This window comes from Macrotis lagotis, chromosome 8, assembly GCF_037893015.1.
Source record: "Macrotis lagotis isolate mMagLag1 chromosome 8, bilby.v1.9.chrom.fasta, whole genome shotgun sequence".
Taxonomy (NCBI): Eukaryota; Metazoa; Chordata; class Mammalia; order Peramelemorphia; family Peramelidae; genus Macrotis; species Macrotis lagotis.
Genome location: NC_133665.1, coordinates 40,821,286 through 40,965,464, shown reverse-complemented (window position 1 = coordinate 40,965,464; position 144,179 = coordinate 40,821,286). Strand labels below are relative to the sequence as shown.

The following is a 144,179-nucleotide window of genomic DNA, read 5'->3' as shown; positions in this document are numbered from 1 at the left end:
CAAATTTTGCTCCATTATGATAATCAGAGGGTGTCCCTTATCTCAAAATGTCTGCCTCTTTTCTGATGTAGAACTGCCAGGATATCTCTTTCCTATATCTTAGGTCACTTAAATACTAAACAGTAAGATAGTCTGAACCAGGGTCCTTCCTGACTCCAAGTTTAGCCAAGTTGCTATTACAGCACAACACTTCCTTCTTTCCCAGAAAGTGGGAAAATGTTGCAAAAAAAAATTCTGCAAAATGCACATATATTTAACAACATCTGTATATGTGCATATCTGTGTATGTACAGTTAACAACGATAACAATTCAACCCTAAGTTAAGTGTCCAAAATTTATGGAGTTATTTTCAGTTGGAGAATTTCAGTTTCCATACAAAGAACTTATCTTTAAGATGCCCAAGGTCTTGCTTCTGACTGTTTTAACCTAATTGCACCAATGTTATTTGATAGTGCAGAGCAATAACAATCAGTGTTTACAACCTGAATAATCAAATTAAATCAGAATAACTATACATTCTCTGTCCTTCCCTTTTATTTTTCCCCTTTTCCCCTTTCTCGAGTCTAGACTAAACCCAGGAAGTACCAAAATGCTGCCAAGGAAGATTGGGAAGGAGGATGACTTGATACTCTTGGAAGCATCCTTCCCTTTTACCCTCCCCACTTTCCCCTGAGCTGCATGACTGCTTACATGGCTTAGATGAGATAGTAGTCAATAGCTCAATTTCATCCAATGAGATGGAGGACCACCAATGCCTTTTATGTGCTCTATCACTGCCTCCTAAAGTTTCCAGCCTTGCCATTTACCTGGCCTTTACTCCCTGTTGTCCCCTAGACTTTGCAACTTATAGTCACATCCTTACAACAAGTAGACCTTTGTATCTGGCTTACAATTGAATTTTGTTTTATGTGTTCTCTCCCAATTAAAAGTAGCCTCTCATGCAGAGATTGCTTAGCTTTTTTTTTTTAATTTTTATTTGCCAGTGCCTAGGAGGATTTAATACATGGTATGAGCTTAACAAATGCTTTTTTCCTTTCTTCCTTCATTTTTCCTTTTTTTCTTTGCTATTAATATTCCCCATCATAATGCTTTCCCCCAACTTTGTTATTTAACCTACTGATTCAGCACATCCTTACCTAAGAACCCCACTTTGCTCAATTCAGTACTGCTTAGAGAGACCCCTATTTATTGTTTCACCTAACATTTGCTATAATGGAACCATTAATAACAGTTGCCAAGTTGACTAATCAACACAATCCAATAATATAGTGGAAGAAACCTGGAAGTGTCATTTCAATTGCATTGCTCACTTGATCCATAGTTGAACCCCATGACAAATTTGACTTAAAACTATAGTTGAAATGAGTCTGAGAACCATCTTACTGTTTAGTATTTAAGTGGCCTAAGATATAAGAAAGGGGTATCCTGGCAGTTCTACATCAGGAAAGAGGCGGACATTTTAATGTTGAGATAAGGGACACCCTCTGAGTGTCATAATAGAGTAGAATTTGGCAGGAAGTAGTTCTTTCTTGGTTGCTACTCTAGGGATTCAGGCAGTGAAGTACCACACAAACTGTCTTTGTGTAGAAAACTACTCATTGTTTATGCCCTAATGACTATCCTTTTACTGTAGACAAATCTTTCTAGAGTCTTTGTAGAGGTTAGTTGGAATTTATATCTACTCTAACTAAAATTAATGATATGTGTTTAGTTTGTGCTACAACTATCTGAAACTGGCCTTAGAGCAGATTGCTAAATACATTTTCTGTATAAGCATTTATATATTAAAAATCAGCAAAACACTCTATATCAGGTCTTAATGAAATGTTTTGTTAATTGTCTAGAACTAAGAAAGTAATGAAGAAAAGATTAATACTGCATATTAAAATTAAAAGAATTTCATGAGTACTTGGGAGAGGAGAGCTGATTGTTAAAATTTATCAAGACACGACTGGTCTATACATATATGAGTCCTCACACTAACAATAGTTTGGCTTTTATTTTCTCAGTTCTCATTCTCATTGTCCCTTAAGACTGTTGATCACACTCTACTCCTTGATACTCTCTTCTCTCTAGGTGTTTAAGATACCACTCTCTCCTAATTTTCCTCCTACCTATCTGGCCACTTCTCTGTAGTTACCTTCTAACCAGAGGTGTCCCTCATAATAATTATCCTGGGCCTTCTTTTCTATTTCCTCTATTTCACTTTGTGATCTCATCAGGTTTTAATTACCATTTCTATGAAGATGATTTTCAAATGTATCTATCTTGCTCCAAACGCTGCTGATGTCCACTCTCATATCTCCACTTCCTTTCAGATATCTCAAAATCTAATATATCTGTGAGAAAACTGGAACAAAGCTCATTATCTTTCCCCCTAATTAGCAACATCCAGTCCTTCAGGCTCACAAACCTAAATAGTAGTCATCCTGGACTTCACCTCATCTCTCACCCCTCATGTCCAAGCTATTGCTAAAATTTATCAATTTCACCTTTGCAACACTGCCATCACTCAAAAACAGTCTCATCACCTTATGCCTGGAATATTTTAATGACCTGCTAGTGGGTCTTCCTGTTTCAAGTCTCTAAGTGATTTTCCTAAAACACAAGTCGAGTCATTTCACACACACACACACACACACACACACACACACACACACACACACACAGATTGACATTTTTATTGATATTTTATTTTTCCAAATACATGTTATAAAAGTTTTTTTTAACATTCATTCTTCCCCACCCCCTCCCCCTCAGCAGCAAACAGTCAGGTTAACATTATACATACATGTTTACAGATCAGTCATTTTCAGTATGAGGAATTAGGATTAAGGGAAAGAGATACAAAAAAAGATAATTTTTATAAAGTCTTCATCAGATTCTGAAGGATTTTTTAATTTTGTTTTGTTTTTCTTCTTCCTGATGGGCATAACATTGTCTATAACAGGTCTAATACAGTTGTCCCAGTTCTCTGCACTGCTGAGAAGAGCTGCTTCCATCAAGGTTGATCATCTCACAATGTTGTTGTTAATGTGTACATTGTTCTATTGGTTCTGCTTCCTTCACTCAGCATCAGATCCTGTAACTCATTCCATGCTCCTCTAGAGTCCAATCACTTATGATTTCTTACAGAACAATAATATTCCATAGTATTCATGTACCATGTAGCCATTCCCCAATTGATGGGCAGCCCCCAATTCTTTGCCATTACAAAAAGCACTGCTATGAATATTTTGGAAATGTGGGACTTTTTCCATTTTTTATGATTTCTTCTAGATAAAGGCCTAGAATTGAAATTGCTGGGTCAAAGGAATGAACAGTTTTATTGCTCTTTAGGCATAGTTCCATATTGCTCTCTAGAATGGTTGGATCCATTCACTACTCCACCAGCAATGCATCAATGTCCCATTCCTCCCACAACCTCTCTAACATTGATCATTTTCCCCTTTTCTCATCTTAGTCAATCTGAGAGCTGTGAGGTGATATCTCATAGTTGTTTTAATTTGCATTTATCTAATCAATAATTATTTGGAGCATTTTTATATGATTATATGCATATATGTATCTTTAATTTCTTCATTTGAAAACTGTCTATTCATGTCCTTTAATCATTTATCAATTGTGAATAACTGATAACCCTATTAATTTGATGTAATCCTCTATATATTTTAGAAATGAAATCTTTTTTAGAACTAGTTAAGAACATTTTTTCTCAGCTTTCTGTTTTCCTTCTAATTTTGGCAGCATTGATTTTATTAATGCAAAACTTTTTAAATTTTATATAGACTTTTGCAGTTTATGATGTACTCTATTATTTTCCATAGATCTGAAAGATAATTTCTTAGTCTCTTTATATATCTATGGTGTAGCCCTTTATATCTAAATCCTATACCCATTTTGACCTTATTTTGGTATAGGGTGTGAGATATAGGTCTATGCCACTTTTTGCCATACTGTTTTCCAGTTTTCCCAACAATTTTTGTCAAATGGTAAGTTCTTATCCCAGAAGCTGATGTCTTTGAGTTTGTCAAGGAGTAGATTGCTGTAGTCATTTACTGTGGTTTCTTTTGAACCTGCCCAAATCTGCTGATCCAGTCTATTTTTTAACCAGTACCAGGAAGTTTTGATGACTGCACTTTATAGTATAGTTTTAGATCTGGTAGAGCTAAGCTACCTTCCTTTACATTTTTTTTTTTCAGCAGTTCCCTTGCTATTCTTTACCTTTTGTTGCTCCAGATGAATTTTATAACTATTTTTTTCTAGCTTGGTTAAAATAGTTATTTGGAAGTTTGATAGGTATGGCACTGAATAATTTAATTTGAGTATAATTGCCATTTTTATTATATTAGCATGACTTAACCATTGACATTTTCCCAATTATTTAGATCTGACTTTATTTGGGTGAGACGTGCCTTATAATTGTGTTCATATAGTTTCTGGGTTTGTCTTGGGAGGTAGATTCCCAAGTATTTAATGTTATCTATAATTACTTTTAATGGAATTTGTCTTTATATGTCTTGCTCTTGGGTTTTATTGTTCATATATAGAAATGATGATCTATGTGGGTTTATTTTATATCTTGCTATTTTGCTGAATTTGTTAATTGTTTCAAGGAGTTTCAAGGAGATGATTTTTTGGGGTTCTCTAGGTATACCATCATATCATCTGCAAAGAATGAAAACTTTGCTTCCTCATTGCCAATTGTGATTCCTTCAATTTCTTTTTCTTCTCTTATTGCTAAAGCTAACATTTCTAATACTGTATTGAATAGTAATGGTGATTATGGGCATCCTTGTTTTATCCCTGATTTTATTGGAAATGCTCCAAGTTTATTCCCATTACATATAATATTTGTTGATGATTTTAGATAGTACTATTTATTATTTTAAGGAAAACTTCATTTATTCCTAAACTTTCTAGTTTTTAATAGGAATGGATATTGTATTTTATCAAAGGCTTTTTCAGTATTTATTGAGATAATCATATGATTTTTGTTGGTTTTGCTATTGATATGTTCAGTTTTGCTGAGTGTTTTTCTAATATTGAACTATCCCTGCTTTCCTAGTATAAATCTTACCTATTCATGGTATATTATCCTAGGAATAACATGCTATAGTCTCACTGCTAAAATTTTATTTAAGATTTTCACATTAATATACATTAGGGAGATTGGTCTATAATTTTCTTTATTTGTTTTGGTTCTTCTGGGTAAGGCATCAGCACCATGTTGATGTCATAAAAGGAATTTGGCAGAACTCCTTCTCCTATTTTTAAAAATAGTTCATATAGAATAGAAAGTAATGGTTCCTTAAATGTTTGGTAGAATTTACTTGTAAATCCATCTGGACCTGGAGACTCTTTCTTCAGGAGTTTATTGATGGTTTCTCCAATTTCTTTTTCTGAAATATGGCTAATTAAATATTTTATTTCTTCTGTTAATCCGGTCATTTTTATGTTTCTGTAAATATTCATCCATTTCATTCAGGTTATCAAATTTATTGGCATACAGTTTGGCAAAGTAGTTTTAAATTATCTCTTTAATTTCCTCCTTATTGGTAACTATCTCACCCTTGTTGTTTTTGATACTGGTAATTTGGTTATTTTAGTTCTTTTTGTTAATCAGATTAACCAAAGGTTTTTCTATTTTATTGGCTTTTTCATAAAACCAACTCAATTTTATTTATGATATCAATGGTTTTCTTGATTTCAATTTCATTAATCTCTCCCTTGTTTTTCATAATTGATAATTTGGTATTTAATTGGGAATCTTTAATTTGTTCTTTTTTTCTAACTTTTTTAGTTGCATACCCAATTCATTGATCTCTTCTTTCTCTATTTTATTCATATATGCATTTAGAAATACAATGTTTTCCCTCAAAACTGCCTTGGCTGCATCTCATAAATTTTGGTTTGATGTTTCATTCATATCATTTTCTTGGATATGTAATTATTGATTATTTCTATTATTTACTATGTGATCTACCCATTATTTAAAATTGGGATTTAGTTTCCGATTAGTTTTTGATTTATCTTTCCATAATACTTTATTACATGTAATTTTTATTGCATCATGGTCTGAGAAGTGTGTATTTATTATTTCTGCCTTTCTGCATTTGATTATAAGGTTTGGGGGCCCTAATTCATGGTCATTTTTGGTATAGGTGCCATGTACTGCTGAGAAAACGGTATATTCTTTTCTATCCCCATTCAGGTTTCTCCAGAGGTCTATCATATTTAAGTTTTCTAAGATTTCATTCACGTTCTTAACTTCCTTCTTATTTATTTTGTGGTTAGATTTATCTAGTTCTGAGAGAGGGAGTTTGAGGTCCCCCATTATTAAAGTTTTCCTGTTTATGTCTCCTTGCAATTCACTCAGCTTTTCCTCTAAGAAGCTGGATACTATACCACTAGATGAATACATGTTTAGTAATGATATAGCTTCATTACCAAGAAGATATAGTTTCTTTCCTTATCCTTTTTAATGAGATTGAACTTTGCTTTTACTTTGTCTGAGATCAGGATCACTACCCTTGATTTTTTTATTTCAGCTGAGGTATAATATTTTTTGCTCCATTCTTTTACCTTTACCCTGTGTGTAGCTCTCTGCTTCCAGTATGTTTCTTGTAAATAACATGTTGTAGGATTCTAGTTTTTAATCCACTTTTTTAATCCATTCTACTACCTGCTTCGACCCATTCAATTTGTGGTTAAGATCACTAATTCTGTATTTCCCACTGTGCTGTCTTTCTCCACTTATATTTTTTCTCATTCCTTTCCCCTTATTCCTACTCTCAAAAATTTTAGTCCCTTTTCACTTTAAATTTTTTTAATGTAACTTTCAGTTTATTTTGACTTATACTTTTACTTTCCCTTTTATCAGTCCCTTCTTCCCTTATCTTTCCCTTTCCCCATCTCCCCCTTCCCTGTAGATTAGGATGAAGTTTTAAACCCATGTGGGAATGTATCTTATTCCCCTCTCTGGGCCAAATCGATCAAATAGAATTTATTCGATGTTCACACTCTCCCTTTTTTCCCTCTAAAATTATAAATCTTTGTGCTTCTTCACCTGATGTTATTTATCGCTCATATGATAAGCTCATATTGTTATTAATGTATCATCACAAAGTGATTGCTTAATAAGCAGGATTGTCTCAAATTACATCAAATTATAATTATAATCATTTTTTACCTTACCCCCTTTCCAAGTACCCTCCAAGGACACACAATCCTCCTCATAAGCCAAAGTATCATCTAAAGCCAAATCATTTCTTGAACTATTTTTACCCCCCTCCCCCAGATCTATTTTGTCTCATACTTACCCTGCTTCCCCAACCGGAGTACTTAACTCCTTGTTAAGTGAAGCCAGGGTTTTGTCAAACCTTATTTAATTAAGTGCAAGAATCTTAAAGGGCTTTAAGTAGTGGGAAGCTCTGGAGGTCTTCAGAACTTTACAAATGATTGTAAATGATTATTTGGGGGGGGGGGCTAGATGGTGTAGTGGATAAAGCAGGGACCTTGGAGTCAGGAGTACCTGGGTTCAAATCAGGTCTCAGACACTTAATAATTACCTAGCTGTGTGGCCTTGGGCAAGCCACTTAACCCCATTTGCCTTGCAAAAAAAAAAAACCTAAAAACCTAAAAAAAAGTAAATGATTATGGGAGACAGTGACTCAGGACCACCCAGTTTATGTTGCCCTCATTAGACAAAGTGCTAAGCTTTGTCAGCACAGCAGAATGAAAGTGGATCAAAGGATAATGAGACACTTAAGTTTAAAGTTAACACATCTTCTTTTTATCAAGGCTTCTTGTCTCAAACATAGTGATGTCATTTTGGATCTCTTCAATGGAGAGACAAGACCCAACTATACCCATATCCTTTAAGTCCAATCTTTTCAGTTATATTTGACCCTTTAATTATCCTAAGAGATTTAATATTCTCAAGAATTAGAAGTGTTATTATCTTCCCTTTCAATGGTCTTGACCAACATTTGTTTTGTTTTGTTTTTTCCCTTCCCTTTTCATTTATCTTTTTATGCAACTCTTGAGGTATGTATTTGGCGATTGAATTCTCTGTTCAGTCCTGTTTTTTGTGTCAGGAAATTCTGGAAGTCCTCTATTTTGTTGAACTTCCATCTTTTTTCCCTGACAGTATATACTGAATTTTGTAGGGTAGTACATTCTGGGTTGTAATCCCAGTTCCTTTGTCCCCCAGTATATGGTATTCCAAGTCTTCTGGTCCTTTACTGTTGAGGTTGATAGATTCTGTGTGAGTCTGATTGTGTTTCCTTTGTATTTGAATTGTTTTCTTTTTGCTGCTTGCAGTATTCTCTCCTTTATTTGAGAATTCTGGAATTTGGCTATAACAGTTCTTGGAGTCTATATCCTGGGGTCTTTTTCTGGAGGGGTTCTGTGTATTCTTTCCATTTATATTGTTTTCTTGTTCAAGCAGATTTGGACAGTTTTCCCAAATAATTTCCTGTGTGATGTTTTCTGGGTTTTTTTTAATCTAAGTTTTTTAGTAGTCCAATGATTTATTTTCCAGGTCATTGTTTTTCCTAAAATTTCCTAAAAGGTACTTTACATTTTCTTCAATTTTTTCCAGCCTTTTTATTTTGTTTGATGGAATCTTGTAGTCTGGTAGATTCATTGGTTTCTATTTTTTCAACTCTGATTTTTAAGGTTTTATTTTCTTCAATTATCTTTTGTGTTTCCTTTTTAAAGGTGTTGAATTCTCTAGTCAATTTTTCATAATTTTCTGCATGACTCTCATTTCTTTTTTCCATTTTTCTTCTTCCTCTTTTCTTTGGTTTTTGAATTCTTTTTAAGCTATTTGGTGAGTTTTTGGATTTGAGTTCAATTCACAGACTGTTTTGAGACTTCCCCTGTGAGGGATTTTTCACTATTTCTTTTTCAGACATGGCATTGTTATCATCTTTGTCTGTAAAGTAGTTTTCTATAGTGAGCACTCTTTTAACATTTTGCTCATCTTTGTTGTTTTAGCTCTGCTCCTGGGGTATAGGGAGTATATAGTTCTAAGATTTGTTCCCCCTCTTTTCTGGGGCTGGGGTCCAATACCTGTCTTGTCATTGACTAAGATGTTGCCTATGCAGTCCAGGTCTTGCCTTTGCAGAGGCTGGTTTCCTCCTTTATGTCCAGGTTCTGAGTCAGAAGTGGTTTGTTCCCAACCCATTCCTGACATTTACCCTGGTGTTCCTAGGGTTCAGACTTTGTCTGTGGTTGGAACCCTCCCTGCTAGCTTGCTATCTAGCTGCCATCAAGATGTTGCAATCTGGATTACACTGTGGTTAAAATCCTACCACTAGCTTTCCTGCTCTCCTGCTTCCTGGACTTTATTTCTTCTTATCCCCCAAAGAGATAGACCTTTACTGAAGATCAACCACAATGTCTACCATTGAAAACTTTGAATCTTCACTTTTTCTTGGTGGGATCTGTAGCTTTAATGTCAGTATAGAGACTTCATTTATCTTTGGTACGGAAAAGCTCCCAGAGAATATTAGTTTCATGCTGCCATCTTGGCTCTGCCCCAGAAGTCCCACAGATTGACATTCAAGGACCTTCATAACTTAGACCCCCTCCTACCTTTCCAGTCTTCTTGGAGAGATTAGGTTAGATGATCTCTGAGGTACCTTCTAATTTGAAATCTGTGATTCTATGAAATAGGGCTAACTTCCTCAGTTTGATTCTCTGCTTCTGAATGAGGCTTCCATTTCATCTCAATCCCCAGGCTTTTGGTGCTCCCCAAAATTCCAGGTTTCCAATTCAGCCTTTTCTATTTTTTAGAAAGAATTCTAAAAATATAATATTTTTATTAATATGAATGGTTAATATTAATGTTCACTCAGATTCTGATTTGAATAGAACCTTTATTTTTCTAGAAGCAAAATGCTCATGTATATCACAGTGATTAAATAATAACTAATCCAAATCAGTCCCCATATTTGGAAAATATACCTAAGTCCTAAATCAATGATATCAAAATCAGAGACATTGCCCTCCTACTACACTATAGGTTGTCAGGCACCAATAGCTTAGACTTATGATAATATCTTTTTAAGTTGAGGCCATGTTTATTTATTAAAATTACAGAATCTAAAATTAAAAGGGACTTCAGAGATCTCATCTCTTCCAATTCATATATGAACAAGTGTCTTTTATCTTATCCCTAAATGGTGCTTATCCCTAAATTCAATGATTTTCTCCTAAGGTAGCTTCTTCCCCTTTTGGAGAGTTCCAGTGGTTAGGAAATCTTTATTTTTCATAAAATTAAATCTCCTTTTCTGACATTCCAACTATTTCTCCTTAACCTAATATTTTCCAAACAGAAAATGTCTAATCCATCTTCAAATTCTCGAAGACATTCATCATGTCCCCTCTATGACTTTTCTCCAAATTCAACATTCTCAGTTCTTTCAAAAGATCCTAATTTGGTTAACTTTCTCATTATCCTACCACCAGGCTCACCTCTCTTCTGGATACTATCAATCAATCATTATAAATTTTAAAGCATTTACTATGTTACAGGGTCTATGCTATATATAAGAAGACAAAAATTTTTACTTGATTTCAATGGATTTTACATTATAATGAGAGATTCTCTCTCTCCCTATATATACAACATATACACGTACGTATATACATATATATGTATATGTATATATTTATACATATATACATATATGTATGTATAAAAACATGTCTTATAAAATAGTCTATGAAAGGTAGTCTTAGAGTGGAAGCACTGGTAACTAGAAAGAGAAAGAAAGACCTTCCTTTGGAGTTGACACTCAAACTAATTAAAGGGCGCCAGGAATTCTAGTAGAAGAAAACTAGAAAGGAGAGCATCTTGGGCTTGGGGGACAGCCAGTCACTTTGGCAGCTATGTGGAAGATGAATTGGAGCCAAGTAGAATCTTGAGGCAGGGAAATCAATTGGAAGGTTATTGCAATACTCCTGGCAAGAGATGATAAGGACCTAAAAGAGTATTATAGTTCTGTGAGTGGAGAGAATCAGAAGTGTTCATGTATTGTAGTAAAGAAAGAAACGAAAAGATTTAGCATCTTATTGGATATGTGAAATGAACAAGAGTCAGAACTGAAGATGGCACTGAGGTTACAAATCTGAGTGGCTGGAAGTATGGTGATACCCTTTAATGTTAGAAGGATTTCAGAAGGAAAAAAGGCTGAGGTGGGGGGTGAGTTCTGTTTTGATCATCTTGAATTTGGGATGAATATAGTACATGTAATTTGAAAAATCCAGTAGGGCAGTTGGTGATACAGGACTAAAGTTTAGAATGGTGACTAGATAAAGACAATTGGGAATCATCTCCATAAAGATGATCATTGAACTCTTGGAAGCTGATTGAAACTGTAGTCAGAGGTGATATCAGTGGATAGACTCCTCTTGTCTTTCCTTCTGCCTCTCTCAGAGTTGACTCAACTTGGGTCCCAATAATAGCATCCCACATCAGCAGTGATAATAATGTGCATTATCAAATAATAAGTGCAATGATATCCCTTTCCCCAGTGCTTGCTTTTACAGCCATCTGCGAGATGTCATATCACTCTTGGCTTCATTCAGGCTAGTGTCAAAACAGAGTTCACATGACCTGGAGTCAATCTAGGACACTTCTTATTCTCTATTTTATAACTTTGTTTTTCTGAACTTTTTGCCCTCTTAAGTTTTGTTTTCCCTCAACCATTCATAAATACTATCCCTACTTCTCTAGAGTGTAATGTTTCATTCTAGAGGGAGAAATATACTGCATTTTTGTCTTAGTTGGGATCATAATAAGACCTGGACCAAAGCCTCTACACTAGTGGTAGATAAATGCCCCAGACTGGTTGATATAACTACCAGAGTAGGAATAATAAAATAAATGTTTCTTAAAACCATCTTAAAGTGATTGCCAGCTAATAAAAATAGAGCTCAGTTGAGTTATTTCTTTTTTAAAAAGTAAAATTTAAATTTAAAACAAGTAAAATTAAAATTTTAAAAAAAACTGGCCTTCAGCCTGTGGGAAGTTGAATTAATTTCTGGGTATCCTCAGTTTCTTCATCTATAAAATTAGCATTGAATCATATGGCCTCTGAGATTCCTTCCATCTCTGTCTGTATATATTTTAAGGAAAGATACAGACAAACCCTAGCCAATGATGTTGGTAGTTAAAGTACTGTATTATGGGAAGTAAAACCTGAACTCACATACTTATTTGCAGTATGACTATAGACAAGTCACTTAAATACAACTGTTCTGAGCTACAAGGTCTCCTTTCAGTTTGTCCTTTTGTCTGCTAACCCTGAGCCAGTTTTCCTTTCTTGTTCAGTTCTTCACCTGCTGGAGAGCTGGAGCAACTATCATATCTCCTAATTTGGGGTCTAAAAACTGGGAGTATTTTATACAGTAGTTATAGATTTATTTACTTGCATTTCCTGTTTTTTTCCCTGCTTGTTGTCTTTGAGCTCATTGATTCACATTTGTTACTAGTATGATTGGTTACACTTTGCTGTTCTGCTCAGAAATGTCTCAGAAAAGATTTTCATAAAATGCTGATTTTCAAGTTCAAAGTGATCCAGTTTGCAAAAGTGACTGTAAATCATGCTGCTGAATGTCAGTTTGGTCTTCCTCCAATTGAGAAAATAATCTGCGACTGGCAATGGGAAGAAGAAACCTACTGAAAACACCCAGGCAGAAGAAGGTCATGGGAGAGAAGGCAGCCAAGTGGCCCGAGTTAGAGAGGGAATTGAAGAGATAGATTGAAGAGCAAAGGGCAAGTGGATTTCTGTGTCCTCAAAGATTGTTCAGCAGGAGGCAAGAAGAATTGCTGATGAAAAAGAAGTGACTGATTTCAAAGGAGGACACAGTTGGTGCTTCAAGTTTATGAAATAGAATGGACTAAGTATGCATCCATGCACCAGACTGGCCCAAAAGATGCCTGAAAACTATGAGCAGAATGTCCTTCAATTTAATGATGAATAAAACTTGAATTCAATAACTTTATGTAATACCTTTCTGCTTTCAAATTTGGGGCCTCAAAATCAAGGTGCGTCTTATACCTAGGAGCATCTTATATATGGGGAAATATGGTATCTCCCCACATCTATTGCTTTTCAGCTTCCTCTCCAATCTATAAGTCCATTTCTCCAAGATCATGTCTATCCCTTTAAGAACTGGGTCAGTGACTCAAGTCTACAGCTCAAGTCTTCCAGCTCAAACATCAAAGTTAGTCAAAAATTAAAAGGATTGTATGTCTCTCTGAACTACAAATCCCAGGATGCACTAAAAAGCTAAGTGTTTTGGCAGATTCACCCAAAAAGCCCCTGCAGGTCTATAGCTCAGATCTCCTATTGAATAGCCTAATTCTCTTTCCCTTGATTGCATATTGTAGCCCCACATTTGTTCTACAGGAGCATTCATTCGTTCAGATACTACATTATAATCAAATTGACAAGTCAGTATGAGGAGAGAACTTGTGTTGGGGTGTGGCAAAAGCTTTATGATACCTTATTTTTCTCCTCTAATCATATTCTGGAAATGGGATTTTCCCCAAGACTGGATATGAGATCCTATTAAAACTAATCCAGTTGACTTCTTGGTACTTATAAAGCCCTATTCCAATGTATGAAGATCTCCCTGGATTCTTGAAGGTCAAGCCCACAATATGAATTCTAATAGCACCTACCAAGAGGAAAAATTACAAGTTCAGATTCAGCAACTATTTTCTATTGTCAAGGTTAGAGCAGTTCACTACTAGAAGTTAATAGCTAATAATTTATTTCAGCCACAGTAACTCATGATAAGCATTTACCACCATGTGGAAGTGTTGGATATACAGTAAAATGAGTACTCACCTAAATGAAATCTTAGTCTCCCCCCCCAAATGTCAATATTGTTCCTAGGCTGTGATGAATTCAATTTAATTGACAAAGATATATTGACATAGATCTTATGTTAGATACTATGGAGATTCAGCAGTTCCTACTTGTGCTCTAATTGGAAAAATAGGATACATATAAAAAGCTAAAATAAAATAAAACAATTTAAGGTCATTTATCAGCAAATGCTAATAGTTTTAATTCTTTGAAGACATGAAAGGTGATCTCTCTAAATTTTATTTCCCCCACAGTAAGTGCTTAATAAATATGATTGAATTATCTGCTGATAGATTTTCATATAAGTTCATACATATATGAGCAGTATATACTCTACATAATTTTTTTTTAGGTTTTTGCAAGGCAAATGGGGTTAAGTGGCTTGCTCAAAGCCACACAGCTAGGTAATTATTAAGTGTCTGAGACTGTATTTGAACCCAGGTACTCCTGAATCCAGGGCTGATGCTTTATCCACTGTGCCACCTAGCCACCTGACTCTACATAATTTAAAGAAAAAAAATGGCTACTGTAGAGGGAATGATTTCATGAAAAAAAAAAACCCAAGTCTTTCACAATAGACTATGCATAAGATGAACACAAGTTTGAACACATAACCTTCCCTTCCCCCCCCAACTTTGTTTAATAAACTAAAGAACTACCTACTACTTCAAATATAAAATTTTCTAGTTTTAAAACTAATTTGAACAGTGAGATGAGAAGCCATGCCATTTAGGGATTGTCTAAAAGAACAGAGGGTGTTTAGCCTCAAGATAAGAATATGCAAGGATAATTTGATTAAAGCTTTTAGATATATAAAAGATGTCATGTAGAAGAGGATTTTTTTAACTTGACCTCACAAAAGGGAAAAGTGAGATCTATTTCCCCAGTATTAGTTTCAGCTAGGCAAATTGCAGCCTACCATAGGAAGGATTTCCTAGTAATTGGAGTTTTGAGGGGGAGGGTGACATTGGTCTTCCCCACTGGAGACCTTCAAATGGAGGCTGGATAGTTACTTATAGGAAATCACAATAAGGATTCCTGTGCAGATTGGCAAGGGTTAAACTAGAGATCCTCTGAGGGCCTCCCCAACTCTGAGATTCAGTGATTTTGTGCTTTCTGAAACAAACACAAATAAAAAGAGTGGGGGAAATCACCCCAAGAACTCCATATTCTAATTTTTTTAGTTCTCTTATAAAGTACAAATCATATATTTGAATTAGTCAGAACTGGACACCCTTAACAACCTTAATCAAGAAGCTCATAATCCATCCCAGTATACAAGACTTTTCTAGGAACTTACAACACAAAGGAAATGATAAATCCACACACACACACACACACACACACACACACACAAACGTACAGGGTACAACCTGGAGGAACAGAGGATTTGTTTGGCTCTTGGGGAATGCATAAAGCCTCTGTGAGTCAGCTTACCTTTAAGAGGTTCACAAGAGTAAAGATTACCTTACCTTATGACAGAATTTGAAAGGATTTCAGCTCTGCCCTTGAGAGTATAGGGAAACACAGCTGCCTGCAATTGATAATTATTCCCCAGGTTCACTAGGGAGCTTGAAGACATATATTTGATGGGAACATAGGAGAAGGTGTCACGGAGTAAAATAAGCTCATCAGAAAGATTGTCAGCAGAAAGAACAATAATATGAGAAGAAAAACTCATCAGTAAGATTGTCTACAGAAAGAAGAGAGGGGTAATATTGCTGGGATTTGAGGAAGGAAGGTGCAGGAGACCAAGGGAAGGAGCACTCTGACCATGTGAGTCTGTAGAGAGTAAAGGTTGCAGGTACAGGAGAGGGGTAGAGTGTCTGGGGAGCTGGAGTCTGAGGACCTGGAGTTTGAAGCCCCAGCTGTAATTCTGGGAAAGGAAGACAATGAATTGGCCCAGACAAGAGAGGAAAGTAGTGTATTCCAGCTTTGTATCACTTCCTGAGATGGTATGGGGGAAATGGGGAAACCAATGCTAGTCAATGTTGAAGGTGTCCAATCAGATTTTAGTGACAATTATTGACTTCTGATAGCCTCCAGGTAGGTGAACCACTAGTAATAAGGTATGCCAGTGAGAACAATAGCAATAATGCAAATGCCAATGTGTGGGCCCAGGTGGATTTTGACATTTATATATAGTGGCATGAGCAGAACATCAGGCAGAGTGTCACCCCAATCAGGAGAGCAAGGTTATTGTTCCATGGCGCAGAAAAGCAGAAACTGTGCCATCTATCCCTTCCTCTCTCAACTCTACCCTATTAAAAAAAAGTCACTATTTATTTTGTATAAGTCTTCTATTTTTTTTCATATATGTGCACAGCATTTCACAGATAAAATTAAACAACCAGGAACTGCTTGGTTTTCAACTCTGCTTCATTGTAATTATTATAATAAATGCTTGTTGATAAACTGAATAGCAGCTTCTCACCCACACTGAAACAGTCTGTAGCTGATGGTCTGAAATTTCCAGGAGGTTATTTAGGCTGGCCTATTCTACTGTACTGGCTTATGAACCAGACCAAAAGAACCAGATGAGACATCTTTGTGACAAAGCAATGAAGTACTGGAAGTCTGGTGTTCAGAGTAACTTCTGTACGTGTGTGTGTGTGTACATTTATTTATAATTTTCTCTGTGATGTGAGTTCCTAGAAAAGTCTTGCACACTGGGATGGACTATGAGCTTCTTGATACCTTAGTAAAAGAGTACACCAGTAAACTGAGCAAACTTAACCCTGTGTCCCAAGACAAGCTCCATCTTCTTCCTTGACATTGCCAGAGTCCTTTCCTAGTCTCTGAGGTCTGTCTATATCAGAAGTCATGGATCCCTGATACATAGTACTTGGAACATAATTACAAAATGAGAAAAAACATAGGTTAAGGATTCATCCACAAAGGACTGTGATTTCTTTTATGTGGTTACTCTTTCCACCAATCACATCACAATCTTAAGAGGCCCACTTCACAAAGTTGCTGTGTCTAAAAAATGGCATTACATGACCACCAAGACTCTTGTGACAATTTTTTCTCAGTCAAGATTTTCTAGTCCTCTAGATTTACATGAAATTATATTTTACCTGTTAGGCCCAAATTCAAAGTCTCTGTAGTTTGGTAAAATTTATCAGGACTTGGGTCCAATAGCATACATAATTTTTGAAAAACCTAAGGTTTATTATACTCTGACAAAACATCAAACATAGGGTCTTACTGGAGATTTTATAGAGTAATCATGATTTGCAAACATGTGCATGAATTCATATACATGAATTCATTAAAAATATTATGTTTCCTTGAAATTAGACCTTTTCTGGAAAAGTTATAATTATATTTCTTTCATCCTACTCTCTCCTATCTGTTGCCCCACCTCACCCTATAGTATATAGGGACTTATTGTTTGAGTTTCAATAAATACTTTTCAGTTTCATTTGGGTCTCTGCAGTATTTTAGTAAAATAAAATGCCCTACTTTTCAATTCAGATTGAATGAAGAAAAATCCAATGATTGTATTAATAAGCACTCTTAAAAATTGCTATGATGAAATGGAAACAAAATTTGTGCTCACAGATAAAGATATGACTCAATAGTTGTATTACATGAATGTAATGGAAGGTTACTATGCTGTAAAAAATAGTGAATATGAGGAATTAAGATAATCATAGAAAATGAAATATGCAGATCCAGGAAAACAATATACATGATGGTTGCAATAATATAGATGGAAATAACAAAATAATCAAAACCAAAGAATGTGAAATTAAAATGGTAAATCTTGCCTCCAAAAAAGGAATATAAGAAATACCTTACACCCATGATTCTTTTTTTAGATGGGCAATAAGGAGTAGTCAACTGGGACATAATGTCAGACTTCTTTGATATGCTAGTTAATTGTGCTGAAAAAGATTTTTCCTCCTTTTAAATTCTTTTTTTATAAGGGATGCCTCTTTGGAAAAGGGAAGTGAGATGTGTATATTAGGAAATATGTAAGGGATGGGAGAAAGAAAGCTATCAATACAAATTTATTTTCCAAAAAATCATTATGAGAACTGGTACTGGAATCAATTTTTAAAAAGAATATTTATTTTACATTCATGATCACTTATGAGTAAATTGTAGACCCAGGGGCTAGATTTGGTGTTAAAAAATTGAGGATCAAATCCAAAAGAAGTTTAGATATTATCAAGTCCAACCCCTTCAATTTAGATAGAGGAAGTCGAAAGTGGTTGAGTCACTTTCTCAGATTATACAAATAGTAAGAGGCAGAGTTGAGGAGGGAAACCAGGTTCTCTAATTCAAGAACCAAGGGACCTTCTGGATAGACAGCTGGGCTTAGAGTCAAGGTCAGATCTTTCCTAGCTGTGTGATCCTGGCCAAATCACCTAATTTCTGTTTCCTCAGTTTCCTCATATGTAAAATGAGGATAAGAATTTTATTACTTCCCAATGCTGGACCAAATGAAATATATATAATGTGCTTCACACAGGGCTGAACACAACTAAGTACTGTATAAATGTTTATTCCTTTCCCCTATAGAAAGTAGATCCTATAAAGTTCTCTCTGAACCTCAGTTTCCTTATTGTAAAATGAGGTGTTTGTGGCTCCTGTCAGGGACTTTGAGGGAGGAAATTGCTAATATAAATGTGAACTATTATGTATGGAACCAATTAGAGTCTTTTATATTCATTCTGACAACCAAGCCAGTTTAAAAAAATGAAAAAAACAAAAATCAACAAAACCCTTCCATCAGAGCTGTCCTTAGCACTGAATCCCAGAGCTCTAGGCTACAGAAAATTCTGTGGTTTCAGTAACCATGCCACCCATTCAAATTTGTAACCTGTTAATTGCTCTACATTCATTTGTATGATAAGTGGTGCATTTCCTTGATTATGATTGAATCCCCAACCCTGTATTCCTGGAAAAGTGCAGCTGTACACAGTTCTTGATTGGATTGCATTGCCACAGGCCTTGTCTTAAACAGGTTAGAGGCTGACAAACACAGGAGGATCAATATCCATTCTTCCTCTCATTGACAAGCTAATCTTTTCAGTAAACATTTCATCAGTACCTGCCATTTGTATACATACTTGCCACATGGGGATGGGAGAAAGCTGGGCTTTATAAGGTTTAGGCCACTAATAAATGAAAAGACAACAATACAAATGGAATAGATAACCCAAGCAGAGGTAGCTTTTTTTTCCCCTTTCCAGTAATTGGACTTTGCTTGGCTACCAGAGAAGCTAAGCATACTTTAAACAACTTGATTTTTAACTGTGTTCCAATTGCTATGGTCCCTTTCCTCCTAAAGGACTTTATTAATTTTTGTTACTTATACTATTTAGGAGCTGGATGAGTCTCAAGATTAAGCTGTCTGTATGCCAAAGTTCAGTTTGGTAAAGTGGTATTATCTCCCAGAAATTAGGATTTTTATTTTTTAATTTTTTTAATTTTGAAAAATTTCATACATTTTATTTTATTTTGTTAAGAAAGATTTTATTTATTTTGAGTTTTACAATTTTTCCCTATTCTTGCTTCCTCCCCCCCCACGTCCCACAGAAGTCATTCTGTTAGTCTTTATTGTTTTCATGATATACATTGATCTAAGTTGATTGTGATAAGAGAGAAATCATATCCTTAAGGAAGAAAAATAAAGTATAAGTGACAGCAAAATTACATAATAAGATAATGGGTTTTTTTCCTAAATTGAAGGTAATAGTCTTTGGTCTTTGTTCAAATTCCACAATTCTTTCTCTGGATACAGATGGTATTCTCCATTGCAGATAGCCCAAAATTGTCCCTGCAAGTCCATCAAGGATGATGATCACCTCCATGTTGCTGTTAGGGTGTACAATGTTTTTCTGGTTCTGCTCATCTCACTCAGCATCAGTTCATGCAAATCCTTCCATGCTTCCCTGAATTCCCATCCCTCCTGGATACCACAGTTTGTTAAACTATTCCCCAATTGAAGGACATTCACTTAATTTCCATAGAATTTTTTAAAATACAATAAGTATGACATAAAGTTATGACTTGACTCACTTATTGAGCACAAATTGTGTGCAGAGTATATATACTGAGCTCAGAGGATATGCTTTGATCAGATAGAAGCTTTATACTGAGTAAGAGAAATGAAATTTCATTCCATATAAATACTAATGTTTGTATTAAATACGAATTGTCAGATGGTTAATATACCAAATTGAGCCATAGAGTCCAAAGGTTGGAAAGGATCTTGGAAATAATCTAGTCTGAACCTTATTTGAAAGATGAACCTGCCTTTTACATCTACAACCATGATTGTCTAGCCTCTTCTTGAAAATCTCCAATCACAAGAAAATCATTTCTTTCTAAGGCAGCTCATTCCACATATAAACGGTTTCAATTGGTTTCAATTGTTAGGAAATTCTTCCTTCCTTGATTACTTCATCTCCATTAGTTATTATCTTACACACATATAAACATATATGTATATGTGTGTATAAATAAACACACACATACATACACACACATAAATCTTCTCTCCTGTGTAGCTAAACTCCTTTAGAAGACTTTCTACAATGATGCCTCCAATTCATTTTTCTTAACTCTCTTCATTCTGTCTTCTGTCTTCATCATCTAAGTGAAACTAGAATCTCAAAACTGATCAGTGAGATCTTAATCACCAATCTCAGTACTCATCCTTCCTGACTTTTCAACAGACACCTTCTACTCCTTGATATTCTCTCCTTTCTGGCTTTTTGTAGTAAACTTCTCTTCCTCCATATCTGACCCTTACATCTTGAACTCATTTTCTGCATCTTCATCCAAAAATGATTTTTTTTAATGAGAACTTTCATTTTTTAAAATGACTGAACAGGGGAAGCTAGGTGGCATGGTGGATAGAGCACTGGCCCTGGAGTCAGGCATACCTGAGTTCAAATTCAGCCTCAGACATTTAATAATTACCTAGCTATGTGGCCTTGGGCAAGCCACTTTATCCCATTTTCCTTGCAAAAGCTAAAAAAATAAAATAAAATGACTGAACACGTTAGGTTATATAATTATTTTGGAATACTACTGTGCTATAAGAAATGATGAGATCAATTATATTAAAATATGGAAAAACTTGCAGAGGTAATAAAGAATGAAATGAGCAGGACCAAGAGAACACTATTTACAGTAATATTGTTTTAAGAATGAGTAAATAAATCATTTTGACTATTATAAATACCTAAATTAACTATAAAAGACATATGAAGAAAGATGCACTCTCTATCCAGAGAAAGAATTGATAACTAGAAATATGTATAGAATAATTTTACATGTATAAACCTATTTGGGGGGCAAGAAAGGGAAAAAATTACATGATATCTTTGTATATTTAAAAGGAATAGCATGTTGTACATTATGGATTTGAAATTTCATGTGCAATTATCTTTTTTATTATACTGTTATGGAAATGCTTGTTTTATTCCATAAATTAAAAAAAAGTTATGTAAGTTTTACTCGACACCCAATTCTGACCAGTGGAGAAAAGCATTTCCTAATCCTTCAACCTCATGATATCCTTTCAAAATACTTGGAAAACAACTATTATTTATCCCTCACAATTTTGTGACTCTTCTCTTCTGGTTCTTCTACCTATGTGATCACTGAGTTTTCTGAATGTCGATCCTCAATTTCAGAATCTTCCCTGGTGCTATCTGCTTACCTTGGGCATTTCCTAATGTTTGTTTAGATCCTTTTCTCTTATCGATCTATATTATTTCACTTGACCTCATCAATTCCCAAGATTTCAATTATCTCAATTCAGATGGTATTTGTAACTTTTGTCCAGTCCTAACCTTCTCCTAATCCTTAGTCTTCTATCTCTAACTGCCTATTGGAAATCTCAAACTAGTTGGCCCATAAACTTTTTAAATTGAACATATCTGAAGTCAAACTCATTTTCCCCCCAAAACCTTCCCAGTTTCCTAATTTTTCCATTACTGTCATTCTCTCAATTGCCCAGGCTAACAAGTTACTCTCTCTTACCTTCCATATCTAATCTCTTGCCAAGACCTGTAGATTCTACCTAAGTAACATCTCTCCTATATGTCCACTTTTCTCCTTTGATACCACCACACATCCCTGTTCCCAGGATGAGCTCCCATCTTCTCAAGCCTGTACTATCATAATAGCCTGCTATTTGGTCTTTTTACATCAAGTCACTCCCATTTCAGTCCATCCAACCTCCAGATGTCAAATTGATCTTCCGAAAATACAGGTTTGACTATATGACCTCTCCTTCCACCTCCACCCCAATTCCATTTAATAAATTGATGGACTGACTGCTGACTATTTCTTGAATCAAATATACAATTTTTGGTTTTAAAGTCCTTTAGAGCTTATGCCTCAACTACCTTTCCACCTTTCCCACTCTCTACATAGTCTGTAATCCAATGACAATGGCTTCCTTTTTGTTTTTCACATTAGACACTGCATTCCTTAATTTCCTGTATTTCCAGTGGCTATGCCCCAAACTTTAAATGCTCTCTTTCCTCATCTCTGCCTCTTGGCTTCCTTCAAGATATAGATAAACTACCTTCTACCATTTTCCAGGTCCTCCTTAATACTAATGCCTTTCCTGTATTCATTATCTCAATTTTTGTTTGGGGCTGCCATATTACATCTTTGATTTGTATTGAGCTTGCCTTCTACTTAAACTTTAAATGTTCAAATAGACTATTTTCTAGCTTCTCTTTCCTGAACTGTAGTTTTGCAGTTGATTTTTAAACCTCAAGTATATGATTTTATGTTTATCCTCATAAAATTTCCTTATTAGACTTCATCTCCTTCTTCTAACCTGGTCCCTAGTTATGTCATCCTAGTTCTGTATTAGCAATCTTTGTCAGCAATATAAACATCTACTAGTTTTCTAAGTATGTTGCATCTAAATCTTCATCCAAATATTAATAAATGTGTTAAACAATTGGAATCCTCCATCTTGCTAAAGAATGAAATAAAATTAGTCCATCCCTACCATCCTTCATCAAGTGCTTAAGGAGCACTTTCCATGTGACAAGTGCAGAAGAAGACTCTTCTTGAAAAGAAGTCAGGATTACTGGATGTGATACAGAAATGTGAAGTATCCCTAGAGATATATAAGCAAGCTACAAATAATCAAAGGATGTGAATGTTGAAGCTCCAATCATCATCAGTTTATAAAGACTTACTGTGTGCATTGTGCTAAGTTTTAGGGATACAAATAAAAAGTCAAAATTACCTTTAAGGAACTGATGATCTAACTGGAGGTACAACACATTGATAAGTAAGACAGATAGGTAACCTTAAAGAGGAAGGCACCCACAAGGTCATAATACCTGTAGGAGATGGTGGCTCTTGTTGCTGAATCTTGAAGGAAGTCAGATTCTAAGAGACAAAGATGATGAGGGGGTAGCAAGAAGAAAAAAATGCAAGAGGTTGAATAATTATTCAAGACTTCTAGCTCCTTCCAGTTATGTACCTCAGTATAGGTATCTTCATTCAAGTGATGGTAAAGTACAGGTATACATTCTAGTATAGATTTTTTCATCCAAGCAATATTCTTTTTAGTTTTTTTTTTTTTTTGGCAAGGCAGTGGGGTTAAGTGGCTTACCCAAGGCCACCCAGCTAGGTAATTATTAAGTGTCTGAGACTGGATTTGAACTCAGGTACTCCTGACTCCAGGGCCAGTATTCTATCCACTGAGCCACCTAGCTGCCCCCAAGCAATATTCTTTAATAAAATCATCACAGTTTAAAAATGCCCAAAATCACATTAAGTAAACCAAGCTATCTTCTTCTAAATATTTTGTTATGCCTGACTCATATGAAGAAACAAAAGAAAGAGAAAGATCAGGTATCTTGTTAGCATATTTATACAGAATTTGGGGAATCTAAATAATGCAGCATTTGATTGCTTTCAATGCTTTCACTTTCCCTTTAGTTCAGGCAGGACAGTTTCATAACAAATTAATTTTCTGATAACAGTGAGAATACTTATCCCTGAAGTTATGTCTTGCCCAATATAGTAAGGTATGGTCTGTTTCCCATATTCACATCAAAATTTATTCAAAGATAGTAGAGTAGAGAGAATTTGAGCAGTTTCTGTATACTGAGTGAAGTGCTCTCTGTGACCATATTTATTTACATGAAAAATCAAGCTATATTTTTGTTAGAAAGAGATAGATAATTTTTGCCTATACCAAAGAACTCTTTAGAGTAACCCTACTCCAGGGAAATGAAATTGCTGATGAGTATGGCATTTCGTCATTTGATCTACCTTAAGAGTCCTATTAAACACCAAGAAAAAAATATTAGGCTTCAGAACCTGAAGTCTGTCATGACTTTTGCCTTTTCTCTACTCTTTTACTGAGAGAGTTAGAAATGAAAACAGAAGACACAGTGTTCACATGAAGCCACCAAAGCTGGCACCAAAAGGGGTTCTGGTCAGGACAGAGCAAACCACAAACCAAATGGTTTCTGCTGAATCACTAGGGAGGAAGAAGGTGATGGGGAAGCAGGGAAATAATCTTCCTAGCAGAGTGTTGATGAATATCTTCTCTTATATTCCGTACTATAGAAATCCTTAGGGAATTCTTTTAGATTCATATTAGACTTCTGGCACAAGGAAATGGAGGAAGAAAACTCCATCTGCTCTTTGAGACATTCTACTCTTCCATTAGAGCTGTTGTCATTCCCTGCTACTTTGCTTGAATTTATCCTCTTCTGGTCAAGCAAACTCAATTACTCTCTTACTCTCCTAATTCCAGTAATAGAAATCAAGGACTCTAAGAATAATCTACCTTCAAGACCCATGTTCAAGTCTCTGTTCCTATATCTTTCCACCTCACTTATATTTTCCTCATGCCCAGTTTTACTTTGCCCCCTCTGTCTTTTCTATTCTTTGGAATTACCATACCACAATTAAAACTTTTCCTCATTCTAGACTTATATCTGAGGTTTCTTCCATCTTTCAGAACTCACAGATTTGCATCCCTATTACAGAATACCATTATTCTCTTGTCACCCTTAGTCTACTTATGTTAGCAATATAGTTCTTCCAAACTTCACACTATTCCAATTCATGACCCAAATCAAATCTTATTTATTGGCCCCATCTCACATACCCTATGTAATCTTGTCATCTCTGACAGCTCTAAAGCTCTAATGACAGACTCTAATCTAGACCAGGAAGACTAGTCATGTATCTGAGCTACCATGAGACCCAAGATGATAACATTTTCCCATCCAACTTCATTTGGAATAAGTTGGAGTCTAAGAATGTATGGAAATTAGAATGTAGTTAAAATGATCCTGTTAAAAAAACAACAACAAAAAGAATGTTTTTAAATGGTGCACATAAAAATTTAGTTTAACCGTTAAAAAGATGTACTGATAGTATTGTTTTGGGGAAGAAAAGGAAGTCTGCAATGCTTAGAAAGTAACAGGATTCTACTAGGCAAACTAACCAAGTTGCTTTAACTCCCCTGGGCCTTGGTGTCCTCCTCTGTAAAATGAAGATTTTGGACCTGGTGATCCTCAAGGTCTCTCAGCTATGAGAATGTGATTTTAATGGCTTGGGATGGCATCTGGTCCCAATAGGAAGCTCTAATAACATCAGCTTGAATGGGGATCTAACATTCATTGTGGTGAACAGAATATTCATGACTCTGACAAAGGCAGCTGAGTGCCTACACTGAAACGCAGATTTAAATTTATTAGAGAAATGGCTGCTGTCCAGATGTTCCTACAACAGAACTGCCACCACCTTTTCCAAGATATCAGCCAGACCTGACAGCTGGAACACAAAACAAGTTTTTAGTCAGAATCAGGTTGAGAAAGGTTTGACTTGGCCTCTTTTGAATACAGATTTCCAAGCTGTTTGCTTTAAATCAAGGTGGATTTGATTTAAAATCACTGACCAGGAATACTCTATTTATTTAATTTTCTTTTTCCTTTCAGGTACACATTCTTGTTTGTTATAACCTGAGAGCACAGTTTTCATATCTTAGAGTCAGAGGTTTCATTTTTAGAAAATGTACAGAAAAACAAAATATAGATGCGTATTCTATTTTTGTGCTGTTTTATATATAAATTTTTAAAACAAAAAATGTTAAATGCAGACTGTAAGATACTTAAAAAAGATCAGTTTCAATTGCTAAGGCATCTCTTTATTTTTGTCTATTTATTAAGAAAATAAAAAGCTAACTTTCCTCTTTCTACTTCTAATTTTTCTTAAACTACAATTAATTAGCCCCAAAGAAAATTTAATCCAATTAAAATTTTAGAAGTTTCATTCATTCATATAAATTACTGATTTTAAAACTTAATCTTAAAACTTTTCATTTTTTAGACATTTCCTGATAGGAATTGCTGCCCTTCATAGACCCCTCCCTAGTAACAAAGGAAAACAAGCCAAAATCAACTGGTATTCCAATTTACACCACATTTCACATACACAGTTCTCCAACTCTGCATCAAGAAAAGTGTGTATTTCATATTTTCTCTAGAACCAAGACCGGTCATTGCAAGTAATTTGAATGCAATTGCTTTTTGGTGTTGTTTTAATTTACATTATTGTATTCATTTGTCTTAGTGTTCTTATTTTACTTCATTCTACTTCAGTTCATACAAACTTTTTCATTAAAATGGACTTTCTTTTAAATTAACCCTGTTTAAAAATCCATAAACTCCTGCCTTAATCAGTGCTTTCCCCTTCCCCATCCAATCATACTATTTTAAAGGAAAGAGTGTGGGGCATAGATTAGACAGTGATGCAATAATCACACCAAGTGATCATGAATAAAGAAGTACTGATATCTCAATAGCAAAATCTAAGTGTAGTCTCACACCTTATTTATAATATGTGGCACTTAGATTAGTCTTATATGTGGGCAGAGATAGAAGATAACCTATTACCATCTGAGTCCTACCCTGTCTAAATCTGGGAAAGAGGTAATTGTCCTGTAGGAACCCTACTTGAGGCATAGATTCATTTCTTTGATGTTCTCTGTGCCTCGAACCTTGGACAATTCACTACTCAGCCTAGCACATAGTACTAAGCCCAATGAACAGAAGCAAAACTAGAGGCAAATGTGAGGCATACCTAGGTCTGCACCTTTACCTGTGTTGATTTGTTTGAAGTCCATAACTGGCTCCTTTCTCCATCAGCTAGGATTTTAAAGTTTTTGTCAAGCAATAACATGAGAACTAGCTTCAAACACTTGGCAGTAAAATCTCTATTGATCCTGATTTTGATGTGCTCTCTGCAAGCATCCCTAGTGTGTGAGAGAGTCTGCCACCCTCCTCAGGGTTATTGACCTTAGCTGTTGCCTTGTCACTCAAATACTTCTGTCACCCTGTGGCTAATAATGGCATCTTAGGTGGTTTGATTATATGCAGTCAAAAATATTATCTATGATTGCCTAATATCATGCCTTGAAATTCCAGCATTGGAGAGTCATTCCATTTGACTGTATCCCATTCCAACATAGACCTTCTAGAGTTTTTTCTTAAATTGAAAATATCTTTTAAAAAGTAATATGCAAATCCTTATTTTCTGTAAAATATAGACACTAGTAGTACCTTTCTCAGAGGGTTTGTTGTGAGGATTAATTCTGAATATAGTTGTAAAGCAATTTATAAACTTTAAGAGTCCAGGAAATGTGTATATATAATAACTATTATGAACTTATTAGTTTCCAGATTGCTCTTCACAGTGACAGCCAAGATTAAACAGGATAGATTAGATTTTCTTAGGTGGCAAAGTTGAGGGAAAAGGCATATTTTATGGGAATAATACCCTGAGAAGCCTTGAAGGAGTGAAAGGAGGAACTATGCCCATAGGTTTAAATACTTTTTTATTTTTATTTATTTTAGGTTGTTGGGTTTTTTTTTTTTTGCAAGGCAAGGGGGTTAAGTGGTTTGCTCAAGGCCACACAGCTAGGTAATTATTAAATGTCTGAGGTCGGATTTGAACTCAAGTACTCCTGACTCCAGGGCCCGTGCTCTATCCACTGTACCACCTAGCTGCCCTTAAATAAACAATTTCTTAATAAGATTTAAGAGTTTTAGATTGTATATTTAAAAGTTGCTGAGAGTCCCCCATTGCTCAAAAATAGCTTTGTCACAGCATGAGAAATCTTTCATTTTGTCTCATTATTTCAAATTTCACATTAAAAATAAAATCTTTTAAGACAGAAAAATTCCCATGTAAGAGGGAGAATGTTTGATGTCTCTTATTTTTGAGACTTGTTTTTTTTTTCCTGGTGTCTATTCTTCCTGTTTCCTTTCACTGGGATGTTCACATAGACCAACCTTTCTCTTTGTTCTCAAATGCCCTCTTTCCTTTCCCTTCTTCACTTCACATCTCCCATTTGCTCAGAGCTTCCTAACTTGACTAGAAGAAAGACTATTTAAACTAAAACATACTCTCCAACTGAATCTAGTGTCACACTGGAGGTAGGACTATATATAGCCAAACCAAAATGGATTCTTTTTTGAACTCCAAACATACTTTCCATTTTTATGCTTATATGCCTATTCTTGGAATGTTTATTACCCTCTGTCATCTTCAAGCCTTTTTTGTTTTTGTTTTTACCTGAGATAAACTTTTTTAAAGGTTTTTGATAACTTAAATATTCCTGATTTTTATTGATATCTTTTAAAAACAACCTCATTTTGTAATACACCCCTCCCCACTTCTCTGGAACAGGGAATCATGCCTTGCAACAGATTTTAAAGGAAAGAGAAAAGTAAATAAGCTATTTAGGAGTTGTCCCACTCTAGTAATGGAGGACATGTACTTTTCCCTCTCTCCTCAAGGAAAGAAAAAATCTGGCAAATTTATAATTGCATAGTATTTCACTTCATTTTTGTTCTTACAATTTACCTGTGAAATTTCTATCCATTCTTTAAAGCCTCACTCACAATCCATGTCTTCATTAAATCTTCCCTGATTTTCACTCCCAACTTCAGCTAATAATTACCATTACTCCCTCTGACTTTCTCCTCTCTTTAAGGCTATTTTCCTAATGCATTTTGTGTGTGTGTGTGTGTGTGTGTGTGTGTGTGTGTGTGTGTGTGTGATATCTTCCTACTAGTTCCATATCTGAGTTTTTCCAAGTTTTATCTTTTTCTAATGCTTAACAGTACTAGGGCAACAAGGCAGCATAGTAGGTAGAGTATCTGGCCTGAAGGCAGGAAGACTCATCCTCCTGAATTCAAAGCTGGCCTCAAGACACTTACTAGCTCTATGAACCTGGGCAACTCATTTATTCATGTTTGATTCAGTTTCCTCATCTGTAAAATGAATTAGAGGGGCAGTTAGGTGGCACAGTGGATAGAGCACCAGCCCTGGACTCAGGAAGACCTGAGTTCAAATAAGCCTCTGACACTTAATTGCCTAGCTGTGTGACCCTGGGCAAATTACTTAACCCCAATTGCCCTAAATAAATAAAATTTTTAAAAAAATGAATTGGAGGGCCGGCTAGGTGGTGCAGTGGATAGAGCACCGGCCCTGGAGTCAGGAGTACCTGAGTTCAAATCCGACCTCAGACATTTAATTACCTAGCTGTGTGGCCTTGGGCAAGTCACTTAACCCCATTGCCTTGCAAAAACCTAAAAAAAATGAATTGGAGAAGGAAATACAAAATCACTCCAATATCTTTTCCAATAAATCAGAAGAGTCAGACATAAGTGAACAGCCACAACAAAAACACAGTAGGCACTTAATATTTGTCCACTTACTAAATTGTTGAATTGAATCCCATGACTTGATGAGGTAAATGGGGAAACAGATGAAGACTAGAGATTTAGAGATGATGAGTCTTGGGAGGTCTATTATGACCGATATAACCTCAGCACAGTAGCGATCACATAGCAGGAATTTAATCAATGTTTATTGACTGAATGACTGACTGATCTATTCTAACTCTCAGGACTGCCACACTGCCACTGAAAGATTTAATGACTTGATTAGGTTACACAGTGTATCAATGGCAAAACCTAAACTAGAAATCTGGTCTTCAGACTATCAGATTAGATTTTTTCCTAGTCCGTGCCACCTGGCCACAGTGATTTTACTGGATTTGGGATCATTGGACTTGGCATCAAATGCTTGTCCTACCACCTGCTGCCTCTGCAACTTTGGACAAATATTCACCCTCTCTGGGTCTGTTTCCTTATCAGTGAAATGAAGGGATTGATTTAGTCATCCTCCTAAACTCCCTTCCAGTTCTAACTCTCTGATCTGATGAAATTCTTATCCTCTTAAAATTGACACAGGTTGATATCTTTTTATCTAAATGATCTGCATGGACTTTACACATCAAGTTAATTCATGACATAAGTGCCAGAACCTTAAGGTCCCTGTCTCCTGTGCAAATCCATGTGGTAGATAGGGCATTAAACATAGAGTCAACAGATCCAGGGACTCTATCACTTGCAGACATTGGATCAGTCAATTAACAGTCTGTTTCCCTCTAAGTTTTCTTATAAGTTAAGAATTGCTTATGAATGAAGATGAAGTTCGCGAACCTAGGAGATGGGGGAGGATAGTGGCACTCTCAAAATAAAAAGAAAACTTTGGAGAAAATAGTTTCAAGGGAGATGATAATCACATCTCAGGTTTCTTATCTCAAAATGGGTATAACAAACTTATACCCTCAATTTCTCAAGACACTTTTCAGGGAAATTATGTTTAAGTCTTAAACTATCATAGATTTGTGATTAGCCAGTTTTGTTATTATTGGATTGTACAGTGTTGAAACCTCGGTTCTATCAGCCTTCCTCCCACCTGAATTTGTTGCCCAGGACTGTCAACTTCACATTTGTACATCTCTATCATTGTCATTTCTCCTCTGACATCACCACTGCCCTTGGGGGTGGGGGGTAGCCCTCATCTTCTCATGCCTCAACCACCGTTCTCACTCCAATCCCACAGTTTGCTCAGTTGCCAAAATTATCTTCCCAAAGTACAAGCTTGATAATGTGTCTCCCCTCCCCCTGCAGCCCCCCCCATCCACCCATCCTCTCCCCATTACCTCTTGTGTCAAATATAAAATTCCATGTTTGGCTTTCAAAGGCCTTAATGGCCTGCCTCCCCACTCCCATCCTTTGCAGGCTTCTTACATTATCTACACATTCCCTATACTTTCTATCCTGAAATTCAGTGATACTGACCTTTTACTGTTCCTCAAACATATCACTCCATGCTTAGAATTTCCTCCATCTCATCTTTATCTTCTGGGCTTCCCTAGTTTCCTTTAAGTCTCAGCTAAAATCTTACCTTTTAAGAGAAACCTTTCCTAGTCATCCCCTGCTCCTCCATATAAGTGACTTTATTCTGTTGATTAGCTTCAATTTATCCTGTATATAGTTTATTTGCATGTCATCTTCCATGTTAGACTGAGAGCAGAGCAAAGACTATCTTTTGCCTTTCTTTGTACCCCCCAATTCTTTTTTTTTTAGGTTTTTGCAAGGCAAATGGGATTAAGTGGCTTGCCAAGACCACACAGCTAGATAATTATTAAGTGTCTGAGACCGAATTTGAACCCAGGTACTCCTGACTCCAAGGCCAGTGCTTTATCCACCATGCCACCTAGCTGCCCCTGTAACCCCCAATTCTTAGGGCATCTAAATAATGCAGTAAATAAGTGGATAAACTTGATAGTGCAGTGACTCTAGTCCTAGACTCAGGAAGACTTGGATTCAAATCCATCCATGATTACTAGCTGTGCAACCCTGGGCTAGTCACTTAATCTCTAATTGCCTCAGTTTTCTCAACTGTAAGATGGTTGAGATTTAAAGAATGAGAGAAAACTCAAGGATTACTTGGAATTCATGAACCTAGGAGATGGGGATGATGGTGGTACTCTCAAAAGAAACAGAAAAAATTGGAGAAATAGTTTTAAGGGGAATAATAATTATTTCTATTTTGTGCATGTTGAATTTGAGACATCCAGGTGGAGATGTCTAAAAGGCAAGTTAGCCATATGGGACTGGAGCTCAGCAAAGAGATTAAAGACTAAATGTATAGCTTTATTAGTTATCCATTTGGAGATGATAATTGAAGCCATGGGAAGAAATGGGATCATTAAAAGATTACAGAAAGAGAAGAGAATAGATGAATATAGAGAAAGGGGGGGGGAAACACATTATAAACCCAAAAGCATTTCATAAGGGTGAGTTATTACTATCTAAATGAAAAGTGGTATTTCCTTAGATGCGGATGTTCACCATGGTGAAGATAAAAAACATAGTGCATGCATTGTGGAATTTCACATTAAGTGAATGAAAACAGAATCAGATTTGTATATGTGTTTGCTATAATCTGAATTCCTGAAGGGAGGAGAAAATAAACCTAAAAGGAGAGTTTGGAAGCAAATAGCCAATTAACATTTAACAGCCTGAAAAGGGGTTTAACTTTGAAGCATTTTCCCGTTAATTAATGGCTTCTTTTGAGGTTATTGAGTTAGGCTGTGTAGGTCTGAGGCTTTCACTTTCTAGCCTTCTCAATTAACAGGCACCTTTGTTTGGCAAAATGTGGGTTTAAAGTAATTGGGTGTACAAATTAAAATACTGTGCTGCAGAGGGGGGAAAATTGTTCCCATAACTGTAGGTTAATTGCTAGTAACTGTTGCTCCCACAGCCTTGGTTATAGTTGATGAATGATCATGAAGGGCAATAGAAAAGGGATAAAGGCTGTGAAAGTACTATTGGCCACTTTAACCCCTAGCAGTTAATGTCCAGTGTCCTGTTACTTTGACTGTTAAGCTTTGGGAAATTGCAAGTCCAGGTGACTTGATTTCATGGGGCTCATCCTAATGTTTTTTTAATACAAATATAGTAAAATACCATAACTGCTAAAAAGAAATATCATTATCCATTGATTTTTTTAAAGGTTTTTGCAAGGCAAATGGGGTTAAGTGGCTTGCCCAAGGCCACACAGCTAGGTAATTATTAAGTGTCTGAGACCAGATTTGAACCCAGGTACTCCTGACTCCAAGGCCTGTGCTTTATCCACTACACCACCTAGCCACCCCATTAGCCGTTGAATTTTAAATACTTCCTAGTTATCTCTTTGGTAGAAGGAAAGTCAATGTGTAGATGGATAGAACTCACATGGGAACTAAACAATTTTTCTTTGTGCTCTTCTCTCTTAGTTGAGAATCTGAAGACCAGGTTATTGTTTAATGACACTATAATTAATAGTGTAGGGGAGAGTGTTGCAAAGTTAAGAAGATAAGCGGTTGAATCTTGCCTATTTAGTTGTCATGTAACCCTCAAAAAAGTCACTTAACCCCTGTCAGCCTCAGTTTCTTTACATGTAAAAATGGAGAAAATAGTAGCACCTACTTTAAAGTATTCTTAAGAGGAAGAGGCTTAATATTATATGCCTTTTTACAAGCTGACTTTCAAGGTTTGCAAAAATGCTTCATACATGCTATCTCATTTCATCCTCATAAGAGTACTTTAAAGTAGGTGCTCCTTCCTGCAGGAGACAGAAGGGCAAAGGATAATTCCTGTTCACAGTCTAATGGGGTGACAACATGTAAAAAGGATATACAAACAAGATAAAGACAGGATAAATTAGAGATAATAGACATAAAGAAGATGCTAGAAGTAAGGTGGAATTAAAAGGTTTATTGAGAAAGGTGAGATTTTAGCTGGGACTTGAAGGAAGCCAGAGAAGTCAGTAAATGAGGTGGAAGAGAACCCCAGACTTGAAGGACATGTCATGTGCAAGAAATGGCAAAGAGGCCATGTTTTGGGGTGTGATTGAGATGTAAGAAGGCATAGTCATAAAGGTAAGAGGAAAACCAAGAGAAAACAATGTCATGAAAACCTAGAAAGAAGAGATGAATCTTGTCCTTTTTCTATGTTTCTCTTCCAACCTCTTTTTCTTTGTACTTCTTTGCTATAATTAGAATCTCTAAAAGTATATTAAAAATTTTGGTGCCCAATAGACATCTTGCTTTACCTCTGATCTTATTGTAAAGTTCTTTAATGTTCCTTTCAATGTTTATAAAGTCTAGTTCTTGGGTTTTGATAAATATTGTTTACCATTTTGAGAAAAGGATCATTTTTATTATGCTGTTTAGTATTTGTCAACAAAATGATTGTAATTTTTTGTTTTTTAAATTTATCTGTTAATATAATCATATGATTTCAGATCTGTTTTTTTGAACTTATACTAAGGTCTGTTATATTTATAATTATTCTAATGTTGAACTCTCCTGGCATTTTCATTATAATCAAAACAATTAGAGGCAATAACCTTTGAATATGATGTAATCTCTTTGCTAATATGTCATTCAATATTTTTGCACTAATATTCATTAGAGAACTTGGTCTAGAGTTGTTGTTTTTCTTAATCTGTTTTATCTTTTCCTGATTTAGATATTAAGACTATATGTTTCCCCAAAATAATTTGATGAGATACATTGCTTCTCTAAGTAATTTGTATATATTTGTAATTCATTTTTCTTTGAAAGCTTGTAAAATTCACTATAAATCCCCTCTCCTCATCCCAACCTTGGGAGTTCATTAATGACTTTACTTCTTATTCTGAAATTGCATTACTTAATTTCTCTATTTCTTATTATTTTTGTAAATGGTAATTATTTCTTTGAGGTTATTAGTTTCATTGGCATAAAACAGATTTTAAAAATTTATATTATTTATCTGTTATAATATCTCCTTTTTCATTTTTTATAAATGATTATTTGCTTTTTCTTTCTTTTTAAAAATCAAATCAACTAATCTTCTAGCTTAATTCAATGGGTTTCTTTTTTTAGTTAAAGGCCCAATTCATTAATCATCTTTTTTAGTTTTAATGAACATGTTTAGAAATATAAATTTTTTCCTAGACACAACTTTGGCTGTATTCCATAAATTTTAGCATGCTATCTCATTGTTTTGATTTTTTTAATAAAGTTTTTTATTGTTTCTATAATATTATTTGATTCCCCTATGTTCTTTATGATTTTTACTGGCAGTCTCCCATTCATGAAATTCTCTCCCTCCTCATCTCTACATCCTAATTTTCCTGGCCTACTTCAAGTCTCAGCTAAAATTGTATCTTCTGCTAGAAGACTTTCCTGATCCTCCTTAATCTTAGTGCTTTCTCTCTGAGATTATTATCAGTTGTCCTATATGAATCTTGTTTGTACACAGTTCTTAGCCAGTTGCCACCACTATTAAATTGTGGAGTCCTGGAGATAACAGGACCTATTTGTTTTCTTTCTTTAAATCTCCAGTATTTAGCACGATGACTCACACTGCTTGTTGATTGACTACATTATTTGGTCTTCCATTAAGACTGAATCTTTTCTTCAAATTACCCTTATTAATTAGAATTTTTGCTTAATTTTTATTAGTTGTGGTCAGTGATAGATGTTTAATATTTCTATTTTGCTACATTTGTTTTCATTTTTATGAAGGTGGAACATATAAATGATTTATATATATATATATATATATGTATACATACACATATATACACACACATTCCTTTCCATTCCCATTCAATAATAATTGAAGATCTATCATGCCTAACTTTTCTAAAATTTTTTTTTGGTTTCATATATTTTCTATATGTTTATTGTTTATATTTTAACTAAATTTATTCAAGTCCAAAAGGGTATTTTTAAGGATGCTAATAGCTATTGTTTTTCTAAGTTTTCCTGCAGTTTAATTACATTTTCTTTTAAAGTCTTTAGATATACCACCATTTAGTGATGATATGTTTAATATTAATATATTTTCATATATAATATGGCATTTTTAAGCATAATGACATTTCTTCACTTATCTCTTTTTATTAAATCTATTTTTACTATTACTTTGTCTAAGATCATGATTACCATTCCTCCTTTTCCCCTTTTATTTATTCATTGGAGGTATACTTCTGTCCACTTCTTAAGTATGAGTGAGTCTTCAGTTTTTCAAATGTTTTTCTTATAGAAACAACATTGATGAATTCTGCTTTCTAATTTATTTAGGTACTTCCTTTTGTTTTGTTGATGATTTCCTCTTACCTATCCCAGCACTTATCAGTTTTTTGTTTTTTTTTTTTGCTGGATCATTATTTATGTCATTCTCGTGAACTGAGTGTATAACACAAGACTGTCCTAAGTCCTCCTCTCTTTCTAAACTCTGTCTTGGTGATTTCATCAGCTCCATGGATCAATTATTATCTCTATACAGATAATTATCAGATCTATATATCCATCCCTAATCTCTTTCCTGAACTTCAGTAACACATTGAGAAGTGCTTATTGGATATTTCAAATTGGATGTCTCACAGACATCTCAAATTCAGCATATCTAAAGCAAAACTAAAACTAAATGCTTTTCTCTAAAAACCCCACCCTTTTTCTGAACTTCCTCATTTTCCCTTTAAGACATAGAAACATTATTACCTAGAGGGTGAAATTATCTTATAAATCCATATCTCTCCTTAATTTGAGGTCACATGAATGTCAAAGTCAGAGATAGTAAATGACTTTCCGGACATTTCTAGACACATGCAAAATGAACAGATTAGCCAACAGGCCCCCTCCTCTTTATCAGAACAGAGATCATACTGAGCATTTCTCCCCTCTATCTTTCCTACTATTTCTAGTCTAGTTAGACCAGTGATAAAGTTTTTTAAAAAATATTTCATCCCTTGCTGGAGTATCTTAATATGGCCTTCTCCTTAGGTACTCATTAAATTTCTAAACAAAATCAGATAATATGATTCAACCTGAAAAATATTCAAATCTCTATAAAAATGAACCATGTTGTAAGAGTTCTCTTCCACATCCTAGTTTGTATTAGTTTATGGAGAAACAGTATGGAGATAAGTGCTTGAAAGATCATTTTCTCTTTGCAGATGAATAGCTACCCTTTGATTGCCAGAAACTTTTTCCACTGTCCTACACAAGGAGTTTTGTTCTATGCTATGGGATTAACCACAAACAAAAATTGTTTGACCATCAATTGCCCTCAACAAAACCCTAGCCATAAAGAAAATTCTTTCTGCAAAATAAACTGAATAGATGCTCTATTTCAAATTCAAAGAAAGAACATATAATCTGGGCAACAAATGATTTCTGTTTTCTCTACTTTGTTTCATATATGAACCCAGGGAAATTTTCAATCCTAAATAACATTGGTTTTTTCATCTACAAATCTACTCTATTACATATATGTAAACACAAATCTTGATAAAACCTTCAAAATGATATTTACTTGGTAAGTCAAGTATTTATTATATTAGACCCTCTGCTAAACACTAAAGATAGCAAGAAAGGCCAAATCACAGTTCATTGCCCACAAAGATCTAACATTCCAATGGAAAAAACAACACAGAAATAATGAGGTACATACAAGTTATATATTGTACTAAGAAGATGGAAGATATCATCAAAGGAAAGACACTAGGCATGGGGGGAATTTGAGTTGAATTTGAGTTGAATTCATAAAGGCAGACAGGAAAGTCAAGGCAGAGGGGTATTGGCAGTGTATTGGGTAGGAAATGGAATGAAGTGTGTAGCGAACAACAAATAGGCCAATATAGCCATTTCAGGGGAGAGATTGAGTGCAAGTAGAGTAGAAAAGGAAGAAGAAGCTTAGTTTTGAAGGACCTTATGGGCCAAACAGAGGACTTTATAGTTGAGTCCTCATTGATCAGTCCTCTATAACATATTTAATCCTGAAGTAATAGGCAAGTTAAGTCCTAAACAGTTTTTTCTTGATTCTTATTAAATAAATTAAAATAATTTAAATTTATCTGATGACTTATTTCAATTTGGATAAGTCAATTACATGAACCCATCTGGAAAACCATCATTGATGTTATACACCTAGACACAATCTCAACAAAGCCAAGTCACTCTAAAAGTTCCTTAAAGCTCAATTTCAATCATGCCTCCTCCCAATGGGGGATATATCTCAAAGATTCTATTTTTTTAAACATTTTATTTATTTAAGGCAATGAGGTTAAGTGATTTGCCTGAGGACACATAGCTAGACAATTATTAAGGTCTGAGGTCAAATTTGAACTCAGGTCCTCCTGACTCCAGGGTTAGTGCTCTGCCCACTGCACCACCTAGCTGACCCTCAAAGACTCTATCTTAATGCCTCTTCTATTTTCTCTATATTGCTGTCTCATTTGGTAACCTTGTCTGTTCTGATGTGTTTACTATCACTTCTATGGAGATGACACAGTAGTTTTCTATAGAGAATAGCAGATAACCATAGGACCACAGAGTCATGGAATTAGAGCAGGAAGGGACACTGGAGGTCATCTAGTCCAAATGCCCCTCTAGCATCACCACCCCATTTTACAGATGAGGAAACTGAGGACCATAGCATTTAAGTGATTTGTGCAAGGTCATCCCAATGATAAGTGATGAAGGTGGGATTTGAACCTTTATTTTCTGTCTTCAGAGCCAGGGTTCTTTCATGATTCCATGTTACATAATTAGATGCTTTCTACTTACGTTACCTCAAGGGGGGTCAAATCTGTAGCTATTGATGTGCACTACTTAAATTGTCACCGTGCATCATAAGGGGTCAATCAAATGAATACCTTTTATTAGAATGAACTAAGTTTTAAATCCCAGAGACAAAATTTTACTTCTCCATTTGAGAGCACATGCACCAGATTTTGTTCATGAAACAGGTAATCAAAGGGAAGCTTAAGTCTTTCACTCATATTACTTAAATAATATCATTAATTAATTAATTAATATTAAACTCTTAATTGAGTGAATAAATGTATTTCATCACATGTCATTGTAGTTCCTATATTTTGGAAAGAATAAATCAACTATTCAACAGATTTCTATTTTTGCTATAAAAATACATCAATGGCTTAACTATTCTCAGCAGTACAATGATCTAAGACAACTCTGCAGGACTTACAAAAAAAGTACCATTCATCTGCAGAGAAAGACTTGATGACTTTGAATATAGATAGGAGCAACATGTTTTCTAAAATTTTTCTTAAAGGGTTTTTTGGGGAGAGTCTATATATTTTTTACAACATGACTATTATGGAAATATGCCATATGACTACACATATATAACCTTTGTTGAATTGCTTGTCTTTTCAGTGGGGAGAAAGGAAGAAGAGAGAAAATTTGGAGTTCAAAATATCAAAAATGAATGTTGAAAATTATTTTTATATGTAACTGGGTATAAATAGAATACTGAATTTTTAAAAAATAAAGTAAAAAAAAGAAAAAGGACATCAGGAATTACCTCTGGGTCTCTGTTGTTTGATAGAGGTTCTTAGTCTTTTTTTTTGTGTCATGGATACTTTTTTTTTTTTTAGGTTTTTGCAAGGCAAATGGGGCTAAGTGGCTTGCCCAAGGCCACACAGCCAAGTAATGATTAAGTGTCTGAGATGGGATTTGAACCCAGGTACTCCTGACTCCAGGCCAGTGCTTTATCCACTGTGCCATCTAGCTACCCCATCATGGACACTTATGACAGTTTGGCAAACCTATCTCAAAATAATACTTATTATAAATTTTATATATAAATAGGTTCTTAAAAACCTAAGATTAAAACACAGACTATTTCAAAGGAAACCAATTATATTGAAATGTGGTTATCAAAATAATATTAAGGTCAAACATTCTAGGTTAATGAACCCCCGATGTATGCTATTTAAATTTACTATTAACTATAAGACCTGTTAAACACAATGAAGAACTACCTCTATTAAAGACACTTAAAAATTTAACTATGGAAAAAGAAGATGATCCTTATGGTTAATATTACAGAAGATAGTCTCAGAATGACAAAGTAGAAATTAAGCAAGGTGATAAACTCCCATTTGAAGCTTAGCCCAGTGTCCAGCATATTGGACATATTTCAGAAATGTTAATTGATTTGCTTTATCTTAATTTTATAAGACAAACAAATCTAAATGACACTGATCTTATCTAAAAATCAAGTCAAACTTTAGTTTCTGGACTAAAAGGATGAAATCTTCTTCAAGAGGGCATGAGAATATTATTAAAATATGAAACTTTATATATTAAGCCCAAAATAGATCCTTGGCATTCCAATGCAGGAGGTATCTGAAGTTCTTTTATTGATATCTCAACGTGGGTGTACCTTATTTGCCACAGAAGCGGGTAAAAAGCAGTGAATTAAAAAATAAATAAGAACTTGCATCAAAGAAAAGCACTGATTCCAATGAAGAAAACAACACTAAACCAAACACTGGAAAAATATCATAAACAAGTTGTTGGTGCTGGTGGTTTTTTGGGTTGTTGTTTTTATCAATATTGAAAAGTGAATTTGATTTAATGAATAGTTTGTCAAGACAATTGATCAAGTATAGTTTTTCTATATTTGAAAAATCAACTCCCAAATATAAGTGAGGCTTATCAAAAAGGGTATACCTGGAATCGGCAAATGGCAAACTGGCCATGTCTTTCCTCCTTTGTGATTCTTCTTCATTTTTTCCAATAAGGCTACCACCCAGAACATATTATCCAACTTTAAAACAAGGCAGACAAGAGAAATAAGAAAAAAAAAGGAAAATCCTAGCAGTGTCTCTCCATCTTGGACAACTAAAACCAGTTAGCAAAACCTATACTATTGCTCCCATTTCTAAATTAAATTTTTACCTCTCAGTTCCTCAGAGAAGAATCTGAGACCATCATCACATCCATCACCACGTAGGTATTACACTCTAGGCACCATCAGTACCATTAAAATTCTTCTTTCTAACAATCAACAATATGGTTTTATAGGATTTTCTGAATTTAAACATGAATATAAAGGTAAAAATCCATAAAGAAACCTAAAAATCTTAAATCAAAATCTTATCACTATCAATTCTGTAACAATAGATCACAGAAATTCAGTTGAATGCATGGCTTTATGAATTAACAGCTTTATTTGAATGTTTGACAATTTGGGCATTATAAAACCTCACCAGAAAACACAAATGTCAATACCAGTTCATCACAGCTACAAAGCTATGCCATGATTGGGAATCAATTTCTATTCATAATAATAATAACATGTGCCTTGGATAAGAATTGTGTTCAGAACTAATATCAGCAACTTGATATAATCTCAAACTACAAATAAATGTTTCTAATTAGACTAATTTCAAACCCAATTTCCTTCTAATTATAAGTTTGAAGTCCATTAATTTCATATTACCTGAAAAAATGTAAATTGATTAGACCTAGAATTCTAAACTTAGTATCAATTATTTACTTGCCAAAGGATATTAAAAGTCCCTCAGATAAATGTTCCCAATATCTGGTACTCCAGCTCCTTGAGGGCAGAGATTGTCTTTTGCCTCTCTTTGTTATCCCCAAGGATTAATGACTACTTATTGACTGACTAATATCAATTCTCCCTCTTTTTTAAAAATTTTATTTTATTTTATCTTAAGGCAATGGGGTTAAGTAATTTACCTAAGGTCACACAGCTAGGCAGTTATTAAGTGTATGAGGCCATTTTTGAACTCAGATCCTCCTGACTCTAGGGTTGGTGCTCTATCTGCACCATCTCACTGCCCCCCAAGTTCTCTTTTTCTCAAATCCAAATCAAGATTCCAACATTTATTCAGTTAAATCTGAAGAGCAAGAAGTTCTCCATCCTTCATAGGGAAGATTTGTGATTTCATAGTTTGTTTCCTTATCCAGTTACAATTTAATTTTTTCCCCTTTTAATATAACTTTAAAGCACATAAAATGAACAGTTCCAGGTCTCTCTAGATGGCATCTGTCAATTTGGGATTCAGTATCCTTTTTTAATAGGTTTAATACATCAATTTCGTCTCAATTCTTTCCATTCTCCCTTTGATTCCTACAATATAGGTACTCATTCTGAATTTGGTCTGGATCTTTACTTCATTCAATAATCATTAGCTGAGCATTTACAATGGGCCAAGTCAAGTAAGCTCTTGTCATACAGAGACATACTAAACAGTCCTTGCCTTCAAGAAGTTTCCATTCTATTGAGGAAAACAACACATACAGGTAGGCCTGAAACAATCAATTTAAGAGCAAAAAAGCAATAAAAAGTAGTAGCAATGGAGAGGGTTTTGGAAAGAAGGATCAGGAAAGGCCTCATATAGAAGGTGATACCTGGCTGAATTTTGAAAGAAGCTAAAGAATTCTAAGTGGAAGAAGTGAGGAGAGAATGCATTTTAGACACGAGTCTGAATTGGAGATGAAAAGTCAAAAAGAAAGAAAAGCAAATAGGCCAAGAGACTAGAATATACAGTTTGTGAAAATGAATATGTAATAAGCTTAGAGAAAGGTACTCTTGAATGGGTTTGTTCCTTCTCTTGTGATTTATTGTCGTTCAGTTGTTTCAGTTGTATCTGACTCTCCATAAACCCATTTGGGGTTTTCTTGGCAAAGATTCCAGAGTGGTTTGCCATTTTCTTCTCCAGGTCATTTTATAGATGAGGAACCTGAGACAAATGGGATTAAGTGATTTACCCAGGATCACATGGCTGGTAAATATCTGAGGCTGGTATTTCTGACTCCAGGGCTGGTGCTTCCTCTTGTCATTAAGAAATGCCAAATTTATAGTAGGCATTTCTTCAGATAAAGCTCATGAATGACAGTTCCATTTTTCCTGCAATTGGTGGCCATGTGAGTGAAACACAAGTAGTCCCTTGGTATTTGAAGTATTTCTTTATGGATATTTGTAGTATTTTTATCTTTTTTATGAAAGTTTTGAATTTTAGTTAGGACTTTTCTAGAATTTTCCTTTTGGGGTTTCTTGATCCATAGATTTTTTTTCTGTTATCTTTTTCACAAAATAAAACACTTCCATCAATAAAAAAAATCATTTTCATCCTTTCTATTCTTCCTAACTTCTCTCCAAAGGGTAATTTTAGTATCTCTCAACCCATCCCTCTAAATAATTTTTCTAAAACTTTCTCATTACAAAATTATCTTTATAAATTGTACTACTAACCTAGACAGTTCTTAGAAGAAAAGTTTCTTCTCACTTTCTTATCTTCTCTATAATTTAATATCATAGTTAATCATAAATGAAAAAAAAATACCCTCCCTGGCTCAGGTAGGAAATAGTACCTACTCATTCATTCAATAACCATTAACTGAGCATTTACAATGGGCCAGGTCAAGTAGGCTCTTGTCATATCACACAGAGACACACTAAACAGTCCTTGCCTTCAAGAAGCTTCCATTCTATTAAGGAAAACAACACATCCAAATGCAGTGAATCCAGTGACATTGATAGTTAAAACAGCCAAAAACAATTATCTTAACACTTCTTTAATATCTTTTATTTATTTGTACTTCTAGTATTCAAATTCCCTCAATATGATGTAAGTTATTGGACAGTGGTTCCTTAGTGTGGTGAACAGGGTCATTTAGTCTCTTCTATTTTCCCCACCTCAACCCTATTACCAGACTCTAGATCAGGGGCAGGAACCATCTGGCCTGTGGGCCACATAAGGTTCATGAAGTTATTTGGCCTGGTGTTGCCAAGGCAATCACAGGCAGGACTCAAAATTCAATAAATTTAGGAGCTTTGTAGGGTTAGGATTTTTAAGTTGATAATTTTGTATGACCTGTGAATGATGTTATAAATATCCAAATGGCCCTTGGCAGAATAAAAGTTTCCCCATCCCTGGTCTAGATAGATTTCCCAATATAAATATTTTCTGGGAATTTTCAAGGAAAGGATCTCTCATTCTCTTTTACTCTTTATTATATCCAAGCCCCCCAGCCAAAAGGAGCATTACTACAAAACCCTGAAGCTTTGGATTTATCTCCTCTCTTTCCTCTGGAAGCTCCCCTCTCAATTTCCTCTTCTCAGTGAGTTGACCAAGGCAAGCAAAAGCTTATGGTTAGCATTGTTTAAAAAGCCAAATTAAATGTTTTAAAACAAAAAAAAAAAAGCCAAACAAACTTTGCCTGTGATCAAATGAGTCTTCAAGTTGCCATGAAAAAGTCTGAGGGAAGAAAAAAGATGCCTAGTTGTGCACCAAGATACCTACCATCATGGGAAGGCTACCTCTTCTCTTACTCCTCCTGTGAGTCTTCCTTATCAAGTCTTAGCTGTGTTACATGAATGGCTTCCATTATACTTAGCAACTGTTGTTTCCATTGCCTTCTGCTTCAAAGCTCAGCATCCTTAGTTGGTTTATAGTTGTATTTTTGCTTGTTTATTTAAAAATTATTACTCTTTGTGTGTTCAGAATTTTATTATTGAAGACTTCCCATTCTTCTTGGACCAACTGTTTTGATAACACTTTAGACTATTGGAGCCTACCTATACTTTCTCTGAAATCCACTCCCCCTACTCTAAATTAGTATATTCATCAGACTCATCAAATAGTGACTGACTTTCCCCTCCATCTGTCTCAAATTATAAGGTGGAATGATAGTTCTCTCACGGTTCCCATAATTTCCACCACAATAACTAGTTTCTTTTTGTTGGAGAGACTTAGGTACAAAATAGAAATTTCTTTTAGTGTTTAAGGGAAGTAAGGTTGCACAGTGAATAGAATACCAGGTCTGGAGTCAAGAATATTTATCTTCCTGTGTTAAAATCTGACCTCAGACACTTACTAGCTGTATGACCCTGGGTAAATCAATACACTGTTTGCCTCACTTTTGACACCTCTAAAATGAGCTGGAGAAAACAATAGCAAACCACTGCAGTATCTTTGCCAAGAAAATTCTAATTGGGGTCACAAAGAGTCAGACAGGACTGAATAACAACAATTGTATATTCTTTACATTTTTAAGGGATGAAATTATTATTAAAACATATCAAGAAAACTTTAGCTATTCTAGGAGAAGAAGGGAGAGGGAGTAGATTCTAGTATACTGAAGTCTCCTATCCTCTATATCATACTATCATCCCAGTCTTGTAATATATTTCCTACACTCCTCATGTATTTCATCTTTCCATTCAGATGGTCAATTGAATACCCCAAGGACAAAATTGCTTCTGTATCTATCTCCATTGTTCTTCACTCAATATATATATATACATATATATATGTATATATATACATATATATATATGTATGTATATCAGTCCATTACACTTCCTCCCATTCCTGAATTTCTTCATATGAATAATCTCAATATGTAAGATACAGTTCTACCTCCTTACTCTTCTAGAACCATATTCTAGTCAGGTATCCCAAGCCACAGTATCTCAATGATTCCTATGTAGTTAGCTTAATCTCCTTGTGTTTAGACCTCAAGCTTATTGGTTTATTTGAAGAAATCATCACTCAGTTTATTGCCTGCGTTTCCTCCATTTCTAGATGAACACTGGAGGCCATAGGTTTTATTGCTGATTCTCTTCTTGCACACTGTCTCTGTTGAATCACCATTGCACTCTGTTATTTTCTTCCTCTCTTGAAATTCACTGTAGTATCTTTTTTCATCCAACCTACTGCTGTCTTTGGTATTTGATTTGATTTAGCAGGTATATATATGTATAAGTTTTTGCTTCTTGTTCTATTTTCAATTTAAAGTTATAATATGATTGCCAAGACAGTGGACAAGTAAATTCTTACCAGACTTTTGTTACATACTCTTCATTTATGGTCAGGAGTCTGCAGTGGTGTAACATAGCGACTAGTTGGAGTCAGGAAGAACTGAATTCAAATACTGACTCTTATTAGCTAGTTTTTAACTACCTCTAGAATCTTCATCATAGACTTAGGACCCTCAAATGAGATAATTTATACAAAAAGTGCTCCGCAAACTTTAAAGTGCCTATAAATGCTTATTATTTAAGCTGTGCTCCAACAGGCTTTTTAAGCCTGTTGCTACATTCTTCAAGATCAAATCTTGTTCACAGAAGTAATAACTAATGAGATAATAATAGTGAAGCATTTCACAGAGTGCCTGCCTTAATAATACTTATTTCTTCTCTTATTCCCCAATGGAGAAGTGAGGTGAATTGAATTTCTCTCAATAGATATGACTTTCCTCAAGAGAGGTTAGGACTGTCTAATGAGGATGCAAGCAAGTTGTGAAATTTTATGGAAATTTTCATTTATGTATAAATATATAAATCTACCAAAAATTACTTGTGTAAATTGAAGGCACAATTTAAAAGAATATCTATTAAGTTACTGACACATAAGTATTCCTGTGGTGATAAAATTAGATTAAAATTGAACTTTCTTTTTCCTTATATCAACAAGAGTTTATGAGTTGGCTGTCATAAATCACTTTTTTTCATATTACCAAGAAATAAAGCTGACTCTGATTCCCAGTATCCTAAAATGTCAGTAATTCTCTCTGGCTCCTCCTTCCTTGCATTGATCCAAATGTTAGAATTCTGAAAAAGAGTTCATGTTCGAAACTATTTTTTTGCATTTCATTTCTTATTCACTGCTTCTCAATGGAGGGGAATAAAAGTAGTTAAGAGGTGCTTTGTTTGAGGACAGTCCCCTTGCTGATTTACACATATCACATGTGGCTCAGACCTACAAAGAATGGGAAACTAGAGGGTGTTTTTTTTTTTTCTGAGACTGATTTTTTTGAAGTCCAATACTGCCATCTATTGAGGATTGGATGAAAAAACCAACATATCCTTTTCTTTCTAATTGACTTAAAGAAATTGTATGATTTTAGATTGAGACCTAGAAAGGAACAGTTGCTGGTACATGGTAAGCCTTAATAAATGTTTTTTAACTTTCCCTTAGAAGTCATGAATTAATTACTGCAAATTTCAAATACAATTCTTCTTCTGAGGAAGTCCTGAGGTTCTCAAAACACACTAGAATCTTGAATCAATTATTAAAAACTTATTCTGATGTGATGCACTCAGCTGGTTCCTAGAAATGGAAAAATGAAAAATAAGCCTGTGATGTGCAGGTCTGGGGCAACACCACTGCCAAAAAGTAAGGAGGGATTGTGCCAAGGACTCTACCACACTAAAAGAATGCTGCTTTGAAAGGGAAATTGCATGACAGGGGAAAAAATGTCCCTTAACTTATCCCTTCAAAGTATGTGCTCTTTGCATCTGTGCTGAAAGCCATAGCTTTAGATCATGGTCGCAAATCCCATTCCCATTTCCCACCTAGAGTCCTTAGGAGACCTCTTGTTTGACATAGTGCCTGGTATCTCTTAGTTACCTTGTTTTATCTCCTTTAGAATCAGGTTCTCTCTTCCCAGGAAGCTTTTTTCAAACCGTATTTGCCTTAATCACCAACAAACATCAGACTTATTCCTTCCTAACAGGTTAAAAGAAATGGCACCTGCCCTCTAGGAGTTTATAACCAGTAAGCAGAAAATATGTAGAGTGAGAACTATAAAACATATTAGAATATGAAAGTACATCAGAGACATCAGAGTCAAATGAAAGATTATAGAAAAAAAGGATCATCTGTAGGTAGGATTAGAGAAGTTTTCATGGAGAGGGTGGCATCTGAACTGGGCCACGAAGAAAAAGGATTTCAGCAGAGAGATATGAGAGAAGTGGTTCAGGTACAGGGGTTTTATATATATATCTTAGATATAGCCAGATCATGAAGGGTCTTTTATGGCGGGTGGTCAATTGTTTTAGACTCATGTCATAACCAGCTTTCCCCATCTCTCTTATGCCCAAAAGAAAACTCCTTTGATTAGCAGGGCAATGAGGTAACATTTCTAGAATATCTGCCAAACCTGAAGGAACCTGGCTCTGAATTGAATAGGCTTTTTATGCCATTAGGTAACATGACTAGTAGCTAAAAGGAAGCAGCTAGTAGAATAGATAACAACTGAAACTTTAGCTTCTCCTCTGATTCAGACTTGATTTGGATAATTAGGATTGGGGCTCCAAGAGATTATCATCTACTCATTATAATGTCCTACTTTTAACCAACATTTATTTACTCCAAATCTATGGTGTGGGGGTTATAGAGAAACAATAGTTCCTGCCTGCAAGATGCTTACATTCTACTGGGAGTAACTAAATGTGCACACATACATATTAAAAATAACTAGCCTTTACTTAGTGCCTTAAAGGTATACCTTAAATGTTTTCAAATATTTCACTTCATCTTCACAATTCTGGAAAGTAGATGTTATTATTATCCTAGTTTTCTGGATGATGGAATTGAGGTTGACAGAAATTGTGACTTGCCCAAGGCCATATAGGAAGTAAATAAATACATTCAAAATAATTAAAAAGGGCTGTCACAAAGACGGGGGCTGAGAACACTAAGAATTAAGATTGTGTAGGACATAGAACCTTAACAAGACTTGATTAGAGGTAGGGGTCTAAGAGGTGGAGATGTAAAGGAAAAGATTTCCACATAAGGGATAGAAAATACAGATGTATAAGGAGCAAGTTGGTCAAAATATAGAGCACCAAAGTAATACAAAAATAGTCTGGAAATTAGTTTGGAACCAGGTAATTGAAGGGCTTTAGAAGTCAAACACAAGAGTTCCTATTTTGTACTAGGGACAATAGAGAGCACTAAAGCTTTTTAAGCAGAATATGATCAGACCTGAGCTTTGAAGCCTATTTTACATGGGGAGAGCTATCTAAGCCAAGACTACATGAAACTCATACCAATATTCCTGGCACTTAGGAAGGAGACTGGAAACAGAATTTGAGAACTGTGTTTGGAGACTAGGCAAAGCAATGAATCAGAGAGTACAAGGAACAGAAGATGATTATCTTCAAGCCTCAGTGCTGGCTGCATTTAGCACTACCACCAATGCCTACTACTAGGAGGAAAAGTAGCAAGGTAATATTTAGACTTCAATATCCCACCCCTCCTTGAATCAGTAAGGGCTTGCTGGTCTTCTGGGTCACTGATATTTAAGGATTTGGGTAACATAGACTGTTTCAACTGCCACCAGGACAGCATGGAATTTGGGCAGGTGGCAGTAATGTTTCTCCAAAACCATTAAAGTTTTAAGCTGGAACCCACAATACCTAGGGTTCTGGCAGTTCTCAAAGTTCTGGACAATAAGGATAACTAAGGAATGAAAGGAAGCAGGACTTATACCTCGAGTAGCTCCTTGCCCCAGTGGAACTCTGATCAGAAGACAAAGGTGGCCTCTGCATAGTATGATGACAAATGAAAATAGTTGGCATTTTTTAAATGCTCCGCAAGAACTGGCATTATATAGTGCTTTAAGGTTTGCAAAGCATTCTACATGTTACCTCACTTAAACTCTACAGCTTTGGGATATATAGGTGCTATCATGCCAGGTTTAAAGAACTTGCCCAAGATGACACAGTGAGCTAAGGATCTGAGTCAGAAGATAAAGTATTCACCACTGAGCTTCCAGGCCTCCTAACTCCCAGAGCAAGCAGGAATGTACTGAGGAGTCAGGCCAAGGGTGACTCTGAATAGAGGTAGAACTCCAAGCATACACATTGCCAAATAAGTGCAGACAGGTAAATAGCCATAGCTGCCAAGTCTTATTCTTCAAAAACTAATCTACCAGAGCGGAGATTGGCCTCAGAACATTCCTGGAGGAATCCCTCCATACTTACCACAAAGGGGCCATTATCTATGGAGGGAGTAAGCCTGACCCCTGAGAAAGGATACCAGGAAGGCTGTATTTGCGTGGTCTGGGGGGGAAAAATTGGAAAGGAATTCCCTTGGAATTAAAAGTACTTAGGTGGTCAAGAGGTAAGAGATCTTCTATTTGCTTGGCAAAAAAGAAACATCTCAGGGACGCTAGATTTCCTTTCAGTTTTTGCAGAAGTGTGGACTAGGGGTGTGGAAGGTTACATACATTGTATCAGTCAGTTAAAGTGTTGGTAAATTTTGCTGAAATGCCTTTTCCCATTTTTTTTTTTTAATGCTTGGGATAGTTGATGAAGGGAAGGTAATTTGGAAATGAAGGGCTTGTAAAATAAAAATTTTTAAATATACTTGCATAGGTAGCTTTTATTTTTGTATCTCCACATTTTAATTTCTCCTGTATGTTTCAAAAACTAATCCACATAACAAAAAACATTTAAACAGAAAAAGACCCACTCATCAAAACTATTTAATTGAAAAACTGAATTGCCTAATTGAAAAAAGTCTGATAATATATGAAATGTACACATTTAGCCTGCTGTCCCATATGCAAACAAGATGTCTTTTTCATGTATTTTCTTTGGGACCAAGCTTAGCCATTAAAATTTCATGGTATTTAGGGACTTTGTTGTTTCCATGAACATCATTGCTGTAGTATATAATTTTCCTAGTTTTGCTTGCTTCAACTGATGTCTTCCTATGATTCTCTGAATTAGTCATATTCATTGCTTTTCATTAACCCGGCATTTTATCACATTCACATGCCAAAAATTTCATTGATGTAGATTTATTTGCATTTCTTTGCTTCCTTAAAAAATTCTGCTAAAATATTTTTGTGTATACAGGACTTTATTCTTTTTTGTCATTTACCTCGTTAGCAGTATACATATAACACTGGAATGCCTCGAGCAAAGGGTATGGGAGTTTTATTCTTTTAATAATTCTAGTTGTTTTTCAGAATGATTGGACCAATTCAGTCTCACCAACACTGCAGTAGTTTGTTTTTCCATACCTTATCCAACATTATTTTGTCAAATTGCTAGATGTAAAAGTTTTGACTTTTCTTTCAGAAAAGTCACTAATTTTTATTTCATTTAAGAGCTGCTTGCTTATATTCATTTACCACTTATCAATTTACTGTAAAACACTAGCTCTGCCCAGTCACCAGAGTCCAAGAATTCAATCCCTATATTGATTTTCCTTTATTCCTGTAATTTATGTAGTCCTGGTTATATCATTCCTATTTGAGTCTTGGGAGTCCCAGTAAGTTTATTCAGATCTTTTATGCTGTTCAATTTTTCTTACCATTGTCTCCTCTTCCCCTCCTGAATTGTTAGAATTTTCTAAAAAATCAGATTTTTGTGGATTGTATAGTTAATTTCCTCCTGCTATTGTCTTAATTTGATGCTGGTTTGGAGACAACCTTCAAATTGAGCGAATTTTGCCTCCTCATATCTTTAATTCCTTTGTCTTCTTGTAGTTAGCATTTTTATTGATATATCTAGTAACAGTGCATACAGTGGGCATCCTTACTTCACCAATGATTACAATAGTAAAGGTTCCATTGCATCTCTATTACAAATACTAGGCTTTTTTTTAATCATTATTTTTTTTAGGTTGTTTTTATTTTTTGCAAGGCAAATGGGGTTAAGTGGCTTGCCCAAGGCCACACAGCTAGGTAATTATTAAGTGTCTGAGACCAGATTTGAACCCAGGTACTCCTGACTCCAGGGCCAGTGCTTTATCTCCTGCTCCACCTAGCCGCCCCTTTTTTTTTAAAATAAAAATGCTTTTGATTGTACTGAAGTAAAGAACTTCAATTGTTTTAGCATTTTTAGTGTTTTGTAATCTATTAAAAGGCCCTTCTTGAATTTATTGATTTGTGTGCTTTCCACTGTTGTTATTAAGGTGATTAGACTATGTTTTTTTTTAACGTTGAATCATTTTTGCATTCTTGACTTGAATCCATGGTAATAATGATAGCTAAGTTCTTTTGACTATATTGCCTGGTTATCTCTGTCATCAATTTCTATTACTGATGTAGTCCTATATACTTTTTTTTCTCTCTCCCAGGTTAAGCCTCGTATTTGCCTAACATGAAGCTTCTCCCCCCCTCATTTTTTAGCTTATACACTGCAGGAATTTTTCTTTAGATGTTCTACTAAATTCATTCAAATTCATTTAGTCTTTCTTTGGGAGTTTAAGTGTGGCTTGTTCAATTTCTGAGTTGGGATATGGTTAATCCTTTTCTTTATTAATCAACATTTTTATTTTTGTAGTCATTAACTTTTCAGTTGTTAACATGTATTTGAGGTGGTAGCTTCTGATTTTAATATTTGCTTTAAAATTTAGACCCAGAAGGCTCCTTAGAATTCATCTAGTCCAACCCTTTTTTTATGAGGAAACTGAGCCAGACATTAACCTACTTATAATAAGTGGCAGTTAGGATTTGAATGTAGCTGCTCTGACACCCAATTCATTTTTTTTTACATTGTACTTTCCTTATCATTCAAATTTTATTATCTATAATTTGAATATGTACAGCAATGGTATTAGTTCATCTTTGATTTTCTTAGGAAGAATGTTTGAAGATCAGTCTCTTCTTACGAAGTATACTTTAAGCTTTATGGAATGCATTTTCAATCATCAGTCAATTTCCCTTTATTTAATTATACTGAAGCCTTTTATTTCTTGTCATTAATGAATATCCCTGCATATTTGAACTTGTATTCAATGTGGAAAATGCCTTTTGATGGCAAGATTTTGATACTTAAAAGCATGGATCTTGGTGATTATATTTTTGAATTCAAGTTTCTTGATGACAGTAGTCTTTGAATTTTCTTTTCTGTAGTGTTTTTGCATGATTTTCCTAAGGTTGACCATTAGGTCCTTTCACTATAGTTTTTGGGAGACCAGTTAAGTGTCAGCTCATCCTGCCAAGCTAGGTTTATGATTGCATTTGGTTTAGGAAGACTTTAAATGTCTTTACTTTGCCAACTTTGAATATTTACTATTTATTGTTTCATCTCTGCATTTTTACCATACCTTACTTTAAGATTTAAGCCTTCATTGTAAATTGTTGATTCTCCTGGCCTTTAATTACTAATAGGCAGCCAATTTTCTGTACTTGTATTGTCTTAAAAATCTTTATTTAAAAATCATTCTGTAGCCAGCTAGGTGGCATAGTGGATGGAGCACCAGCCCTGAAGGCAGGAGGACCCGAGTTCAAATCCTAGCTATGTAACCTTGGGGCAAGTCACACATTAACCCCATTTTGCCCTTGCCCCCCAGAAAACATTTGGGAGTTTCTTGAGGTTGTTTTAATCTCCTTTCAAGGAGGGGTAGGGCCTAGCTATTATTGCATTATCATCATCATCATCATCATCATCATTATTCCTTTCTCTAGTCTCTGCTGTATTTTTATTAACTTTCCCTTGGGTATTCCCCCTCTCCTATCCCTCTGTTTATACATGGCATTTCTTGCTCTTATAAGGTGATAAATGAGAACTGGGCTTAAAGATGACAATTACTCAACCTTCTTACCCAAAAGTCCATTTTATAAATGTTTCTTTTCTTTTCTTTCTTTTGCAAGGCAATGGGGTTAAGTGGCTTGCCCAAGGCCACACAGCTAGCTAATTATTAAGTGTCTAAGGCCCAATTTGAACTCAGGTCCTCCTGACTCCAGGGCCAGTGCTCTATCCACTGCACCACCTAGCTTCCCCCTATAAAATATGATTCTTAATAGTGAAGGCTCATTTCTGTTTGAAATCATAGCGTATATATATATAGCATATTCAACACACTTTACACTTATAATAGTGCTTGGAAAAAGAGTAGTTTATTTGCATTGCTTTAATCTTTCTATTGTAGTGTTAAATGCTAACATAAGCATTACTCTTCTACTTCCTACTTACAATCCATTTTGGATATGTACTACAAATACAATATATAATTTCCAAAATTTTATGGGAAAATGAAATTTGTGGGGTTTTTTTTTGTCATCTGTATGAGCTCTGCAAATTTAATCACCTAAAATGTAAATTTTATACAGGGCATAATTTGTACATCTCTAGAAGAGCATATGCTATATCGAAAGCCACAACAATTTGCAAAAATACAGTAAAATACAGCAAATAGAAAGGATAAATGGTGTCAAATGGGGCACAATTATAAACAGCAGTACCATTGGAGTTGTCAATTTAGCGATATATAATACCCATAGTTTATAGAATAGAAACAACTGCAAATCAAGAGAATGTTCTGACACATATTAAAACATTATATACACAATGAGGTAAATGTACCTTGGTCTTTTAAGAGGTAATTTAGGTTTAAAGCAAATGATATATTGAAGCATTTCTTTACATGTAAATTAACACCAAATACCTCTATAATCATTTTCTATGGCACGATGTGAAAAAAAGGATTTTAAAAAATGGTTCATGATCTATTTTACATACTTTGTTTAGAAAAATTAATGAAAGCTTATGCTCAATAGTCAAATGTTATTAGTCACATTTTCAAAGGTATCACAATGCAAAAAAATTTAGCCTAGAGTGAAAGTGCCAATGTTTAAGAACTGTCATCTCTGAAATATTCAAGAAATCCAGCATACAGAAGTATTCCAGCAATCCAAAGGGTCCCTCGAAGCATCAGTAGCAGTCCCTAGTACTACTCTTAAAGAACTGAAACCTTCTAAGAATTGTCATTTTCAACTAAACCAGAAATCTGCTCAGTCAGAACAAGAATCTCCTCTCCCATTTGCTAATATCTTTAACATTTTGCTTTAAATCATTGGTTCAATACAGGGACATAAAACATTGATGAAACCTAGCAAAAAATGCAGATTGTTTTATTAACAATTTTCTTAATTTTTAATCTGCATATATCAAACCTTTTTTGAGTAGAAACTAGAAAACATTGGTTTACATGATGCAAAATGACAAGCTAATTAACCTTCTAAACTTAGTTAAGGATAGATAAATTTCATACTGATTTCATAGCAATGTCCATTCTTGCTTAGTATAGGCACTTTTTGATTGTACTTTGAATCAGGCTGAGGCAAAGTATATAACTTCCACTCTACTACTACAGGATCGACAGGGCTCCCCTGTGCTTTTCATGATTTCCAGCTCAATCAGCATTGCCACAACTGGTACCTCCACCATCTCCCCAAATTTCATACAAATCTGTAGAAGTGTCAGGAGAGTACCATCCAGGTGGCAGATTTTAATAATGCCTGGTTAATCTAGAAATGGGTTGCCATTGTCATGCCTCATTCTCAGATAATTAAGGAATCTTGTTAAACAGTGGACAACTTCAGTCAGCAACCTCTAAAACTGAAGAAATCCAAAAAAAATTCATTAGTGAAAAGTTATAAGACTTAAAGAATTGGCAAAGAACAATGTTGTAAATCTGGTGCTGCTTGTGGCCACAATATATGCTCTGTTTTTGTCACTCCCTTTTTCATGGTGAGGATGAGATTTTTGGACAGATGACATTTTAACTCATGTTAACTACTTTTAGGATTAAATATATGAAATGTAAACAGCATGCAAGAAGGCAACTGCTTCCATATTACCAAAATAATATCATCAGGTTATTTTCACTTATAGTTATTGCCTCACCAATGTTCATTTTTACTTTTAAGTCATCTTTCCCAATTATAGAAAATTTGGGGTTATTTAAAGCATCACTGGCCCAAATAGCAAGAGTTATACTCATAAATAAAACTATAAAAGAACTTAAGAAATTTACTAAATGAAACTCCTGATTTAAGAAAAGTGTATCTATGCCTAGGTAGCCAGGGACAGTCTAATGTTAACTCAACCTTCCTTCTAATGATATTAAATATGTTTCTTGCTGAAATTTTTACCTTTCACAAATTGTGAAATAAATCATGCATTACAATTTTTCAATTAGACAAGAAATTTTGGTATATTCTTAAAATTATATAAAATCTCTTTAATGATGAAATGTATTGGTCCCCTGAATACAATAAAATAAAATGAAATAAGTTGACGAATCTTAAATTTTTTTAAAGTATTCACAAAGCTAGAAGTACTTATTTCCTGGTTAATAATATGATAATTACAAAAATGAATCTCTCCCACAAATTTTCTTTTTTGGGAAGGGATAACCATAGGGAAAAAAGTTCAAATTTAGGCAAATTAGAATACTATGCTGTATGCAACAGTGGCGACTAATCACGGTTTCACTCATGATGTCTTTAAATAAATGAAATAAATGCTTAATTTGTAAATAACAAGTCACTCCTAATATTACTTTGGTTTTGGACTAATTGTCTCTCAAATTTATTCTTTCAAATTTTAAGAGACAAGATATTATAATGCAACTCCTATTCAGTTGAATGTCTATCACTTTTAAAATAAAAATACTATAAAATTATTCCAATTATTTATTTTTAAATGGTTAACACTATAAATTCAAAGATTCAACATCCATCTTGGGGGGGGGAGTGTTCTCTAGAATGGATGGATCACAATGATTAAATAAAAACTCCGAAAACTGGGAAAACACTTTACAGATTTTATAGCACTGGAAGTAAAGGACAGCTAGCTATAAACTCAACTTGTTAATTTGAAATCTATGACAAATTTACTTTATGTACTTACTTGATTTGAATGTTGAAATTCACCTGCTACTTTCAGATTTTCCTGTCTCAAATACCAAGTGGTAAATCAAATTCAAATACATATTAAGCATGTTATAAATATTCTGCTCACATTTACAAAGAGAAAAAGGTGAATTAAAAGCTTTATCTTCTTCTGGTTCTAATGATACCTCAAAAAGCACTCTAGCTTCAACTTAATTACAAAAATATCAACAGAAGCCACAGGACAAGTGTATTTTTACTTAACTGATGCACTTGTATCTTGCACAACCATTATATTTCAACCTATAAATTGCTTTCACTTTCCTAAGGGAAAAAAATAATGAACTTTTAACAGTGTGGTAATTACATTATTTTAAAAATAACACTGTTTTTGACAGAGGGAAAAAAAAAGATTTTTATAGAGTCACACACAAACAACTTTTTTTATAAACAGCTAAATATAGCAAACTTCCCCTTTTAAAAAAATTAGTCTTTATCCTCATTTTAAATTATTAAAGTACTATAAGTATCTAGAGTGCCACTTGATTTAAAAAAATTCTATGGATATCATAAAACTCAATAGTATATTGTTAAAATGTGACCATAACTAAAATATCTAACTTTAATACTTTCTAATTTCCACAGTGGTTTAGAAGCAAATATTGCTAAGTTTTTTTAAAGAATGATATAATTATTATATGCCAAAAATACTATGTATTTTCAATCACCTAAATTAATCTTTTGAATTTAGCCTCTGTAGAGTTGATTATACAATGTTTACTAATCTGAATTAGAAAGACACAGAAGTGGCACTTACTGGTATAGTACAATTTCATTTTGAAGGCTTGTGATTCTGATTAAGTGAAATAATAGTATACAAAATATAACTGCATAAATTAAGTTCTCAATTGGATGAGTTTATTTTGAAATTCAGCATTTTACTAGGGTAGTTTCATTTTAAAAGATCCTGAAAATTAAACTGTAGTACATTCAAAGTCTGAATCAAGGATAATTTTAGTGGTTCAGAAAACTTTGAGATTGTACTAACCAGGATTAAATCACTTACAGTAATAATAATGTCCTGTACAATTCAACTCCCCTTTTTAAAAAGATAAATCTTTAGCAGAGTTAACTAATGTTAAGACTGGCAATCAACTTTTAAAAAAACAACTTTCATGTTAATAAAATAAAGAGACTACACAACAATTTTTTTTTAACTGTCCCGGGAAAGAGGTGTTCATAGTGCACAGAAAGAACCCACACAGCTTCTTCTTGGGTCCACAGTAATCCTGGAGTTCAGTAATCCACTGTTACTTCCATGTTTCAAAAGGAGGCAATATCCTTTTGTTCCCTCTCAGTGAGGTAGAACAACTGACCTTCCAAACGAAAACCCAGGAGTAGATATGGATCTAGAGTGTTATTCGGCTGCAATGTTGAATTACATTTTTATGCCCTCCTGTTGACTGAGTTGTGATAATGTTTTCTTAATACGTAAAGCTGTAAGCCTAGCTGCTCCATTGGCATACCAACATTCTCGCATAATTTTGGCCATCACTCTCAAGGCCTGTGAAAATAAGGAAAAAAAATCAAAACTTTTATAGGTGATTCAGACAATAACCTCAATACTTTTGTTTATAGGTACATACTGTGATATGAGGCATAATTATATAATTTTATGAAAAAAAGAAAAGAATGGATACTGCACCCATCTTTTATAAAAGAGAAAATGGAAACACAGAACCCCACAAAATTTAAATTTTGTTTTTAAACTTTAAAAAATAACTTATTGAATAATCTCTTCAAAAAAGTTCATGATCTACTTGACTGTGATAGTACTTAGATAACCAATTTATAATGAACTACACAATCAATCTATACTGAATGGGAAATCCACTTTTTGGCATCAACTTCATATCCTACCCCGAGTGTATCTGTCAAACAAAATAGAAGACTGGGATAGCAATATTACAAATGCAGGCTAACACTAACTTTATCCAAGTATTCCATTTGAATTGTTCACCACTGGAATCAAGAGCTATAATACTAATTTCTACTACTTTCTCTCACTACTCTTGGTAAAATGGTAAGGAGGGCAAAAGTAAGTTAATAATTAAGATATCTGCTGTAGGAAGGCTTAAGTAGGTGGGGTCTTCAAACTACTATCTTGTTTTGAATACTGTGCTGCAAAAACTGGTATCCAACCAAAATATCAATGGTCATTTATCACCATGCATTTAAATTAGTTCATTTGAAAATCAAGTGTTTTATTATAATTCTTATCTTCAATGCAAAAAAATTTTATCTAAATATTGGAAATTAAAAATTATACAATAATTACAAGTAATTCTTACTTCACAACTCTGCCATCGATTTGGAATGTTTGGCCGTAACTTCTGTTCACAAACAACTTTCCGCATTTCATCTACTGATGGATCAGAAGGTACGAGATCATAATAAGGCAGCTGGTAGTCTTCATGAATTCCTATGTCGTTTAAAAAAATACATACAAATTGAAATTGTGCTCTATAAAGTTAAGTACTGTAAGTTGCTAATTTAAGGATAATTGTTCATTGTTTACTATAAAATTTCTTCAGGTAAGGGAAATATCTTTTATTTCTTAAAATAAAGGATGAGTCAGCTCTATGAAGGTGAATATCTGCATTTAAAGGATCTGTTTATAGCATAAGTCGAATGACTAAATAAAAATACCGTAATGTTTATTCATTTTTGTTTTCCTTGGTATAGGAAACTTTTTCCACTAAGTCAACCAAGGCAAAGGTTTTAAGGCACTGAGATGTCAAGTGTTTGTGCAGGGTCACACAAGAAGTAAGATCTGAACCCGGCTTCTTCCTTCTAAGTCTAAGGTCAATCTATCCATGATTTCATGTTAACTCAGACATATTATTACATGATGTGACATATATCTGTAGCATATATTTATATAGTAATATACAATATATTATCTTTAGCAGACACAAACATGAAATATTTGACTAGGCATTATTTTTGTTCTTTTTACTTATCCACTAAGAGTAGGGTTACATGTACTGTCAAATTAATAATGAGCTTATTTGCTGGGACAAAATCTGATGAAATTCTTGCCAGTTCAAGTTATGATTCACATACATAAAGATAGATTCCTAAGTGACACCATCTTTCTTAGGCAGATAACTATTCTATGGATAATTTCCAGAATAATATGAATTAAATTTAACCCCAACAATCAGGTATCTCCAATCATAGAACAGAAAAAGGGGAGACAAAGAGGCACAAAGACAGAGATATCGGGAAGCAGGTTCTTTTCTTTCCCTTAATCAAAAATTCCTTTCTTTTCTTTCTATTTTTAATTGGAATTATGAAATTTCCCAGGAGAAATGGCTTAAGTAGTAGACTGACTAAACAGGTTTTCTTTCAGAAATTTTCTATGTATAAAACACTTTTAAAAAACAACAATCTTTATTAATGTATCCTTTGTAGTTCTAAGAAAACACCTTCCTCACAAATCCTAGAGGTGGTGAGTAATATTCACTTAACTATTAAGGCTGTAACTTACCACCGATTGAACACCTACGAGCTATTTCCCAGAACACTAGACCCATTGCATAGATGTCAGCACGTTTAAATGATTCAAAGTGCTTCATGTTGATAGAATCATCTAGAACTTCTGGGGCCATATACCTAATTAAAAAAAACATGAACATGAAGAGTCTTTTAGTGTCAGGTACCAAGCTAAGAACTGGGAGATACAAAAGGAGGCAAAAGATAATAATCCCTGTTCTTGAGGAGCTAACATGCCAACAAATATATGCAAAGCAAACTCTATACACACACACACACACACACACACACACAAATAATAAACAGAGGAAAGGCATAGGAATTAAGAGGGGTTAGGGAAGGCTAAGAGTAGGTAAGGTAGTTCAGATAAGAGTTTACTTGTCTAAGAAGGAAGACAGGGAAGTCTAGTCATAACAGTGAAGGGAAACATATTCAAAAACACCTGGATGAATTATTTTCCTGACAAGCAAACCAACATATAAAACTCAAGAATTCCTCCATCTGTACAGAGAATTACATGTGAAAAACTATCAGATACTCTTAAAAGGAGATAAGTGAATTAAGGGTTAGTTCTGTCAATATAAAATGTATGAAGGTATCTGATTATTAATCAAATAGACTATGCTGAATTATATATTCATGAAAAACACACACACACACACACACACACACTCACTCTTGAAAATGAATGAACAAAAATATCCATTTCATGATCCTTTCCAATATTCAAACCTGATATAAGGGTGACTGCCTAATCCTTGTTTTCTGAACTGTTCCCATGCTGTTCTAAGGTCCCTTGTCTAAGACCACTGTTTTAATTTGACTTTCTGCTTCTAGTCACTTCTTTCTTGTTTATACTATTACCTTAGACAAATAAGCAAACAAAACCAACTTTATTCTCCTTACTTCTCCTAGATTGAAGTGCAAGTCCCACTCAGAGGTCCAGGTCTACTTCCACTGTCCCAGGACCTTTGACTCTCTTATCTCCATGTTGGGCTTGTTTGTTCCTTATTAGGTAGTCTGGTGGCTTCCTGCTTCCTGCTTCCTGGGGTCTCGAATACCACTGCTAAACCTGGAGTGCCTCCTGGCTGACTGAGCCCTGAGTTCAAGAGATCTGCCAGCATCAGTCTTCCCAGTGGCAGGGATTACAGGTGTATAGACCATGTCTAATCACTTTCTTATTCTCCTAACTTCACCCACCCAACCTTTCCCAAATTTACTTTATATATACTGCTGCCACATTATCTTTTATTGCAAAACCATAATCACATTACTCCTTTACTCAAAAATCTTCAAATATTTTCCTCTGCTTATTAAATAAAAGATTAGATTGATTAGCATTCAAAACCCTCCACAATTCCATCTCAATTTACCTTTCCAAAGTAATAAAAATGAACCACAGAGAATTATTTGCTCAAGGTCTTAAAGCTAGTTACTTAGTGGTGGAAACAGGACTATAACACAGGTCTCTTAACCTGACATCCATTACTTTTACCAGAATACACAACTAGCTGTCTCCCTTTAAAAAAAATCCTATGAAATGATTGTAAATATATTTTCTATTTTCAGTAAACTGGAATATCCTGAAAAAGTATATATAATTCTACTGTATCAAAAACATAGCCTACCTAAAAATAATGCTATTCAGAAATAAGTTTAATTAATGATCCTTTTGTTAGCATTCTTAGAATTTCAAAGGGAATTGAAAAGGGGTACTTTGACTAATATAAAAAAATTTGACCTGAAGGTTGTTCTCGAGAAAAAACTTTTCTATGACATTTATAAAATTATCCTAGTGATCATACAATAGAAATTGGAATATCCTAATATTTGAAGGTACTTCATAGGACTTTTTTTTTTACAAAAAATACAGATTTCTGGTTCTTTTTTTAAACATACATACATATAGAGTCCATTTCTCAGTATACCTCAGTATCTTTCACAGTGCTTTGCAAACAGTAGAAACTCATAAAAACTTATTGAACAAATATTCTATTGTATAAAATACATAAAATGTGTCTGTATACTTTCTCCCTATGTATCAAAGGATGTTTCTTCATAAATATCTTAGCACTGCCTTTTTTCCAATCACTATTCAAAAAAATGCCAAGTCTTGCTCCAAAATTTGTATTCTACATTCTACAAGAATTTTTAGACCTATTGTTTAAGTCCCTAGAGAAACAAATATTTTAAAATAGTTAAACTTTTTAAATAGAATTTTAAAGTGATTCAAAAAAAATACCTACTGAGTATTTTTCCCTAATGACATAATGCTCTCTCTCTCTCTCTCTCTTTCTCTCTCTCTCTCTCTCTCTACACACACACACACACACACACACACACACACACACACAACAGAAATACCAGTTTTATAGAGAAGTGAAAGAATTCATCAGATGATTTGGGGACAACATATCTAAAAAAGCAGCTTAGGGAAGACTTCTAAAATCAAAAGAGGACAAGATATGGAGTCAAAGGACCTAGATTTTTTTAAATTAATAGTTCTAGTCTATTATTTGATAGCCATAGCTAAATCATAAGACTTCTAGGTTTCCTGTGATACTTAGTCCTAATATCCTATGACTTCAAACACCGTTATAATGTCAGTGTAAGTCCTTAAACATTAGCTGAAGATTTCATCTAACAGGAAGGTTATCTTAGATAATAGCTACAAGAAAAAAAACCATTAACCACACATCTATTATATATATATATATATATATATATATATATATATATATATATATATTTAAACATATTTGTGTAATTTCACATTTAAAGTATGTTTATGTAAATATAAAAGTAAATGTTGATTGTGATACTGAGTACCCAAGTCCAGTCTAATATAACCAATTCTTGAAGACTTGCTGTTGCTTTTGTAATCATTCATTACTTTGTTTTCTAGAGTTTTGTTAATCATCTCTTTAATGATCTATTCTAGAGTTTCTCCAAAAATCAAAACCAAGCTCACCAACCAAAGAGATTCCCCTCCTTGGGACCAGGTAGTCCTGGGGTCCATTTGAGATTTCTGAGGAGTCCCAGGAATTCCAAGTTCCAACAAAGCCCAGATGTTATATAACTTTGGATAGAAGCAATTCACTCTTATATCCTAAGATAAAGGGCTAGTCAAGTTGAAAGCTGCAAGCTGAAAAAAAAGTTTCTTGGCCATAGGTGTGTGATGCAGGAAGTACCCACTTTCTAATTTGTACCTTTTCTTTAGGTGTGCTGGTCTCAGGTTTTTCTACTTAGCATGCAAAAAAACTAAGCTCTTCTAACTCCTGGACGTGTGAGTAAAATCAATAAAATATGGAAGAAAAATCAAGTACAAAAAAGGAAGGGAAGGAATAAAATGATTTCAAGTACATTAAATAATATTTAATTTACCTTTTTGTTCCCACTCTGTGATTTGGAGCTATATCAATTGTATCTGTGGCTGAATCATGTCTTACTGCAAGTCCTAAGTCTGCAATACAGCATGTTCCATTCTTCTTAACTAAAATATTCTTTGATTTCAGATCTCTATGGGCAATTGCAGGTTTGCCTAAAGGAACAAAAGTTAAATATGACTGAAGAAAAAATAATACATGTTAGTAGCCACAAGTTATCAGCCTTTTTTAGAACAAAAATAAAAAATAAAAGTTAATACTTACTAAAAAAATTTCAGAGACTAATATATTCTATTAACTCAAGGGTTAAAAAAATATTCACCCTGGAGATTAGTCACAGAAATTCTCATTCCAGTTTGCTTTTTCCCCCCTATCAACTACCAAGCTACTTCTATATGCTGCCAAAATTGATAAACAGTTTAATATTATCCTAGATAGTAAAAAATATTTTTGAAACATCCAAAAGTACTCATCACAGTCAAATGCTTAACATATTTAAAAATAACTTTCTCAACAAATTTGAAATCCTCCTTGTTAGTAGAGCTTTTTCTATACTCTGTTCAGGAAATTACTTTGTATTTACTTGTACATGATTTGTACTGATTTAACTGTATCCACATTGTTTTTCTCCACCAGAAGGTAACCTCATAGTATTTAATACACACTTTTTGAATTGAACTGGATCCCAAAATGTTCACTGTATTAGTGATCATTCATAGCTTTAGGTTATCTACAAATCTGATCATATGATGCTCATTTTAGAGTTAGAAATGACCCCCTCGTTTTACAAATGAAGAAACTGAGACCCAAAGAAGAAAAGTGAGTTACCTCAAATCTTCTGACTCTAAATCCAAGTATTTTTACCCATTGTACCATGGCACTTATACCTTAATTTTGTTCCTCTGATTAATTCTTTGAATTACAACTCTGCACAGAAGTACTCAATGTTCCAAAGACACCTAACAATCTTTTATGTCAGAGGAGAGGTAACAACCCAGTTGAACTCTTATCAACATTCCCCTCCAAAGAACTTTAAAATAATGCACAAAATCAAATTCTGGTGTGGCAGAGTCAACAAAAGGTTGAGATGATACAATCTGCCAGCCCAAGACAGCTTATGAAGGTCAGGAAGAGAGGTCTGTGACACCAGAGTAAGAGCTGATCTAAAACACACAAAGTAGCACCACTTTATCCCAGGGGCCTTCTTGAAGAAGACTGCAGTGATAGCAGCAGCAACTATGGGAGCTCTCAGTCCAAAGATGCTAAGGAGAACTGGTCAGACAGAAACCACAGAAGAACCCTGTGCTGGCACCAGATCAGATGCTAAATGGCAATTCTTCTGGGTTACAGTGAGGGATGCTAGCAATTGTTGCTAGAGAAGGGCAATGACCATACTTCTCTCAAGATAACAACACCTAGGAGGCATTGAAAACTTGTAGACCCCTAGAATTTGCTCTGAAAATAAGAGTACAAAAAAGCCTTAAGTTTGGGACACTTTCAAGTGAGCAGAGCCCCAAAGATAAAAATGGGCTGGAAAAAATAAGCAAGCAAACAAACCAAAAAAGAACTTGAACTACTATGGAGGCAGAGAAGACCAAAACACAAACTCAGAAGTAGATTACATGAAAGAGCCTGAAGCAAAAGTGAAAATTGGATATGAACCTAACAAGAATTCTTTGAAAAACAAAAGAGGTAAGAGTGGTGGAGGGAAAGGAACTGAGAGTGATGAAAAGAAGATTTATAGCTGGAGCAAATAAAAAAAAATGGCACATAAAAGGTTTAAGAAAATGTCATAGGGGCTTGGTGGCACAGTGGATAGAGCATCAGCCCTGGAGTCAGGAGTACCCAAGTTCAAATCTGGCCTCAGATGCTTAATGATTACCTTAGCTGTGTGACTTTGGGGGTAAGCCACTTAACCCCACTGCTTTGCAAAAACAACAACAACAACAAAACCCTATGAGAAAATGTCATAAAAATAAAATTGGCCAAAATGGAAAAAGTGGCAGAAAACTCAGAAGGAAATAATCCTTAAAAATCAGAATTGGGTGAGAGGAAGCTAATGATTGATTTTGAAATGTCAAGAAAAATTAAAAGTCAATAGAAATAGAAGTGAAAACTCATCAGAAAAACAGCTGACCTGGAGTTAAGATGAATTAAGAATTATTAGACTACTTAAAAAAGTCAATATTTCAAGAAATTTTCTAGATAGCTTAGATCCAGAGGTAAAATAGAAATGGAAAAAAATGCCTACTGAAAGAGATCCCAAAATGAATCCCAAAGAAACTTCAGAATATTATACTGCAGAAAACAAGGGAGAACAGGACTGCCAAAAATATACTACCTAGCAAAACTGAGTATAATCCTTGGGGGGAAAAAATCAACATTTAATGAAATGGAAGACTAAAGTATTCCTGATGAAAATGCCAGCACTAAATAGAAAATTTTACAATCAAACACAAGATTTATGAGAAGCCTAAAAAGGTAAACATGAAAATAATAATAGACTAAATAAGGTTAAAATGTTTATATTTCTATATGCAAAGATACATGTAAATTGTAAGAACTTTATCACTATTAGGTCAGTGAGAAGGAATCTACAGAGATAAAGGACAGGTATAAATCGATTATAAAACAATGCCAAAAAAAAGAAGGGGGATAAGAAAGAGGAATGCATTGGAACAAAGGAAAATAATAATGGGGAAATTATCTCATATAAAAGAGGGATGCAAGAAAAAGCTTTTATAGTTGTGGGGGAAATGTGTGAGGGGATAATAGGTAATGTTTGAACTTCATTCTTCTTGGAACTGGTTCCAAGATGGAAGAAAATATGCATATATATATATGCATATATGTATGAAAATATGTGTACACACATTCAGTTGGGATATAGAAATATATTTTACCCAATAGAGATACATGAGGGGAAGGAGAAGGCTAAGAGATATGGGGGGAATGATAAAAGGGAGGGTGAAGAAAGGCATGGTTAAAAAAAAATAAGAGAAAGATAGACAAGAGAAAATAAGATGGAGGGAAGTACATAGTAGTCATAACTGTGAACGTGAATAGAATGAAATCACCCATAAAATGGAAATGGATACAGAATGGATTAGAAACTAGAATCCAACTATATATTTATGTTTACAATAAACACACTTGAAATAGAAAAATATACAGAGAAAAAATTAAGGGATGGAATAGTATCTATTTTATTTCAGCTGAAGTTAGAAAGGCAAGGATAACAAACATAATCTCAGATAAAGCAAAAATAGACTTAATTGATAATCAAGGAAATTAGCATTTTGCTGAAGGTACCATGGACGATGAAATAATATTAAAATATTTTTTAGTAAAGGCCTTATTTCTCAAATATACAGAGAACTGAGTTAATTTTTTTTAAAGTTAATCCTAATACATAAATGATCAAACATTGTGAACAGGAAGTTTTCAGACAAAGTTGTAAAATCTATCTATAATTATATGAAAAAATGCTCCAAACCAATACTTATTAGAAAAATGCAATTAAAACAACACCGAGATACCAACAATAATTATGCATACAACGAATGACAAGACCCTACTTCACTTAAGATTTGAAGGTCATTAACATCAGGTCCTAAACTTCCCAGTACCATTTCTCATTCCCTTCTCCCCTGTCCTTCCTGTGATATCTTTACTCCTTGATAATGCTAATCTTTATATCTGTAAACTTACTTCCAAATCATCCCTGATGTCTCATGTTTCTTTGACCTATAAATAAACCTGCGCAGGCTTCCACTAATTCTAAAAAAGCTTTCTACAATACTCACCTATTTACAATACAAGCTCTATTCTCTACTCTCATATTTTAATACCATTAAATTCTATTATTTTGGTTTCAGAGACAGCATACCCTCCTGGTTCTTTCTGTAATGATCTTTCCCTAACTACTCCTCCTTCCCTGATTCCTCCCTCACTTTTTCCCCAGATGCCTTAAATATGATCATTCTCAAGAAACTATCCTCACTTAACCTGTTCTCAAAACTCTATCCCTCAGCAATATCCCTCACTCAGGACAATTACCTCTACAAAAAGAATTCATCTGTCTCACCTCCAATCTCTCTTCCAAAACCAAAACTGACTTCACCAACTACTTAAAAGGTGTTATGTCCCTTACACAATCCACAAATCTGATGCCTCCAGTCTATAATGATCTTATCCCCTTGATAATAAATAAAACTATATTTGCATTTTTCATACGTACTTAGGTATTTTTTGCATAATAATTATTCATGTATGTACCATACCCTCCAATAGACATGACAGTTGAGAATGTATTATACAGATCTTTGAATCCTATACCTGGCAAAGTCCTCTGCACTCATTAAGTATTTAATGGTTTGAGGAACTGAAAACCTTAGGAACCAAGTCACAATCCATATTTTACCAAGAAGGAATTGCAAGGGGAAGAGACCAGAGAACAATCAGAAGGCTATTAAAATAGTTCAGGTATATAATTGTCATGAGTGGAGAAAAGGGGGTTAAGTCAAGCCAACAGGCTTTTATCAAGACCCTAACAATGTGCCAAGCAGGTATGGTGTTAAGGCCTGGGTGGACAAGTCAAAAGAACTCCTGGTAGTTTCTATCTCTAGATAGAAACCACTTGACTTGGCTGTTGATTTGACATGGAAAAAGGGGGACAAAAAGAGGGAAGAATTGAAGACGATTTTCAGGTTATGAGTCTGAGTGATTAGAAAGAAGTTGGGAAGAGGTAAGGCATCACATCGGAGAAAATGAATACCATTGTGAGATGCCAGCAAGACATGTAGGTATGTAGGTATAAAGGTCTAGTAGGGAAATATAGGAGTGGGTACAGTTCAAGAGAGATTAGGGCTGAGTATCTAAATTTGAGAGTCATTGGCTTAAAAATAACTGAATCCATATCTGAGACAGAGATGAGATCACAAGAGAACAGAGGAGAAAAAAAAAAAGAAGAAAAGAAAAAAGGATTCAGGACAGGTTCTTTGAAAATAGCATGTCACAGAAAAGGGAAGACAATATCCAATAAGGTATTTAACAAAGTTTTATGTAATCAAATACAAGGCAGTAAAGCTGGAAGAGGTTGACTAATTTAGCAGGTAACCTTTAAAAGAGAAGTTTCAAGTGGGGTGTTTGGGTTGGAGAGAAGGCAGAGAGATATCACAAGTAAAATTGTAAGAAGTTGAGAGCATAAAGCCTATAAGCAGACAAATTTTTTTTTGCTTCATATTTATAATCCCACAATCTAACAATGTTTATGTTCATGAGGGCTTTTATAAAGAAAGACTCTGGAAAAGTGATATTTATATATGTGAATTTGTGGATTCAGTAGATTCAGACCATGAAATTAATGTGAGCAAACTCAAATTTTACGCTAACCTAACAAATATTCTTTTAGTTATACTTTAGTTGGGTACTTTTTCCTCACCACTTCATTGAAATTGCTCTAAATCTCTATCTGGTGAGATAAAAATGGACTGTTCCAAGTTCTTATCCTGTACAACTTTTTGGTGGTATATTGACACTGTGAACCTAAAGAAATAATAAGGTGTAAGGGAAATAACCTTGAACAACAGTCAGTAGTTCTAAAACTGGTCCTTACTGCTCTAGACAAGGGGATATGCAAACTACAGATGGAGGGGCAAATTGGGTGGGCTAAGAATGGTACATTTTTCAACAAAACTTTATTTGAAAATCTAAAATATAGGGAGGCAGAGCCAAGATGGCTATGTGAAGGCAGGAATTCCCAGAAACTCATTTCCCCCCAAAACTCCAAAAGCTGTCAGAAAGACTGAGTGATACAATTCCCCAGTCCAAGACAACTTAGAAGATCTCCAGAACAGGTCTGTTCCACCGGGGGGGGGGGGGGGGGGGGCAGCAGCGGCGGCAAGCACAGCCAGGCAGGACACCTAGGTCTGTGGCAGAGGGGGCAGTTTAAACATTGGGAACAGCTGGGAGGGGTGATGAGAGAGTTCTGCCACATCAGAATGAGTACAGAGTGAGCTCTGACCATAGAGCAGCCCTGCAATAAGAACCTGCAGTGGGAGCCAGCAGAGCCACCCAGCACTTCAGAGCTCCCAGCCCATAGACTTAAGTGGTTCAGGGCAGGCAGAAGAGATCTCTCTGCTCTCCCTGTGGCAGGACTCAGCTGTTTGCCCACACTCAAATCCAGGTTGCAGTTTGGGCTCCCAATCACCATAGCCAAGCAGGGACCATCCTCACAGTTCCAGAGCAGAGGGTAATACCTGAACACAGGCAAGAGAACAGTCAGAGGTTCTCATAAGATCTTGGAGGAATTAAGATCCCTGTGGGTTGTCCCAAAACTCCCCCCAAAGCCTTGAAAGTGCAGCAAATCAGTCATAGGCTGAGGAAATCAGCAAACAACAGAAAAAGAAGAATCTGACCATAGAAATTACTTTGGTCCCATGAAGGACAAAAATACATATTTAGATGACAACAAAATCAAACCTTCTGTATCCAAAACCTCCAAGAGAAAATAGAAATTAGGCTCAGGCTATGGATGAACTCAAAAAAGACTTTGAAAAGCATTTAAAGGAGGTAGAGGGAAAAATTGGGAGGAGAAATGAGAACAATGCAGATAAATCATGAAAACTAAGTCACCAACTTGATGAAAATACCAAAAAAATACTGAAGAAATTAATATGTTAAAAACCAGTTTCAGCCAAATGGAAAAAGCAATACAAAAGGTAAATGAGAAGAATGCCTTAAAAAGCAGAATTGGCCAGCTGGAAAAGGCAATAAAAAAAACTCTGAAAAAAATAACTCTTTCAAATGCAGAATGGAACTAAAGGAAGCTGAAGACTTTTAAGAACTCAGGGAGAAATAGAACTGTACCAAACAAAAATTTAGAAGAAAATGTGAAATATTTCATTGGAAAAACAAATGACCTTGAAAACAGAACCAGAAGAGATAATTTAAAAATTTTTGGGCTGCCTGAAAGTCATGACCAGGAAAAGAGCCTAGACTTCATTTTTCAAGAAATAATACAGCAAAATTGCCCCGTGATCCTAGAAGTAGAGGGTAAAATAGAAATTGAGGGAATTCACCGGTCACCTCCTGAAAGAAATCTCAAAAAGAAAAACTTCCAGGAATATTATAGCCAAACTCCAACACCTCCCAAGTCAAAGAAAAAATACTAAAAGCTGCAAGAAACAAGCAATTCAACTATTGTGGCTCTATAGTCAGGATTACACAAGATCTGGAAGCATCCTATATTAAGGGCTAGTAGGACTTGGAAGGCAAAAGATCTTGCTTTACAACTGTGAATCAACTACCCATCAACTACTCTTTCAGGAGAAAAGATGGATTTTCAATGAAACAGGGGACTTTCAAACTTTCCTACCAAAACAACCAGAGCTGAACAGAATGTTTGATCTCCAAGTAGAGGATTCAGGTGATCCATAGAGGGAGTGGATGAAAAAGACTAATTATGAGGAACTTAATGATTTTGAACTGTTTGTATTCCTGCATGGGAAGAAAATACTGATAACTCTTATGAACTTTCTCATTTACAAAAGTATTAGGAGGAACAAAGGTAGACAAGGCACAGGAAGGAGCTGAATATAATGGTATAATATAGTAAAAAGATGTAGTCAATAGGTGATAAAGGAAAGTACTAGGAGGAACAGAAAGGAGAGGAAGAAAGGACTAAAATATTTCACATAAAAGTCAAGAAAAGCTTTGACAATGGAGTGGAAGTGGGGAAGGTGAGGTGGAATGAGTGAGCCTTCATTCCCATCAGAAATGACTCAGACAAAGGGGCGACTAGGTGGCACAAGTGGATAGAGCACCAGCCCTGGAGTCAGGAGCACCTGAGTTCAAATCTGACCTCAGACACTTAATTACCTAGCTGTGTGGCCTTGGGCAAGTCACTTAACCCCATGTGCCTTGCAAAATCCTAAAACAAAATGGCTCAGAAAGGAAATAACATACACACTTAATAGGGTATAGAAATCTATCTTACCCTAGAGAAAAATAAGAGACAACCCTTGGACTCTGAACAGACTGAAGTACACTTCCCCCCCCCCCCTTCTATCTATTCTTGAGCTTTCTCATCTTTTTTTTTTGGGGGGGGAATGGGGGTTTATGATTATTCTCACAACAAGATTATTTAATAATATAAATTTATTTATTATTTATTAATGTAAATTTAATAATATAAAATGAACAAAAAAAGTGAAAAGAAATCTAAAAAATAGCTCCTAGGTTGGGAGGGGGCACTATTATACAAAAAAATGTGATTCCGGCTGCATTTTCCCAACCCTTGGTCTAGTAAGTTTCTTAATTTGAAGCTCATGAACTTTAAAAAATATTTTAATAATCATTATTATATAACTAGTTTCCTTTTTGGTTCTATGCATTTCATTTTATGAATATAAAAATTAATATTTTAAGAACAGGTCTGCTAGGCTACAGAGGTCCATGAAACACACAAAACAGTTGAGTGAACAGAGTAGGGTAACAGTATCATCTCTTGACATTAGAAGTCTCAAGTCAAGCCCTAACCTGCAGTTGACAGCAATGGTCTTTCTCTACACATACATTCTGCTTGGAGGGTCAGAATTCTGGATTTGTTTTTTGGTGGAGGAGAAGGTAGGAGGCCCTCAGAACACCAAGCCAAGGGTCAAAAGTGGAGAGAGAATATAGATCTACTCTAAAGTTAACAAAAGTTTTTTCTTGAACTATTATTTTTTTTTCAAAATTCTTTCAGCCCAAAACAACTTCGAAGGTAAGCAGGTAATGTCTATCACCTAAGGGATGAAGTGGAGGCTGTACCAGCACAGGTAGCACAACAGTAAACAAGTGGCAGCTCTTGGCTTCTAAATTAGCAATGGCAACAGTTCTTCCAGGACTCTCAACGCACAAATGGTAAGGGGGTCAGACAACTAGTGAGATGACAGAAAGTTCTTTTGCTGGCACTGGGTATACTGACCATTCTTGGAAACAGGTTACAGTTTCAAGGTGGAAAGGACTGATTTATTGTTGCTTAGAGACCAGAGCACCAGACTAGGAGATTAGTCAACACAACTCTCCTTAGATTATATTACCTTGGAAGAACTGAAAGTTTAGAGAGCCCCAAAAGTAAATTTGAAAACTTGAACAAAAAAAGCTGAAGCTTGGGATAGTGCCCCCTCCCAACCTAGGAGCAGGAGCCAACTTTAATATAAAATTATAAAGTTAGATATAGGTTGGAAAAACGAGCAAACAACAAAAAAAGATCCTGATCATAGAAAATTACTTATGATGATGGTTACACTGCTACATCTAAAACTGCTATCCAAAACCTCAAAGAAAAATGTGAATTGGCCTCAGGCTCCAAAAAGAATTCCTGGAAGAGCTCAAAAGGGATTTGAAAACCCCCAAATAAAAGAATTTGAAAACCCAAATAAGAGAAGTAGAAAAAAATTGGTAAAAGAGATGACAAGGGGGGCGGCTAGGTGGTACAGTGGATACAACACCGGCCCTGGAGTCAGGAGTACTGAGTTCAAATCTGACCTCAGACACTTAATAATTACCTAGCTGTGTGGCCTTGGGCAAGCCACTTAATCCCATTTGCCTTGCAAAAACCTAAAAAGAAAAAAAAAATCCCCCCCACAAAAAAAGAGATGACAAGGATATAAGAAAATCATGAAAAAGAGCTAACAGTTTTGTAAAGGAGGCACCAGAAAAATGACGATCAAAAAAAAGAACAGTGAGAGACAGATAGAGATAGACACACACACACACACACACACACACACACACACACACACGGAGGAGAGAGGGAGAGAACACCTTAAGAAATTATCAAGGAAAATGCCCTGATAATTTAGAATCAGAAGTTAAAAAAAAAAAGAAACTGAAAGAATCCACCAATGACCTCCTATAAGAAATCTCAAAATGAAAACTCCCAGGAAAAGGAGTAAATACTGAAAGCAACCAGAAAGAAACAATTCAAATATCATGGAACCACAGTCAGGGACTGAGGATATTAACAAGGGAAAATAGGACAGAGGGAAATACAATTAGTAATTCCTAAGTGAAAAAATTATGTAGCAAGTTTTTCTGATAAAGAACTGAGTCATATTTATAAAAAAAATTAGGGCCATTCCCTACTTGAGAAATGGTCAAAGGATATGGCAGGTAGTTTTCAGACAAAGTATTCAAAGCTAAATATATATTCATATGAAAAAATACTCTAATTTTTGATTAGAGAAATACAAATTAAGGTCTTCATTCTCAGTTATCTCAGATCATTCTACTATAAATACACACATAATTTTAGTCTGATTCTTAAGAGTATTAGCAATCTTTTCAACATTAGGATCAAACCTGGATACTAAAGAATACTTTCAAATTCACAATAAAATATCAATAAGATGAAATTAAGGAGAACTAGAAACAAAAATAATACCCAAGTTCACATCCAATTCAATCTGAGATTAATTAGAAAGAAATACAGGTTTCTTAATAATCATCTCTTAGTAGCATATAAACACATTACATTTCAACCATTCTGCACTTATATGAATAATGAAGTACCACCTGAAACCCTACCTTGAGTGCCAACAATCTCCATGTGAAGATGAGCAAGTCCACTAGCAGTGGATAAAGCTAGTTTTATCATTCCTTCCACAGTAACCGTGTACCTGTTTAAGTAATCAAAAAGGGACCCATGCTCATGATAATCTGAAACCAACCACAGCTGAGTCCATGTACCATTGTCTGGAAAACAAAGGAATAGCAAAATTTTCTAAGATTTATATAAAACACTTAAAACTGTTATATTGTCATATCTAGCACTTAATACTAAAATATATCATAACATTGTCCTATATTTGCTTTAGAAGTTTTACATTTGCATTATATTTTTCATATATATTTTTATATAGTATGTATATATTTATATGTATGTGTGTATTCATATATATATATATATATATATATATATATATATATATATATATATTTATATATATTTATATGGAATCTATTTGACCTTTAAAATAACTCCTTAGTGTAAGGGGTCAAAGATTAACACTCTGATTTGAATAGGAAAGGAAACTAAGGTTCAGGAAAACTATATTCTAGGCCAGATTTGAACTCAGAAACATGAGACTTTGTCCTGACTCTAGGCCCAGCAATCTCTCCTCTGAGCCACCTAGCTGCCCTATCTAAATCTTCCAACTAATCATTAATAAGAAGCTAGGGAAAAGGTATGGTTCTTGCCACAGAGGAATTCAATATATTTACTTATTAATAATTCTTTACACTTGAGAATCTGCAAAAGAGAAATTAAAACAATTAAAGCAATCACTCTCTAGATATTTTGAAATGGAAAATAATGTACTACTTTGGGTAATAAAAGGTAAAGAAGGAAATGGACCGAGGAAATCTATACATTTGACTTCTTAATACCTTATTAATTATATAGTAGTTCATAAAATGAGTGCTACAAACTTAGAGCTGTCCTATAATCTTAAAATAACCAGCAAAGATGTCTAAAAGTCCTACTTGGTATAAAGACAAGATGTTTCTATCTCAAAAGGCAAAAAATGATGTCACAAAATAAGAATCTAAGAGGTAAAGATGGAACCTCTGACAAGGGGTAATGAAGAATGAAGAGAACTGAAATCTATTTTAGATCTATTAAACACTAATTTTACCTCTTGCACCAAACAAGGCAAAAAATCAAATTCAGGATGCCTGACAGAAAAATCCAGAACAAGTTTGATTACCCTTGAAACTTTATTAATGAGATATAAATTATCTAAATGTCAAAGGAATAATCTTAATTGGTCATATTTCAAAATACCTAAAGTAGCTTAAGTGTCCCAGAGCAGTGAACCTGAAGTCTCTGAGTTTTGCTACAAAACATGTAGCAGCTGTGTGTGACTCTGAGCAAGTCACTTAGCCCCTCTCTGCCAGTTTCTTCATCTGTAAAATGGGGATAATGGTACCTACCTCTCAAGGTTGTTATGAAGATAAAATGATATTATTTATAAAGTGCTTCTAAACCTTAAAGTGAGTGTTTTCCTTTTTTTTTTTTTCAAATGGCATTTAGGTGTCATAATAGATAGAATGCTGGATCAGGAATCAGAAAGACTTCAAATGTTGGATTTCTTAATACTTATATGAATTTGGATAAATCATTTTCTTCCCTGGGCTCAATTCCCTTCTTTTAAAAGAAAAAAGATTTTAGCTAAATTATTTTGAAGATCCCTTCTTGTTCTTTGTCTATAACCCTGTTATAACATTTTTCCTAAATAACATTTGAAGATGAAAATACTAAAAATTAGACTATAACAAATAAAGTTGTATAATGAACAGCATATTAGACTTCTATGACACTGATTAACTTTTATGATTTTGACTAAGTTTGTTATTAAAGTACTCGCCACTCATTTGATTCTGACAATTCTCTAAGCATAAGCAACTAGAGATAAGATTAGTGATATTCCAAAAGAATCAGAGAACTATGAAGAAAATATCATTTGGGGTGATGGTTTGAAAATGAATTCAACTAATAATGTGGCTGACAGAGTTAAGATCGAGAGACCCTGGTAGGCTGAAAAGATGGGATGAATCTAGTAAGATGAAATAATAAAGATAAATATGAAGTTATATATTTCATCTTGCTTTCGATCATAAAATTAATGATAACATTTAAGTAGTAGTTTTCTATTTTTGACCAAACTTCACTAGTTAACGAGTTTTTAAGATGTTTCATTACTATTAAGCTGATTTTGTTATATGTAACAGAACACTTAGTTTACCAACCTTTATTGTCTGCTGCTATAAACCCCAGAATGTTTTCATGACGTAACATTACAGTTTGATAAATCTCTGCCTCACGGAACCATGAACGTTCTTCTCTTGAAGAAAATATTTTTACTGCAACTTCCTCTCCTCTCCATTTTCCTCTCCAGACTTCTCCAAATCGACCTTTTCCTATGCTTTCTTGCAATACAATAGTTCTTGCAATAGTCCTTTGAACAAGTAATGGTAATCCTTAAAAAAAAATTATTAATGTTATTAATATAACCAAATAACATTTCTTAAAATATAAACTGCACATGAAATATTGCAAAAAGAGTATGACAGCTAGTACAAATCTATAGAAAAGAACATAGTCACTAAGCTAACTGAGCTGCACAATTGGACTGTTAGCTAAATTAGATAAATTCCTAATGAACAAAATAGGACACTAAATACAGAGAACAAGATTTTGTGCAATTCTGTTTCACTTAAATTCAATTAACAAAAAGGTATCATCTGTGATGTCTCTGGTACTCAGGATGAACAACAGTGATTTTATATAATTTTATGATTGAGTCAAAGATTGCATATTGGATTCTAGAAGTAATTTACCATTTATTAATTGGGGGGGGAGGTCAGACCTGTACTCTATAAAAGTTACTTTTGTAGCCGAGGAAGATGCACTAGAATATGAGGCAGGGAAACCAACTAGAACACTATTATAATAATCCAGGTATGAGGTGATAAGGGCCTATAACAGTATGGTGACAGTGATAGGAGAAAAGGAGATATATGAGAAATGCTATAGGTAGAATCTATAGGATTTTGCTAAGAGATTAAATATGTAGGGGGAGAGTGAAAAGATGAAGATGAAAACTAGGTTATAAGCCTCTGTCATCAAGAGGCTGATGGAATGCTTCAGAATTATAAAGTCAAGAAGAGGGAAAGACCATGAGGAAAGATAATAAGTTCAGTTTTGACCACACTGAGCTTAAGAGACCTAGGTAGAGGCTTCCATTAAGAAGGTGAAAATGTGAGATCAGAGAGGTTTAAGCTAGAAAAATATGTATCTTAGGGTAGCTAGAGATGACACAGAATGAGAAAGCACCAGCTCTGGAATCAGGGGAACCTGAGCTCAAATCTGGACTCAGACACTTAATAATTGCTTAGCAGCTTTGTTACCTTGGGCAAATCACTTAACCCCATTGCCTTAAATAAATAAAAGAAAATATATCTAAAAAATTATCTAGATAAAGATTCTATAGGAGATAATGAAGCCATAAAATATGTATAGATACACACACACACACACACACGTGCTGGCGTGTGTTTGTTTGTGTGTGTGTGTGTGTGTGTGTGTGAGAGAGAGAGAGAGAGAGAGAGAGATAAGAGATAGAACAAGCAGCTTGATGGCACAAAGAGGAGGGCTCTACTGACACAGCTCACAACACACAGCAAGAGCCCCAGGACAAAGCCTAGAGAGACACATACATTATTAATACTGATGGCCTCAATAAAGACTCAGCAAAGAAGACTAAGGGGCATCATGAAAAGAAAAGAAGGGGATCAAGGAAAAGAGGGTGAGTGACAGAGTCAAAGGCTGCAGAGAGGCAAGAAACCTGAAGATTGAGAAAAAGTCATTAGTTTTGTCAATTAAGAGATAACTGATCTCTTAGAAGGAGCAATTGTAGTTCACTATCAGAAGACAAGACTGGAAAAAAGATAAGAAAGAATGTGAGAGGAAACAAAGGAGAAACATTGATTGTAGATAGCTTTCTCAATGAGTTCAGCACAAAAGAGAAAAAAAGTGAGTGGTAGCAAAAATCTAAGATCAAATGTAAATTTTCTTTTTTTAAAGGTGGGGAGATAAGGGCTGGTAAGTAGAGAAGAAAGAAACAAGTAAATAAGCCTTTATCAGGTACTTATTCTGTGCTGGCTGCAGTAAATACTGGGATACAAACTACAAATAAAATGAAAGCCAGTTCTACCTTTGGAAAAGCTTACATTCTAAAGGGGGAAGACCCAACATACAAAAGAGGAGGTGACTTGGAGGGCATAGTTTTGAAGTCTGGAAAGTCAGCATAGACCCCTCCTAAAAAAACAACAACAGAGAAAAGCAGATAATGATGAAAGAGTGGGGATGACAGAGGGGACAATATGCTAAAGGAGGAGGGAGGGAATAGGATCCTTGGCAGGGAGCTGGAAGGAGGAAGCTCTCAGCAAATGGTTTCAACCTTTCTTCAGTAAAATAAGGTATGGTTCTCAGCTGAGAGGAGTTAAGGGAGAGGGAGTCATGAGAGATTTATGAAAGGATGAAAAGGTTTGGAAAAGTCATTCTGATGAGTAGGATAGTGAATTGATTAGTGAGGTAATAATCAATGAGTATTAGGTATAAAAGGATTGCCTTGCTTCATTGAGGGCTCAGTTGAGATTATATCATAAATTTGTGGTTCTGTGACATGATAAAAAAAATAATTCATGTGGCATATAGAAAGTAGAGACTGAAAGTAGACCATTTAAGAGATTTATGTGAAAATTTAGTCACAGTGTTAAGGACAGAGAACTTTAAGGTTAAAATGAGTTTTAGTCAAAATTTTAAAAGCTAGATAAAAAAAAAAATCTAGTGTGCAACCTAAAAAAATTAGTGTGCATCTAACTTATCTGTTTAAAGATGAAGAACTTTTGTTAATAGAACAATGTAAGGGACTATTATGTGTGGGAGTACTGCAAAATTTCATCACCTGGTGTCCTCTAGCACCAGAACGTTATTTATTGGATGATTGTAGAGTGCCACAGGAGTGGGAGTGGACCAGGTACTGGACCAGGGACTGGGGGGTGATGTTTAAGCACTTGTATTTGGTTTAAAAAAACGGAAACCTTGGAGAACTTGCAGAACTTACCATCCTTGTCTCCCTCCCCTTCAAAGTTTGCCTGGGTAAAGGACAAGTTAGCTGACAGGAACCTAACATTTTCTGAGCAGCTAGTCTAACAGGAAAATAACAGAGCAAGCTTAAACTACTGGCCAGTGTCATGATTAGTAATGTTTAGTCTGGTGACAACAGATATTCATATTTAAAATTAGTATATCTGGAAGGAATAAAGAAAAAGGCAAGACTCTTGAACACCATTTTTGTTGACAAATGCGAATAAACTTAATTTTGAAGACAGGAAGAGAAAATGAAAATCGTAGACAATTTAATTTTATCAAATGTTCCATCAGAAATACTATCTTGAATTATGCCTTGTTTTAAAAAGACTAATAAATAAGCTAGAAGGTACTTACTAAACTTAAATTTTCTGCAATAGAAAAATAAATTATTAACTAAAATGCAACCCTTCTTTTCAGTTCTTTAAAACTACAACTACAATATGGAAGGACTAATCTAATTTTATCTCTAACACTTTGTGGGGAAAGAAAGCCATCAGGGTGTCAGATAATATATTTTAAAACAATTCTGTGAAGTTAATTTTAAAGCTGACACAGAGCAATATTTATACAGGAAGTTCATCATTTTCTGCAATGTATTCCTGAAGTATATATATAACATAAAGGAAAATATTTATAAACAACCATTTTTCTATTGTTTTATGTAATGAATTCAGTTCTATCTTTATTTTTAAATGATCAGAGGTTCTATCCTCAGATTGTTTCTAAATTTCTTAACTTCCTTACTGAATAAAATGATTAAGCAATAAACACAGATATATAAAGTGAACGGAGCATTCTGTTATATGAGTAACCATACCCTAATTTATCTCTTGTTTGTTTGATTATTGATTCACATTTCTTGAAGTATAAGAACACAGTACGTCTACACCTGTGCTCTAATAGAGATTATAAGAAAAGTTCACAGGAACTGAATTAGAGCACAAGTTTACATAATATACCACACATATCTGTTTGCTCACTATAGGCAGAAGAGATAAGGGGGCCATTAAGTCATTTTTAAGTAAATTACATTTGACCCATTACTAATGAAACTAGATAAGCATACACAAATTCGGACTAATGGACTTAATTTACACTTTTCTAGTCTCCCAATTAATCTTTCCATATTTTGAAAATTGTGAAAACTCTATTATGAAAACAGAATGAGTAGCTTTACAGGGGGAAAATGAACAGAATGATATTCATACAATATGAGATTATACCCATGTACATAATATTATACTACTTCTTAAAAAAATAAACTATTGCATTTTAAAATTAATTTAGAACTCAAACTACTTGTCTGTGTGATAACAAGCTTGTACTAAAAGAAAAAAAAGGTCAAGTTGTGACTGCATACATCTTCTTTGCTACTGCAGAGCATGTTACATTTGCTTCACATTGACCTGTAGAAGCATAGTCTCTCAAGGAGCTAGCATCAGATCATTCCTCAAACCAACAAACATCAATTAAGCGCCTACAACGTTTGGGTACTGTAAGCACTAAGATATTAGTTATTAACGAATGTACACACATTCACATTATGAATGCACTTTTAAAATATTTCCTTTACAAATAAAATAAATTTTAAAAAGGGCATTTCCAATACACCCTCTAACTGGTGACTATCTTAGGTCCATCCAATGTGGTTACTAAGCTTTTCATAAACCATCTTATGATGAATAGAGAAGAGTTAAAGCATTCAGAAAAGTTTTCCCCATCCCCACAGGTGTATTTAAATAGGTATTATGAGTTTTAACAAAGATAGATGACCTTAAATTCTAAGTTTTTTTTAAGCAAAACAGAAAAAAAAAAGAACTGAGAAAGAATTCAGTATTCTATGCCCATCATTTTCTCCCAAACTCCATCTTCAAGGTTTGGTTTGGTTTTTTTTTTTTGGGGGGGGGAAAGAAGGAAGATAAAGCAAGATATCAAAAGGTAAAAAAGTCCTAATTTCATGAAAGTATACCTTTGAGTAGATATCAATACTTACCTATACTTAATTATACTAGCCTTTAAGGGTAGTTTTTCTAATTCAGTTCAACAAACCTATTGGTTCACAAAACCTAAATGAACTAACAGAGTACAGGCACATTACTAGCCCACAGATTCTATAAAGGAAAGATTCTGTCTTTAGGTAACCTTTAGGTAATCATTAACAAAATAAAGGCAAACATCCTTATCTCTGTTAGTAAAACTTATAATTCTCCCATAAAACTTCTTTTGGAACCTAACTATGTCATGAGAGTAACTCTGATTTCTTCTAAGGCCATGACAGGGGAACATAAACTCCTGCAAAGCCTATAAAGATGGAATGGCTAAGAGTAGTTGTTTTTCTGTACTGACATCTGAGGATCAGGCTCCAGAAGGCTGGTTTACCAGAAAATGAATTTCATTTGGCTAATAAAACTATGATCTTTAGAAAATATCATGTACATATTATTATACATAAATGTGATTAGAGTGACATTTATCACCCTAGATTTTATGGATCAAGAAACTTATTTTATCATCTTGGAGGCAAATGTTTTTTCCCAAGTGGAAAATATCTCATATTTTAATTTTTTTGTTGATTTGATTTATTTTATATCCTTTTCAAACAATTATCTTATATTTGAGTGGCTTCTTATAGTTATTTTTAAAATATGCTGTCTTATTTATCTTCAGAAAATTTTTAAAAGGTATTAACTATTATTTACTAAACCTGAAAGATAATGACACTAGAAACTCAGAGAGTGAGCCTAAATGCCTTGCTTAAAAATCACAAGAATTAGTAGAAGAAAGAACTTAAAACACAACTTTCTGACCCCTGTCCTAGTAATACTTCTAGTATACAATGGATGAACAAAGCTTAATGATCTTTTAACATACCTTCCAGATCTAAAAATGTTACTATTCTATAATAAACTGAATATTTTTACACAAAATCCCCTGGGATTCAACCTATAAGATAATGTTGGGGAATCAGAAATTATTACTATGGTTTTAATGATAACAAATTAATTTACCCATGAAGATCAAAACTGACATAGCTCTTCATTAGTTCCATATTTTAATCAATTGAGATAAAAGGTCTGGGTGACAGACAACCCAGACACAATAATTAAGGATAATTTAAACAAAAATTACTTACATTTCCTAATCAAAAAAGAAAAGTGAATGCATTACCTGATCCAGATCCTGACGTTGTCATGTCATAAATTAGGTCCTTTAATGTTGTACCCTCTGAAATAAAAGGGCGATCTAATGAGGGATCTTCTTCATTTGGAACACGATGATGAATGACAGTACGATTGTGACAAATATAGATCATCAACATCAATGAAATACAGACAAGGCAGACAGGTCCCGCTATAACAGCTGCCAATTCCACGGGACCAAGATTAGACGGTTTCATTGGAGAAGTACCTAAAGGGGAGAGGAAAGAAATCATAGCCAGCAAATTGATTTCAAATAAGTCCCATGTTGTATGTTTATCTGCCATTATTACATTTTTCATGTAACAAACACTTCTGGGTTAAATTATATTACTCTATCATTCATTTATAACTATGGACATCTTATGGTTGAGTCAACCTAGCTTCAGATTTATTTGTATGGATATGGATAAATCACTGGGATCTTAGACAGATATAGGAAAATATATTAGGAAAACCATGCTGACTGGAGCTGTATGACAACAGCTCTATTGGTTTATCACTAAACAGTGGGAAAAGGATCCAAGAAAAATAGAAGAAAGACTAAGCATATGCTGCTCTTCCAAGTATACATCCATAGAGGTTCAGACTTTAGGCAGTGATAAAGTAGTCCTTTACTTTGGCTTCCTTTGATCTACTTGGTGAAATTGCTACCTAACTGTAGTCATATCTACTCTTATTCCCTTTATCAAGGTCCTTAGCAAAATTCTTTTCAGGTCAAATATCAGGTCATAACAATTTTTATTAAATTCACTCCCAATATTACAAACTAATGGAAACAAGGGCAGACTTACTTATATATGGAACATTAGATCTTAGACATTATCCAGTCTGACATACTCTCACTATATAGTTGAAGGCAACTAAGGTCCAGAGAAGTTAAAGAACTTAACCTATCTGTCAAAAGTTTCATTTCCAGAAGTCAACAATACTTATGAGGAGAGAGGTACTGACACCCCCTGCAACTCCCAAAAAATAAGAATTCTTGATCTTAACCATCCTTCTTATTGGGTAGGTTCCATGACTTCAAGGAATCACAAAAAAGTTTTCCCTAATTCTCTTTAGTCCTTTCTTTTACAAGGAGAGACATGGAAAACTCCTTGATAGTCCACTTAGGGTACCCAGGGCAGCCTTCTCTTCGTTTTACCTGCCTTCTAATACAGCAAATATTGATTAATGTAATCCACATAAACAAAAGTTCTGGGAAGAGGGAAGGGGGAAGGGGAAGAGTAAGGGTTGGTTCTCAATGATTTCTAAGAATGTAAAGGTTTCCTGAGACTAAAAAGTTTGAGAATTGCTGATTTAGATCTCTTTCTATGTTTAAATTACATGATTGTAAACTATTAAGAAAAAAAGCCCACAAACTTACCTGTTGGGAATTCTATTTTATTGCAGTGATCTTTGGCACAACAGAAAGGTGACATCAAAAATCCATCTCTTAAAGAGGGGGCACATACAAATGGTCTATCTCGGGGAACTAATTCAACTTCCGGTATACACATGCTATTGTATATAACTTTGTCTGCACTCTGTGTTGCAGCAACAAAACAAAGTCCATCTGTCACACATGTGTAATTTTCTTTAATACAGAGGTGGCAGAAACATTGCAAACCTGGAAAGAAAAATACAACATTAGACATAACTTTTAAGTGGTCCTATACTTACATAACTTAAAACAAACTCATTAGCAATTATGCTACCTATATTAAACTGCTCAATCAAAACTTCTCACAATACTTAACATATTTGGGATCTGCAACATCAGGTAATTACTTTTGGCAGTTCAGAGAAATCTGCCTGTATCTAGATCTACATTCTTTTTCTTTTATGTGTATGGAAATCATGTATTGAATAAGAAGCTACATATACTACTATATTAAGGTAATTAAAGAAACTGAAAAGGTTACTTCATCCTCTACTATAGTTTTTGCCTGTCACTGCATAGTTATCAAAAGCACTAAGATAATATTTCTGCTCCTCCCTCATTCCTATAGCACCTACTACATGCTAAGTGCTTTTATAAATATCTCATTTGATCTTTATGATACCCTGATAGATGCTATTATTATCACCATTTTACAAATGAGGAAACTGAGGCAAACAGAGATGAAACAACTTGCCCAAGTAAACATCTGAAGCAAGATTTTGTCTCAGGTCTTTCCAACTCCAAGTCCAGAACTCTTTCCCACTATACCATCCAGCTACCTCAAATCTAGACAAGCAAAACAAACTTCCTGACACTGAAGTGAGAATTAAAAGCAAACCAAAAAAAAAAAAAAAAAAAGAGAGAGAGAAACCAATGAATGAGAATCTAAGTATTCATCAACTGGGGAAAGGTTAAAGGAACTGGTCTATTTTAAACATACTGGTATATGAATATATGGTTTTATGAAAAGACAATTTCAGAGACTCCCAGGTACTATAAACTAATGTAAAAGTGAAGTGAGAAGAATCTTGTGATTAATAAAGGATGACTTTATCATTAAGGTAAATTACTGAGTTTATAATTCACACAAATACTTTACAATTCAAACAAACTACAAGGAATATACTGCAAAGAAAATAAGGAAGTAAGAATGCTGACTAAAGCCAAAAATCAGAATATACATCTTTGAGGATCTATAAAGCACATTATCCATCTCCTAGAAAAGTGGTAAGATTCAAAGGAAATGAAAAAGACAAACATTTCTGGACATGGACACTGTGTGGATCTATTTTGTTTGTTGCAAAAGTGTGTCCCCAGTCTTTTATCTCTATTTACTTAATGGTGGGACAGGAGATTGGCAGAAAAAAAATCAAACAGAAGCACTAAGCTGTTCTATTTTTCAGCTCCAGCTTTTTCAACCCAGGGTAAGTTTCAGTCCTTCTTTGACCTTCCATTTTCTCCCAATAAAGCTACTGAAAAAAATCTTTGTTGTCTTTGGCTTCAAAATTAAGGACAATCAATACTTCCTTCATTAACCTCAGTTCATTATTATTAGATTCAACTTGACACTGTTTTTACAGGATTCTATTTTTCTTCCTTCTTGTAATTGTTTCCCTTTGACTTCTTCAAAATTTAATTTTTCATAATCTTCCATCCTTTCTGGCATAACTTCTCTCAGCAATGTGCTTTGTGGGTTCTTAACTATCCTTCCCAAACCCTTTGAAATCTGCTTTCCTAAAATCCTAGTGTGCCTGGTCAGACTATGCTCAGGTTTTCTTTCTGTATCACCAAGTAAGTAGTCACTTCCCGATAGGGTTCTTACTATATCCACCCTAGCAACCCAGTTTCTCCATGTTAACTAAGACTAAAAACAGTTTCCCCTTCTTGGTTCCTTTGAAGAATGACTTTATCAATAAGGCAAATTACTGAGTTTACATTTCACATAAATACTTTACAATTCAAACAAACTACAAGAATTTATTAATAACAAAAATGGGCTATTCTATGCTCTGGAAACAAAAATACTCTATTCTTATATAGAAGCTTATGTTCTACTGAGGGGATACATTTTCACCCCTAAAACAAGCCATATATAAAATAAATACACAATGGCTGGGGGGGGGGACCTTAATAACTGGGGGAGGGAACCTTAATAACTGGGAGAATCAAAATAGGATTACTGAAGGAAGTGGCACTGGAGTTAAACCTTCAAAGAAGGAAAGAGTTCCAAGGAAAACATATTGCCTCTGATTGATAAAACTGACAAAAAAAGGAGGAATTATAAATTTTGGAGGGATTGTGGGGAAAACAGGCATATTAATGTATTATTGGTATAAGTGTGTATCAGTCCAGTCATTCTGGAAAGTAATGTCCTTTGACATAGCAATACCATTAATGCCTATACCCCAGAGATCCAAAGGTAAAAAATGATTCACGGATATATTTGTTAACAGCTATTCTTTTTTAGTGGCAAAGAACTATAAATGACTCTAGAGAAACTTCAGTAGACTTTTATGAACTGATACAGAGTGACGTTAATAGAACCAGAGGAACAATTTATATTATAATAACAATAAAGTAAAGACAAACAACTTTGAAAGACTTAAGAATTCAGATCAATGAATGAAGGAGAGGGGGTGGTATTCTAGTGGCAGAATGTGCCATGTATTTTTTCCATGGCATTATATGTTTTGTTTTGCTTGACTGATTCCTTCTTACAAAGATACTGTGGTTCCCTCAATTAAAATGTTGAAATTAGAAGGAATGGTAGATGAGATGAGAAGATGAATTACAGAATTCATTTTGGACATGTTGAGTTTAAAATGAGGGAACATTTAAATGTGAGACATCCATACACGAGGAGAGAAAAGACTGGATAAGCAAATTTGGGAATAATCTGCAGAGAAGTGCTATTTGAATCTGTGGAAGCTGATGAGTTAAGAGAGAGAGTAAATAAGCAGGGGGAAGCTAGGTGGCATAGTGGATAGAGCACCTGCCCTGGAATCAGGAGGACCTGAGATCAAATCCAGCCTCAGACACTTAATAATTATGTACCTATGTGACCTTGGGCAAATCAACTAATCCCATTGCCTTGCAAAAAAAAAAACCAACAAAAAAAAGAAGCATTTATTAAATTACTATATATGCCCAAGCTCTATGCAAAAAAATCAAAAAAGGTAAAAGACAATCCCTGCCTTCAAGGAGCTCATGGTCTCATGGAAGGGATAATCTGTAATAAAAACAAGTAAGTAATACACAAGACAAAAAGAAACTAAGCAACAGATGGAAGGTACTAGAATGAACAGATAAGGAAAGGTTTCCTGTAGAAAGTGAGAAGCAGAGATGAGGGAGAAAATTCTAGGAACAGGGGACAGCCAAAGACTATACCCAGAGACAGCCCTAGGGCACAACCAGGGATAAAGAGGAAGGTACATATAACAACTGTAGAAAGGGAACCAAAAAAAAAATGTTAAGCATAACAACTCTATAAATAATAGTACAAATAGTATCATACCCATTCTACAAGTCAAAACTAGTAAAATGTATCCAGTCACACAGTGTCAGTCACAAATCAAACCTAGATCCTCTGATGTCAATTAAGTTCTGTGCTCTTGCTACTACACTAAGTGTTCATGGACTGGGGCAAAGTTTAGAGAGAATCCTGCTTTTGATCTTTTGATCTTTCCATAATATTTCATATATTAATAGGAGCCTCAACCTGGTTCAACCTCTTATCACCTCTGCTTTTACCTATGGTCTAACTGGTCTCATTACTTCCAGTCTTTTTCTTTCTTTTCTCCTCTATAGCTGCTAAGCCACTGAAGTGGTTCCTACTGCCTCTAAGAAGAAGGAAAAAAAAAACCTATCTATATTTGACATGTAAGCCTTTTCACAATCTGGTTCCAGGACAATTTCATACTTTTGGTTCAGTTGTTTCTCAGTCATGTCTTGACTCTTCATGACCCAATTTAGGATATTCTTGGTAAAGATACTGGAGTGATTTGCCATTTCCTTCAGTAGCTCATTTTACAGATAAGGAAACTATGGGAAAGAGAGCTGAGTGACTTGCCCAGAGTCCAGATTTGAAACTTAGAAACATGAGTCTTCCTAACTTCAAGCATTCTATACACTACACCATCTAGCTGCCTGATTTCATACTATTATCCTTTCAATATACATTCCACTATATGTATATATAGATAGATTATATATAATACATGTATATAAAATATATATTCAACTATATTCCAGACAAATTGATATTTTCAATATGAGACAGTTCATCTTCTGTTTCCCCTATATTTAGAAGACAGTCTCTTCTCATCTCAGTATGTGGCTGAGGAAGGATTTGAATCTAGTTCTTTCCGGCTTTGAACTCATCTCTCTATCTACTATACCCCATTGTCATAACACCATGAAAAAATCCTCCTTTAGTCCAGACAAATTGATAGCTCTTACTGGATTCTGCGTGTGGTAATGCATGGCTGTTTTTTAAATATCAATATTTTGTTTTCCAATTATAGATAATAATCTCTACCTATCTTTTTTTTTTAGATTTTTGCAAGGCAAATGGGGTTAAAGTGGCTTGTCCAAGGCCACACAGCTAGGTAATTATTAAGTGTCTGAGGTCAGATTTCAACTCGGGTACTCCTGACTCCAGGACCGGTGCTCTATCCACTGTGCCACCTAGCTGCCCCCACCTATCATTTTTTGTAAAGTTTTGAATTCTACAGTTTTTCCTCCACCCTCCCACTGAAGGCACTCTGATAAATCTTTACATTGTCTCCATGTTATGCACTGATCAAAATTGAATGTGTTGAAAGAAAAAAAAATATCCTTGAAGAAGAAATAAAATATTAGAGATAGCATAATTATGTAGTACATAACTTTTTTTGTTTAACTGAGGTCTTTGTTTAAACTCCAGTTATTTCTCTGGATGGATAACCTCCATTGCAAATAGCCTAAAATTGTCTCTGGTTATTGCTGATGGAATGAGCAAGTCCATTAAGGTTGAACTTCACCCCTATGTTGCTGTTAGGGTGTACAAAGCTCTTTTGGTTTTGCCCATCTCACTCAACATCAGTTCACAGAAGTCTTTCCAGGCTTTTCTGAAATCCCATCCCTCCTGATTTCTAATAGAAAACCAGGGTTCCATAACACACACATATACCACAATTTGTTTAGCTATTCCTCAACTGATGAACAGGAGATCCCCTTGATTTCCAATTCTTTGCTACCACAGACAGAACTGCTATGAATATTTTTGTACAAATGATGTTTTTACCCTTTTTCATGATCTCTTCAAGGCATAAACCTAAGAGTGGTATTGCTGGATCAAAGGGTATGCATATTTTCATTATCCCTTTGGGCATAATTCCAAATTGCTTTCTAGAAAGGTTGGATCAGTTCACAGCTCCACCAGCATGCATAGCTGTTATTAATTTTTTTAAAGAAAGATTTTAGGGGCGACTAGGTGGCGCACTGGGGCAGTTAGGTGGCACAGTGGATAAAGCACGGGCCCTGGAGTCAGGAGTACCTGGGTTCAAATCCGGTCTCAGACACTTAATAATTACCTAGCTGTGTGGCCTTGGGCAAGCCACTTAACCCCATTTGCCTTGCAAAAACCTAAAAAACAAACAAAGATTTTATTTGAGTTTTATAATTTCCCCCCCCAATCTTGCTTCCCTCCCCTTACTCCCACAGAAGGCAGTCTGTTAGTCTTTACATTGTTTACATGGTATACATTTATCTCTATGTGATGAGAGAGAAATCACATCCTTAAAGAAGAAAATAAAGTTTCAGAGATTGAAAATTACATAATAAGTTTTTTTTTTTCTAAACTGAAGGTAATAGGCTTTGGTCTTTGTTCAAACTCCACAATTCTTGCTCTAGATACAGATGGTATTTTCCATCACAGATAGCCCCAAATTGTCCCTGGTTGTTGCACTGATGGAATGAGCAAGTCCATCAAGGTTGATCATCACCTCCATGTTGCTATTAGGATGTACAATGTCTTTTCTGGTTCTGCTCATCTCACTCAGCATCAGTTCATGCAAATCCTTCCAGGCTTCTTTGAAATAGTGTTCTATCACATACATATACCACAATTTGTTCAGCCATTCCCTAATTGATGGACATTTACTCAATTTCCAAGTCCTTGCCACCACAAACAGGGTTGCTATGAATATTTTTGTACAAGTGATGTTTTTACCCTTTTTTCATAATCTCTTCAGGGTATAGACCCAGTAGTGGTACTGCTGGATCAAAGGGTATGCACATTTTTATTGCCCTTTGGGCGTAATTCCAAATTGCTCTCCAGAAAAGTTGGATGAGTTCAGTTCCACCAACAATGTATCAGTGTCCCAGATTTCCCACATCCCTTCCAACATTGATCCTTGTCCTTTCTAGTCATATTGGCCAATATAAGAGGTGGAAGGTGGTACCTCAGAGATGCTTTAATTTGCAATTCTCTAATAAGTAATGATTTAGATTAATTTTTCATATGACTATGGATCGCTTTGATTTCCTCACCTGTAAATTATAGCTGTTCTTAATTGGTAGGGTAGTTTGTCTTATAAATTCTGATAAAGAACAAGACAGATATCCTCACTAATGTGTCAGTCTCTTAGGAAAAGTAGTGTTCAATTTGAGATTAGCAAAAACAGGTCTATGAGGCCCTTTGATGTCCATGGTTACACAATGGCTCGAAGTGTGTCTAACCTCATAAGGTCTTTTTGTAATGGGTTTTACAACCTATTGGGTTTTACAACCTATTATTCAAAGAGTTCCTATTAAATTCCTGCTCCTTTGTACACAGCTTGCACACTGAAGGTTTTTAATCAATATTTGTTGAAGCTTAAGTTTAGACAATTTTGCTTAATTTTTTATAATATCAATGTTTGTGTATAGTTAGGAAGAATTTTTCTAAGAACAGTGATGGCTATATTCTAATAAAACAAAAACAATAAGGACTTGAAGCCCCCAATCCTCTTCTAGAGCAGAGGAAGGGTAGAAGAAACAAATGTTCTTTTTCTCTTAACCTTTTCTAATACCATTCCAAAGCCTCCTCTAAGGTGAGCTGTTTTAGCAATTCCAATTCTGTCTCCTATCAGCTTACAATAGATGCCCTGAAACCTGGGCTGCCTTGGTTCCATCTTTAGCAATCAATAATACAAAGGTAAGATCAGCAAGGAAAGTATCACTATCATTTCTTGGTTATTAGAACACACTGGCAGATGTGCCAGTTAGTCATGAAGGCAAGCCATAGGAATATTGAGGCTGTCAGAAAAGAAAAAGATTTCCAAAGTAATGCATTATTTCATCTTTTGTTGCTATTGTGTCATTTCAGTCATGTCTGTCTCTCCACCATTTGGAGTTTTCTTGGCAAAGATACTGAAGTGGTTTATCATCTTCTCCAACTCATTCTGCAAATAAGGAACTAAGGCAAACAGATTTAAGTGATTTACCAAAAGTCTCAGAGCTAGCAAGAATCTGAGACTGGATTTGAATTTAAGTTCCTCCTGAATTCAGGGCTGGCCCTCTATCCACTGTGATACCTGGTCACAGTTGGGTGGCACTGTGGATAGAGTACAAGTCTTGGAGTCAGGTGGACCTGAGTTCAAATTTGACTTCAAATACTTGACACTAGTTGTGTGACCTGATTCATATCTGGCTCTGGAGAAGGCTTAGCACAACAACACCCCCTAACTCAAATCCAATTCACATGTTTGTCATGGCATCACCTCCCTGATGTTATGGTCCTTTTTTGGGAATGGAAGAACAAACATTATTATTCTAACCACTGTGACGACTAGTTGGCAATATTCCATCTATTCCACCCTTTCCCATAGCTGTTTGAAAAATACCCTTATTTTCACAGGTCCTAGAGTTCCTTTGCTCTCCTTGAAGGCCAAATCACCACCTGATCCCTTTGTTCTCTGCGATGTTTAGTGAGAGGAATGTGAGTTGTAACTCACTGGTGATCTTGGCCCAAAGTCTGTTTCCCAGAACTACTGTTCCAGGTTGAGACAAGACCCAAAGTCTCTAGTTCCTGCCCTGCACTGCACAGTCTGCCAACCAGCCTTTCTTTGTGGGACTGAGAAATATATAGCCCTCTATCCATGGTCAAATTGGCAGCTTCCACATTGTGTGTCCAGGTGCTGACAATACTCATTTGACCTTTCCATTTGGTAGTCCCAGGAGAAGTGCCTTTTGCACCTTGACATCTAGGACAGACTTTTTTCCCCCAAAAAAAGTCTAAAGCCCAGTCAAAAAGAGGCTTATCTTTTATATTTATTTACTATGTAGTTTAAGTACAAGTAATATAAGTATTTAAGTATAACACCAAACTCTCAAGAGATATGCTTTAGTGTTCATGGCTGCTCATAAAAACATCATTTAAAATTTTTTAAATGGGGGGGCGGCTAGGTGGCGTAGTGGATAAAGCACTGGCCTTGGAGTCAGGAGTACTTGGGTTCAAATCCGGTCTCAGACACTTAATAATTACCTAGCTGTATGGCCTTGGGCAAGCCACTTAACCCCATTTGCCTTACAAAAACCTAAAAAAAAAAATTTAAGTGTTAGGAATATTAATCATTTCTCCAAGATACCTTTCCCAAGGAGATGTTTGATAACTGAGAGATCATATCTCTCTGGTTTAGTAAGAGTTTAGGTAGGCTGCTAGACAACTTCTTACTGGGAGGAGGAAATAGGAAAAGGGAGAATTCTGGCTCTGGCAAACTAACATATAAACCTGGCCCATCAGGGAAAGGGCAGAACCAAGATCACTACAGAAGGGTCAAGATATAGTAAGGCTATATCTGGAAAGAAAGGAGCCCAGCAATAACTATTCTTCCAAAGGGATGCTTGGAAGCAGTGTCTTTTTATGAAGTAATAATTTTGACTGTCCAGGAACTTTCTTTCCATTCATAGCAGTGGTTTTAAGGGACTAATTGGGTTTAGCTGGTGACTCAGCTGTGTCTTTATAGAAAGAGAATCTGTTAGCCAGAAGGATTAAGAAGAGCCTGCATTTTACTAGATTTAGCAAGAAAATTATTTTCCCACCCCTCATTCCAGTGATACTACTCACTTGATATGGATGTTGGCTATAGTTCCATTAATAAGTGAACAACTTATTAAAGACACACAGATCTGAAGATCAAACCTTCTGATGTGATTTTAGGTCTCTTAGGAAAAGAATGTCTGTCCTATTATTCAAGATGCAAAAGAACTTCTCCCTAGTGTAAAGGTCAAATGAGCAACTATTGTCAGCACCTGGATACTCAGTGTGGAAGTTGCCAATTTGACCATGGATAAAGTAGACGGCTATATATTTCTCAGTTCCACAAAGAAATACTGAAAGGAACTGTGAGAGAATTAAGGAAATGAAGTTGAACAACAAAACTCTGAAAGAAATGGAGAGGACCGAGATAACAGACTCTGACAACAAAGTTCCTCCAGGAAAATAATTTATCAGAAACTGGGCAAGAACAACATCTTACACCATATGCCAAAATAAACTTTAAAAGGGTTCGTGACTCAGACATCAAGGGTGAAATCATAAGCAAATAAATGGAACAAGGAAATTACCTATCACATCTATGGACAAGGAAAGAGTTCATGACCAAACAAAAGATAGACATTCACTGAGAGTAAACCAAATAATTCTAATTATATAAAAGTAAAAAGGTTTTTACACAAAGCCAATGTACCTAAAATTAGGAGAGAAACATAAAACTGAGTATAACATTTTCCAGCAAGTTTCTCAAACAAATGTTTTAATTTCTAAAACATAGAGAACTTACTCAAATTCACAAAAATTAAAAGTCATTGCCCAATTAATAATGATCAGAGAAAAGAGTTTTCAGAGGAAAAAAATCAAAACTATCAATAAACATAAGAAAAAATGCTCTAGAAAAGATAATAATCTGAGTAACTCTTCATACCTCGTTAAGATGACAAAAAAGGGAAAATGACAAATGCTGGAGAAGATGCATTGTTGGTGAAGCTGTGAACTAATACAATCATTTTGGAGAGCAATTCAGAATTAGTTATTAAAAGCTATTAAAATGAACATACTCTTCAACCCAGCAATATGCCTTGCTGTTCAGTTACTTTTTAGTCGTGTCCAACTATCTGTTACCCCATTTGAGGTTTTCCTGACAAGGCTACTGGAGTGATTTACCCATTTCCTTCTCTAGCTCATTTTTAAAGATAAAGAAACTGTAAATAAAACAAGGTTAAATGACATGCCTAGGATCACACTGCTAGTAAGTGTCTGAAGCTAGATTTGAACTCAAGAAGAGTCTACATGAATCCAGGTCGTATAATATTCTATCCACTGTTCAATTAGCTTTACTTCAAATACCACTAGATTTATTTTACCCCAAAGAGATCAAAAAACAGGGAAAAGACTCATAATACAAAAATATTTATAGCAACAATTTTTGTGGTAGCAAAGAATTAGAAACTGAGGGATGTCCATCATTTGGGAAATGGCTAAACAAGTTATTATATAGGAATGTGATGGAATGATAAAGGGGATGGTTTCAGAAAAACCTGGGAGATTTGCATGAACTTGCATGCAAAGTAAAGTGAGCAGAAGCATAAGCATACAGTATATAATAACAAGTTCTAAAAATAATCAAATGTTAAAGTTAGTAGTAACTCTGATCAATACAATGAACCACCACAGTTCCAAAGGACTTATGATGAAACACGCTATCCACTCTCTAGAGAACTGATGCAAGTAGAACACATTGAAGCATATTTTCTTCTATTTTTTTGGGGGGGTAGCTAATTTGTTTTGCTTATCTACACATATGTATAATGAATTTTTTTCCCTTGCCTTCTCAATGGATAGAGAAGAGAGAGGGATGAAGGAGAGAATCTGAAACTGAAAAATGAGTACGGAAAAAAAAGACTCTCTTGGGGGCAAACAAACAAAAGAGGGAAAAGAAAGTAGAGGGTGGTCAGGGAATTAAGCACAAAGAACAGCTGATACCTCATCAGCAAATACCTGCCAAAAAAAAAAAAAGATTGGGGGATACAGCATAGCTATTCTTTACCTCTAGAATAAAGCTTAACTGGCCAATGGAGCAGGAAAGAATAAAGAAAGCCTTTTCTATCACCAGAAGATTTCCTGCCAGGTAAAGCTGTTTATTTTATCCAAAACTAGAAGACCCATGAAAGATATGATACACAATGGATCAAATGATGATTATTAGGTCAGGGAAATCAGAGATGCTCGAGATGAAGCAAAAAGTCTCTGAAGATCTCAGGTATTTGAGAAGGCTCCAGTCCAGCACCCTCTCAGGGACCAACTGCAACGTTGGAGGGTAATTATTCCTAGGTCCTATGGCTATAAAACTTCCATATTCTTTGCCTTCATACTTTTGATAAGGACTTATAGTGAAAGTGAAACAATCTTCCCTTCTCTGTCAAACCCATGCAGCTTTGGATGTTGAAGTATATATACTTGTAATCTAAAATATAGTTGGAAATGGGGTACTGGAGTCAAAAGTGGTAAATAAATGGTTATTATGGAGATGATGATGGGGAACTTAAGTGAATACTCAATTACACAAAAAAGGAATTTAAATGTGAATAATTCTATTTTAATCAGATTACAAAATGCTCCCAACTGAAGTTTGCCTAAATCTCTGAGAATATTGGAAGAATTGGTCCAAAGGGCATTCACATAAACCTAAGCTTATTACATAAACAATTTTAATCTAAGTCAACATAACTTGAAGGGTTATTTCCTAAGTTCTACCACCCTTCCCCATCATTCAACACTGAGAGAGTTATGTATCATATGGAAAAACAAGAACATTAAGACTACTTTTGATCAGAGTGTTCTATCATCAAGGGGAAGAATAGGAGAAGGGAATAAGCTTTTTTTTCCAAAAAAAAAAAAGCATTTACTATATGAGAGACCTTGTGCTGAAATCTCATTTGATCTTCACAACATCCCTGGTGGTAAATACTATTATGAACTATCTCCACTTTACAGTCAAGAAAACACCAAGTTGAAGTAGACAAAAGTTAAGTGACTGTCATCTCTTCCAGAAGGTGTAGTGCAAGATTACATAATTGCTGAAGCATCTTCCAACTCTAGATCTCTGGCCTTACCATCCTGTGAGCTCTAGGCTCGGGAAACAGACAGACTTAAGTTCTTAAGCTGAGACAACATTATGTAGTTAGTAGATTATTAGAATTCGAATAAGAAAGAAATGAGTTCCAATTCTGCCTCAGTGACATGTTCAGACCACATAGCTATCAGTTTCCTCAATTCTAAAGTAGGGACAATAATAGCACCTACTTCACAGGGTTATTATAAGGATTAAATAAGAAAATACTATCAAGCTCTGAGCAATGCCTGGAACAGAGTAGGCACTATATAAATGCTGGACTCCTGCCCCTCCAGTCTATCTCCTTACCCCTTTCCTTCTACTTTGCCTTCTGGAATACTTATTTTATTATTAACAAACTTCACTTCATACTAGACTCTCTTATTTTCTCCTTGTTCTTACATACAGAAACCTAGTTCCTGCAGAAAATACGACATAGCATGCTCTGTAAAAGACACTTCTTTTATGCTCCCAAAATACTGGGCCAGGATGCTCCTTGTTCTCCCAAGTGCTACTTCCAAACTCTCTCCACGCTGTCAGAGTGGAGAAAGCAAAAAATCCATCTTATTTCAAATCTGTATCCATCCCCAATAAGGAAAAACAGTGTTCTGAACAGAGCAAGCACCTAATATTTTGTTCATGCATTTTCTTTTTAATTCAATTATTCCTATTATGACATGAATTTGAGAGTCCTTCAATATCCTAGGCTTAGTTTGGACCTGTTTCAATTTGTCAGTTTATTTTTGAAATGTGATGCTCATAACCGCTAGGGACTAGCAACCCCTTTGTTCTGTTCACTGAAGAGTACATTAGTTTTTGTTACACTGTCCATTTTGGTACACTAGTTAAGGTTAGTTTTTGCAACAATTAAGTGTGAAGAAACTAAATGTTTAGTATTTATTATTTAGTTTTTAGTATTATTATGAATTGACTCCCATATAGAAAGCTATTAAGAAAGACTTCCTCATTCTCTACTGGCAGAGCTCTCTGTGGGGTTTTTTTTGTTTGTTTGTTTTTAGGTTTTTGCATGGCAAATGGGGTTAAGTAGCTTGCCCAAGGCCACACGGCTAGGTAATTATTAAGTGTCTGAGACTGGATTTGAACCCAGGTACTCCTGACTCTCCAAGGCCGGTGCTTTATCCACTACACCACCTAGCCACCCCCGGTTTAGTTTTAAATCTAAATAAAAGATAGTGTAACAGTGAAGAGAACTGGCCTTTGACCTGAATTCAAGTTCAGCCTTTACAGTAAAATGGCTGAATGACCCTGGACAACTTTTCCTTTTAATTCTCAGTGCTCTAGGTTACTCCAAGACTATAAAATACTGACAAGGTGTCAACTGACCTACATTAGTAAAATGATTTTTCCTTGTCTGGGATTTACTATACCAATGAAATCATAAGTACCATACCTATCCCTTATTCTTAATCATAAGTGAAAGACTAAGTCTCCATTCAGTTTCACTCTTTTAAGTTTTGGCCTACCTCCAGGTTGTTGAGAACTCCTTAGATTTTGATTTGATTATCCAAAATCATACCTCTCCTAGATTTAGTTCACCAGCAAATTTCATAGAAGGCATAGACCCTTCTCTAACTTTATCCAATCAACTAATAAATATAAACAGCAAAAATGTTGGATTTGCATTCCTTGAAAGGTTTTCATCTAAATTGACATCAAATCTATTACTCAATATTTCTTAGCTATAATCATTCAAATAGCTATGAATACTCTAAATTATAATCTAAGCTAAAGTTTTATTCATCTTGACAACTAGAAAATCATAAGAGACTGTCAGATGACTTACTAAAACCCTAAAACTACATCTAACTGGCTACTTACCATATCAAAAAAGGGGGAAAAGTTTGGTACAATTCATTCTGTGGTGATTCCAAGTAAATACCACTATTTAAAAAAGTATTATGCATATATTCTATGTATGTGCATGCACTTAACTACTGTAAACCAAGGATGCATGTTATCATCACTTTTTTGTTTTGTTTTTGTTTTTTTTGCAAGACAAAAGGGTTAAGGGAACAACATGGAAACAATGTAAAGACTGACAAGTTGCTTCCTGGGAGGTGAGGGAGGGAAGTAAGATTGAGGGAAAAATTATAAAACTCAAAATAAATAAAATCTTTAATTAAAAAAAGTTAAGGGACTTGCCTAGAGTCACACAGCTAAATAAGTATTAAATATCTGAGGCCAGATTTAAACTCAGGTCCTCCTGAATCCAGAATCAGTGCTACATCCACTGCGCTACCTAGCTATGTTATCACACTTTCACTGAGGATGAACATGGTCTCAAGGTTAGATACCGCACTAATGGCAAATTCTTCAATGTGAAAAGGCCACAAGCCAAGACTTAAATGAAGAAAGTCTTGGTCCATGATCTTGTGTTTGCAGATGATTGTACTCTCAATGTAGCCTCTGAAGCTGAGATGCAACAAAGCATGAATTGATTCTTAGCTGCTTATGCTAATTTTGGACTAACAATTAACACCAAGAAAAACACAGGTGCTCCTTCAACCAACATCACACCATCCATATATGGAACCATCAATTACAGCACATGGAGTTTTGAGTACTGTGAACAAGTTCACTTACCTTGGCAGTGTCCTTTCCAAGGAGGTACACACTGACAATGAGGTTGACACACGCATTGTCAGAGATAGCTCAGTATTTGGAAGGCTCCAAAACAAAGTATGGGAGAGAAAAAGTATTAGACTGACTACCAAACTGAAGGTCTTACAGAGCCATTGTGCTAACCTCATTGCTATATGCCTGTGAAAACTGAACAGTCTACCAGCACCATATCAGGAAACTGAATCACTTCCATTTAAATTGTCTTAGGAACATTCTGAAGATCACCTGGCAGAAGATACCAGACACTGAGGTCCTTTCTTGAGCTAAAGTGCCAAGCATCCAACATTACTACAGAGAGTGCAACTATAATGAGCTGTACACATTGTTAGAATGCCAGACGTACACTTGCCAAAAAAATTATTTTATGGAGAACTCACACAGGGCAAGTGCTCACAAGAGGATCAGAAGAGATACTGAGACACCCTTAAGGATCTCACTGAAGAACTTTAGAATTGAGTGTACAGTATAGGAGACACTGGCACAGGATCACCCAGCATGATGTGCTCGCTCATCAGTGAGGGGGCTGCACTCTATGAGGAAGGCAGAATTGGAGCATTTCAAAGGAAATAGGACATCCATAAATTTATAACCCCAGGGGTTCACATGGACTATTTGTGACTGACCTGAGGTAGAGCATTCTGAGCTCAATACTGGTCTGATCAGCCACAGTCGGACACACTGTAATTTGTCTCAAACATAGTGCCTTCATTTTGGTCTTCTTCAATAATGAAGGACAAGAACCAATGCCTGACTATAAAATAATAAATTACAAATCAGATTTAAATCACATAATTCAAAAACACTGGCTTTGATACAATGATTTTATTTCAAGGCTCTAAAATTATCTAAAATGAAAATTTTTAGCTGAACAAAGTAATATTTTTTTCATGGAATCATAACACTAGGCTTTTACTAGTATAAAGTACTATAAAATAATTCAACAGGTACATGTGGAGCAAAAATAATCCTCATTACCCCCATTGTTGGTTGCAACTAAATCTACCAAATTACTTAGGAACACAAACAGATGACTATCTTCTTTCTCTGAACTCTCCTCAGGGAGCTCACATATTATTACAACTTTTATTTTACCTCTATTTTGTTGTCTCTCAAATCTCTGATCCTAACCTTGGGGGAAGTTTTATATTTCAGGTTTTATGAATTTTTAAAGATATTATATTGTAAAAATGTAACAGAATGCCTGTACAAGGTGTCCTCATATTATAAATAGAAACTATTATGTATTTAGTAAGATTTTCACCTAGGCAAATGGATAAAGCTGCTAACCTAAAACAAGTGGGGCTCTACCAGTATATGAGTCACATAACCAGCTCCAGAGATTGGAGGCAAAAACAAAGAAGAAATAATCCTGAGTAGCTGACAGAAAAAGGAAACAATAAGGAAGCATTAGGATAGGTTAAGATCATGATCACTAATTTCTGAATAAGGAAGCATGGTTCCTTTTGCCAAGCAGATGAGATTACTATAAGGGATATAATCTAGTGACAATCCTCTTGCCTACATGGGCACTGGGGCCAATAAGGAAGTACTGGCTGCTAATAGTATCCTATATACATATTATAGTCTTTCATTCACTTTTTTTCTGCTTGCCCTATGCCTTCCCTTATTCTCTCCTACAGAAACTATCTTTCAAAGTCCAAGACAAGACCAATCTTTCTTTGGCATTTACAACCGTTTTGATGAAACAACCTTTGTTTTATTGTGGCTGAAAATTAAAGCCCTTCACAATCTGGCTCCATCCTAATCTTACCAGACTGATTACATATTGCTCTCCTCTTGGTTCCAAAAAGCTGGTGATGAAACATATATTTTTCCTCTGAGTAGAAAGGATATACATACTGTCAGACATGGTTTGCTATATCAGTCTGTTTTGCTGTATCAGGCTATTCAGCTTAACCTTTTCTTTGTTATAAAAGAGGGTTCATTAAAGGAGGAAGGATATATAGGAAAATAAATGATGGGGGGAAAAGCTTCTGTCAAGTTTTTTCCCCAAAAATATTTATTTTGCCTTTTCTTTTCATTAAAGCTTTTGGGTGAATCAAGAAAAAATGATTTGGGGGCCTGGGGGAAAATAAATGGGAGGCCTGCCTAAAATTCATAAAAGTTGACGGTAGTAAGTAATAGTTTACTTACTTCACCCTGCTGCTTTTGTTTTCTCAAAAATAGTTCTAAGTTGATTTAGGACAAGGCCAATGTTTCATGTTTTTTTCTATATCCACAAAGAGCTTAGAACATTGTGTATCATATACTAGATATTCAACAAATACCTCTTGATTAATTGGTTTAAGATAAAAATGCATGATCAGTTGTTTCTTCTAGAGAGGATGTGAAATTCTGTCATTTTTAAAATGTACAGTGTGACAATAAAATTACAAAGAACTTCACCACTGGGCTTATTATAATAAAAGTTATTTAAAATTGAGAAAGGGGAAGTTTCTGTGATTACTACATTTTCAATAAAGATAAAATTATCTTAAATTCAATGACAGGAAAACTCAAATATATAGCAAGATAATAAGGAAGATGAGCTAACGGAAACATATCTAAGAGTAAGGAAAAACTGCAACTATGTTGCCTAAATGAAAAAAATGCACATATTGATATTAAGAAAATGCCATAGGGGGCGGCTAGGTGGCGTAGTGGATAAAGCACCAGCCCTAAAGTCAGGAGAACCTGGGTTCAAATCCAGTCTCAGACACTTAATAATTACCTAGCTGTGTGGCCTTGGGCAAGCCACTTAACCCCATTTGCCTTGCAAAAACCTAAAAAAAAAATGCCATAAAGACCAACACATCTACAAAATAAACTAATAAAACATCTCAAAAGTTGCTATAAATTTCTTTTATTCCTTCTTCCCCCTACATGCATATTCAAGGCACTATAGACCTGTAAGCCTACTTCTGCCACTGATTCACTGTGTACGAAAGTCACTTTTCTCTGAGCCATCACTCTTATCTTAAAAGTCTAAGATTTTGAGTCACTATCAACTATTTTTATTGTTCTGTGATGGTCAAAAAGAAGGACTAATTTTATAAGCAATCTGATAAAATTTATATAAATTGAATACTTAGAGAAAACAGCTTTATATAGCCTAACCTCAAGAAAACTTCAACAAAGAAAATTAAAAAATCCAAAATTTGCAAATGATCCTTTGACAATTACAAAGCAGAAACTTAGTATGTATTATAATCAAAATTTTATTTCTAAACTATTTGTAATGTATTTTAAAACCTTTCTGTTGCTAATGCTGAGTAAAAATTAAAAAATAAAAAGTTTTGCTAAGCTAATAAACATGTAGTTCAATCAAAATATTCACAGGTCATTCAACCTAAGAATACAATTAGATGGCTCAACTAAATTTATTTATTATTATTATTACAATAATTTTGTTGTGAGAATAAACATAAACTCCCCCCCAAAAAAGATGAGAAACCTCAAGAATAGTTAGAGAAAAAAGTATACTTCAGTCTGTGTTCAGATTCCAATGGCTCTCTGGGATAAGTTGCCTTCTTTATCATAAGTACACTAAAGAAGCTGCTTCAATATTTTTCCCAGTTGCTATTACTAGCTGTATTTCCCTCCATTCTATTCCCCCCCACTCTCATTTATTCTATTCTCTCTCTCCTTTCACCCTTTCCCCGTTCAATAGTGTGTTGTATCTGAGTACTCTCCCTGGATCTTCCCTCTCTTCTATTATTTATTCCCCTTCCCTTTCCCCCATATCCCATCCCTTTCTTCTCATTCTTCTCTAGGGTAAGATAGATTTCTATACCCTATTAAGTGTATATCATATTTCTTCTCTGAGCCATTTCACTCATTCCCCCCCCACCTTCCCCCCCGCTCTACTCCATCAAAAAATCTTTTTCTTGACTTTTATGTGAAATATCTTAGCCCCTTCTTCCTCTCCTTTCTCTTCCTCCCAGTACTTTCTTTTATCACCCATTGACTATATCTTTTTATATTATACCATTACATTCAGCTCCTTCCTGTGCCTTGTCTATATATGCTCCCTGCTAAGTTCATATGAGTTATCAGTATCTTCTTCCCATGAGGAATACATGGAATTTAATATCATTAAGTTCCTCATTAGTCCTTCCCATCCACCCCCTGAGTCCTGTACTTGGAGATCAAACTTTCTGTTCAGCTCTGGTCATTTCAACAGGAAAGTTTGAAAGTCCCCTGTTTCATCAAAAGTCCATTTTTTTCCCCTGAAAGAGGATGTTCAGTTTTGCTGGGTAGTTGATTCACAGTTGTAAACAAAGATCTTTGGCCTTCTAGAATATCATATTCCATGTCCTATGAACCCTTAATGTAGATGCTGCCAAATCCTGTGTAATCCTGACTATAGAGCCACAGCAGATGAATTGTTTGTTTCTGGCAACTTGCATTTTCTCTTTGACTTAGGAGGTGTGGAGTTTGGCTATAATATTCCTGGAAATTTTTCTTTTGGGATCTCTTTCAGGAGGTAATTGGTGAACTCCCTCTATTTCTATTTTGCCCTCTGCCTCTAGGATCTCAAGGCAATTTTGCTGTATTATTTCCTAAAATAATGAAGTCTAGGCCCTTTTCCTGTTCATGACTTTCAGGTAGCTCCTGGATCTGTTTTCAAGATCGGTTGTTTTTCTAATGAGATATTTCACATTTTCTTCTAATTTGGGTTTTTTCCCCCAAATAGTTTTATTTATTCCTGAGTTCTCACAAAGTCATCAACTTTCTTCAGTTCCATTCTGCATTTGAATGAGTTATTTTCTTCAGAGAGCTTTTTTATCTCCTTTTCCAGTTGGCCAGTTTTATTTTTTAAGGCATTCTTCTCCTCATTTGCCTTTTGTGTTGCTTTTTCCATTTGACCTAAACTGGTTTTTAACATGTTATTTTCTTGAGTTTTTTTCACCAAACTGCTGATTTGGTTTTCATGATTTATCTGCACTGCTCTCATTTCTCCTCTTAATTATTCCTCTAGCTCCCTTAATTGCTTTTCAAGGTTCCACTAATTTGAAAAAGATCCCTCCAAAGCAAATTTCTCTACGCTCAATCAAGGAAGAAGTGAAAAATGTGATGATGTGTCATAAAATATGATCATCTGTTTGAAGACCACTCTTCTATGAAAGCAATGAGTTACTAAGACTAAATATTAAAATAGTACATTTATCCAAATATTTGCACAAGACTATATAGAAGATTGAAAAGTTCTCGACATCAGAGATCTTTTATTTTGAGATCTTTGTATACACAGTTCAAATGATTAAAAAATGTAAAAAGCCAGAATGTAATTTAATGTAATTTAAAATAGAATAAGGTTACTTCCAATTTCTTCTTTTATTTCCCAACCCATAGCAGCAAAAATTACTTTCCTAAACTGTCTCTCTGATCATGTCAATCTTTTGCTTAGGTACCCACAATTATTTCTCATGTGAAACCCAAGTTTATAATCTAGCTCATATGCTTTGCAGAATCTCAGAATTGGAAAGGATCTCAGTCCATCAAATCCAATCCATAACTGAAAAAGAATTGCTTCTACAGCCTACCTAACAAAATGGAACCCACCATTTGCTTGAAATCTTCTAGTGACAGGAAACTGAGACAGTTAGGTGGCTCAAGTGGAAGGGGTACTAACCCTGGAATCAGGAGGACCTGAGTTCAAATCCAGCCTCAAACACTTAATACTTACTTAGCTGTGTGATTGCAAGTTGCCTTGCCAAAAAAAGAAAGAAAAAGAATCAGACACAGACACACACACACACACACACACACACACACACACACACAAAATCACCCATGACAGGGAACCAACTATCTTTTCTAGGCAGGTTATTCTATTTTTTACAGAATTTTGTAATAATTAAGCTAAATCTGCCTTTCTACAACTTCTAGACCCTGTTCCTAGTTTTGTCTGCCCTCTTGAAATCCAATCAGACAAATCTATTCCCCTTTTCCACATGACAATCACAAAATAGTTGAAGATAGTTACCATGAAAACTCCTATGTATTTATTCCCCAGTCTAAATAGCCACAATTTTTACTTATGTCTACCATTCTTTAGATATTTAATAATTTAGTCACATTTCTCTGGATTCTTCTTAAAATATTTGGGGGGGGGGATTGCAAGGCAATGGGGTTAAATGACTTGCCCAAGGTCACACAGCTAGTGTCCTCCTGACCTGAGGGCAGGTACTCTCTCCACTGTGCCACTTAGCTGCCCCTTAAAATCTAATTCTTCAAACTAAACTCTATACTTAATATGTCTGACCAGAGCAGATTTGAGGGTGTTGATCATCTCCCTAATCACTAGATATTATGGATTAAGGTTTTTTTGCTGCCATATTATACTACTGACTTATACTGAGTTTTAAGTTGACTAAAATCCCTAGAATCTTTTTCAAATCAACTGTTCTCTAGCCACGTCCCCCCCATCTCCTTGAGAACTGAAACTGATTCCATGTGTAAGATCTTAAATTTAGGGGGTGGCTAGGTGGATAAAGCACCAGCCCTGGAGTTAGGAGTACCTGGGTTCAAATCTGGTCTCAAGACACTTGATAATTACCTAGCTGTGTGGCCTTGCACAACCACTTAACACCATTTGCCTTGCAAAATCCTAAAAAAAAAAATCTTACATTTATCCTTAACTTTCATCTTAAATTCTGCCCAGTGGTCTAGCCTGCCAAGAATTTTAGAATCCAGTTATTCAATGGGTTAACTATCTCTCCCAGCTTATCATCTGAAAATATAAGGGTACCATTCCAAGTCATTGAAAAAAATGTTAAACAGCAAAAGGACAGCTGTGCATGCCTAGGAACTCTAGTAGAGACCATTTTCAATTCTGTCTAATCAATCAGACAGGTCTGAATTCACCTAAACATATTATTGTCTAGCCCATCTCTCCATCTTGCTCACAAGAATAGCAGGAGAGACTTTGTCAAACACTTTGTGAAAACTTAGATAAACTGTAACTAAAAAAAATTCTCTTAGGTTGAGAAAACTTGATCTGCTCTTTGTGTTCACTGCTTTTTTTTTACTAAGCAACCTTATTCTATCCTATTCCAGAATTTTCCAGGAATTTAATTGGAGTGTAATGGCCCTTCACTTAAACTTCACTCTCTTCCCTTTAAAAAAAAAAATGCTATTTGCCCTTTTCTAATGCTGCATCACTTTTCCCCCCCAGTTTCTCAAAATTCTATTGCCTGTAAGCTCAACAATCATCCTGACTGTAACATGCGACGGTTTTAATCCGGGCAGTTATATGTTCTCTGCTGTCCCTATTAGCCATTTCTAACCTGGTAAAGAAAAGAGGAGCAAAATAAAACTTGAATGATTCTACCTTCTCTCCAGTGTCTTATCACATCAACCTTAGACAGCAGTTCTATTGCCTTTTTTTCAACTTTCTCCTCTTCTCAAGATAGCTTAAAAAACTATTAGGTCTTAGTTTTCCTCAGTAGATTCTGAGCTTTAATATTCTTAAAACTCTCTACACTTGCATCTTCTATAAGTCTCTGTTCAACCAAAAATACTTTATTAAACTGTCTGTGTTCAATCAAAAGAACTTCATTAAACCCATTCTATGGGTCAAGCATTATGCTAGCCACAGGAATACAAAGACAAAAACAACAATTCTTGACCTCAATAAGCTTATACTTTTAATAGGATGCTAACAACATCAGCAATATACAAAGTTGTTCGATCTAAGTCAATGATTAATTTTTTGCACCTCCATTTAACTCTTTAAAGACCTCATTTTTCCTTGTTACTCAAATTGTTCCTTTATATTCAGAATTTCATTCTTGAGTTTTTTCCATCTTTCCTTAGCTTACTTTCTTTTTCTTCCCTAGAAATCCAGCTACCTAGTCCATATCTCACCTGTATCTTTCAATAAAAAAATCTTTAAAAACTTGTCAATGCCTAATGCTTCTGCTTCGCTTCTGCTTCGCTTCTGCTTTTCTACTTCCCACTGTCTCAACTCCTTGCACTCCCTCTCAAGTCCCTACCACTGTGCTGCAATTGTTTTCAAGGGTCAGGAATGAATTCCTAATAATCAAATTACCTTCCTTTAGTTAGTCATTCTGGACCTCTCTACTTTGATATGAATGACAATTCCCTTCCCTCCACCCCCCAGCACTCTTGCCTCCATAGACTTCAGAAACACTACATTCTCCTGGTTGTCTTGCTCCTTAAATGGCACCTTTACTATATTCTTCATGGTCTCTTGTTGTAGGTGCTACCCAATAATTTTCTCTCCTGTGATAATCACATTCACTCTAATAACTTCAGCTCCCACCTCTATAAAGAGACTACAATTATCCCTTGTACATCACAACTTCCCTCATCAAGATTTCGATAGAGGGTCAGCATAAGAAATCAAATGGGAATGGGGGGAGGTGGTGAAAGCCTCAGATGACAAAGAAAAAGTTTAGAAACTCAGAAAATAATACAGTTGCTCAAGTATGAAGGACCAAATAAATTTTATGCATGTTTTTAAACTTTTTATGTGTGTGTGGGGGGAGGTTCTTGGGATGTTCTCTCCACCTCTAGTCCTGATCATGCTTCTTAAATCTAGACAATTATATCCATCTAGCTTTAGGACTCAACATGGGAGGTCCATAGAGGTATTTCATGTCTGAAGCATTTATCACATATCCACTCTATTCCCACTGTTGCCACCTTATATGTCTATGACTAGCACCTACTCAGAGTACTGCAATCACTTCTTAAAAAATCTTCATAACTCTATACTCCATCTTCTTTCACACCTCTACCAAAATAATAATTCTTACAAATTTTACATCTTACTCCACTATTGAAAAATCTTTAGTGGGTTCCTATTAAAATAGCTTTCCTATTCTTTCTCTAAAGCAATTTTGTACCAATTCTATGAAGTTCTTTCCTAATTCTCCCTTAATTCTTGCCATACCCTTCCTACTCAGATTTCTCTAATTTTCTAATGCATTTACCACAAAATTTCTATTATGAACTTTTTGATCTTATGTCCTACCAGCCTTTAAGCTTGTTTCTTCTCTAAATTTTGTTCCTTTCCAAACACTTAGTCAAATGTCTACACACAGTACACACATACATTCCTTCATTAATTTATCAGCATCCTGGAGGATGCAAAAGTAAAAATGATGTAATCCCTGCCCTCCTTCTAAACTCATTGTAAAGTCTTTCAAGATTTACCCTAGACCAGGAGTTTTCAAAAATGGCTAAAACACAGGACTGCTAAGCCTGACTTGGTCATTTACAAAATACCATGCATGAATTTATTCAAATCAGTGAATCTCATGGAGCCCTTGTTTCTTCATATGCATATCAGAAGAAATATTTCACTCCAAAATATCTCCTTAGGTTATTGTGAGAATCACGTGGCAAAAGCATGAAAGCACTCTGAAAACTATAACATACTAGATAAATAAAATATATTTTTATCATGGATCAAAGAATTTTAAATTTAAAATTGATAATTCAACTTTTCTTTTTATAGATGATAAAACTAAGTTAACAGAGTTAAGAAACTTACTAGTTAATCAGTATCTCATGAACACCCAAAGTACAATGTGGAAAGGCACTGATAAATGGAAAATATAGTTTCTCATACAGGGAAGTGTATCATCCTTTTGAAATCACAAAGACTTAGATTGAACAATTTTGTATATTGCAAATGTTGTTAGCATCCTATAAATGTTCTGTCTTAATTCCCCATCTTAAATCTTACTCATCCTTCAAGGCATATCTTATAATTTATGTTCTCCCTCTCCTATAGTCCAGCAGCACTCACTGTATAACCACTTAGCTCCTACCATATTCTACCCTATAATCTTAGTTAATACATATATATTTATAACATTCTAACAATGGCATTTTCTATAAATGTCTGTTAGTATTGTAGGAGATGAGATATATACACACATATATGCCACATTAATACAATATTGCAAAATGGGATAAAAGAATGCTATAAACAATAGTTTAGAAATAGGTAAAATCTGCTTGAGACAGTGTCTCTAAAAAATGGGAAGACTTAAGCTGAGTGCTGAAGTGGGGTATACTAAATTGTGGAAAGGTTATTATAGAAAAGAAATTAGAATGGTATCAGTGGGGTGAGGTCAAGCTTTAGAGGTCTTACCTGCCTGACTCAGGAGTCTGGGTTTGATCCTCTATGAACTACAAAAGTAATGGAATCTAGTTCTTTATCAGGGCAGTTTCTGATCAAATCTATTTTACTAAGATTAGTTTTTTGGGGGGGAAGAGGAGGAAGGAGATATTGTGAAGCATTTACTACATAACAGGAACTGTGCTAAACCCTTAGATTAAGTCTGGAAATTCATTAAGAAAGAGCCAGAGTCTAGAAAAGATGGATTTTAAAGGAAGGAAAAGCAGAGAGAGACTAAGGAAACCAAGTATATGCCAAGGACAACAAAAAGATATTCCAGCCAACTGGAGAGTTCCTGACCCAGGAGGTAAATTTAATTTTTGACAAGTAGTTAACTACAAACAGATCTATAAGAATTACCTTTGGGGGGGGGGCAGCCAGGTGGCAGAGTAGATAGAGCACCAGCCCTGGATTCAGGAAGACCTGAGTTCAAATCGGACCTCAGATTTAATAATTACCTAGCTCTGTGACCTTGGGCAAGTCCTTAAACCCACTGCCTTGCAAACAAACAAAAAAAGAATGACCCTTAGGGAAATCCTCTAACAAACCCTTAACTACCTCTTCTGTATCGGTCTCCCAGGTCTGCAATGGTCTCCCTTCTCATTCTCCTTCCTTCAAGGCTTTTTAAATTTCTCTTTCTTGGGGGGGTTGAGAGTAGATATGTAATTCCATTGACAAAGAGGATTTCTTTGAAGTAGGGTAGCTATACGAGGCAATAGATAGAACACCAGACTAGGCTTCCTGAGTTCAAATGTGGTATCAGACATTTAATAGCTGTGTGACCCAGGTCAAACATTTAACCCTGTTTGTCTCAAGTCATCTGTAAAATGGGCTGGAAAAGGAAATGGCAAACCACTCCAGTATCCTCACCAAGATAGCTACAAATGGGGTCACAGAATCAGACATGGCATGACTGAATGAAAAACAAAGAGAATTCCAGAAGATGAAACTTTGAGAGTTGCAACTGTGAAGAATAATAAAATCTTGAGTTTTCTAAGGCACTGATAGTTTAAGTGATTTTCCCAGGGTCAAAAAGCCTATTATAGGGAACAATTAGGATCCAAATCTTCTTAACTCCTATGCTAGCTTTCTCTCCAGTATGTAGGGATGCTTCCTCTTTTATATTTACTTACCATAAATTAAAACTGGGAGGGACCTTAGACACATCTAATCCAACTTCTAGATTATTTTGCAGATGAGGATCCTGATCGATTTGCTAAGGTCATATCTGCTAAGGCAACAGCCAAAATTCAAATTGAGGTTTTCCAACATCAAGCCAGGTGTTCTTGATAGTCTTTACCTGCATTAGTTTTCTCCCAACTGAAAGTAAGTTTTGTTTTTATAACACCCAGGACACAGGTATTCACGTGTTGTGTTGCATGAGTAAATATTACAGATTGACAAAACTAGATTTGACTAAGATTTCAACAACTAGACAGTGGCTACACTAGGACTTGGACTGAAGTATCCTGTTAAGTTCAGTGTTTGTTTTTTTAAACCACACTTTAAACCCTACCCTAAAATAGGATTCTCCATATAGGTCTTCAGTTCCTAAGATGAAACAAACCAACTTTGAGGTACAAGTGAGAAAAGATATTTAATTTTTGCTCTTTAAACTTTATATAAACAAATCATGAAGGATTATATCACAACCCTTTTTCACAGATTTAGTGGGGAAAAGAATCTTAGAAATCATCAAGCCCAACTCCCTTATTTCACAAAGAAACTTGTAACCAGAGTCATCGAAGAGATCTGCTCAAGAACATACGGGTAATAAAGAGTTAATATGAAATTCAATCCTCCCCCCCACACGTCCTCTTCCTCTCTCCCTGGACCACCCCCTCCCAAGATCCTATCTCTGGAGAGCTTAAAAGTTTCAATTATTTAGTTAACCAATTTAATTGTACTCTACCCTTGCACCTTTACAGCCCATCGTTCTTTGGAAACTCAGCCTTTTCCAAACTCAAGTCCTGAAATATTCCCACAATCTGCCTGCACCATCAAGTACTGCTAATCACAGCTGGATGAGTCACATAAACCCCATGACTTGAGATCATTACAATTCATATTCTTTCTTTAACTAGGTCCACACAGCAAATCCTTTTCATTTTTCTTTGATTTGACTATCTCTATCACTCTTTCCACATTGGCTGTTCTAAACCTTCTCTTTTCAAACTATCTACATCCCCACATCCCTACCCCCTGTTCAGCAGAGGACCTTCTTCCTACACACTTCACTGGAAAAGGGAGGGGAGCCATTCCACCAAAGTTCTCTCTCATTGCACAATCTCCTTAACACAATCCCCAATCCTTTCCAGTTTTTGTTCCTGTCTCATGGGAGTAGATGGTCCCTTTCTTTGTAAACATCAACTCTTCTACTTATGCCCTATTTATTCTCCCATTCTATCATCTCCAGAATTTTGAGCCTTCTATAGTCTCTTCTCTATCTCTAATTTTGAACTTCTTATCCACTGGCTCCTTCCATGCTTCAAATATGTCCAGATCTTCTTTTAGCTTTAAAAAATCCTTTGTAAGACTTTACTTTCTACTTCCTTTTTCAATGTTAGGATCCTAGGAAAAAGCTGTCCATATTTATTTCTTCCATTTCCCTACCTCTCTTTTGTCACCTACCTTCTGTCACAACCATTCTTTGGTTAGAGGTCACCAATAATCTATTTCTAAAACTAACAGACTTTTCTTAGTCCTTATCCTGCTAAAGACCTGAAGCTTGTGGCTAAAAACCACTCTATCCTTCTGGAAACACTCTATTCCCTGAGTTTTTCCTGACTCACTACTCATGCCCTTTTCTGACCCATTTTTATCTTCATGGCAGGATTGTCTCTCATGTCTTGACCCCTATACACTGACCTATCCCAGGGCTCTGTTTGGGGCCTTTTACTCTTCTCACTACATACTCTCTTGGTAATCTTCATCAATTCCCAAAGATTCAACCATTATCTCTATGCAGATGACCCCCAAATCTACATATCTCCTCCCAATTTTCTACTAAATTCCAGTCCTGCATCTCCTGTTATAAGATATCTCAACTTAGATGTGCCACAAGTATCTCAACTTAACAAATACAAAATACAAAATCGAACACATTATCTTTATCCCTAAACCCAGACTTCTCCTAACTTCCCCATTTCTGATAAGGGTACCACTATACTTCTAATCACTCATGTTTAAAAGCTAAGAAACATCCTCAACTCTTCAGTCTTACTTTCCCCCAGCAATATTCAATCAATTGCAAAGTCTTATACATTCCATCTTCTTAACTATCAACTACTATCTATTCATACCACAGTCACACTCTCTCTGGACTGTCACAACAGTCCAACCAACTAATCTACCATACTCTGTCTGGCCCTTCTCCAGTCTATCTTCAAACACAGGTATTAAGATGATATCACTAAAGCACAGTTAATTTAACCATGTTACTTTTCTGTTCAAGAAATTTCAGCGATTCAGCAATGCCTTTGTGATGAAATAAAACTACTCTGGCATTTAAAGCAGTTCACAGTCTAGCTCCAGCCTGTTTCCAGGCTGCTTACGTATTAACCCCCTTCCAAGATGCATTCTACATGCCTGCCAAGTCAGTCTACTTGCTGTTATCCACATCTCATCTCCTGCCCGTGTCTCCCCAGCCCAGATACTGTCCCCCACTCCTCAGCCCCAGCTCCAGTGCTCATAGTGTTCCCACCCCCAGTCACTGTGTATTTATTTGTATATATACTGTACAAGACAAAGAGGCAACAGGGGGTGGCTGGTAAAAAGCCGGCCGCAACATCTGCCTCTGATCAGCCTGGAGAGAAGGCCCTCTTAGTGTTCCAGATACTGAAGCAATTGGGCAACTTCTAGAATCTACAAATGACAAGGATGCTGGATTTGCATCCACACATGACAATGACACCAGAGGCTTAGTCCCATTCTTCTCCATCATTACATGTTCTGCTGTCTTCACCTGACCTGCCCTCAAGACAATATAAGCAATTAAAGAGCAGGGCTATCTTGCTTTGGCATTTGTGAACCTAGCACAGGGTCTGGCACGTAAAAAGTACTTGATAAATGTCTAGTTTGATTTGCTCCTCATTCTAAAAATGTATCAAGTGATGCATTCAAGTGAAGATCCTTTCTGGCTCTAAATTCTATGCTTTTAAGAGAAATGCTCCAATTAGCTATTTCTGAAATAATTAAAAACCAATGTTAACTCAGTTTCTGCAAATCAAATTCACTGTCCCTCTGGTTATTCAACTACTGAAAGAAAGGAGGCAAGGAAATCTGGATCCTGGGGGAGGCCCCTGTCCCCTTGCTCTTGAGTTCAGCACTTTTCCATTGATCTATTCTAAAGAGACAGATTATATCCAACTCTGGTCAGACTAGGCAAGTTCCCAGCTATAAACAAAGGAGATTTAAAAAAAGAAAAAGAAAGAAACTATATAGCTCAACTCATGCCACTGATTAACTTCTAGAGTACAACAGTTAGCCACTCTTCCCTGAAAGCTTCTCTGGCTGAGCCAGTGTATACTTCAAATGTGTTGAACTTCCCAGGGTCTATGCAATGCTCCTCATAGACAAGATTCTCAAAAATTCTGTCGCCTGAATACAATGTATGCTATATTGTTCTAAGTAAATGTTCTGATGATGTTCCATGTCTACATTTCAAATGATACTATTTCTGAGCAGTCCTAGCCCTAAACTCAGTTCTCTGGAGAGAGCAATTTAAATTTATAAAGTCAAAATTTTGGTCATCTTTTTGTAACAAGCTTTCCATTTATAATACTGTTGCTATAAAAACAACTACCCCATATTATTGTTTTACCAGGTCATATTTTCACATAAGTAATTTATATGAACTATATAGCAATGGCATATGATTATGCTTATAGTCAAATAAGACTGCTTTTTAGCAGCTTTGTACAATGCTAAGATACCCACAAAGTATATTAGAGGTCATTAAAATATTAATTCATTTCTAAGTATCCTATGCATACAACATCCTTGCATACATGATATATATTTTCCTTATTGAAACTGGAATGTCACTCTTTTACTTCAACTTCCCCTTTCTTACTTTAAGACACAGCTCAAGGATAATTTTTTTTTGCATGAAACCTTTCATCATTTCCTCCAATTGCTAGTGAAATCTATTAAACTAACTTGTACTGCTTTATATGGTTTTGTATTTATACAGCATCTACATAAAGACAATGTCTCTTCCATTAGACTATAAACTCCTTGTGAGCAAGGATCGTTTCATTCTTTGTAGGTATATTCCCAGCAAAATGCCTGTCTATTACAAGTGTTTAATAAATACTTGTTAAATGATTGATTTTTGAGTTTGTGCCTAACCTCCAAAAGAGGGATAGAAGTTATTTATAAAATACTAAAGTCTCTTTCCTCAAAACAATATGGTAAGGGAGGGAATGTAATTGTGATCTCCATTTTATAACAGTTAAATGACAGGCCTAAAGTGTGAAAACAGGTATTATCTGGTTCCAAGGCCAATCCCTTCCCACAACTTCATGCTGTTTCTACACATAGTCCAGCACATATAATTTGTAAATTTTGACTGCCCATGGAATGATCTGTACCAAAAAGGTATTCAATAAATCTGCTGCCCAGATGCAATGCAAGATTGTTAATTTTTAAAAGGCAGTAAAATCAACATTTTTATTATTATACATGTTAAATGGCATGGATAATCCATGTCATTTATACTTATCTTTAGAATATATTATTTTTCTAGCGGAGTTTGTCTTCTCATTATTACTTCCTTGGGTAACATAAAGTAGGAATTCTAGCATGAAGTCTATCATTCACATAAGAGAAGTGTACTGGCCATGGGTTAAGAGCAAGGATTCACAGATGGACAATCCAAATCCTGTGTTAGTTTAAAAAACAAAAAGACCTCAGATAGAACTTTGTTGTAGAGATGCTCCATAGAAAGTTTGTGGAAACATTCACACAAGAATCTGACAACAGGAATGGTGAGTTTTGGAGGAGGGAAAGAAGGGGTAGCCATATCAAGAGAAACAAAGTATCAGTTCTGCAGGCTAATCTTAAAATATATTTGTAATTCCTAAACATACCCTGATAGTCATAAAAGGAATACTAGGAAGTAGAAGAAAGTGCTCTGAGATTTCAAAAGGTGTGAAGTAAAGTCACAAAGTAAACACTCAAACACTGTTGGGTCAAGGTAACTTAAAAGGATGTTAATAAAGAGAATTTCACATATAAGTAATTTCATAGGATCAGAGCTCAATAACTGAAAGGGACCCTAGAGATAATATTGCCCAATCCCTTCACTGAACAGATAAGAAAACTAAGGCACAGAAAGACACCCCCCCCCTTTGCCCAGGGTATACGATTTGGAAGCATCTCTGCCAAGGCACAGGTCCAGAATCAAATATAAAATGGTTCAGGATGGCATCTGAAAAACCTTCCTTCACAGCCTAGCTTCTTTTTACCTTTGCAGTCTTCTTCCACCTTACTCCCCTCTCCCTATTCTACCAGCCCACCTATCGGTGCCTCTCCTGTGAGGCTCCCTCCGGCTCAACAAGACTTTTTGACAGTCTCACACCTAGAATGTTCTCCCTCCTCCCCTCTGACTCGTGCCTTCCGCTAAACTCTCAAGACCCATCTCAAATCCCACATTCTACCACAGGATCCCTACAGAGATGAAGCCGAGTCAGGACAGGGTAATTGCCTAGTCTCTCTCCATTAGAATGGGAGCTCCACGAGGATTATTTTTGCCTTTCTTTGCATCTGAGGGGGTTAACAAAAAATGCATTTCTCGTGGAGAGACCAGCAACTTCCCTCTTTAATGCGTGTTCCCTAGCTCCAAATTTGGGAGGTTTTAAGTTGGTTGGGTCTATAGTGGCTTTATCTTTGTGTGTGTGTGTGTGTTTGTGTAACTTCCCTCTTTATCATGTTTCCTAGCTCCAAAATTGGGAAATTTTGGGTTACATGGGTCTATAGTGGCTTTATCTCTGTGTGAGTGGGGTGTGTGTGTGTGTATGCGCAACTTCTGTCTTTATAGGTGTTCCCCACTCCAAAATTGGGAGGTTTGGGGCTGTTGGGTCTAGTGGCTTTATGTGTGTGTGTGTGTGTGTGTGTCTGTGTGTGCGCGCCTGGGAAGCAGCAGGGCCAAGTTTGAATTCCTGCCACGGTCTCTCGCTCAGGTCCCAGAAAGCCGGGGTCTTCGCGGCGCCGGGGCTCCCCGGGAGGACGCGCCGGGCCGCCGCAACCCATCTCCCTTCTCCCCGCCACAGATCGGATTCAGCAGCAAAAAGGGGGAAAACAAACCTCCCCCAAACACGTGTTTGATGAATGTGTAAAATAAAAAAAGTCATTCCCATTCAAACATTTCAAAGCGCCGAGCAAACACCCAGGCAAGTTTCTGGGGAGAAAATCGTTGTTAGTCATCGGTGGTGGAATTCGCTGCCCCCCCTTCCGGCGCCGGGGGCAGGGGCTCCCCGGCACAGCTCGCTGGCCCTCGGCCCCCGGGGAGGGGGCGCCCGGCTGGGGAGGGGGCGGGACGGCCCGCGGGGGGGGGGGGTCCCGGGCCTCTCCTCGCGCCCCCTCCCCTCCTCCGGCTCCCTCCCCCCGCCCCCCCCCCCCCGCCGGCCCCGTCTGCGGTCTGTCTGGCGCGGGCGGCGGCGGGGCCCGAGGAGCCCGGCTCTGCCCAGCCCCGGGCCGCCCGACCCCCAGGGCGCCCCCCGGGGCCCGCGCCATGTTGGAGCGAGGGGCCGCGGCCCCGGCGCCCCCGCCCGCCTCCGCCCGGCCCCTCCCCCGCCCCGCTCACCCGCCGCCCCTGGGACCAGCCCCGCGGCCGCCAGGAGGAGAAGCATCCGGTAGCGGGGGGCAACGGCCGCCGCCGCCTCCATGGTCCCGCGTCCCGGCCCGCGCCCGCTCCGCCGCAGGGGCCGGGGCCGCGTCTCGCCGCCCCCGCCCCGAGCAAGCACCGAGCCCAGCCTCGCGCCGCGGCCTCCTCCGGCCCCTTTGTAACCGCTCGGGGGCGGCCCTCCCATTGGCTGCCGGGGCCGCCCCGGCCCCGCCTCCCGGCAGCTGCCGAGCCCGGAGAACAACAAGACGGGCGAGAGCCGGCCCGCGGGGCCGCAGCCAATCCGGGGCCGCGGGGCGCGGGGCGCAGGGAGCTGCCCGGCCCCGCCTCCCGCCCCGGCCTCCCCCGGCTCCGGGACCCCCGCCCCCCCGCGCCCCGCCTGGAAGAGGAAGTGGCCGCCGCAGCGGGGGGGTGGGCCTCCGCGGCCCGCCCCGGGGACCGTTATAGCCGCCCCCCCCCCCCCCCCCCCCGGCACTGTCCCAGCAGGCCCCGAGCCCGGACTGGCCCGCTCCCCTGCCCCCCCCCCTCCGGCGGCGGGAGACGGGGCGGGCGGCCTCCCGGGCCCGCGCCGGCCGCCTCGCCCCGTTGGGTCCGGGCAGACCAACTCCGGAGCCGCTCGCCAGCAGCGGGGCGCGCGCCGGGACGAGGCGTCGCTGGCAAATCCCAAGTGGCTAATGTTTGAAGCCCACGGTGTTTGCATTACTACGGGGATCCAGCGCCGCTCCGGGGAGTCGTCGCTTGCCTTAAAGACCAAAATAAGCTGAACTACTTTTCCATTCTTGATTTTCTCAACTGAGAGACACTCCTCCCACCTTCACTTCAGTATGTGCCAAAATAATTTAGCAGCCAGACTTCTGATTCTGCAATAAAATACTTTTACTTTCGATACAAATACTATGCAGTTTTTTTGAACACTAAACTTTCTTTTAAGCAGAAAGCTTCAATGTCTGTTTTCCATTTCAATGAAGACCTATTTTTTTTAAAACAATGATCTCTCCTTGCCTCAGCCTCTTTGTCTTCCTTCAAATCATCGCTAAAATCCGGCCTTCTGCAAAGTAATTCTCAATCTCCCTTAATTTCTCCCCTCAGGGATTATCCCCAATTTATGCAAAATATATATTCTATCTATCTATCTATCTATCTATCTATCTATATTTTTATATGTATATGTAAGTTTGTATAGATGCAGATAGTATATGTTTTGTATAGATAATATATAGACATGTAAATTTGTATAGATATAGATAGTATATATTTTGTATAGATATATATGTAAGTTTGTATAGATACAGATAGTATATATTTTGTATAGATAGGTATGTATAGATATATAGAGACATACATGTAAGTTTGTAGATATAAATAGATAGTATATATTTTGTATAGATATAGATATATAGTAAGTTTGTATAGATAAATAGTATATATTTCCCAAAGATATATAGAGAGATATATGTAAGTTTGTATATAGATAGATAGTATATATTTTGTATAGATGGATATGAATAGATATATATGTAAGTTTGTATAGATATATATAAGTTTGTATAGAAATAGTATATATTTTGTATAGATATATAGAGATATATGTAAGTTTGTTTAGATATAGATAGTATATATTTTGTATAGATAGATATGTATAGATATATATATACATTTGCATAGATATAGATAGCTTGTAAATATTTTGTATAGATAGATATGTATAGATATACATATATGTAAGTTTGTATAGATATAGATAGTATATATTTTGTATAGATATATAGAGGTATATATGTAAGTTTGTATAGATATAGATAGTATATATCTTGTATAGATATATAAGTTTGTATAGATAGATAGCATATATTTTGTATAGATATATGTATAGATACATAGAGAGAGATATATGTGTTTGTATAGATATAGATAGATAGTATATATTTTGTGTAGATAATATGTATAGATATATATATATATATAAATTTGTATATAGATAGATTGTATATATTTTGTATAGATATAGATATGTAGTAAGTTTGTATAGATAGATAGTATATATTTTGTATATATATATATATATATATATAGAGAGAGAGAGAGAGAGAGAGATGTAAGTTTGTATACATATAGATAGATTTGTTTGCTTGTCTTTCTCATTAGACTGTGAACTCCTTGAGGTCTAGTATTATTTTTGCCTATGTATTCTTCTTGACTAGGATAAGGAACTTGTCTTCCTTTATGAATTCATTTATGAAAGAAAGGAATCACTGAAAAATAAAATATGGAAGACTAAAAGAAGAGAGGGTACTTAAATGTATTTAACATGGTTAAGAAATCACTTTGATTCTAGCCTGAGTTTCCAATAAGAGTAGGAGTGATGGTGATTGAAGTGGAAGCAAGTAAATAGAGGGGTTTTTTCCCTCTCCAGAGTGACTTGCACTTAAGGAGTTTAAATTGTTATAAAGAATGAACTCACTGGTGCCTGGGACACAAGGCAGCTAAAGTAGATCACCAGCCCTGGAGTCAAGCCTCAGACTCTTACTAGCTATGCGACCCTGAACAAGTCACTTATTCTTGTTTGCTTTAGTTTTCTCAACTGAAAAATGAGCTGGAGAAGGAAAGATTAAATTGCTTCAGTATCTCTGCCTAGAAAATCCCAGATAGCATCCCTGACAGATGGATATGACAAAAGTCTGAGATATCTTTTTTCCCCCATTTTAAGACTTTTGTGGGTCAACTGCTTACCTGTAGGGGAAGAGGAGAGGAAATGACAGGAAGGGAAGCAACTGCCACTTCAATTCCTAACCCTCTCCCTTCTTAGGAATAGGTTCAAATACCTGATTCCTAATGGTAATGTTTCTAATTCCTGATCTGACATTTTCTAGTGATTAGAATGTGTTGGACCGGATACATTATTTCTCTCCCTCAGAAAATCCTGGATAGAAAGTGATAAGTTATATCTCTCCAGGATCCATAAGGGCCTCCATTTTTATGCCTTCCTCCAGGAAGACTCATTATTGAAATTGCATCATGATTTACATTGACTCAGCTTTTGATATCCAACATCTTCTCAGCACCCTCAGTTGCCTCTCCCCTTAGACTTGGGGCTATGGAGGGGCTGGAAGGCTAAGCTGTCAACTCAGAACTTTCCAATAATTCTTCACTTTCTATCACTTGCCCAACATGGTTTCCCAGCAGGTCCCAGGTGCCCCATTCCTCTATCAGCTTCCTTTTGAGAAGTATTTTCCTAGATAGCGACTCCTTAATTTTTATTTACATCCCAGAAATTAATACAGTGTGCTTCAACATGACTAATATGGAAATATGTTAAACACAATTGTGTATGAATAACTTTTACCAGATTGTTTGTGCCATGGGGAGGAGGGAAGGAATGGATAGTGGTTAAAAAAATGTGGAACTTATAAACTTGTAAATGGATGTATGTTGAAAATTACCTTTGTATGTAATTGGAAAGAATCAATTAAATTTAAAAAGAAAGGAATCACTGAAAAAATAAAATATGGAAAGACTAAAAAAGAGAGGGTACTTAATAAATGGTGATTGACTATCGTCAATAGCAGGTGAATCCTCAAATCATCAAGTTAATTTTCATGAATTGTATTTTAGATAAACTGTTCCATGATGATATCTTGGGAAATACTTCAGATTCATTAGTAAATTCCCTGAATCACTAACTCAAAACTAAGGGCTATGGTAGTGGTGATAATATCAGAGGTCTTTGATATAGATTAATATCTATTTATCTCTATGTCAAAAAAGTCTCTGCTCAGTTTTGAGCTAGTAATTCTGAGTTCACTAATGAAATCATCTATTTTTATATAATGACAATAGTAATGTCTCTGTATTTTATCTTTCTGTTTCCCTTTCTGTTAAGCCACTAAGAGAAAGGAAGAAGGTAAGGAGCAAGATACTTAGAAGGGTGAATAGGATGTTTCCCAAGAGAAGTTGCAAGCAGATGTTAATCAACTTTTTCTTGGAAATAAAAGCAAAATCTATAGAAGAACAAAATCTGCTATTTTTCACTTCAGGAACACTGATTAGGAATATTGAAGCCTTAGGCAAACTAGGATAATTCATGAAGTATCTGGAGCAGGAATTATTAACTTGAAGTGAGTGAAAAAAAATTTTTATTAAAATTATACAAGATGTTCCAAAAGTCTTAGTGCAGTTTTAAGCTATACACTATAATTCAATGTAATTGTTTTCCCACGAAATCCTATATCTCGATAGATTGATTGATAGATCTATGTAGATATATAGATATTCAGATATATAAAACATAGATATATAGATATATAAAGCATATACAATAATTTGTATTCTTTCATTATTTAATTTTCAGACCTAATTGATGGAAGTGTTTCCAATTATGTAACCCATATACCTTTTAATCTTCCATGATTTTTGTTTGTCCTTGGGTTGGGAATAGATATATGCATTATTAGAATATCTTAATAGACTTTCTGTTCAACTACATGTTATAGCCTAAACTATAGGCATTTTCTCCTATAGTTACAGTTCACTTCCTCATGATACATACACACACACACACACACACACACACACACACACACACACACCTGTTTGAATTTGTGAGTGCATGGTCATATACAAATAATGCATGTATCTTTATCCAGACACACATTGGACCAATGCATAAAATATAAATTCCTTGGGAGCAAAAAGTAGTTAATTTTTAACTTTATATTCCTAGTATCTAGTAGAGTGCTTTGCACATTGGTAAGTGTTTTATAAATGTTTCTTGAAGTATTTCATTCACATGTTCTTCATTGCTCTTTGGAACGAGTATGTCCAACCTTTGGCCCATGGGCCACATATGGCACTCAAAGCCATATCACATTTTATTATTGTATTCATTGGTATTATGGGTTACTTCTAGTCATAAATAAAAATTAATTCTATATACAGCCATTGATAAGTTTTTGTCAGATGATGCAATCCAGAAGAGATAAAAGAGACAAATATGCTTTAGAGGGGTCCTGATCTTCTTTAAAAGACCCTATATAGATTTCTGAGGCTTGATATAATCAACTTCATCTTCAATCATCTTCAATCAATTCAATCAATAATCATCTTCAAATAAGAACACTTGGAGGACCTCATTAAATGTAAGAAATCATTCTTCTTTTGGACTCTACACAAGATAACCTTCATAACAATGGCAAGCACCACTGGCAATATACATCATTTTATTATGCCTCATATATTAATAATGAAAACATCATTGAACAAAATTATCTCTGTAGTTATATCTACTGAGGAATCTTAATATAGGCAGAGGAAGCATGCCGCAGCTTTAAAAGCCTTTAAATAGTATTTTGTTCTACTTCTTAAATGTATAGCTGTAAAGATGCGATCAGCTATGGAAAGTAATCTATAAAAGCCTTCCTATAAAAGTTCCCTTCTCATATTTTTATCAAGTATAATATCAAGAAAAACTTATAAAGATATACCACTTGAATCAATGACAGCTATTTTTTTAAATTATTTTTAAAAAACCATTGAATCTGAAAAATTGGATATGGGTAATGTTACTAAATCTGACTAATGAGTTATAAAGCAGTCACGACAATGAGGAGACCATAGGAACTCAGAAGCTACCTCAGCTAAGACTTGACCACTTTACCAAGCAGAGATATATGGCAAACAAAAGTAACCCTGGCTTAGAATATGACAAAAGATTGTTTAGTGCCACTTCATGTAAGAGAAAAAAATAATGAAGGGCAAACTGATTCTCCAGAAAACTTGGCATGAGACCCAACTAAGAGAGTTATCCCAATAGCATTTATGGATAAAATTGGAAGAATAAATAAATGAAGAAATGGAATAGATTTGCCAGTAATTCTATGGCATTTTGTCATCACTGATGATGGAAAACTATAAACACTTTTATTCAATACCATAAAAAAGTACAGTTGAAAATGTAGATTGTGCACCAGAGTACCTGAGTTTGAATCCTGACTCAGCAATTTAATATCTATCCACTGGTCAAGCTACTTCATGTCTCTAAGTCTAAAATATCTTGTCTGTAAAGTGTTTTTGCCTTTCTCCCCCCCCACCATCATTTAGCATATTGCCTGACATATTAAAAAAAAATCTTTATTGACTACTTGATTAGGTTAGACAAGATGGGCTCTAAAGTCTCCCCCAGTACTAAATTTCTGATCCCATGATAATGTGCTATATGAAGAATTTGAAATGACATTTAAGAATATGAAATCAAGAGGAGCAGCTTTATAGACCAAGTACCATAAAAGGAATCTGGTTCAGGTGACACAATTTTGAAAGCACTAAGGAATCATTTTCAAAAATATCTAAAATAGGGAAAGATTTCCAGATGATTAAAAAAATATCTAAATAGAAAAAAAGAGGATATAAACAACTATCTATTCCTAGGCCTACATTCTCATCTCTATGAAATACTTAAGATGAAATGTGTGTGTGTGTGTATACTAGAGAAAATATGTGAAAAGCTAAAGGAATAATAGTTTTAAATGAGTTGATAGATACTGGTACTAAAATTAAACTATTGGCAGAAGTGAAAACTTGGATATGGGTAATCTTACTAAATCTAACTAATAAGTTATAAAGCAGTCATGACAATGAGGAGGCCATAGGAACTCAGAAGTAAGTCAGCTGAACTAAATCTTTAGGAGGAAGGTAAGGAAACAAGCAATTATTAAGAACCTACTATGTGAGGTGCACAAAACTAAGCGCCTCATGAATTTTCTTTTTTGAAACAGGAGTGGAGAACACTTTTGTCCCCCTTGATATCAAACAGGGACGAAAGGGGAAAAAAATCAATGGGAAGCTAAATTTAAATAAAAAGCAATTTAATTTAGGAAAATATAAAATATACTTACTTTTAAATTATGAGCAGAGTTAAAGAAATAAAACTAATTGAAAAATATATTTAAATTTCAAAATATAGGCTATCCAGTTATGAGGAAATGAATAGAAAAGAGGCAAGAGACTGAAGGGGGGGGAAGGGGAGAAAGACAAATAGGTGGTAAGTTAAGAGACCTGAAGAACAAAAAAACAAAGAATATTGAGAGGGAATGAAAGGCCAGTCCTGGTGGGTGCAACCCCTAATCCTTCTTTATTCAATCGCTGGTCAAATTCTTTGAAAAATCAACTTTCACCAGGTTCTTGAACTTCAAAATCATCATCCTAAAAATCTCCATCCTAGGGACCTGGTTCATACCCCTATTTATGGATAATCACCAAAACCTTTCTGCTGGTCATCATTAGCCACCTGCCCCACCCTTACTGGTTATATTCTTCATTCTCCAGGGCTGGCCTTCAACCAAGATTGAAACCATTACTCTCCCTCTCCCTCCAAAGCTATTCAAAATCCCCTTTGAGGCTGATTCTAGGCATGATCTGCCTTAACTGCCCATCTCCCCTTCTCTCATCACATTGATTTTTAAATTTCAGGCTTACTCCAAGATTAGTATAAGTCTGCTTTTCTTAGACCAAGCTTTATTCTTCCTATTCTTCCCTACCCCCATCTATGAACTATATTCCCAGGTATCCTGATTGGAAAATATAGTCACTAATCCACTATGAAGCAGCATGATTCAAGGACAGAGTGAAAAGAATAATGAACTGGAAAATTTCCTGGGTTCCATACTTGTGACTTGGAATCATAAATTATTAATGCTAGAAAGGAAATAATAGAAATTCTAATCCAACCCCTCATTTTTAGATAAGGAAACAATCTTTTGGGGACTCAGTTTTCTCATCTATATGGGCATGCTACACTGGATGAGATCTAAAGTTCCTTCTTTCTTTGATTCTGATACACATGTATACTAATTCATAGTATTGCCTTAAACAGTTAATTAATGTATCAATATCTTAAAAATACATCAACATCTCCCTTATATTTTCCATGGAATTTAAAAAAATGCTAATGGAGGAAAATGTTAAATGCTTTATAAAGAGAAGGAACAGGTTTAAAAAATGGTTAATGCTAATTTTTCTGTTGTTAAAATGAAATTTCCATGGAAAATATTTTTCAGTGGGGCCACTACCCCATAGAATAACATATTATCTTCTCCCTTTTCTCACCAATATTTAGCAGAATAGTTTTCTGACAGATCATAAATTAAGACTACATGAGACCATCTCTCTATACCCTATAAAAACTTCAGATCTTAAATAGGTCAAAAGGAAATCAGTTTTCCTTTTTTTCTCATCTTAGGCAACTTAGTTGGAAGATATATGCAAAAGAAACAAGCCAAAAAAGGATTTAATGGTTCTGTTGCAGTTTAGACCTAAAAACACAGTAGAGAAGGAAAAATAGATCTCATTTCAAAATAGAGAAATCTTTCAAATAATTATACCCTACTGTTTATAAGCAGGACAGAATAACTTCCTCCTTCCCTAACCTGTATCTTTTCTTCTTTATTCCACATTTTGCTTTGGGCTGTGTTTTCAAATCAATATTACTTGCTATTTTAGTCATGAAAACTGATTATGAATCAAATTACCTTCTTAGAGTCTTCAGACCAAAACATCCCTTACTTGAGGGCAGGGATTATCTCATCTTTGTATTTTTATTCTCAATACTTAATACAATGCCCAGAATAAAGTAAATACTTACTAATTTTTAAAATTCATTCATTCTTTTGGACAGTTTATCCAATGGGGAAAGGACTTTTTTTTAGGATATAATACATTTCCCTTCCCTAGAGGTCTTCAACTAGTAACTGACTTCAAAGAGGGATTTCTGCTATTATATGGTCTTTTCTGTGTCTAATATTTTAAATCGCTAGGATGCCACACTTCAGAGGAAAGGCAGCATGTTGTTGAAGAAGAAGTATTTTATTTGGAGACTAAGATAATGGCCTCCAAATGTTTTGAAAATGAATCTTTATCAGTATTTTTTCCCTTAGTGGGTATGTTTGGAAAAATTAGGAGGGGAAAGGAGAAATTTCTTGAATGTAAACTTTTCAGCTGGTGCCATGACTACCCAAGTCTGAGTTTCTTTATAATTGCTATGAGAGAATGATTTCTGACTTAGTTGAGGAAATGTCAAAGAACATGCAAGATAGGAGGGTGTGAAGTGGGAAAGTAATGAGGTGTTATGGATAAAGATTGGAGCTATGGTTAGTTGGATTGAGGATAAAGCCCATGCTTGGCTATTAAAGGAAGAATGGGAAGCAATCTATAATATAACCTATATTCATCACATACCTTTTTAAGTCATGTCAATCTCTTCCCATATCAAGGTCTCAGACCCCACATTGGAGAGATCGTTGATTTTGAGGATATCAATTCAAATAGTTCTGCTACCTTTGTGACTTGCCTTGGGCCTCTCTAGACTTTAGTTAGATAATAGTCAAGCTGTTTAGCATGTGCCAGAAGATGTGATAAGCACTAGAGATATAAAAAAAGTAAAAAACATAGTTCCTTCCCTCTCTCAAGGAGGTCACATTCTAATTAGGGAGAAAAATAAGTAAATATAGATAGATAGATAGATAGATAGATAGATAGATAGATAGATAGATAGATGCCCATACACATGTTGTATGAGTATGGGTTTATATGTGTGAACATATATAAATATGTGTGTGTGTGTGTGTGTGTGTGTATAAGCACACAGAGTTGATAAAAGATAATCTCAGAAGAAAGTCACTGAAGGTCTTCCTATCTTTTCAGTTTTATTATACCTTTTTGCTGTTGCTGTTAAGTTGTTTGTGACTCTTCAAGACCCCAGCAAAGATAGTGGAGTGATTTGTCATTTCTTTCTCCAGCTCATTTTACAGATGAGAAAACTGAAGCAAATGGGGTTAAGTGACATGCTCAGGGTTGCACAACTAATAAGTGTCTGGGGGCAGAATTTGAACTCAGGTCTTCCTGGCTCCAAGTCTAGCACTCTATCCACTGAACCTCTTAATTGCCCCTTATTTTACCTCATTTACCTTATATTCCACCCTCAATATACTCAGTGGCTTCCTTGTTCTTCACTTTAGGCACTGGCAGGAGAGGGAGAATGGAGGCAGGATAACACTGGCTCTCTCCTTTCTTCCCCCCACTTCCAACTCCCATCTCTGCCTCCAAGTATTCCTGAATTCAGTTCTCAGCTCAAGTACCCACTTCTGTAAGAAGTCTTTTCCCAAATCTTTTAATACTAATACCTTCCCTCTGGGATTATCTCAAATTTATCTACTCTCTATCTCGTTTGAATATAGTTGTTTACATATTGTCTCTTCATTAAACCATGAGCTCCTTGTAAGCAGGTACAAGGATTTTTTTTTTCATTTCTTTGTGTCCTCAATGCTTAGCACAATACCCTTGTAGGCACTTAATAAAAACCTTAATTAAATAGGCTCTTAATAAAAGTTTGCTGATTGAATTGACTTGAGCCAGTCAAATCAACTTTCCTCATCTATATAATGAGTTTAGACAAGGTGAATTTAACATGCCTTTCTTATGCTTATATGATAAGGAAAGGCATTTTCTGGGAGTCCCCATATGTGTCCCCACAGCCCTATATATTTCCTTTAGCAAAATTTATTATTTCTGATGATTTATCTTTCTTTCTTCCATGTAAGCTGAAAGTATTATGTCATTCCCTTAGTGTTCTTCTCACACCTTTCTCTTGACCTTTTCTTCTTTTAACAGAGGTAGGGAAAGATTCACTATAAGGACAAAAGAGATTTTGAAAAGAGAAAGTATCTTCATATGCCACAATTGAGCCTCTTGTTCCCTTAAATTATTGTATTGTCCTCTTTTGTTTTACCACCAAAACAAATAAATGTATAACATTTCAAATGTCGTCCTTCAAATATCGATTTCACCTCAGGGATCAGGGTATTTAACAGGCTCTGCTGCTGCTGCTACTGCTATTATTGTACCTTAACCCTGTTTTTTGTTCCGTGAGACACATTTGGGGGGATTTTTTTGTTACTATTGTCAAGAGTTAGTCATCTTTTACAGTGTATTATAAAACATACCTGAAACCTTTAGAAGAAAATATGCTTTTCTGAGTTAGAGGCTGCCAACTCCAGTGCTTCTTCACACTTTTCTTCATCTAAGATGTATTTCTCTCATCCTAGATGAAGAATTCTGGGACTTCCCTGAGAGATCACCATACTAAGGTAGCTCTAACCACCTAACTCTAGTCATGCTTCAATGTCATCTTTCTGCATTGTCACATTGTATATATTTACACTTCCCCTCCCTTTTCCACTTTCTACTCTGGGCACAGTAATAAAATCAATACCACCATTGTTCCTGGAGAGGACATATGAATCAGTCACCTAGGGATCAATTCATCCTCTCTTACTCTCCAGGCAGAAACTCTCTTCCCTACCCTTCATCCCCCTGTCTGTCTTGCTTTCTCCATTAGGATGTAATTTCCTTTAGCAGAAATCTCTCTCTCTGTGTATCCCCATTTCAGTGCCTAGCCTATAGTAAATATTTAAATGCTATTCATTTGTTCATAAATTATGAGTGCAGATGATGGTGGAAAAACTATATGTATATATTTCTATGTCTCTATTTGCTTTAAGAGTTTCTACAAATGCAAGTGCTAGATCAAAAGAACAGGTTGTGGGGGTTGAGCTCCCTTACTTGGCAATGACTCTAGACAACTCAAAAGTCCACTCTTTGCCTCTTTTCTCAATCTAATTCTTTCTAGGCCTTCTCTCAAAAAGCATCTCAAACAATCTGATATAAGTACCTTCCCACTTAATCCACTGATTGAGTCAAGTCTCAGAATTCTCTCATCCAATCAGAAATCATGACCATATAATCATTCTCAGAAACTCTATCTCAAACCTTAGGTGGTAGTGAGGTTAGCCATTTAAATCATTCCTTCATTTTGGATTCTTTTGACTACACAAAGAGAAAAATACTATCCTGGAGCTGAAACTAAAATGGAGTATTGTCTTAGATGGCATCACCTACAATTATATATGATTCTTCTTAAATGAGATGCTTCCCCATTCCCCAACAGATCTACTCCCTCCTTAATCCCTCTCATGGACTCAGTTTACCAGGGATTTACAGATGTCCTTGAGAATGGAAGTGGCAAGAAATTTTATCATCTGTTGTGAAAGGAAATCTTCTACAAGGTCTTCTTCCCTGTGGGGCACATTTTCCTCAAGCAAAACTAGACTCCTGGGATTAACCCATAATCAATTTCTGGGATCTATGGCAATGAGGGCCTGGGAGATGATAGTTTGCCTCCATCTGCTGCTATTCTCCCCTCCTCCTTCCACTTCCTCAGGTGTTGTTGCTGTTGTTTGTCCTTTACATTTGAAGAGGACCAAGTACATCAGGATGATCTAAGTGAGGCAGAGTTACACAATTCCTTAGCCTCATTCTCCCTGAGTCACTGAAGCCCAATGGCAGGACAAAAGTCAAGACAACTGGTGATGCTCCAGTATGCAGTGGATGATCTTAACATCTTCAGTGTCTGACCAAGCTCTGAGTACTTCACAATACCTGCTTCATAATGGCTATTGGGAAAAAAAAAGTGTTCTCATCTGCTCATCCTGCTGGGGAAAGTTCTCACATGTTTGAGGTAGACATCCCCCTAATTCACCAACAGGTTCGAGGCCAGTCAGTTACCCTCAACTTGGTCTAGCCCATCTGCTGAGGTGGGCCACTGTGTATGCTACAGCTCTTCTTGGAGCTCCCTGGGAAAGATTAGAAACTAAAAGTGGATGAGCATCCCTGAAAGGGGCTCAGCAAACCCTTCTTACATCAGAGGTGTTAGTTCTCCCTGAATACCATCCCCCCCAAAAAAAAAATCTTGCACTAACACTCCACAGGTCTCTGACCTGCATTTTCTTTGTGCCCTCTGGATATCTAATGTGCAATGGCAAAAACGAATCACTATATTTTGAATTAGAAAACTGAGTCTCAATCATTATTTTTTCTCTTGAGATCTTGTTCTCTCTCTCTGGGCTCAATTTCCCACAAGGAGTTTAGACCAGATGACCTAATGAGGTTCTGTCTAGCTCAATCTATGATCCTGGGATCCCAGATTTTTTCCACTTATTTCTTTCATCTCTGGAGCTTAGGTTTTTTTCCTTAAGACAACACAATCCATTGTACCTTCTCCAAGCCTGGTTGCTTTCTTTCATATTCCCTTGTACATGTACAGGGTCAGAAAGAGGACCTGGCATATGAATTCCTTGCCTCTTAGACTTTCCCTCTGCCTCCATTACCTCAAAGTCACCTCTTTGCTAGACCACTCCATCCTGCACAAATCCTTGTTGTTAATATCTATAGACTTCCAGATTATTCTCCATTCACTCTAATTAGTTTAGTATTTCTTAACTCAAAGCTCTGCCCTGAACTACAATGTTGGGCTACAACTAGATCTCACTAGACTCTTATGTCTTTCTTAACTTGTTCCTTCACTTACCTTTTCCCTCTATAATAAGATAGATTAGCTTTAACATTAGCCTAGAGGTCTCTCTCCTACCCCAAGGCTATCAGTAACCAGCATAAAAGAAGGGACAGTTTAGACATATTAGGGCTATTGACAACAGCTACTGTTTCCTTTCCCAACAGAGGGACTAAGGCCTATACACAAGAAACTATAAATTAAGTATGTAGGAGATTTAAATTAGAGTAACTTCTTTTGAAGATGCAGAGAACCAGGGAAGGTTTCTTGAAGGAAACAATTTGAAAAGATGGTCAGCATATTGAAGTAGGGAGCTTGGATGAAGTATATCCATTAAAGTTGTGGGATAAAACATGAATATAGGCCCCAAAGTGGGAAAGGTTAAAATGGGACCAGGGAATGACAAGTAGTCAAGGGTTTAGCATGAAATATCTAGAGAGATAAGTCAAATTATACAGCACCTTAAATGCCAGCATACAGAGTTTGTACTGAAGACTAGTCATGGGCCAAAGATTTATGGTATCTCTCTACTCAACCCTGATAAGCCACAGTGATCAGTGATAAGGACATAATCCTGGAGAGATGGGCTAACTACTTCCAGTCATTAATGGTATACCTCAGGTTGTAGTCTAGTCAAACTTCCAATAAAAGAATTGAATGAGGCAGGGGGGTGGGGGTGGGGGGCTGTCCACTGCTGAGTGAAATCTCCCAGATTATATGACAAAAGGAAGTTATCTCCCAGGAGATCAAGGAGGCATCCACTGATCTCCAAAGGAAAAAAAACACAAATTGTCCTGTGACAATCACAAAGGCATATCTCTCTTAGTCATTGCTGTTAAGATTCTTGCTAGAGTCCTCCTTAACCTTTTTTCCTTTACTTAGAGGATCAGGTGGCATCAGAAAGGGCTAAGAAATGGTAGATATGGTGTTTGCTGCCTAACTACTTCAGGAGAAATTCCAGCAGACCAGAAGTCTGGTTTGTTTGTTTGTTTTTGCAAGGCAATGGAGTTAAGTGACTTGTCCAAGGTTACATCCAGGGCTGGTGCTCTATCCACTGCACTACTTAGCCACCCATCAGACCAGAAATCTGTATATAATGTTCATCACCCTAAGACCTTTGAAACTGTCAGTCATTATGGGCTTATAGAAAATCATAGTGAAATTTAGTTGTGGATGAAGGGCAATGCTCTCAGACTTTTCCAGTCACAGATGGAGTGAAGCAGGATTGTGTGTTTGCTCCCATGATGTATTCCATGATATCAGATGCCTTTAAGTAGAAGAAAAATGGCATCAAGCTCAATTATTTAACTTGAAAAGGTTATTTACAAGCCAAAAGCATAGTGGAGGTAGAGTCAGTGCTCTACCTTTTATTCACAGATAATTGGGCAATCAAAACAGCCTTTGAAGCTGAGATGAAACAGAGTATGGACTGATTTTCAACTGATTTTGCTAATTTTGACCTGACAATTAACACCAAGAAAACAGAACTCTTCCACAAGCTAGCACCTTATCCTATGTAAGTGGAACCATTGGTCATAGCAAATGGAGAAACCTTGAATGCTATGATTAAGTTCACTTATATTGACAATATACTTGACAGGCAGGTCTACATAAATTAAGAGGTTGATGAATGCAGAGTTAATCAAGCATTTGGGAGACTCCAAAGAAAGTGTGAGAGAGAAGAATATTAGTCTGCATCCCAAACTGAAGCTCTATAGAGCTATTATGCTGACATCACTATTATATATCTGTGAAATCTGTACACTCTACCAGCACCACGCCAGAAAATTGAACTGTTTCAACTGGAATTGTCTTGGGAAATTTTTGAAGATTACCTGGCAAAATAAGATATTGAACATTGAGTTCCTTCCTCAAGATGAACTGTCAAGCATTCAAACACCAAAGCAGAGAGCACAACTCTGATGGGCTGGTTATGTAGCCCATGTCAAACCCATAATTACCTAAAACAGTATTTTGCAGAGAATTTGTACAAGGGAAGTGCTCATAAGGACAGAAGAAATGGAACAAGGACATTCACAGGGCCTCTCTGATCTTACTGCTGGCACAGGACAACCAAGCCTGGTGTGCTCCCATCAAAGAAGACACTGTACTCCATGAGCAAAAATAGACTCATAGTAGCACAAAGGAAATGTGAGTTATGTGAATCCAGACACAACTCCATCTCAAATGTTCTAATGGCCTGGACTATTTGTGTCTGACTGGTGGTAGAACCTCCAAACAAATTGTACCTTGACCACAATATGATGATATCATTAGTCCTCTTTGAAAACAAAGTATTACAATGAGTTTATATTTATGATTAAAGGATTAGGATTCTATTTTCATGCGTTTTTTGAGTTGGAAACAACTTTCATTTAGGATAGCACTATTACTTTACAGATAAGAAAACAATTTCAGAAAAATAAATTGAAACAAACAATTCAACAACCATGAATATTACCAGCCATTAAATGACAGACCCAGCACTAGGGAAATACAACATCCATGGACCTTTCATACTACTGGAATGAATAATATGTAAATAAATAAGTACATACAAATTAGTGTGGGGAGAGACTCAGGAAGGGCTTTATTTTTCAGGAAGCTGAGTTATCCAAGAAGGAAGCTAGGTATTTTCAAAGAAGGATGGGAGGTAGGGATAGGTAAGGTTATGTCAACACACAGAAGCATATGGTATATACAATTCAGGGTAGAGTTAGTAAGTTAGTTTGGTGAGAAAATTGTTGTTATTGTTTGTCCTTCCTTTTTTGAAGAAGGCCATAACATCAGGGAGGTGATGCCATGATATGCAAGTGAATTAGATTTAAATGAGGGAATGCTTTGCCAAGTCACCAGTCTCACTTTCTCCTCTAGAGCCAACTGGGTCCAGTGGAGATGGCTCTGGATACAGGGATAGAAAACATAATATGAAGTCCATGAGAGGGAATAATATCTAATAATTGTGGGAAGGTAAATAGGAACCATACTGTAGAAACTTTAAATTCCAAGTTGAATAGTTTAGATTTTTTTCTTATGATAATAGGGAACCATTGAAGATTTTTGAACAGGAAGATGACATTGTGAGATGTCTGTCTTTTTTCTGTTGATGGTAATGATTTGGTTTTGGTTAGTAACTGTAATATATAATAAATAAAATAAACTTGAAGTGAGGAGTCCCTCTACTAATGCAGGTTGGTTTATTTATCTGAAACTTAACAATCTTAGGGAGATACCAAGGACTGGTAAAGTTTAAATAACAGAGAATGACCCTAGGTCTTCCTGACTTCAAGACCAATTTTCTATGAAAAATTTCAGTCAGTCAAAACTTTGGTAATGAGGGGAATACCATAAGGAATTCTAGGAGCAGCTAGGTGGCACAGTGGATAGAGCACCAGCCCTGGAGTCAGTAGGACCTGAGTTCAAATCCGACCTCAGACACCTACTAATTACCTAGCTGTGCAACCTTGGGCAAGTCACTTAACCTCATTGCCTTGCCCCCTCCCCCCCAAAAAAAAACAAGAGAAAAGAATTATAATCTGACACTTTCTCCTTACTATGGCATCTACTGGTATTAGAAAGAAATTTGTGCTTTTTGGAGGGTACAAATTAGGAGAAAGAAATTTGGGTTAGCTTCTTGTAACTGATTTTGTTACACAAATGTAATTGAAAATAAAAACATTTCTGTTTTTATATAAGTATAAACAAAATTCTTGTGCTTTAAGGTACAAAGGGTCCAGGATTTTTTTTTCCTTTGGTGGAAGGGGAAGTGAAAAGAAAAAGGAAGTGTCATATTTCTTTGACTTGAACTGCCACTGAGAAATGTGGGGGGGTGAAGGGGGGAGGAATCAAAAACCTTTAATTGGATGACCTAGTTATAGCAGCAACAACTCCATACTTGCAAACACATTGGCAATACTATACATTTTTTTTGTAAGTACCATCTGTATAACTTAAAACACAAATAGCTTCAACTGGAAAAAATATATATGTGTGTGTGTGTGTGTGTGTGTGTGTGTGTGTGTGTGTGTGTGTGTGTGTAAAATAAAAAACCCAAACCTATCTGCCTGTTATATAAAACTGTGTCTGTAGTTGAGAGAGGAAATTGGAGAAGTTAAGATAAATGACCCTAGAGTGTGACAGGATTCTTCATGGAAAAACTTGAAAGGGTTCTGACCTCTGAGGAGAACTGAGTAACCATTGATCAAAGATCAATGGGAAGGAACCATCTTCTCACCCAAGAACTGAGGAAAGAATGGCTTTGCAAAGACTAGAGCTTCCTTCTGAAACTAGAGGCATAGTCTCTGGTTTAAGGAAAATGACCAATATAAAATTACTTTCTTTCTATTTAAGGAAGTATTCAAATTGTTTTTCTACTGCACCTTAAGAACATGAAACTTTTCCATCTGACCTGAAGCTGAAACCTTCCATAGGGTATTGTCTCCCTATTAGAATGTGAACTCCTTGAAAGCTGGGACTATCTTTTCTCTTTCTATCCCTTGCACTTAGCAGTGTTTTTTACATTTATAGTAATCACTTAATAAATGCTCTATTTATTTAAACTCAACCTCTCTCTTTGTTTTTTTCCTCTGTTACTCTGTTGTCTTTTTTCTCTTTCTATCTCTTAGGCAAGAGAATATTTGTGTATTGTTTTGCATAGTGGGCTGTCACATTGTGGGGGTGCTATATAAAACATTATTATATTATTATGATCCATTTTTATCTCTTCCTGCTTCTTTGTTTCTCAGATTTTTTCTCTGTTAATAAGCTAATGTTTTATTTACTTTACTGGTCTTTCAAAAAACGATTCTTATTTAAATCATTTTTCCTTTTGCTTTTAGTTCTCCTTTGATTTTATCAGTTTCATTTTTGATCTTATTTAATTTTATTTTCTATATTTTAGTTGTAAACCAAAATAATTGCTCTTTATTATCATAATTATTCATAAGATTATTATTATTAGGCAGTTAGGTGGCACAATGGATATTGCAGGATGGGGAAGAAGTCAGGAAGTCCTGATTTCAAATATCATCTCAGAGTCTTAGGTGACTCTGAGCAAATTACCTATTTTTGCCTCAGTCTCCTCAACTTTAAACTTATCTTTTAGGGTTGTTGTGAAGATAAACTGATATATTTGTAAAAAGCATCTAGCACAGTATCTAGCATATAGTAAGCACTATATAAATGCTTATTCCCTTCCTCCCTATCATAAGCAGTTAGATAAATAAATTTGACTATAAGAATTACTTTAGCTTCATCCCATAAATTTTGATATGTTGTTTTACTACTGATGTTATTTTTAATATCACTTTTATTATTTCTGTCATATAGAGTTTGATGCATTCTTTTTTTTTTTGTTTGTTTTTTGCAAGGCAATGACTTGCCCATGGTCACACAGCTAGGTAATCAGAGTCTGAGGCCACATTTGAACTCAGGTACTCCTGACTCCAGGGCTGGTGTTCTATCCATTGTGCCAACCAGCTGCCCCCTTGACTCATTCTTTAGCAAATAATTTCTTTAAGGCATATATTTGTTTTGGGAGACATTTAGGATTAAGTGACTTGTCCAAGAAAACACTGCAAGTGTCTGAGGCTGGATTTGAACTCAAGATTCTCAGTCTCCTTCTCAATAAAATATAAAGCAAGAAATAAACCAGAGACTGCATATGAAATACTGCTATTGCTTTCAAAAAAGAAAATTGTTAGATAACAACAGAATCAAGAGTTCTCACTAACTTATTTGCCTTTGTTAAAACAAATATTTAGTAATTTTATGGAACTAAAAATGTTACTATTTATCAAATAAAGGTTTTTATTAAAAAGAATCTTTTTCTATGTACATATACATGGTAAGCTCTGGAATTTATTTCCTTTCATGTTGAAGAGAGGATATGGAAAGATTTGCTGAAAGCCAAAGGAAGGGCATGTTGGGAAAAAAGGTTAAGCCTTCACATCAAAGCTAAGCTATTTAGTTCATATATTTTTAATACTGATATTGTTTCATCATCTATGGTTCCTTTAAACACAATGTAGTTATTTATACATATAACATATATGTATTTATAAATTTGTTGCTGTTGAGTCTGACTTGATTTAGCTGAGGTATGATAAATTTTACTCAAACTCTTTACTGAACTATGAATCTTTATATTTTAAACATATTTCATATATACAAGAAATTGGTGGGTTTTGCTTTCTAGTACATTGTACCCATTATGTTGGGACAGAACTTATGGGACAGCATAGACAGGAGTCACACAGGATAGGTGGGCGTGGATGGGTTGTGAGTCACATAGATGGAAGGAATATACATCTGGAGGATAACACATCTACTTGAATTTTTGCCTTTTGAAATTCTTGAGCTCTACAAGTACACAATTTCATATGATTTGAAAACCCCTCAAAAGTTTATTTCTATATCATAACAAAGAAAATATGATATTTGGAAAGAACATAGGATAATCTTAGAAAAATGTTTTTATGTTAATTCAGTTGGAAAAATAAAACAATATTTTATATATCTATATATCTATATGTGTATGTATGTTTACCAGCAAAGTAATTTGCATGGAAATTCTTGTTTCACTAAAAGTATTACACTTCAAGAGTTGTCAAATACAAGTCACAAAATCGTTTTTAAAAGGAGGCAGGCAACATCTATTTATAGTCACATTTCTCATTCAAGATGCTTTGGAATTTCAACTTTTCCAGCAAGTCAGTTCGGTTATGGTACATGAACAAATGCCACACTAAGCTATGATTATTTTTAAAAAGTAAGTCTGCTAAAATATGATGGCAAATTGGTAATTCTGCTGAAGAAAATGAACACTTCACTGATAACATTTATGAACAAAAATTAGTTAATTCTTAGTTTTTTCCTCTCTTTGTGAACAATAGAAATTATAAACGATGGATGCATGATAAAGAATGAAACATTTGGTTCACAATTAACTTAAAATGGGATAATGTTGCTAAACTTTTGTTAAGAAAACATGAAGAGTATCTGACACTCAGCAGAGACAGTTACAATGAGAAAACAACTTTCTTGAGGAGACAGTGGCATGAAAGCAGCTGTGCTACTGATTGAGCACGTTTCTTTGCCTACATTGATTTGCACACTTATTACTGATATGTGCAAGGATGTTTTCTTGTCACACCACTTAGGGAATCCTTGTAGATCCTAGCACCAATACACCAATCAGATTTTTGTCTTTTATCTGAGTTCTTTGTGTATATATATATATATATATATATATATATATATATATATATATATATATATATACATTTTTTTTTTTTAGTACTGAGTGTACTGAGGTATGTTTTCTTTGGTTACTTTAGTTATAAATGTGCAATTTAAAAACAATATATACATCATTAAAATCAAATTTCAGTGTCCACTTTTTAGGTAATAAAATTGTAGATTTCTTCAGTAGGGTAGATGTCATCATTTTCTTACATCAGTCATAAAGCTGTTTTCAATACACAAAACAATGAGCTTATTAGCACAACTATAGGTTTTTTGATCCAAGATTTTTCCTGTGCTCAGTGGTGATGCGTTTCCTGTTACAGCTATATCTGCTGTTCTCCATGCTTCACAGTAGTTGTTTACCAGTCGAATCCCATTTGGGCTAGAGCCATGCCATATTATCTTTTGAGGCCTAAACGAGAATTTTGTACAGTTATTTCCAAAAATGGTACTTTAACAGCAAATTAACATCTTGAAGACAAAGGCAATTCTCTACAATCCATATGTATGACTATGTATACTCTACACATGGACATAAATAATGGATTTCTATGAAGATTAGCAATTTTCAAAAGATTAGCGTTTCATCAAATAAACAGCATCGTCAAATAGATATCAAATGCCATGTTGAACTTGGGTCCCCCTGATTCCAGGACCGGAGCTCTATTCACTGGGCCACCTAGCTGCCCTTACCATGTTGAATATACTTAATTCCCAAGAATAAAAGTCCCCCCCACTATAATGAAGGGGGAAATAGTTTTATTAAAAATATGAAATCATTATTTAAAAATATTTAATGTGAAACATTTTAATACATTTTTATCAGTTCGTGGTGTTTCAATCATTTTTACATCATGGTACTCTTTTGTCATCTTAATTGCTATTGTCATCTATGGTGTAGCTTATAGGCCCACTTGAGTAAAATTTATAAATGAAATGTAATTTATATTAGGACCAACATGGTGATTTTTTTTCTTTTAATCAAGTCACTTTGAGATCTTACAGTGTTTAAGCATGGCGCAGAGAAAAGAGATTTAATTTGGAAACCAAGGATTTGTGTTCAAATACTGGTTCTCCTATTCACTATAAGCATGTGAATCTCTTTGGAACTCAGTTTCTTCATCTGTAAAATGAGGAAGATTTTTATCCCCATAGTTCAAAATCTATGATTGTCTTGTATCAGCAACACGTGTCCTTGTACCAGACTCCAAAGTAACTGATAGAGGTATCTAATTGATTGAATGCCAAATAAATAAAGCAGATTTAATATTTTAGGGCTTCTTGGTATTAAAAGCACTTACCATGCTGGGTCTGTTATAACATTGCGGCCATCAAAGGAATATATTGGAGCATGGTTATTGAATTGACCTCCATGGCCAGAAAAAATGGACTCCCAATTATTGAAAAGTATTTCTCCCTGTGGAAATCAAAAGCAATATCTTAACATTTGGAACTTAACTTTGCATTTTAATAGCATGATATAGGGATTGAATAAATTTTCAGAAACTCCCAAGCACTGTGAGTTTATAGTGAAGAAGCAAACTATTGGCTACTTCTAATAAGATTTTAGGTTGTTTAGATTTAGATGTAGGTAGGATGTTAAAGGGTCCTGTTTGTCTAAAGCTGTTTCTTCTGCCTACCTGTCATGATATGATTTCTAGTGATCCTGGAAGATTTATCTCTTTTGCTTTGATATAGGTTGGAGTGACTGTCTCTGGAATGTTCTCCTTCTTGAGCTCTGCTTACTGGCTTCCTTCAAGATTCAGCTCAAATTCAACCTTCTACTTTGCTATACCTTACCCTCAGCCTTCCCATCCTCAACATTTTCTAAGATTACCTTTCCTCTATTCTGAATATCTTTTGTAGATATACAGTTGTTTATATGCTGTATCCTTTATTAGAAGGTGACCATTTTGAGAGTAAAGGCTGTGTATTTGCCTTTTTAGCATCTCCATTTGCTTATTTGGCACATGTTTAATAGATGTTTGTTGACTGACAGACACACACCTTGTGGGTCATTGACTGTTCATGCACAGATTATCTTCATGGCAGAGAAAAAAAGAATTCTCCTACCTACCCACTTCCTCCCCATTTGTACTAATTTCATGGACTTTGCTTCTCCATCTGAACTTCTTGGATTTTGAACTCCTTTCCCATACTACTTAATAATAACCACACAAATAGAATTTTAAAGTTGACAATGAACTTGCCTTGCAACAGCTTCTTGAGGTAGTTTGTGTTATTATCCTCAATTTACTGATGAAAAATCAAAGACTTATAGAGGTTGAGAGACTTGCCCAGTGTCACAAGACTAATAAATGTTGAAGCTAAATGAGTTGATACCAAGTGAAGTGAGCAGAACCTAGTGAACATTGTTCACATTAACAACATTGTAAGATAATTGACTATGATGGATGCAACTCCTCTTAGCAGTTCAGTGATCATGGATAAGACTAAGAGACCTCCCATTGACAATACTATCCATATCCAGAGGGAAAAACTATGAAATCTGTATGTACAGCAAAGCAAAGCATCCTGAGAGTTTCCCCTAATTCTCAACTATTAATGGGAAACCATGCATTTTAGTATGGGTTTTTTTAAAATCACATTATCATTAACTTTGGTTGGCACAGAGTTGATATGAAATGGGAGAAAACCCTGAAACAATAACTTTGTAATAAATGAATGAATTATGAACCAAAGATCCAGACCTGGTTCATGGACTTATAGGTAATAGATGATTGATGATAAAGGTAAACTTTATCTTTTTTGTTATTTTTCTTAGGAAGAAAGGGAGGGAGGGAGGGAGGGAGGGAGGGAGGGAGGAAGGAAGGAAGGAAGGAAGGAAGGAAGGAAGGAAGGAAGGAAGGAAGGAAGGAAGGAAGGAAGGAAGGAAAAAAAGGAGTCATTTATGAAGCACTTAGTGCCAGATGTTTTGCAAAATATTTTACGATTTTTATTTCATTTGATCCTCATAACCCTGTGGAACTGATGCTATTATTATCCCCATTTTACAGTTGAGGAAATTGATACAGACAGAGGTTAAGAGTCTCACTTGGGGTCATCATGGCTAGTAAGTATATGAAGCTAGATTGAGTCACTGCATCAACTCATTGCCTCTTTGGCCTAGTCCCTTTTACAGAATTCAAAAGTGACCTTGGAAAAAATTAATTTCAGGTCATTCCTATGACCATTCTTTGCCTAACTTCTAGAAGGCCATATTAGGAGTCTTATCAACCCAGATATTTTTGTGCCACCAAATATAGGAAAAAATATTAATTGTACAAACTTGAAACTGAAGCTTATTGGCCTTCTTGATCCTACACAAAGGGCTAATATTTAAGTTGAAAATTTTGTTGTAAATTAGATAATTTAAAAAGTATTTTTTGTTCATTTGAATTTAAAGTTGGTTACTATTCCTATTAAATGATATTTTAGAAATCCCATAATTATACTTTTCATGAGAAACAATCAGGTTTTAGGTAGAACTGTTTCACTGTGGGCCATTATTACTCCCTCTTCTGTCTTCTTGAGAAAACAGTTAACAGCAAAATAAGACTTGTCCTACCAGGCCCAGACGAGGGAGGGCTGGCCAAGTTTGAAGGGAAGGCCAACTGCAGGATAGACTTACAAGATGGTTAAAAAAGACTAACTAGGTGGTTAAAACTGAGATTAGCAGTATGTGAATTGTAGTCTACAAATTTTTGTCAACTAAAGAAACCTTAGGACAGTTTGCTTTGGCCAAAATGCTTTTCTAATAAAATAGTTAATGTATAATAATGAGAGAGCCCTATAATATCCTGATTACTCCTTTACAACATTTTTTCCTGAGAGAGTGCTTTTCCTCTGGGAATATTATTTTGCATATGATTTTTTTAAAGAAGAAAAATTAGAAATTAAAAAATCCTGTCCAAGGGGCTACAAATGTTTTGGTGAGAGAATGGCTTCTTATACCCTCATTCGACCCAATTTAGAGTCAGCTTTTACACCTACATTGATTGACCAGTAGATGGAATACAATATAGATGGGAATCACTTACTGGCAAAAAAAAAACAAAACAAAACCAAAAAACCCCCCCAAAAGAGCACTATTTATAGGACTGTGGATTTAGAGCAAGAAGGGACACAAATTTTTTTTAGTGTGAGCATAATCCAAGTCTCAGTTCCATTGGCAAAGACCCTTCTAATTGATGGAGAAGGATTCTCCATTCCAGGCCTGCATTAAAGTTGCCTTTAAAGTAGTTTCTTTCAGGATTCTTTTTTCTTCTTTCAGAGAATTTGTAATCTTTTATGACCTCTCTCCAAATGGGAAACTATGATTTTTCCTTTCTCAAACTTCTTACCAATGCCACCCCTCAGAGCATCAAGGTCATCATTTTTTGCCAGTGAGGAGAATCCAAGGCAAAATGGCTGAGTTACAACAAATGAGGAAGCTGAGTTAGAAAGAAATGAAACTTGATCAGTATTAAATAGCTGATAATGTCTGAAAGGGATTTGAATTTAGGGTTTCTAATTCCACTTCCAAGGTTCTTCATACTACACTTTTCTACCCTGCTTCTTGGTTTCTTTGAGAAGCTCTTGGAAAAAAAAATGCCTTCTCTTTGGTATTTCTCTTTCTTGTGAAACATCTCCACCCACCAAGGCTGTAGCACCCAGGTCACAAGGCTTGGGCTGGTCCTCGGAAAAAGTCAAAGGGATGGAGGTGTTATTGCATTTGTTCCTTTTTTTACTTTGGTGCGCCACCCCCAAGGGAGTCAGGTAAGAGTGTCTGTGATCATGCTTGGAGTGTGAATTTATCCCTTTAAAGAATTTTTTAACTGTTATTTTTACTGCTTAAAGAGATCTGAATTCCTACTCATCTCCTACCCAGGTTTAAAGGGCCAGAAGGGAGACTCTATCCTCAGATAGGGTCAAAAAGAACAAACAATGCCATTCATATAAACTCTACCATCTTAAGAAGTATAACTTACTTTGATCTGTTTCAATCTTTCATTTAATTCCTTTGTCTTGAGTTGAATGAAAAGAAGGGGCTGAAATACCAGCCAAACTGGACTTTCAGTTATTCCCTGATTCTGTCCTTCATCATTCCAACTGTGTCTTTATATATTGTACAAACTCCATGCCTACATTGTATCCCTTTTCATATCTGACTGTTAAAGTCTACTTTCTATCAAGAGTGTACTCAGGTGCCACCTCTTCTATAACATTTTTCCTAATTCCCTTGAGGAAAATGATTTCCTTTATGAATTTTTATAACACCCTGCCTAGAAAGCACTCCTATGTACTTATCACATTTTACTTTGCATTATCCTTGTATATGTGTCATATTCTTTCCCTCCCTACCTTCTAATAGATTCTAATATGCTCCTTGAGGACAGGGACTGTATTTTTTTTTCTATCTTCATATTTCCAGTATTTCCCATAAAAGAAGAATTGAATTGTCCAATTAAGTTTGGGATTTGGTACGGAGTAAGTGAATGGGGCACAATACAAGAGAGGAAAAAAGAAGAAACTCTCTGGGACAGTTGCTTTGAGTTTTAGTGTCATAGATTTTCATAGAAACAACAAACAAGAAAAGTTCAATCTTACCTTAAGGTTAACTATTGGCAGGCTATAACTGTCTGCTTTTCTCACAATTGTGGACAGATCTTGTAAATGGGATGATAAGAAAGCTCTATAAGTAGACAATAAACCAGCAGCCTGGGCCTGTTGGAAGCACTGGAAATCGGCTCGAATGTCCCCAGAAAATGGCATATTCAAAGCAACTAGATGGAGCTGAAAAGTCAAAAGGAAATTTGAGCTCAGAGTACATACACACACACACACTGGTACTGACAGTCACATTTTTTTAATTTCTTTAAAAATTCAGATCAATTTTTTGCTCTTGATTATAAGACCCCAAACTGACTACATGAACTGTGGGAACCTAAAAGCATGATTTTCTTTCACAGTCCTCCCTCTTCACAGTATTTCAATTCTGATTTACAATATTTCCATTATTTCATACAAGGCTCTTCATGGCCCAGTTTGGCATTTCCATACAATCAGGGATGACACTATTGAGTTGATTTCATTTATGTTTTAGCAGAACTGTTAAAAGGGAACCATGCTGAAGTGCCCATTACATTTGTTCTATTGTTGGAAAGGGAATGGAGCCATCTGAGGATGTCAGTAGGAGAAAAGCTATGTCACAGATATACCAAGTGAACATTCTCAAACACAAATACTTACTGCTGGTTTCTCATAATTGGTATTGGAAGCCGAAATTGGTGGAGGGAGAGGTTGCTGAATCTGCCATTTAAAAGATAAAAATAAGTGCTTTTGCATCATCATTTTGTCTTAAATATTTTTAAAAGGTTTATTAATTTTGAAATAATTTTACACCAATCATTTCCCTTTTTTGGTTTCCCCATTCTCATTAAGTCAACAGATAATACATGTCTACATCTGATAGGTTATTCCATATTCCATATTGTTAATAGGAACAGTTATATAACTTGCCTAAGATCACTCGGATAGAGTTGAGATTTCAACCCATATCCCATGACTATAGAGTTCACATGTTTCATGTCCCAGACCACACAGCTTCAGCTTCTCCTGTCTTTATCTTTGTTCCCCTATTGCTGAATAACAGAATTCATTGAAATCCAGTGGCAAGTTGGGACAGCTATTAATGGCCTTGTATGCAGATCTTGACCTTTTTAAGCTAAGGTCTTTCCCAGGTCTCAGTTATCTGAGGTAATATCCAGTCAGTGATTAAGGATATGTAAAAATTGAGGTAAGTCTTGCCAGTGAACTCCAATGACTCTGGAGGAGAGACTGAAACTGATGACTGCACAGCCCTTACCTCAACTTAAATACCTCACTTGGAAAAGTAAAAACTCTCTCTCCTGAATATCATTGTTCCTCTTTCAGAATGAAGGATGAACAACAAACAAATATGCATATTATAAATATACATTGAATTGAATAATGCTCAATCAATCCTAGTTTCTCTTCTCTAGTTTTGCTTTAGTTTGTCAATGTCTCCCTTCAGAACTGAATACAGCAGGAGTGGCCATATAATGTAAAATGCTTCTTTGCATATCTCTGGATTTGTGATTAATGTTAAAATACAATAACAGGGCAAGGGTGTTTGTGAAAATTTAAGATGATATATTGTTGAATACATAGTAGGTGCACAACAGACAAAGGATGGACAAATTTACAACTATCTCAAACCCATATCCAAATAGAAATTACTAGCTTTCCCTAAAACACCTTCTCCCCACTTCCCAATTTTTCTATTACTGTCATGGTGGTATAAAGACAAAAATATGGTGGGTGCTCTCAAAGAACTTGCATCACCTCTCATTAGGACTATTGTAATAACCATCTAATTGGTCTCCTCCTTCAGGTTTCTCTCCTTTCCAATCTATTCTCTACCTAAAATGCCAAAGTGATTTGTCTAAAATACAGGTTGGATT

General features: G+C 35.6%; 2 protein-coding genes across 3 annotated transcripts in view; both read right to left on the bottom strand.

Annotated features, from left to right (window-relative positions):
• Window positions 1–53,223: 53,223 nt before the first annotated feature.
• Window positions 53,224–116,274, bottom strand: TGFBR1 (transforming growth factor beta receptor 1). The gene is made up of 9 exons (XM_074196726.1): window positions 116,034–116,274; window positions 83,237–83,479; window positions 81,839–82,078; window positions 75,763–75,993; window positions 73,540–73,707; window positions 62,966–63,122; window positions 59,577–59,701; window positions 58,375–58,505; window positions 53,224–57,587 (listed from the first exon to the last, which is right to left on the bottom strand). Exons 1-9 carry the CDS (start codon window positions 116,257–116,259, stop codon window positions 57,462–57,464), a joined length of 1,647 nt encoding a protein of 548 aa, XP_074052827.1. The 5' UTR covers window positions 116,260–116,274; the 3' UTR covers window positions 53,224–57,461.
• Window positions 116,275–136,097: 19,823 nt separating this feature from the next.
• Window positions 136,098–144,179, bottom strand: part of COL15A1 (collagen type XV alpha 1 chain) — a 274,055-nt gene continuing 265,973 nt past the window's right edge. For both annotated transcript variants that reach the window (XM_074196725.1, XM_074196724.1), the window contains 4 exons: window positions 142,945–143,004; window positions 142,303–142,488; window positions 138,015–138,130; window positions 136,098–137,125 (listed from right to left, as the gene is read on the bottom strand). In XM_074196725.1, the coding sequence (XP_074052826.1) occupies window positions 136,912–137,125; window positions 138,015–138,130; window positions 142,303–142,488; window positions 142,945–143,004 (576 nt within the window). In that variant the 3' untranslated portion in view covers window positions 136,098–136,911. The remainder of the gene's footprint in view (window positions 137,126–138,014; window positions 138,131–142,302; window positions 142,489–142,944; window positions 143,005–144,179) is intronic.

Excerpts from the sequence above, each read along its gene's own strand:
- TGFBR1 (XM_074196726.1), bottom strand. The coding sequence starts at position 116,259 with ATGGGAGGGCCGCCCCCGAGCGGTTACAAAGGGGCCGGAGGAGGCCGC. Across the intron at positions 63,123-73,539 it reads GGAGATTGTTGGCACTCAAG|GCAAACCTGCAATTGCCCAT; the intron begins GTAGGGTTTCAG and ends TTGTTCCTTTAG. Across the intron at positions 58,506-59,576 it reads TCGTAGGTGTTCAATCGGTG|GAATTCATGAAGACTACCAG; the intron begins GTAAGTTACAGC and ends TAAACGACATAG.